At 37.8% G+C, this 144,179-nt stretch overlaps 1 protein-coding gene across 3 annotated transcripts; it reads right to left on the reverse strand.

The window, feature by feature from the left end:
• Positions 1–5,744: 5,744 nt before the first annotated feature.
• On the reverse strand, positions 5,745–95,683 carry FGF10 (fibroblast growth factor 10). Of its 3 annotated transcripts, none has more exons than XM_051853498.2 (4): positions 95,375–95,683; positions 93,897–94,620; positions 15,936–16,039; positions 5,745–8,623 (listed from the first exon to the last, which is right to left on the reverse strand). In XM_051853498.2, the coding sequence occupies exons 2-4, from the start codon at positions 94,255–94,257 to the stop codon at positions 8,426–8,428; spliced, it is 663 nt and encodes a 220-aa protein (XP_051709458.1). In that variant the 5' UTR covers positions 94,258–94,620; positions 95,375–95,683; the 3' UTR covers positions 5,745–8,425. The 3 variants fall into 3 exon arrangements, with proteins under 3 accessions (XP_051709458.1, XP_008260405.2, XP_069912802.1); XM_008262183.4 differs by lacking the exon at positions 95,375–95,683 and adding an exon at positions 94,710–95,262; XM_070056701.1 differs by lacking the exon at positions 95,375–95,683 and having other exon boundaries at positions 93,897–95,262.
• Positions 95,684–144,179: the final 48,496 nt, after the last annotated feature.

Raw genomic sequence — 144,179 nt, forward strand, 5'->3', positions numbered from 1 at the left:
GTGACATGCCTTAGGAGCTTGATAAGATCGCTTTGTTGATGTGAAGGTTGTTGTCAAACAATTCTGTTGCATTAAATGAGTCTTATGATTCCAGATGTGTCAACTTCCTATGAGTTATATAGTCTTAAGTTAAAGGCCTGGTATGGAAGCCAAAATACCACAAACTGGCTGTTTTAAACAACAGGAATTTACCATCTTGCAGTTCTGAAGGCTGGAAGACTTAAGTCAAGGTGTGGGCAGAGTTGATTCCTTTTGAGGGTTGGAAGAGAGAATATGTGTTAAGCCTCCCTCCAAACTCCTGGTGGTTTGTGGCAATCACTGGTGTTCTCTGGCTTGGTGACTCATCATCCCAGTCTCTGCCTTTCTGCTCATATGGTGTTATTGCTGAGTTTGTGTCTTCACACAATTCCTATGTTAAAACTTAACCCTCAATGTGTCAGTGTTTGCGTGTGAGTCTTGAGAGGTGATTTTGTCATTTGGGCAAGGCCTTCACATATGGGGTTGGTGGCCATATAGAAGAGATGCCAGAGAGCTTCCTCGAGTGAGAAGGTAGATTTCTATGAACCAGGAAGTGGGTCCTAACCTGGACTCAACCACACTTGCAAACTTAATTCAGCCTTTTCCTCCAGAATTATGAGAAATAAGTTTCTAGGTATTTTTCTTCTTTATTTAATAAAAGCTTCCCAGTTCGTGGTATTTTGTTAAATCAGCCTGAACAGACTAAGGCAACTGTCCCTATGTAAACCACTGTGTCTGAATTTCCCGTATTTACAGAAATACCATTCATATTAGATTAGGGGTCACCATACTCTAATCTGACCTCATCTTAACTAATTACATCTGCAACCACACTGTTTCCAAATAAAGCTGCATTACAATAAGGTGCTGAGACTTAACAAGTCCCATATTTAAATTTTTAGCTTTTTCTCCCCTTGTATTTGGTTTGAATAATTTAGAGATCATTCATGTTATCACTAAGGAATATTTATATATATGGAAAGAAACAGAAAAATCTTTTAAAAACACCTAGAAAGTACAAGGTAACAATAAGTCTAGGTTCCCAGTAAGTACTAATTGCCTTTGATAATCTCTATGAAGTCTTTATTCATTTGATGCAGCTAAAGATGATTGGTCCAAATAAAGTCTGACTTTCTCTTCTGGGTTTAATAAGGAAATACATCTTACATAGCTACTTAACATCAGTTGGAACTACAATTGAGAAGGAGAAACATAAACTAACTTGAAGTTGAAATATGTCAGTTTGACTATTTCTTAGGACATTCTGGAAAAAGGAATATAGAGATTTGTCCGAGTGAGATTAGGAGGAATGATTGCTGATATTGACTTTAAAATCCTATTTAAATGAAAGATTCTAAATGAAAGGTCTCTGGGAGTGAGATCGCAGTAGAAAGAACGGGATGTCAAAGAAGGAGGTACCTTTCTCTGAAGGGAGGAGAGAACTTCCACTTTGACTATGACCTTGTCAAGATCGAAGTCAGAGAACTCAAGAGGCTTCCATAGCCTTGGCAACTCATGACAAGAGCCTAGGGAGATTACTGACGCCATAAACAAGAGTGTCAAATTGTTAAGTCAACAACAGGAGTCACTGTGAACTTACTCCTCATGTGGGATCTCTGTCCTTAATGTGTTGTCCAATGTGAATTAATGCTATAACTAGTACTCAAACAGTATTTTACACTGTATGTTCTGTGTGGATGCAAACTGATGAAATCTTTACTTAATAAATACTAAATCGATCTTCTGTATATAAAGATAATTGAAAATGAATCTTGATGTGAATGGAATGGGAGAGGGAGCGTTAGATGGGAGGGGTGCGGGTGGGAGGGAAGTTATGGGGGGGGGAAGCCATTGATAAAAAAAATCCTATTTAATTTTTTTGTGATTCAGAGTAAGCTTGAATTGTGAAATGCACTTCATCATCATTCTGTGTTTCTCTTTTGTTTGTCTCAGTTGAAAACACTCTAAAAACAGGTATGTCATTTTTATAAATATTGGATTAAATACCACTGATATAAAGATATTGATAATGACACTTTAAAAAAAGAGCCATTGGGAAAACTGATGGTTTAATACCAGATGTTAAAATGTTTTTAATATTGAATTGAATTGATAAGTGACCCCTAACCCTAATGTTTCCCATAACCATATATGCAGTCTTTTTTAAAGTTTATAATACCTCATGAAACACTGGTTTTAATTTACTTCTCCTTGAAAGACTTCTCAAAGAATATTTGCATTGTCAGCAGCTTAAATTGACCGCAGAAATGATAACTAAATAATTTAGAAAATTGTAAGATGATTTAGGCATTTCAGATGTGTATAAGGTAATTAAAACCAAACTTCACAAGGGTTAAGGCCATACTGTAGTTAGTTATTCTACAGCTGGGGTCACTGCCTAAGTTGTATGAAGGCATATGTTCAATTTATGATTGTAATGAGGAACATGGGATGTTTTGATTCTTATTTGCTGTGCTCATCTCTAGAGGATGCAATTGCCTACATTAAAAATGAACATAGGGTTCTTTGTGGCAGATAATAAAACTGTAAAATAATGCTTGCACACGCATGGACAGTGTATATGCCTTTCTCTCGGCAGGGACTTGTTGCCTTTAGCTCCTGTGATGGAGCAGGCTCAGGGAGCTGTTCATTGTTAGTCACTGAGGAACTGAGGAACGAAACCAATTTCTTTGATCTCAGTAATTTGATCATGATTATCCTTTTTTATTTTTTTATTTTTTGACAGATGGAGAGAGAAAAGATCTTCCTTTTTTTTTTTTTTTTTTTTTTTTTTTTTTTTTTTTTTTTTTTACAGGCAGAGTGGGCAGTGAGAGAGAGAGAAAGGTCTTCCTTTTGCTGTTGGTTCGCCCTCCAATGGCCGCCGTGGCCGGCGCACACGCTGATCCGAAGGCAGGAGCCAGGTACTTATCCTGGTCTCCCATGGGGTGCAGGGCCCAAGCACTTGGGCCATCCTCCACTGCACTCCCGGGCCACAGCAGAGAGCTGGCCTGGAAGAGGGGCAACCGGGACAGAATCCAGCGCCCCGACCGAGACTAGAACCGGGTGTGCTGGTGCCGCAAGGTGGAGGATTAGCCTAGTGAGCCGTGGCACCGGTCTAGATCTTCCTTTTTCCGTTGGTTCACCCCCCAAGTGGCCACTACGGCTGGTGCGCTGCAGCCAGTGCGCTGCGCCTATCTGAAGCCAGGAGCCAGGTGCTTCTCCTGGTCTCCCATGGGGTGCAGGGCCTAAGCACTTGGGCCATCCTCCACTGCACTCCCGGGCCACAGCAGAGAGCTGGCCTGGAAGAGGAGCAACTGGGACAGAATCCGGTGCTTCAACCGGGACTAGAACCGGGTGTGCTGGTGCCGCAGGCAGAAGATTAGCCAAGTGAGCCAAGGCGCCGGCCGATTGTCCTCTTTTTAATACATGAGGTTTACGAAGATGTTTTCAGTAGGTTATTCATTTGAAATCTCATTTTGTATCATTTTTTACTCTAATCCTCAAAGGGAAGGAGAAATATAAGTTATAAAATTTTCCCTTAAACTCATTTTTAAATGTGCATAATACATAGTAAAAGAAACAAAGTAGGTTTTGCTTTGCTTTTCTTTTTTCTGTTTTATTTTACAATTTAAAAATAAATGGCGGCCGGCGCCGCGGCTCACTAGGCTAATCCTCCGCCTAGCGGCGCCGGCACACCGGGTTCTAGTCCCGGTCGGGGCGCCGGATTCTGTCCCGGTTGCCCCTCTTCCAGGCCAGCCCTCTGCTGTGGCCAGGGAGTGCAGTGGAGGATGGCCCAGGTGCTTGGGCCCTGCACCCCATGGGAGACCAGGAAAAGCACCTGGCTCCTGGCTCCTGCCATCGGATCAGCGCGGTGCGCCGGCCGCAGCGCGCCGGCCGCGGCGGCCATTGGAGGGTGAACCAACGGCAAAGGAAGACCTTTCTCTCTGTCTCTCTCTCTCACTGTCCACTCTGCCTGTCAAAAAAAAAAAAAATAAATAAAAAAAAAAAAATAAATGGCATCGGAGTTTCAGGATGTTTTCCTATATGTTGATATACATGAAAATACTAGTATACATTCTAGGGATAGATTTAAAGAAATAGTTATAATATCATGTTGTGGTATAGGTTGATATTTAATAGGAGGACCAGCTATTTATTCAGTGAAAACGTGTGTCTATCCTATCATTCTATCAAGTTTGCAAAACCACAATGAGACTGGCTATCTCTAGAGCTCTACTATTTGCTTAAACCAAAACAAATATTGTATTTCCATTTTTAAACATTTATGAAATAAAAATATCCTTAGATTTCTCTGATTTGAACAAATTTGTGAATAACTGGAATTAGTGGAAAATATAGGAATAAAAGAAACATGGTTAAATCTGTACTCTCATTTAAATAGATGTATTTAGCAACATTTTGGTTTTGCACCTGCTTACCACTACTGCTTTTTCCTTAGTGCGCAGTTCCTCACTAGCTGCCATCACGTGGGAGAGTGAAATTTGGACCTTGCCTCTTCGTGGTCATGTAACTGAAAACTGACCAACCGCAAGTCCCAAATCTATTGTTATATTGATGGGTCTAAAAGCTGTTTTATTACTCAAGTTTGAACAGTAAGAGTGGTATCTAGGAATGCTTCCAATTTTGGATCTAGAGAAAAAGGAGTGTTAGGTTTTGGAATTGGAGAGTAGTATGTTAGAAGCAAACATCAGCCAATCAAATAAAGCCAATCTGAGATGGACAGAAATGAGTGTCTGAGAAAAAGCAGAGCATCATTGCTTCATTTCTCAGTTCTGTAGAACTTGGAATTGCTTCTTCCCTAACATCCTTGTAAGATCTGCCTCTTCTATCCTTTTGCTTAGCTTAAGTTGCAAAAGCCCTGCCTGATGCAAGAGACAAGAACTTTTTTTCAACATGGTACTAGTCTGTCTTCTATCTATCTATCTATCTATCTATCAGATATCATGTGTAATGTACAAGTATTTAATTGCAAGTTTCCTACATATTTCATGGTATAGCAAAAAGTTCATGGAAAATTAATTTTATGGAATACCATGCATAGAATACCATGCATAGATTTCAAATTGTTCTGCACTGAAAGAAACTTTTCCTTTATTTCAATTTTCCAGATTATTTTGAAGTTCCTTTATATATTATTTAGACAAAATGCATACCTGCTAAAGACTTCACTGATATGGAAAAGGTAAATTTTACTGTGTTGATTAATCATGAACCCACAATGAACACTCAAATTTTTAGGACAGTGCAACATTAATTCTGGTTTCCTTAAACTGTGTCCACAAAGTTTATTGAGCCTTGGAATCAACTTGTGTAATGATGTATTTTTTTCCCTCTCTCTTTTTCAAATCCAATTCATTGGTCTACTCCCTCCCCTTGAAATCAGATTTTGTGGGCTCCTGGCTTTCCTCCAAAAAACTTCCATTGTTTCACAAGCCATACTTGTTTTCAATTCATTCTTCTTTATCCACTGTGTAAACTAGGTGGACCTGAATACTTAGGAAAAATCAAAAACATTTGGTTGTTATTAGAGTAAGGACAGCCAACTCACACATGTAAAACATTAAAGAAACCTTACAAATGTTTGAGCAGGTTTTTTTTCCTGTTGTTGTTTGTGCTGTGGGGTATTTTACCACGCATACAAGACTTGAGCTTCTCTTGCTGTGGCAAGGTAAAATTTTAGGCAAATAAAACAAACAAGGACAATATTTTTGTTTTCTTTTCCCAGCATTTTTATTATGTTTATTTAAATGTAACATACTATATACCGTTCGGCCTTCTGGGAGGTAGGAGAAGAAGTGATTCTATATCTGTATGAGGACTCTCCTCAGACTTTCACCCAGATGGACACCTTTTTGTGGCTGATGCACCTTCACTTGACAGACCGAGGCCCATGATTCCTACAGAGGCAGGGCTCCTTAAAGATCACTATTGTTTTTTTACACCTACAACAGTCAGGGCTGGAGCTGCTTTTCTTTCAGTAGTTGCAAAGGGGACTAGAATTATAGCTCAATATTTAGCAAGGATGCCATCTTTAAACGAAGAGGGTTCTCATTACTCCCTACCACACTATTACTGTCTTTATCTGTTGGCGTGTTTGTTTGATAGTGGGGGTCAGGAGAAAGGGAGGATTTGTTTTCTAGTTTTGGCCTCTGTGAGCTTTGAGACGTCTGTTATATGTTTTAGTGTCTTGAGTCCTACAATGAAGACTGTTAACACATGGTCTCTTTGGTAATCTAAATGGTTCTGTGAAATCAGAATCCAGTCTGTGCCCTATTTACTGTTAGTGTGGTCATCTAATACTATATTTGTTTCACAAAACATTTAATTTTGATTATGGGTGGTCCATGTTCATGTGTCAGGTGTCATTTTTATTTCAAAATAAAAGAAATACGTTATCTGGTTCCGATAGGAATGCATTACATTATAATTCCCAGATTTAGTTACCAACTAAATTTTAGCATATAGTATTCCAACCACAATAATTAAGCAGTTTTAGAATCCCATTTGTCAAAAAGCAAGTTGGAAACAAATTACCATGAAATACAACTGTAGCCATAAGCCAAAATACTGTACCTCAAATGCATTTCTTTTGAAGTACCCACTTTTTGAAGGAATGAGTTTTTAATGAGAAAATGTCTTAATAAAACAAAGTTTTAAATAACAGGTTTACTGGTAGTGCTGGTTAAGCATTGACACAAATAAGTTAGAATCACAAAACACCAACCTTTCTAGAACTTATATTTTAGTAAAAAGACACATTCAGTGAGTTTTTTTTCCTTCTACCAAAATACTGGGTCCAGACAATAAAAAATAAGCAAACTTTTCAAAACAAGAAATATAAAGATAAAACTGCAGCATCAATATAATCTTATAGTCATCACTTAAAGTATTTAGAACAAATAATATTTTTCTACATTTTTTAAAATCACTACAGACACTGCAAATAAGGCTTATGTATTTATTTAGTGGAATACAATGTGATGATGACCGATAAACTCTTATGCATTGTTTTCTATACCTGCTCTAACAAAATGAATTTCAATACGGTTACGTTATGGAACCTTCTAAAGCTCTTTAAATTTACAGAAAATAAGTTTTATTTGGTAATGTAAAGACTAGATCATACAGCTTGAACAGGTTTCAATAAATGATTAAACATACGCCAGGATATATTTGCTCAGTTTCAGCCCCTGGGACAGTTGCACTTCAAACCAAATTTCTTGATGGTTCCTTTGGGGGAGATGCATTATGTGGCATATGAAGGTTTCTTCCATGTGCAGAAAGCCTCGTCATCATTTACCACTCTGACATATGGCAGGAAATCATTAGTAAACAACGAGGCTAGGCTACTAAAATGCACTTAACAATTAATTTTCTTCTTTTAGTAGCTTCTTGGAGATTAATGAGATTAATTAATTAGATTGATGAGAAGGATTTGGCCTTCTGCTCTATTTCATGGAAAAGGAAGCCTCTGGAGTAATGTGTGCTTTTAAACAATGGTAGACATCTCTCAGTAAAAGCCATGGCACAGCTTTGCCATCTTTATGGTTGACGGTTCTTGTTGCAGAAGTGCAAATCAAGTCACCTGATAGCACATGGGGCGCTCATACTGCTTTCCTAATTTCATCTGTTTTTGAAGTTTGCCAGGTTTTAAAAACACTTTGTTATGAACATGCATGTGATGTGCTCAAGACAAAGAAAAGGGAAACCAGAGGGCAGCTTCTGAGGATATTTTTAAAAACCCCAACAGATATTTAACATCCTATTAAATAAATAACTTAGAAAGAAATAGAAAGGGTAGAAGGCAGAATGCACAAGCATACCATACTATTTGTAGTGTTAGAACAATTTCAACTAACATGTTTATACTTTTTCATCCTATCCGATGCTTCCACGGTGCCACACCCAAAGCTCCTTTGGTTGTGCATATGATATGACCCAAGTGCTTTCCAGTAAATGCTTGCATGTCTTACTGCTCATTGAATCATTAGGCTTGAATGAGCATGGATAGTCTTTGATATGAGTTCATATTCCATAAATAACTCCCAAAGATCATTCAACAGATTGTTCCATGTCTCAGAGGTTCAAAAATAAAAACAAAAACTTAACAACAACCAAAAAACCCAGCCACAATATTGTTCACTTGGGATAACTTCCATCCCATTTGATCTGCCTATATCTTGATTATAAGGCATGACACAGAACTAATTTAAACAACATCATATGTCAGCAGTGAGTACAAAAACCTTGAAAGGCCTCATTTCATCTAAGCAAGCAGACTCTGCCATGTGTCTTTGCCTTTCGAGCTACTGTCTTCATGAAGAATTCCAACTATCCTTGGCAAAATAGCCTTTGGTGCCACCACATCCATGAACATTGCCTTCCTCTATGAGTGGACCACCATGGGAAGAAAATGAGCTGAGGTGTTTTTCCTTCGTGTTTTCTGTCCTCTCCTTGGAGCTCCTTTTCCGTTCAATGCCACATACATTTGCCTTCCATTGTGCTGCCAGTTAAAGGATGCATAGGTATTGTATCCATTTTCCTCTATTCTTTCCTTCAGCTTACAGTCATTGTTAAATTCTTTCTGCAAAGGAAACACATAATCTTTTATTCCTGTGGTGATGATACTTGATTCCATTTGACACAAAGCACCTAGAGAATTTCAAAAGTTCTGTGTTATGAATGCCAGTTTTATACAAGTTGTGTACTCAATACGTAATATCAACAGAAAACTGGAACTTATAACCATAAAGTAGACTCTATGACTGAAAGAACATGATGCACTTTAACTGATCACCATAGCCACATCCAGGAACTCTTTTTAAAAGCTAAAGTACTTGAAGATAACATGGTTTAAGTGCCTAGAATGATTGCCATGAAGCAGACATCTCACTACCAATAATTGTGATGGGCTAATAATAAAAAAAAGTATTAAAATCCTTCTTTCATAATGATAACCATGTGAAAAATAGAACTGCAAAAAAAATTAGGCTTGCCAAGTTTACAAACTTGTTCTACCTATAAACCCACAATAAGTAAACACACATTGAAAAGAAATCAGATCTTATCATAAAACCTCTGTAGGACAATAAAGCTACAAATGACCGTTGTCTTTCTCTTTTCCAAGTACAAAATTTCTCAGTTTTGCTGTTCTTTATTTATAAATTTTCCATAACTTGTAATTGTGGCAGATTTTGTTCTGAACTCTAAGAATGACTGAAAAGTATGGCACAGAAAGTTTTGTGAATTGTCATATTAAATAAATTATAAAAACATGATGAATAACAATGTCTGTATTACATAAACCTGGAGACTATCAATGTGGGAACCCTTCTCTATAGTCATAGCTCTTTGGCTTTGCTGGAAGTAGTCAAGTGGTTTTTAAGGAGAGCTACTGGGATAAGGCTTGCCTCTCCCTCACTCCATGAATGCATGATCTCACCCTAGAGGTAATAACAAAGAGGAGAGTCCTCACTGGTCTCAAGACTTTCCCTTCAGAAGCATTCTTTTTCTCTCAAACTCAAACTCAAACTCAAAGCAGTTAAGATGCTATGGGATTCAGCTCTTGCTCCTCTGATTCCAGCTTCTCTATCCAAACAAGGGCATTGTGGACATATTTTGAGGGGTTTTGACTAAGAACTTTCTCACACCTAGGGGCTTTTGAAACTTCTACTAAATTCCAAATTCTTAAATGTATGTATAAAAATATCTATGTTCCTATGTTATAAGTCATACTTTTGCACATTACCAAAACCATCACAAGCAGCTATATTTTATGTGGATATAACCAGTTTATATTTCCTTTCCTGGAATTGTTAGTCCTAAGTGCTTCTCTTCTAATATTTAAGTATAACATTCAAATATGGCTTAACTGGTTAAAACTAAGAAAGAAAGGTGCATTATTTAAGGCAAGGGTTCTAGTCAAAACCAAGAAACCTATATTGGAGAGAAATTCAAATACATATTGCTGAATTATTATTTATCTCCTTAAATTCATCTCAGTCTAAGATTATGTAATATTCAGAGCAGAGGGATTTTTTATATGGATAATTATATCTTTCAATGAATAGTTGAAATTATTTCATTTCCATAAATAATTGAAATTATTTCAGATGATCTCATATTTGAGGCACAGCTGTGTGTAGAAAAGTGAGAGTAGCTCTAACTAGTTTTTGTCCATAAATGAATTTATAGAGTAATGTCTCTTGAAGTGAAATACACATGTATGAACCTCCTCATTTTAGGTGCACTGACATTTGGACCATAATTCAAATATATTGAAAGCTCTGGAAGAGTCCATGAATCTGTGTTGTTTACTTTATCTCAGTGAATTCATAAACACTATTATTTAAAAAGAATATAGGCTAGAGTAAGTTCTCAAAAGCAGAGTTTTGGTAGTTTAGAAAAACAGTTTTAAATTTTATCCAATTACATAGGAAATTGCTTTGGTCTTTGAGTCTTACTGTGTGAGGATCCATTCCATTTAATTGCTTTATTGTTTATGTACCTAATTCCATCAATCAGGAGAAAATTTGGAATGCAATAAATGTATTGTTCTGAAAGTATAACAAAGAGAATAGGCACACGGCCGGCACTGCGGCTCACTAGGCTAATCCTCCACCTGCGGCGCTGGCACACTGGGTTCTAGTCCCGGTTGGGGCGCCAGTTCTGTCCCAGTTGCTCCTCTTCCAGTCCAGCTCTCTGCTGTGGCCCGGGAGGGCAGTGGAGGATGGCCCAAGTGCTTGGGCCTTGCACCCGCATGGGAGACCAGGAGGAAGCACCTGGATCCTGGCTTCGGATCAGCGCAGCGCACCGGCCATAGTGGCCATTTGGGGGGTGAACCAATGAAAAAAGGAGAACCTCTCTCTCTCTCTCTCTCTCACTAACTCTATCTGTCAAAAAACAAAACAAAACAAAACAAACAAAAACAAACAAACAAAAAACAAAAAAATAAGAGAATATGCACAGAGCTGGTTTAATCAATCATTCTGGGTGTTTGCATATTTGAGATTTGCAGGGAGACTTAGGGAATCAATGCAACTTGTAAGTAAAAGGAGTTGTCACTTGGTATACAGACCTAGATTAGGTAGGTGCTCATGAATTTTAATAATATATTCTTAGATGCAAAATTGTTAGCCCTATTCCACTTGAATAGGACATTCAATTTAAGAAGATTTTTCATAATTTGAATAAGGCACAATTTTCACTATTCCTTGTAGAAATGCAAAATCCAAAAACAGAAAGAGAATTTATGTCCTCTAATGGGCTGTGCTGCTAGGAGAGGTAGTTAGGTTTATGCATCCTACAATTCTATGCTCTGTATGGTTCCAAGTGCTGAACATAGAATGGGAGACAAGGCTGCTTCTGGTCTCCTGAAGATAACAATCTGCTGGGGGAAGACAGTCAACAATAAACACCTTAGTGAGAGAAATATCAGATAAGAGCCACTGCAAATAATTACAATGGTGTGATGTGACAGAAAGCATCTGGGCACTTACTCTAGATAAAGAGATGGACTGAAATGATTCACTGAACTTAGAGCTCAAGAAGAACCATAGGAACAGTACATTAGCTGTGTTGGTATGGAAGAAAAAGTTGGGACATGACAAGGAGAGTATTAAAAATTCTACCTCACAGTTCATTTGAGAGCTAACAATTTCCCCTTAATGTCACCTAAAAATTTGTCACTAATTTGAGAGGCAGAGATGGAGATACACATAGAAGGATAAATAGATGGGGGGGGGGGGGATGATCTTCTCTGATTTTTTTACTCCCCAAATGCCTGCAAAGGCACAGTCCAGGTCTTCCACAAATGTAGCAGGAAGCCAATTACTTGAGCCATGACTGTTGCCTACAAAGTAGAATCTGCATTAGCAAGGAGCCAGAGCTGGAAAACAAACCTAGCCACTCCAATATAAGACATGGGCATTTTAATCAACAGGTGGAACGGCTGCTCTCCACATTTTAAATAAGTTTAAAAGTATTTTAATGTTTTATTTCAATTAATATTATTTATGTTTTTTCTTTAAATTAGTGTTAGCTGGCTTTACTTTTGATTTTGTATTCTTGGTTATTCAAATTTTGATGGACACATAATTTTATGTATGTATTTAGGAGATACAATGTGACATTTCTATACAGCTATACCTTGTGTAATGAGAAAATTAGAGAAATTTTCTGACTTTACTTTAAATCATTATTTCTTTACTAAATATGTTTATAAGTATCTTTTCAAAGAATATAAACCTGTTCCTCTCAGTAATTCTGATATAATAGATTAAAGGGATGCCTGAGCATATTTAATGAAAAGAAAAGCAAACAATGACTCAAAAGTGATTATGATGTGAACTTCTAAATTTAATAACTTTTTAAAATGATTCCTTACTTTTCTAGGTCCACTAGTGGAGGGATGTAGAGTAGAAAAATTTAGCTAAAATTCTTATGACCTCCATGCAAAAAACATTAACCATAGCTAAAGTGACCATCCTAAAGAATTCCTGACTAAAAAGCTAAAAGTGGATGATAAGAATAAAATACAAGACTATTCTAAGTCCAGATCAGTGGTTCTCAACTTGGGGTTACTGAACCAGGAACATCAGGAACACTGGGAGCCATTATAGAAATGCCAATTCTTTTTTTTTTTTTTAATTTTATTTTTTTATTTATTTCACAGGTAGAGTTATAGACAGTGAGAGAGAGAGAGAGACAGAGAGAAAGGTCTTCCCTCCGCTGGTTCACTTCCCAAATGGCCACCATGGCTGGCGCTGCATTGATTGGAAGCCAAGGAGCCAGGTGCTTCTTCCTGGTCTCCCATGTGGGTGCAGAGGCCCAAGCACTTGGGCCATCCTCAACTGCCCTCCTGGGCCACAGCAGAGAGATGGACTAGAAGAGCAGCAACTGGGACTAGAACCCGGCATCCATATGGGATGCTGGCGCCACAAGTGGAGAATTAACCAAGTGAGCCATGGTGCCGGCTCCGAAATGCCAATTCTTAAACCCTAACACACTGAATGACAAACTCTAGACATGCATAGCTTCATTCTGTTTGCTTTCTGAGATAACATATTTTCAATTTACATTATAGTCAAAGCTTACTGCTCTATTAAATAAATAGAGTTAAATAAATAAAAAGTGAAAAGACCTTAATTCAGCAGAAGTATAACAAGAGCTATAAACAATCAAAAGAAAAGATGACTATTTTATTCATATAAGGTGAATTTTAAAATAGTCACAGATCATTAAAACTATAGTAGTTTATCATTCTTAACAATTTGACAAAGATTTCAAACAAAGTTTGACAAAACATCACATCTGTAGGAAACATTTCAAGACACTGGTGTACATGATGACTTCTTGGATAAGACCCCCAAAGTTCAAGAAACAAAAGCAAAAGCAGACAAATGAAATTATATCAGATTCAGAAGCTTTTGCACATCAAAGGAAACGATCAAGAGAGTGAAGAGGCATCCAACAGAATAGGAAAAATATTTGTAAGCTGATTATCTGACAAAGGATTAATACCCAGAATGTGTTGGCAACAAACTCAACAATAACAAGAACACATTGAATAAAGGTAAGAAATAGGCAAAGGGCCTCGATAGACAGTTCTCTAAAAAATAAATACAAATGGCCAACAATTATATGAAAAAATGCTCAAATCACTAGTTATCAGGGAAGTGCAAATCAAAATCACGATGAGATATCACCTCACCCCAGACAGAATGGCTATTATCCAAAAGACAGGGGGCAACAAACACTGGTGAGGAAGTGGAAAAAGGGGACACTTACATGCTGTTGATAGGAATAAATATTAGTGCAGCCACTGTGGGAAACAGTATGGAGATTTCTTTAAAAATTAGAAATAGACTTGCCATATGATCCAGCATAGATATATACCAAAAAGATATGAACATACTTTACTACGTTGATAGGAGCACAGCTCACAATAGCCAAAATATAGAATCAAACAACTTGTTCATCGTTAGATGACTGTGTAAAGAAAAGGTGATATAATACATACACACACACTGGAATGCCATTCTGTGTTTTAATAAGCCCCCCCCTTTGATTCTGATGTATCCTCTCAAGTCTCAGAGCTATTAGCTCTAGGATGGGTCAACACAATTATCCTAACCAACAAAAAAAAAGTTTATTTACAATGAAACTCTTCTGTCATACTTGAAAAATTAAAAAATGACACAAATATTGGTAGGAAAAAATGATCTTTGTCTCACAGGTTTTATTTCTAGTCATACATATTACATATCCTCCAAAAATACATTTTTTCAATTAATTAAAATTTTAAAAAATTAAAAATTAATTTTTTTCAATTAAAATTTTTTTTTTTTTTTTTTTTTTTTTTTTGACAGGCAGAGTGGACAGTGAGAGAGAGAGACAGAGAGAGAAAGGTCTTCCTTTGCCGTTGGTTCACCCTCCAATGGCCGCCGCTGCAGCCGGCGCACCGCGCTGATCCTGGCAGGAGCCAGGAGCCAGGTGCTTTTTCCTGGTCTCCCATGGGGTGCAGGGCCCAAGCACCTGGGCCATCCTCCACTGCACTCCCTGGCCATAGCAGAGAGCTGGCCTGGAAGAGGGGCAGCCGGGACAGAATCCGGCGCCCCGACCGGGACTAGAACCCGGTGTGCCGGCGCCGCAAGGTGGAGGATTAGCCTATTGAGCCACGGCGCCGGCTTTCAATTAAAATTTTTAAGATCATGTATTTTCTTAGAATGGAATCTAGAAAAATTTAATTCATTTAGCAATTCCTTGATGTACCTCTGAGAAAGACATCAGAAATGAATCTGCATTCTTAAACTGACCTATTCCCACCATCATTCAATGGCAACCAAGAGATGAAAATTTAGTTTCTGACTTTATCATGGGCTTACTCTACTAGTCCTAGTCCTTCCTATACTTGATCTTAGCCAAAAGGCTGAGAAGTGTTCCTAGTCCTTCCTTACATTTGAAAACTAATTGTTCTGTAATCATTTCACATTTGCTAACATTTTTCCCTAAATACATCAGAAATTATTTGAAATTAAGGCCCATTTTCTATATTTCTTTCATATTCCTTTAATCAGTATCCAGTATTTAGATGTTCATATGTTTGACTGATATATTCTAAAAACCTAAACTGGATAGACTGTTACATTGTTTATAATTTAATTATAATTCTAAAATAATTATTGGCTTTTATAAGTGAGACCTTAGCTAAGAAAATGAATCTAAATGAGTTTGATCCAAGATTGAAGAGGTGATAATCAGGATACATAACACTTGGCATGGCATGGAATAAAATTATGGAAATATCCAAACCATTGACTTAACATCAACTCCACAAGGACTCTGTTGCAAGGAATATCATAAGTGTGTGTGTGCTTGTGTGTGTGATGCTCAGACACAATTTGGATTAATGACTATTGTGTAGGTAAACAATATTATAGAATTGATTAGACAGCAAACAATGATTTCTTTACATGTTTGTTCACTTCTTAATTTAACAAAATACAAAACAACTAGGCTATGTTGTAGCTTCAGCAGGAACACACATGTAATGTATTCTACTCAGTTCATGATCTTTGTTTTTAATGGTTCTTATCCAAGTTGTCTGCAGCTCTCATGCCAATCTAACCAGATGCTTCCGTCAGAGTCAGACTGGGTGCAGTTCAGAACATTCTCAGACAAATGCCAGCAACAGCCTGTGTGGTAGACTAATGGGTGAGCAACAAGGAGTTGGAGAGCTGCTTTGAAGGCCTGCAAACTCTGGTGACCAGCCCTTTGTGGCTCTATTTACTAGCAATAGCACAAAAATAAAGCTATTCAGTGTCTGAAAGCATTCCAAAAAACCCGTGGCAATGATATTCTGCAGTGGATTTTGAAAACAAAAGCAGAAAACTTACTGAGCCATAGAGTTTCCCCTTCTTGTTCATGGCTAAGTAATAGTTGCTGTTAATGGCTTTGACAGCAACAACTCCAATCTCCACTGATGTTATCTCCAGGATACCTAAAACATATAATTAAAGAGAGTTAAAGGTAAACGGTCACATAAATGTTTTTGAAAGAAAACAAAATCAAATGAAACCATTGATTTTATGTTTTCATGGTTCTAAAAGGAAAACACAAAGAAACTGAACAAACAAACAGCCAATTCTCTTCCATGTGTCCCAAAACTGAACATGGTTTTAGAATTCCTCCCCATTTTACTCAGCATTTATAGGAAAATATCATTTTATAGGAAAATATTGTTTTAATTACAAGGCTTCTTTTGCTAACTCTGCATCTTCAACTTCATAAACACTGAAACAACTCTCCTCATCTTAACCTAGATTTCACAAAACCTTATCAGAGCACATATCTGTACTATGGTATTAAATTAAATCTATAGCATATGTCAGTAATATGTCAGATTTACCTCAATCTGTATAAACAGTGGCAAACTATTTCTTCTTTGTAGAACTCCAAGATAAACCAAATCTCTTAGCTACATTTAACTGATAAATTCATTTTTGGCAAATGTGTTGACATTCTGAGACACAGGGATTCACATTGCCTTAAAAATAGCACAAATAGCTGGTAGGGAGGAAAACCCACCAACATTTTAAATGTGTTTTTTTTTCTTCTATAAAGAGTGAAAACCTGAAGAAATTAGTAACTGATAATCAAACAATCTTTGCACCTGGTGAAACTACAGATAATTTTTCTAAAAAGTTTTTCAGTTAGCTATAAATAGCACAGTTGATATTCAACCTAAAGTCCTCACCCATACCAGGTTAAGAAGACCTCAGGAAATACATAACTACTTATGCTACAACTTTAAAGCATTGTGATTACCATGCAGGTTGCAATCAGAGTGGGATTGACTCTTGGCTCTGCATCTACTGGTGAAGAAGAAGTCACGAAAAGTGTCTTCTGTCTCAATGTCATTTACATAAAAGGAAACCTAATCCATTTTTACTCTTAATCTTCTTGAGAAGAGTAAATGAGAGAGTGCACGTAAAACAATTATTTTGCCTAAAGCTTATATTTCCTTAATTGTTACTATTGGGAACTTCTCCAGTAGTTCTGGATCTTAGGACTTCTCCAATGGGCTACATAATTGCAAAGAGAACACACAAATTACCATTGGCTTAGCCCATAAAATCTGAAAGCAACATGTCATTTATTGTGTGTCACCTATCATCAGATCCTATTGCGTCTATGTTCTTCCCATAAGAATAGAGTGGCTTATTCTCAAAACACGATGTCTTCTTTCCTCCTTTTCCTTCACTGATTAACGTCATGGAGGCTAACAGAAACGTTTGAGGCCTCCTCATCACAGAGCTAGCTCGGAGTTGGCCAGACTACATACTACAGATCATTCTGTCCATGTATTCTGCAGGAAGACTCTGACAAGACACAGCCCACCTCCTCATTAATAGAGTGAGATGGATCTCATTCAATTTGCAAGCCTAAATCAAGGAAAGATCATGAAGGTTTAAGGGAAAATATCAATATTTTTAACACTCCTTTCCTTTAAGTTGGTAGTGTTCCTCAAGGTACCCCTTGGCACATTTTAAAAAGTACTTTACTGGGGCTGACACTGTGGCGCAGCAGGTTAAAGCCACGGCCTAGAGCACCAGCATCCCACACGGGCGCCAGGTTCTATTCCCAGCTGCTCCTTTTCCAATCTAGCTCTCTGCTATGGCCTGGGAAAGCAGTGGAAGATGGCCCAAGTCCTTGGGCCCCTGCACCCACGTGGGAGACCTGGAAGACGCTCCTGGCTCTTGCCTTTGGCCTGGCCCTTTCTCAACAATTGCGACCATTTGGAGAGTAAACCAGTGGATGGAAGACCCCTGTCTCTGTCACTGCCTCTCTGAAACTCTGTCTTTCAAATAAATAAAAATAAATCTTTTCAAAAAAGGACTTTATTGTAATTATTATGAAATTCACCCAACAGCTCTTGATGAAGTACTGTTATTCTCTATTACAGATCAAAAAGTAGAACACAGTGTGGTTATAGAACTCAGACAAGTTGACATGGTAACTCAAGTCAGTGCTAAGAGAATCAACACCTGAGTCTTTGTTGCACTGACTTGCTCTCCATCTGACTATTTTGCTTATTTATCACCTCTTCCTCCTCTTTCCCAGTCTCACAAGGTACTGTTGTTTGAAAACATGTGACAAAGGGAATCAGCAACATAAGTTTTTAATGACAGACTGTGATATTCCTCCCAAGGATATTTGCGTGCCATAGAGGAGGCCACCTGGTATTCAAAGAACAAAATTTTAAAAACTTAATGATGTCAGAAACAGAAAATTTTGATTACTTAATTATGTCAGAAGCAGAAAATATAGAGCAAGGCAGCAGATAGAATTCCAGGGCAAAATATTTAGGCTGCTGTTGACTTTGCCTACCCAACAGGGAAAAAAGTACTGTCAGTAAACAGTAAGGTATTCTTTAGGTATGCTTTTGAAACCAGAAATTAACAGAGCAAAGAGGATTGAAGGACATTACTAGCAAAGAATAAGATTTTTGATGATGAATGAGAAATAGTGGCATTGGCTGGCCCTGTGGCTCACTAGGCTAATACTCCACCTGCGGCGCCTGCACACTGGGTTCTAGTCCTGGTCAGGGTGCCAGATTCTGTCCCGGTTGCCCCTCTTCCAGTCCATCCTCACTGCCCCGGGAGGGCAGTGGAAGATGGCCCAAGTCCTTGGGCCCTGCACCCGCATGGGAGACCAGGAAAAGCACCTGGCTCCTGGCTTCGAATCAGCACGGTGCGCCAGCCGCAGCGGCCATTGGAGGGTGAACCAACGGGAAAAAGGAAGACCTTTCTCTCTGTCTCTCTCTCACTGTCCACTCTGCCTGTCAAAAAAAAAAAAAAAAAAGAAAGAAAGAAAGAAAGAAACAATGGCATTAAGTTACAGTTAACAGGCTGGATTGGACAAAGGAATATCATCAACAAAAATAAATACAAATTGCATTTCTCATTTATTTAAGTCAGATGTAGTGAAATTCTGTTATTTACATTAAATCATAACCATGTAAGTTTTGGTGCCCCCTCCAAAGATAAGTATCTTAGGTAGTATTGTAAATCTATTTCAGGGTCTCCAGATAGCTGAGTTAAACACTTAGGAAGATGTAAAAGGAAAAGAGCGCTCTTTAAGGAAATAAAACCAGAAAAATAAGTTGTGGATCTTCCCCTGAAAAGTCTATTTTCTATTAGAAATAAAAGAAAAATTATAGTCTTTTTTTTTTTTTTTTTTTTGACAGGCAGAGTGGACAGTGAGAGAGAGAGACAGAGAGAAAGGTCTTCCTTTGCTGTTGGTTCACCCTCCAATGGCCGCCGCGGCCGGCGCGCTGTGGCCGGTGCACCGCGCTGATCCGATGGCAGGAGCCAGGAGCCAGGTGCTTTTCCTGGTCTCCCATGGGGTGCAGGGCCCAAGCACCTGGGCCATCCTCCACTGCACTCCCTGGCCACAGCAGAGAGCTGGCCTGGAAGAGGGGCAACCGGGACAGAATCCGGCGCCCCAACCGGGACTAGAACCCGGTGTGCCGGCGCCGCTAGGTGGAGGATTAGCCTAGTGAGCCGCGGCGCCGGGTAGTGAGTGGGAGGGACGGTATGTGGGGGAAGCCATTGTAATCCATAAATCGTACTTTGGAAATTTATATTCATTAAATAAAAGTTAAAAAAAATTTAAAAAAAAAAAGGAAATGTGACATACTGAAAAAAAAAAGAAATAAAAGAAAAATACACAAGTAATTATAATAAAAATACTATGTGATAGTAAGTACTCAGATGAAGCCAGGAGCATTATAGAGCAAAGAGGAATGCAGTTTATACTAGCTGGGGCTCTGGGGTACACTTCCCTCTGTAGATAAGCCCGTAAATGCGTTTTGAAGGCTGAGTAAGAAGTATGCAGGGTAAGAGTGGGAAGACAAAAATTGTTAAGGTGAAATAGGATGGTACTTTCAGAAAAATCCCAAGACGCCTAGTGTTGTGGCATAGCCAGTTATGTTACTGCTTGTGATGCTGGCATCCCATATCAGAGTGCCAGCTGCTCCACTTCCAATCCAGCTTCCTACCAATACACCTGGGAAGGCAATGGATGGTGGCCAAGTGCTTGGGGCTGCCACCCATGTGAGAGACTTGTACATGGTTCTTGTCCCAAATGTAGTAGCCTGACCAACCCTAGCCATTGCTGCCACTTGCAGAATGAACCTGAGGATGAAAGATATCCTCTTTCTCTCTCTGTCTCTCTCCCCCATCTTTCACTGTATCTCCGTCACTCAGTCATTTTACTTTTCAAATTAAGAAATCTTATAAAAAAGGATTTTTTACCCAGTAGAGTTCAAGAAAAACACAGAAAGTTGTGAAAAGGGGAGTTGGGTAGTTATATTAGATTCAGGTTACTGTAGATTCTAAGAATTTAGCAACCAGGAAGTGTTTTACCTAAAATATATGTGTTTAAGCAACTTTTAACAAATTTTTAAAGTAAATAGTAGCAATCAATAAAATTTGCCTTGTATTATATTTGAAATGTTACAGAACAGGTTTTTATAATAACACCACAATATTACAAAAATTATTGTCACAAAAATCAGCTCTTATTTATTAGCAAATGCTTCTTAGTGTAGCAAAATATCATCAACATAGTAATTGGGAGGATTTTATAAACTGATGCATTATGCTTGGTAATAACATAAAGGTCACAATTTCCACGTAAATCATCTTTTGCTTTAACTTGCAAACATGAGTGTATAATTGTAGGATAATTATGTTTAGATGAATCACTAAGCAGTTATTCTGAGGAAGCAGCCATTCACAAGTAGCATTCTCAGATTCATGTCTCACTTTTCTCCAGGAGAAAAGACTACTTGAGTCAACACAAGTACTATTTGGGAGCCGGGGAATAAGCAAGCTATTGATTTAGATGTAACTTTCTTTCTAAATGTTTTTTATTATACATCAACAGAGAAAAAAAGATAAATTCAACTCCTTTAATAGAATGAATACACACAGAAGGAAAGCTGGATGCAAAAAAATTAATGTAAAATCTTATTATCCTCTCCTAGATAAGCAGGACATCAACATATAAAGGAATTCTATTTATTCAGTAAAATAATTTGGCTAAAACGTATTAAGAACCAATGTGTAGCTCTGGCATTGGGTCTAATAACGAAGAATGGAAAGGCCAACAGGACACAATCTTTGCTTTCAAAGAGTTTTGAAACTAGGTAAGATAAAGACACAAATAATTAACTACAGTAACATATACTAAGTGCTATATATATGTGAGATAAAACACAGTCTTGGCTTTCAAGAGTAAAGTTGTATTAGAGAAATAGTCCCAGAAAACAGCTGGTGTTTGAGGTGAAGCTTCCAGGAAGTCAGGAGGTAGAATTTCAGGCAGAGCAGTTTGCCTATGTGAAGAGAGGCAGGGAAGGGGACAAGGGCTCAGCATGTGCTGGAACCACATTTCCCTCACCCACCCCCACCGCACTTTGTTGTGGTCACTTAGCTAAAAGCATGGGGTTCTGCCTCATTGAGTAGTAGTGCTCTCTTGGGTGAGAAATGTACTTTTCAGGAAAATATTATTATGAAACTGAGAAACAGCTCAATAGATGTCAGAGCCCCATGAATTCAGAATCAGTTATGTCTGCTATTTTTCCCTAAACATTTTAACTCAAAATAGATCATAATTTTATGTAGCTTAATAGTTTTTTTTTAAGTAGCCAGGCATACAGGTTAAAATCGATTAGGTTTGTGAGCCGGAAGACCATGCCTTCACCACGCCCCTGTGTGACATAATGCTCCTACCTGGCCACACCTGGGTGCCCACCAGCCAGTCAGGTTAATTAACCAGTCCCCTTTGCAAGTGGGTTAAAAGCCTGGGACACAGTGTGTCCTGCCCTCTCTTTGCCCTGGCTTCCAGCAAGGTGGGGGCTTGCTGTAGCCCTGCACCTTCAAGGCGCATGGCCTTCAGGCCACCCACCCTGGGCTTCCTGGCATAGATGCTCCTCCACGTGGCGGGTTCCTGGTGTTCGATATGAACCCAGATTTACCTCTCTCTCTTAGATAAAGCTCTCACTCTCCTATGCATCTTTTGCACTAAATAAAAGCCTAAAATGTACCATGCTGCCTCGTTTATTGATACCAGTATTTAGAATTCTTCTCTAAATATTAGGCAAGAACCCTCTTGGGCTTATTAATATTGGGTATTTATTAATAAGCATATGGTGATATCATATGGCACCCCAAATTCCAGTAACGTATGTGGCATCCCAGATAGTGCTCCTGAGGAACTCCAAGGGATACATTTTCATATAGATTTTAGAGGGTCATTTCCGCTATCAGTTTTTGTTTATTATTTAATAAATGTGAATTTACAAAGTGCAATTTTTTTTTTTTTTTTTTTTTTTTTTTTTTTTTTTTTTTTACAGGCAGAGTGGACAGTGAGAGAGAGAGACAGAGAGAAAGGTCTTCCTTTGCTGTTGGTTCACCCTCCAATGGCCGCCGCGGCTGGCGCACTGCGGCTGGCGCACCGCACTGATCCGATGGCAGGAGCCAGGTGCTTCTCCTGGTCTCCCATGGGGTGCAGGGCCCAAGCACCTGGGCCATCCTCCACTGCACTCCCTGGCCACAGCAGAGAGCTGGCCTGGAAGAGGGGCAACCGGGACAGAATCCGGCGCCCCAACCGGGACTAGAACCCGGTGTGTTGGCGCCGCTAGGTGGAGGATTAGCCTAGTGAGCCGCGGCGCCGGCCTAAAGTGCAACTTTTGTATTGTTGTGGCTCCCCCCTCCCCAACCTCCCTCCCTCCCACGGCCCCTCCCCTCTTCCCACTCCCTCTCCCATCCCGCCCTTCATCGAGTTTCATTTTCAATTACCTTCATATACAGAAGATCAACTTAGTATACGCTAAGCAAGGATTTCAACAGGCTGCACTCACACAACCTCACAAGGTATAGGGTATTGTTTGACTAGTAGTGTTGTTTTTAAGTTTCATAGTAAACCACATTAAGATAGAGATCCTACGTGGGGAGCCTGTACCCAGTGACTCCCGTTGTAGATTTAACAATTGGCACTCTCATTTATGGCGTCAGCAATCACCTGAGGCTCTTGCCATGAGCTTTCTAGGCTATGGAAGCCCCTTGAGTTCACCAACTCTAAACTTGTTTCCACTATCAGTTTTAGTCAATGTGTTGAAATGTAGCATGGTTAGTATAACAGAATACACAAATATTAATCTGTTTTTCTTTCTCATGAATTATTATCAGTTTCCTAAGTTGATCTACCGTATCCTAGCTTCAAAAGACTTTGGAGCTCATTGGGGCTGTTATCACATTTATATTATAAGCTTCAATGATTATCTGGTCACATTCAGTAGAGTGAGACTAAATGGCTCCAATTGTGGTCTTTTGATTTGGTATCTTTGTCAAAGAACCATAGTAACGCAGTAGTCTTTTTTTCTTTTTCTTTCTTGTTTTAACTAGAAAAGGGCGTAGTTTACATTATGTGCTTAATATATATATTTATAGAATGAACAAAATGAATGAATGAGTGGTCAGTCCATTGACTGGCTGATTGGATGAAAACTGGGTATGCATTAACAGAATACTTTTCTTTTGACAGTAGGGTCATATTTGTAAAAGTTTGAGGTGAATTAATAATTTCATATCCAAATAAAACAAAAATGTAAGAAAAAGGAAACATCAAAATGTAGTTTGATTCAAAGTGGAAGTCAATAAATTATAAAATATATTTAATATCAATTAAAGGTAAACTATCATAAATCTGAACATCCTTTAAGTTTGCTAAATTACATATGTATAGCTCTGCAACTATTCATTATTGCTATTTTGAGAAAAGGAGTCTTAACAGGAATCTGGGATAATATTTACAGTGTGAGGTCCCTGGTCAAGGAAGCACTCATTCAAGTTTAAGAAAAACACCATTTAGGGTAAACTGAGTTTAGAGATAGGATATAAGACAAAAATCGGGATCTGACTCAGATTGATTATCAAGTGTCATTTACTGCTGTATCTTATTCGTATCTCAATTCATTTTCACAAAATATACTACAAGTAATCATTTTGTTCTATGCAGTTTATAACTCGCCTGGGTGAAAGTAAGTAAACTGGCAAACATATATCAATTTGAATACATTGAATTTCATGTTTAGATCAAACTTCATTATCTTTCCAATACAGTACATCAGGCTTCAATGGATGAAGTTGACAACAGCAAAACAACAAAAGCAATGGTAAAGTTTTAGATGCTTTTCTCTATGTCTTAGCAAGCACTTCATAGCTATGCTTCAAAAACACTTTAGAGAAACATACCACTCTGTCAACACAGAAGAGTTATTTCCATATAGGACTGGTTTTCTGACGTTTTCCAGCCTTCAGAGTTTATTCACTTAAAAAATAATTTTTACACCTAAGTCTTCAAGTTCACTCAGTTACTGCTTTCAAATATGGAGATTACCAAGCTAAATTTACTGTTTTTTCTTGATGAGTTAGGGTCATCATTATTAGCTATGATGACATTTTCTGCTGTGAAAGTAGAATGCTCTCAGGAACTCATGAGTAATTATATTCAAATAAACTGTTTAATTAATATGTAAGCCTGTTAGAGTTGACTCAAAAATATAAGCAAGGTTTGGCAGTCTTTGTTGAGGCTAGGACATGAGCTTTTGTATAGAAACTCTAGCACCTGTTTTTTTTTTTTGTTTGTTTGTTTTTGTTTTTGTTTTTGTTTTTTTGACAGGCAGAGTGGACAGTGAGAGAGAGAGACAAAGAGAAAGGTCTTCCTTTTTTCCGTTGGTTCACCCCTCAATGGCCGCTGTGGCCAGCGCACTGTGCTGATCCGAAGCCGGGAGCCAGGTGCTTCTCCTGGTCTCCCATGCTGGTGCAGGACCCAAGGACTTGGGCCATCCTCCACTGCACTCCCGGGCCACAGCAGAGAGCTGGCCTGGAAGAGGGGCAACCGGGACAGAATCCGGTGTGCCGGCACCACAGGTGGAGGATTAGCCTATTGAGACGCGGTGCCAGCCAGCACCTGTTTTTTGATAGGTTCTCTGTTGTAATAAAAAGGAAAATTTATACACATGTGATGTTATAATTCTGGGAGACTCATAAATGTCTTTTATGGCTACAATTTTATTTTTGTAACTTTTTCCTCAGGTTGGAATACTTACAATTAGCAAATAATCTAATGTACTATGTTTTTGCTTCATAAACACTAAAGTTGAAAAAATTGCATAGCAATTAGTATTTCAGGTAGATATTAGTTCATTAAAGCCTTGAATTTGTTGAAACTGAGATTTCACTTGTGTTTTTTTTAAAGATATATTTATTTGCAAGTCAGAGTTACACAGAGAGGAGAGGCAGAGAGAGAGAGAGAAAGAGAGAGAGAGAGGCCTTCTATCAGCTGGTTTACTCCCCTGCTGGCCGCAACAGCCGGAGCTGTGCCTATCCGAAGCCAGGAGCCAGGAGCCTCTTCCGTGACTCCGACGTGAGTGCAGGGGCCCAAGGACCTGAGCCATCCTCCACTGCTTTCCCAGGCCACAGCAGAGAGCCAGATAGGAAGTGGAGCAGCTGGGTTTTGAACCGGCACCCACATGGGATGTTAACCTGCTGCGCCACAGCGCCGGCCCCCACTTGTGGTTCTAAACAATACTATGTCACTTTACTTCCAGAATGTCCAATAGACTCTCGGTCTCTATGATCATGCACACAAAAAATATGCTTTTTAATATCTATATTTTCAAAATCTAAATAATTTTCATTATAATAAGTAAGTACATTTTAATTTAAAATGTTTCCAGGTGTTTTTTTGTGTGTTTGTTTTTTGAGATGCAGAGAGACAGAGAGAGACAGTTCCTATATACTGATTCACTTTACAAGTGCTCCCAAGAGCTATCCCTGGGCTGAGGCCGAGGCTGAAGCTGGGAGCTGGTAATTTAATCCAGGTCTCCCATTTGGGTGGCAAGATTCCGCTCACTTGGGCCATCACCCGCTGATTTGCAGGATGCACATTAGCAGGCAGCTGGAATCAGAAGCCAGAGCTGTGTGTCAAACCCAAGTTCTCTGGTGTCAGACATCTTGGTTATCTTAACTGTGAGACTAAATACCTGACCCACTCATCTCTTTTTAAATAGAAAGAAATTAAGTGAAACATCAAAACGTTATGGGGACTGGGACTTCTTACACAACAAAGGACCTGCCTGAACACTGTGCTGAGAGACTTAATTCAACTTTAGCCTGACTTCCACCTGCACTAGGTAGTATCACTAAAGGTGACTTCTCAGGTCCCCTGCTGAGACTACTTAAGAAAGCAAAAAGTTGGGGGTGACACTGTGGCACAGTGGGTTAAAGCCCCAGCCTGCAGCGCCAGCATCCAATATGGTGCCAGTTCAAGTCCAGGCTGCTTCTCTTCTGATCCAGCTCTCTGCTATGGCCTGGGAAAGTAGTGGAAGATGTCCCAAGTCCTTGGGCCCCTGCACCTGCGTGGGAGACCCGGAAGAAGCTCCTAGCTCCTGGCTTTGGCTCTGGCTCTGGCTGTTCTGGTCATTTAGGGAGTAAACCAATGGAATGGAAGACCTCTCTCTCTCTGGCCCTACCTATCTCTTTAACTCTTTGAAATAAATAAATATAATCCTTAAAGAAAAAGACTTAAAAAAAAAAGCAAAAAGTTTACCAAACTGCAAAATGTGCATTGCCTCAGCTGACCCTGCCAAAGCATTTTCAGCAATTCTCCTCTTGGCTTCTTCTTAAATTTGCCATTTCCACATAGCTCCTAATGCCTTTTAGTTCTCTTTTTTTATTCTCCTAGTGTAAGTATTTTTTGTCTCTTCTTCTGACTTGAATGAGTTCTCCAAAAATTTAAGCCCTAGAAATTTAAATCTCAAATACATGTTAATGGCATATGGAACTGAAGCCTTTGGGAGATAATTAGGGTCAGATGAGGTCCTGAGCTAGGGTCCCCATGATGGCATTAGTGGCGTTAGAGGAGGAGGAAAGACCCGAGGTAGCAGGCTTGCGCCGTCTCACCATGGTATGCCCTCTGCCATGGTGTGCTGCTGCCAGGAGGCCCTCAGTAGATATTGGCACCATGGTCCTGGACTTCACAGCCTCTAGCATGATGAGCTAAATCAACTTCGATTCTTTGTAAATTACCTGGTCTCGGGTATTTTGTTGTAGCAACAGAAAACAGACTAAAACATTCCCTTTGTGTTCTTTCTTTAAAAACATCAGCAATTTTGTATTAAGAGTGGAGCTCAGTTTATTTGTATTATGTCATTTTTAACATTGATTTGTGAGGAAGATACAGATAGACACACATACATACACACCCATGCAGAGAGGCGGAGAGAGAGACAGAGTGCTGGTTCACTCTGGAGCTGAAGATGGGAGCTAGGAATGTAACCCAGGTCTCCCCATATGGCTGGCAAGAACCCTTTTATTTACGTCATCACTGCTGCCTCCACTGGAGGGTCTGTACTGGTAGGAAGCTGGAATAAGGAGCCAAAGCCAGGAATTGAACTCAGGTACTAAGCTCAGTTTACACTGGAGTTTCTCTCCCCTACTGCAGTTGTCTGAAGATCATCTGTCTTGTTCCCTTCAACAAGTGTTCAGCACTGCTTTCTTCTCTTTGTCAAATCTGGGAGATTAAACAAATCTCACAGAGATTACGGAACTACACTGTCATGGAACTCATGGGTGGCAGGTATCGAGAAAAATAGTTCCTAGGTAATTAATGCAAAAAGGAAGACAAGAAGGGGTTTTTGAAGACTGGCTAAGGAAGACACCTAGCTATGCAAGAAAACAGAATTATGATTGTGTCTGTTAATTTAAATCTCATATTAAACCATATTAAAGAGATCTTCCATCTGCTGGTTCATGCCCCAAATGACTGCAATATCCAGGCCAAAGCCAGGAGCCTGGAACTCCATCTGGGTCTCCCATGTGAATGGCAGGGTTCGTAGTATTGGGGCCATCATCTGCTGCTTTCCCCAGTGCATTAACAGGGAGCTGGATCAGAAGTGTAGCAGCCAGGATTCAATCAGTGAGCATATGGGATGCTGGTGTCACAGGCAGAGGCACCACATGGTTGGCCCAGAAATAAATGTTTAAACGCAGAAAGACATAAAGGGCCTTTCTTCTGCTCGTTGAAGATCCCTCCTTTAGGGATTCCTAAGGGACAGTGTTGGGACTCTTAAGAATTAAAGATCCCTATGGCTCCTGTACAGTTATGCACATGGCCAAGAAATGATCTCAAAGCAATGGGGATTCACTTTATTCCCCTCATGCCACCCAGTGTTGAAAGCACACACTTGCTCTAGAAGGAGCTCATCACCTGTAACAGGAGAATAGCAGGGCTAATCTTTAATCTAGGTCTATTGAACTTGGTCTGAAATAGACTCTGGCAGCGTTTAGAACATCATGGAGCAGCGATATTTGGTTTCCTCTACCTGCCTCGGTTGTTTCATATACCTTTGACATCCATTTAGAACTACAAATAGAAATGTATCTGAATTGGCAGATAATCCTTACCATCCTTACCAATTTGGTAAACACCAAAATGACTTCTTACATTAATATTTCGTACAAGTTATCAGATAAATGTAATGATTACCTTGGCCTTACTGATGAGTTTTTTATAATTCATAATATAAATAATAAAACTTAAAAATGAGTTTTTATAATTTGCAATGGCAAATTATGACAGTTCTCAATTCAAGGCTATGTTAACTAACCCATATTGCATTTAATTACTATCACTGATCTAATATTAAAAAATACAAGAAACTTACAATGCAATCTAGGAGCAATAGTCCCAAGCTGTAGATTAATTATTAAAAACACATTAAAGATCAATTTAATACTGATCTTAAGGATCAGTATGGGTCTTCCATACTGATCACCAGTCAACAAATACTTGCAGATGGTCATTTTATGTGCCTTGTTCACATCACTGTGCCAGTACAACAGATATAATAAACAATATTTCCTTTCTAGTATTTTTCTTTATTAGCAGAGATTTACCTTTCTACTTATATTTATGTAAATGTGTCAGAAAATAGATAATTATTTTCACTATTGTATTAGGACTGTGTTTATATTATTCTATGTTCTCAGGATACATACACAGTGGGACAAAAATGTCACGTTTCTAGCAAAGGAATTATTTAGAATTCCTAAGAATTGTCCATCATAACTGCTGACATAAGCTTAGCCCACAAAGTAAGAAATGATTCTACAGCTAGCTTTGGGTAAGCACTTAGAGAAGCTTGTATGACCCTGCACAAAGGAATCTCTGTTACCAACTACAGCAATTCAGAGAGAAAAAAAGAAACGTTTACGTGTTTGAGTTATTTGCTGTGACCTAAAATAATAGACATTTCATCCTATTATGCAACAGGACAAACAGTGGAAAACAGCAAAAAAACAGAAGAGTTTAGAATTGAACATAACCTCAGAAAACTGGCACAATTCATCTGAATGATGACAAAGCCATGAGCCAGGTGTAGAGGAATTTATGAAAATATTTCTTCCTACAAGTTGAACACAGTTCCTAAGCTATTTATTAGTCTTTCTCTCCCCCTACTCCCCGCCACCATCAACAATTCATTTATTAGGTAAATAAACCCTTCAAAAATTCTAGAAAGTTAGAAATCCTGGAGTCTTGCCAGTGCATCTGACCACACCTTATGTTAAGGCATATATTTATTGTGTCTCCTGCACATGTTTGGGGAAAAAATTAAGGAGATCATAATGTGACTTGGACCTCCTCACTGAACACTGGAAAGAAGAAAAGTCTGGCATTCTGTGTAGGAAAATTCCATATACCAATCATGTAAAACCAAGGGACAATCATTTCAATGTTATTGCTCCTGGAAAAGTCTGTAGAGAATGCAAAATAATATTTGAAGTGTGTTATGTACTAAAAAAAAAATCAGTTGACTCCCTAAATTAGATCTATCGTAACAAGTAGGCTTTGGTAAGCATGGCATTTGTAATAATTTTCCCCCAAAGCTAATTCATTTCTGATTATTTTAAGAAATCTCTGTTTCGTCAAAACCTCTGATCCATCTAATTTAAAGTGTGGACTTCAAAACCTCAAAATGAATGAAAATTATAAAATTTTTAGAAGAATACTTTTTCCTAGGAAAGTTCAGATCATTTAAAGCTTAAGAAAAAGCCACATCTTAGCCAATCGTAGTGTCAGAGAAGAGCTTGAGGAAATCTAGAAATTGTCTGCTTTATATCTGATTCTCTGCTACAACAGATGACACTGGGAGATCAAGGGAGATTGAAAGGCTTATCCAAGCACCGGTAGAAGGTTACTTAGAGCCTGAAATAAATACTTAGTCCATGTTCTTTCTACCACACCATGAAGCTCCTATAAACATTTACAAACTGCTGGCAGCCAGACAAAGGTTTTATATTGACTTAATGTTTTATAGACTAATTTATCTTGTTCATTACACAGAAACAATCCATTCTATTTGAGCTGGAACATTGCATATTATTATAAATGGAGAAAAATTTTAAAGCCAACATAAAGCATTAGGAGAATTACTACATCACATATTTCAATTCATGATCACCATATTAATATAGATATTTACCCTAAGGATATTGCTACAATATGTCTACCCCATTTCCTGTAGTTCTTACGAATTTCTTTAAAAAAAAACTATTTATAGTATAATGTATCTTTGTCCTTAATGAAAAGAATAAAATGGGTCAGTAGAGCACATCTTGGTATTACGTTCCTCACAAGAAAAAATCTTACCTAACTCACTGAAATATTCACAAATTGGCTAAAGTGTGAACAGCCCTATGTAATTTGAAATGCTTAATGTGGAACAAGTTTGAGAGATTCAACCCCAAGACTCAATTTGGACGTAATGTGTTTATTGTAAATTTGACAATCTTCCAACAGGGTATGGAATAACATATAATTAGCTTTTGAACAGTATCAAAGATTCTTTCCACAATTACATAGATAGTGAGTAATTATAATATTTACTAAGGAATACAAACACTACTATACGGTACAGGGATTATTTTGGTTTGGCCATGCAAAAGATGATTTACTTATGTACACTGACAAACTGTAACACTGATTCATTTTCTGTATATAACTATGGGTTTCTATGATTTGTAATATTGGCACTAAGAAATTCTGGATTCTGTTGTAAAAGGAATAATTAATCAATACACTCATGTTCTCAGGAAGAACGTGGCTCTCTGTGGGCTGCACATCAATACTGAAGTGAGTCTTTATACCCAGAGATCATGGATATGCTGTGTATTGCCACAACACAGATCTGGCAAAGAAAACAGAATGCTTAGATAAGAAGTAGAAGAAGACAGCAACACACATTCATTTTTGCCTATCAGTAAAGTATACAGCTAGCAGTTTGGACAGCACATTGAAAGGAGTAATTTTATAGAAATTAATGTAGAGAGGTTTCCTGATACTAAAAGATAGTATTTTGAGAAAGTTTCAAAACAAAGATCAAAATTGGAAGGGTTGACCTTCAAGCACAGGCAACTTGGGTAAAGCAATTTGAGTTCAGATACATCCTAAAAATATTATTAGCTTAACCACATGTGGAGAGAGAATACTACCCCTTTTTCAATGAGATGCAACAGCAGGTAGATACTAGAATCCAACTTACATGTTTTATTGATTTTTTAAATTATATATAGAAAGTGGAATATTGGATAAGATTTGTGTAATGTGTGGTGAATACTTTTGTTGTATTCACTAAGTTTTGAGTTGATAAACTATCTATGAAGAGATTCCAAGATAGAGTGAGTTCTACTTGACACATCATGGCTTATGTCTATATGGTGAGCAAAGCCTAGAATTATCTCAGTATCACATTTCATTTAAAAACAAGGCTTAAATTGTTTTAAAATAGTGTGTCCTTGAGAAAGCTCATATGTTCTTTAAGAAGAAATACAATTTAGCTGATCTAAGCTTAAAAGTGAAAGTTGATTTGGATAAGGAGAACATTTTATGTATGTGTTGGTCCCAAATAATCAACAAAAAAAGCTTAGGAGAGCTTTAAAAACAGAAAGAGCTGAGTCCAGAAAAAAGCTGTGTATCTTCTGTATACACAGAAAAAAGCTGTGTATACACACACACATATACGTTATTTCATATTCATCTTGATGCATATCTTAGCAACTGTTAAAAACAAAATTCATTATGTTGAAACTTCAAATCTTAAGAGTAGATGATAGATTACAACTACTATATATTTGAGTTTTCATGCATATACACATTTCTGGGATCCATATTGAAGATGAAACAGAGGAAGACAAAAACTAAGTTAATGGAGAAAAATCACTGAAATAAGATTAGTGGACTGACTTGACTCTGTATTTTCCTAACTAAAAATGTATCAAAACTGTGCTAATTATGAAAATCTTAACTTTGCTCAATTCAAATTTTTTCCAAAGCTGTTAATTTTAAAAAATTTATAAGAAAAAAATAGTTATCTTTAATTTCCTTGTGTTGTATGTAGATTTACCTAGATAAAAATTCATAATATTGTTTTGTCAAGAAGTGTTTCCATTTCCATTTATTTTTCAAAATCTGAGAGCATTTCCTTCTAAAATATATTTTTACATATAACAAATTACAAAAATCAATTTAAATGGTCTTGCTCATTCCTGACTAGTTTATAAAGCATTGCCAGTTCTAATTATCAAATTCAACTTAAGTAAAATAACTCATAATAATGTACAATGATTAAAATTTTGGTGCATGGATAAGGCATGGGGAAAACATAAGCTAGAAAAGACTGGACAAATTTGGAAATAATTGCAAATTGTCATCACAATGGAAAAACACAATTCTAGGTAAAGTGGTTGGCTTTTTAATAAGTCAGGGTAATAAATTATTAGAAACAACTGTAAAGAAGAATGCCCGACATTCAATAGTTTCATATTATTTGATTTTTACTGCAAATGTTTCCTCTTTTCCGCTAATTCTAGAATATCAGGAAAAAAACAATCTAATTAAATTTAGTAAAAATACTGAAATATTTCAGTGCAGATTATTCTTGGGTAAGATTCAAAGTAAACCCTGCTTGTTTTCATATATGAACCTTACAAATGATGTCCTAATAGAGGTCAAATTTAGTGTGATAATTTAATTTAAGAAGAAGATATACTCAAAGTGTCTATATTTTATCAAAATATATTAAAATTCAGGCCCATAGTATGTCTTAGATTTAATAGTCATTGTTATCCAATAGTAGATCGATGAATACATAGGAAAAAAACATAAAAAAATGAACCAACGGCAAAGGAAGACCTTTCTCTCTGTCTGTCTCTCTCACTGTCCACTCTGCCTGTCAAAAAAATAAATAAATAAATAAAAAATTTAAATTTACAAACTAACAAAACAAATGAAAATGGGCGCATCCTTAAAAAGCTTGAAAAATTAACTATGACAATCATGGAAATGGATCTTTAGATTAGAACTTCTGCATAGGTTAAAGCTACTGAAGAGCTAAATTTATATCATTATGCACTGACACAACAGTCAGGCATATTTTCATTTAAAAGAGAAATAATCATTATGCAGTTTTCAGATTCTTTCAAAATTTTGATCTTTGATCCCATGGCAGAATGACAATTATGATGAAGAAAGAGGAAGGAAAATTTAGCTGGAGGTAGGAAGAGATCCAACTTCTCTTTGAGTTTAGTGAAAACAAGACTTTTGTTTCTCTGTATGTGCTTCATTTGTCTCTTAGTTGATGCTGTCCTATTAGCACCTGGCCCAAAGCAGGTGCGCAGTAAATAATCATGGAACAAATTAATGAATCTATCTGAAGAAGCTCATATGCTAAGCTCTCATTTCAACTATGGTAACTTTCTTCCAGAAAAAGGAAAAGAATGGGATGAGTGCTTTTTTTCTGTTCCCCATGTTTCAATGCTCAAGCTGAAAGGGGACACTGCCAAGAGGAAAGCTACTTTCCATTGCAGGGGTCCTCTCAGCTGTGTGCCAACTATCCCCAGAATACTCAGTAGGGCAAAATCAAATGCCCTTCCCAGCCAGGTAGACAGGAGTATGGATCGGCACACCACTTCTCTCGACTCCCACTGCCCCGGTTTCTCTTCCATTCTCAGTGTAGTCTCTAACATAGAGACTGAGTTCTCACAGTATTTTGTATGTGTGTATTCTACTCAAAGCAATGAATGAGTACTCTGAAGGTGAAGTTCTGACTACTAAATGTAACTCTATGAACATCTCATTGACAATGTTAAAGGTCTTCAAAAAAATCAGAAAATATGCGTTATGAAAAAATCTGTGTGTTGGGGCTGGTGCTGCGGCACAGCGTGTTAGGGCCACGCCCTGCAGCGCCGGCACCCCATGTGGGTGAGTCCTGGATGCTCTACTTCCGATCCAGCTCTGCTATAGCCTGGGAGTGCAGCAGAGGATGGTCCAAGTACTTGGGCGTCTGCACCCTTGTGGGAGACCTGGAGGAGGCTACTGGCTCCTGGTTTCAGATCAGCTCAGCTCTGGCCATTGCAGTCATTTGGGGAATTAACCAATGGATGGAAGATCTGTCTCTCTCGCTCTCGCTCTCTCTCTGGCTCTACCTCACTCTGTAGCTCTTTCAAATAAATAAAAATAAATCTTAAAAAAAAAAAAAGAAAAAATCTGTGTGGATTTTGAAACTCTTTGTGCACAATTTATTTTCTAATGTCATTTTCTGCAAATTTTTGAAATATCTGCATATTGGATGCTTACTGCATATAATAGCCATCTACTGAGTAGAAAGAGCTATGGTGATGTACATGCTATAAGAAGAGAAAAAGTAAAATAGAAGCCAAAGAATAGAAGCCAAAGTATAAACTATAATTATTCTGCGCAATCTTTTCCAAAAACTCCACTCACTTTAATCACACACGCACACACACACACACACACAAACACACAAAATCAAAAAGCACCACTTTGTTTCCTTTCCTTCTACACCTGTATGGTCATAAGAAGCTGTATTATAAAAGTCCCCTAACCACAAAGCCTAATACCTCAGTCCACACCCATTTCTCCAAGGATATTAAGGTAATGAGGTCTGCTTCAAATGTCCAGATAGGAACAATTGCTTGGTGACCCTGAAATTCTGATGAATATTTTCATCTTGAGTGCGTAACAGCTTTCTGACGCAATGGGAGATCTTAGAGTTCCTCCTCCAACCATCAAACAGCCTTCTCATCCCTCTTTGTCTGCTCAGTCAGCCTTCTAACTCTGGAGAGGCTGACAGTCCTTTCCTTAGGTGGAGACAAACACTTTTAGGAAGAGTTGCAACCATTTCACACCCTTCCTCTTTCATCATCATCAGCTCCCCTTTTTATTATTTTTTTCAATTTGCCAGTAGACCCAAAGCAGCCATTCATAATTGTGTTTGTGGTACCGGGCTATGTGATCTAATTTCACAGGCTGTGCCACGTGTCTTGTCCAGTGCCATACACTTGATTTCCAAAAATAAAGCTTTAGAGATATTTCTGCAGGTGTCTCCCCACTCAGAAACGTCAAGGGCGGTGAACAATATACTGTAAAATAGTTGTACTTGAAAATTGTTTTCATTTTTTTCTCTTCCTCCTTAATTTAAACCCCTTAAAAAATATTGGCATACATGTCATGGCACTCACTGGAATCTGACAGTTTTCTTTTCTTAGTTGCCCTTGGAAACTAATCACTAAGTAAGGTGACCACACTGGAATGTCAGGGATATTTTTTACTTTGAAACTGAAGCAAAAATATTCACACTCAAACTCTTTTCATAGCAGAATTTGATGACAAATTCATTATGGGAGAAAACCTCTATGATCAGTTATTTTCTTTACAAGATATTTGCTCAGACACATTCTGTACATTTTTCTTAATCTTTAATCCAGTCTCATCTTTGTTCATAAAATACTTTGTAAAAGTCTAAAAAGAGGAACACCACACAAAGAAAACTATTTCAAATGGGTTCTTATCCAGAATAATTGATTGTCATCTGAAGCTTCTTCAAAAAAGTTCATGGAAAATAGAATTAAAAGATAATGTGCATTTTCCATGAAACTTGAAGACCCTTGTATTTGGTCAATTATAGACATAAAGGGTTTTTGCTTAAAGATTTAGTTATTATTTATTTGAGAGGCAGAGTTATGGAGAGGGTGAGATGAGAGAGAGAATCTTCCATCCATTGGTTTACTCCCTAAATAGTTGCAATGGCTGGAGCTGTGCCATGCCAAAGCCAGGAGCCTGGAGCTTCTTCTGGGTCTCATATGGGTGCAGGAACCCAAGCACTCAGGCCATCCTTTGATGTTTCCCAGGCGCATTAGCAGGGAGCTGGATTGGAAGTGGAGCAGCTGGGTCTGAAACAGCGTCTAAATGGGATACCGGTGTCACAGGAGTCGGCTTAACCCACTGCATCGCAATGCTGGCCCCTGACACCGACTTTTTGCTTTTACTGGTACATCTCACTGACAAATAGGTACATCTCACTGATTTTTTTTTTTTTTTTTGCTTTACTATGTATTTTTTTTAATTGTCTGTAGAAACAAATTACTCCCTAATTGGCTCACATGTTTTGATCATAACCTTTAACTTGGCATCACTGATTTCTATTTCATCAATATCTTGTACGTACATGATGATTTAACCAGAATTCATATGCACATGATAATTTAGATGAAAATATCACAAAGTGAGCATGCATTCAATGTCAAAAATATTTGCTTTGAAATTTATGGCTCAGAATAGGTCAGGAAAAATTACTATCTAGTCTCCAACACAAAACATCTGTTTTAGGTGGCAAAGTCTTGTCAAACCAAAGCATTCAACCCTTAAGAATGGTTAATTGGCAAGACCTTGTTGCAACTCATCTTCAGTCTCTGCTGAATCTGGGCAAACAATTGTGAATTTGCACCACATTTCTCTTCCTATAATAGGCACCCTGGCTTTTTACAGAAACAAAGACTTCTCAGGGAAACTACCAATATTAGCTAGTCTAGGATAAACCACATTCATGGCAGTCTCCCTTGTCATTCTTGAATTGTCCTTTTATATTTATGAGCTCATACCTATTGAGTTAAATATTTTGAAAACATTTTTGCTACTTTAATGTTTATCTAATATTTATTCAAAACTGTAAGTTGTTTAATCCTTCAGTAAATAACTTTTCAACATATCTAAATATATTGCTTTTTCAAAAGAAAGTTGGTTCAAGGAGAATTATAAACAAGGTGCAAGGAGACAGTGGCAGTTGATATTCTCTTTCTCAACATATGGCTTATGTTACCGTTGAGCAAATCCTCAACTTTTATCTCCAGGAGCTGTGAAGTTGACTGCTCATAAGCTCTCATTATCTAATTAATTTTTACTTAAAATTCACTTTAGTTAAGTCCAATAAGGATAGGAAGTTAGTTTCAGCTAGTGGTTCCACCTTTTACCCTACCACACATCTGGGAAATATTCAGTTTAAGATCAAGTCCAAGCCTTTTGGCATCAGCTACCTTAAAACATTAAAAAATTACCAGCAATTTGCCTGTGTTTAAGAAAATTAAAAGCATATTTGAGATAAAGATATGATTGTGGCATTAATATTACTGGCAATGATTGAGAGCTATTCTTTTATTATAATGGGGGAGAAACATAATGGCAGATGAAATAAGTAGGGAAAAGCTAAAAGGTAATACTTTTCATCTACAAGAATGCATATGTATTTTTGGTGAATGCTAGAAATTAAGCACTTAAGTGCTACTGTTTTACTTCATGGTGATTACACTGTTATTATAGTAGAGAAAACACATACCCAGTATAAATAGTATAAAAACTATTCTATCCCTTAGGAAAATATCAAAACTCTAAATTAAACTGCTCAAAATTACAAATTAAGGATTACTAGATCAATTATCAAAACACCATTTTTTGGCAAGATTATTTAGTATTTATATAAAACAAAAAAACACAACATAGATGTTCTCTTGAGACCCTGACTTAATCTTAGTGGCTGAATTTGGCATTCATATTCTCGATGATTAAAGGTGAACTCGAGGGGAAATCAAGAACAGTTATTCCTGGTAAAACATGACAATTGGTTATTATTTCATTTACACGTCAGAGTTAGTGGTAAAAGGAAAGATGGGAGAATGGGATATGTCATTCTGTGGTTTGAAGACATGACTGAAAAATTTGGGGGCTAAATTTGAATTTCTCACAATCCTCTTGTCTTTGTTAAGGTAGAAATTAAGCTATATGGGCTGGTCCTTAAACTTTATTCACTTATTTGAGGAGCTCTTTTTTGCTGGGATTATTCCATTAAGACTTTGCTTCATTACATTTTTCACTTTGGAGCTTCAGAAACTCTTAGAAACTGTTTGTAACGTTTTATCAATACCCAAATACTTATGCTCATAAACTATGTGATTTTAGTTTTCATTCAATAATTGCATTGAGAAGTAAGAGAAAGAAGAGGAAACTGAAACTTTAGCTTTTTGTGCCTCTAAGTAGAGACTCAGAAATTTTTCTCCAGCAGTTTCTGTGTTTGGTTCAATGTTTTCTAAAAGAAGAATTGACATTTATAACATTCCTTAAAAGGTCACTTTGAAGACATGTGGGTAAGTTGTACTCAGGGTGTGGTATGTACAATTAGGATTCTTTTCTCTGTAAAGCCTTGCCAGTTCTGTAGATGAATGAAGATCCACCAGCTGAGTTTTCAGGACCTTTACTATCTCTGGGTCTGACACAATTTTGTTGATCTTGTTTTGCATGCAAAAAAACATATGGGATTGAGAATTAAGAACATTTATCAACCAAACTATTATAACACACATAGCCGAAGACCACCAAGAGCAGGAATCATACTAGCATCGTGCTAAAAGGAATGTGAAAGCATGCCATGAATATTATGCTTACTCAATATTTGGTGATTGGTTGATATTTACATGTGGACACTTTGGGCTTGAGATGGAGACATCCAAGCTGTGTTCTGATGGCAATGCAGTTGAATATAAATAACCTGAAAGGGAAAAAAATAACCCTACAAATTCCTCCCTCCCCTTTTCCCCACTTCATCAGAAACAACAACTAAAGAGTATTGAACCCATCAGATGTGTAAAATGCACATATGAACCCCATTTTCATAATGGAATATTCAAAAAAGTGTTTAGCATCTTGTTAAAATCTCTTTTTGCTTTTGGTAGGAACTCTTAATAGTAGTTCCAGCTTTGGCTTGGCAAACTGTAAGTTGTATGATTTTGGAGGAGTCAGTTAACCTCTTGGAGTCTCCTTCCTCATCTGTAAAATAGAGAGGTTGCCCCAGAGGTGATTATCAAAGCCTTTTCTAGCTTTACAATTCTGTGATCTACGAACAACAGCCAAAATTACAATTTAGGATTTGGCACCTGATTTTATACTAGGCTAGTGCCATGGAACTGCTTATTTAATTAATCTCACATGTTGAATTTCTCTGTGTAACCTGCTTTGACTTTGGTTTTCCTTTAAAGGAACTAAGCACACTATCCTTTGGCAACTGCAGGTGGTTCTTAAAAGAACTTTTAATCATACTTGAGAATTAAGTGCATTGCCCGGTGGTACATATGTCCTACTGCCCTCTAGTGGGTGAAACCATATCTCCCTAGATCACCCTCAAAATTGGTTAAGATGGCACTTCTCAAACTTGATCTGCATAGATCACCTAGGGTAGGACCTTATTGCCTGTATTACAAACTCCCAGGCAGCTTCATTGCTGCTGGCCCTAGGACCACACTTAGAGTAGCACGAATTTAGGTGATTAATGTTCCTTGGTGCATAACTGGTTCAAGCAAGGAAGGAAACATTCGGCATGTGTTATGAAATAAGTTTCTAATTTGCAAAACATGAAGAAGGAAAAAAGGGAAAGAGGAGAAGAATGGGGGTGGGGGAGAAAGGAGAAAAAGCAAGTGGAAGAGGAGTAGAACAGGAAGGGACAGGAAAAGAAAGAATTAAATCCACCAAATTCAAAGGTTCATGTGGCAAAACCACATTGTTCTTGATCGTTACCAATCTCTGAAATGTTTGTTAAGTCTAGGCTTAATGCAATAGACCATACATTAGAATTTATATAGTGTTCCACTTATAGTTTATTATTTTAGTAAATATTAATTTAAAAAATGTCTTCACAAAACAATTTTATCTGAGTTGAACCAGAATCAGAATCCTTTAATTGTGTAAAAATATACATTAAACCCCATCTAGACAAAGTTTTCACCATTTTGGTGTAATTTATTAAAGAATAAGCTGTACTGATGGGACAATGAGTATATATAGCTAGATGCACCGAACTTGTACATAGTGGGAGTTCAAGATCTTTTGAGATAACAAAATTATCTAAGTTTAGCAACAATGAATAATGTATTCAAAACACTGTGCTTTGTACTGAATGTATAAACCACATAAGGAGGCCAATAGTTGTTACTTTGTCACAGGTTCATTTTACAGAGATGAAGGGAAAAAACAAAATAAACATATAATTACTTAAAATGTGGCCAAAGTCATGGGAGATGAATAATAGCTCCCATTTACAGAGTATCACTAGTGCTTGGCCAGGCACACTGTTGCTATTATGGTGATGGTTCCATTACCTACATGAAGGAGCTGAAACTGAAAGAGTTTAGAGTTAAGATCCAAACTCAAGGACCACACCAATGTGTTGGCCCTTAACTACTAGATCAGGCTATAATTCTGTTAATTTCCAAAATGCTAAGTAACTAATGAAGGGGTAACTTCTCCTCTGTGTGATTTCATTTCCACATTCTTAACAGCTGCTCCTGAATAACAGAAGATGTGAATCTGGATCTCAGCATCTTTTCATTGGCGTGCCACTCTTTCAGTGGCACACCAATTTATCTTCCTACTTTTCTGCTTCCAGGTAAGCCTAAATAGTCTTGAAATTGTGATGCCCCACATTTATCACCACCATCACCATCACCATTATTTTGAGTGAGGATCAAATGCCCATATTTTCCTCCTTGACCATATTATGCCTATACTCTGCAGCATCTGTTTGAAAGTACTGGTTATTTTTTTTTCTAGCACTTCTAGAATATTATAGGCTTGTGTCTGGATTATTCGTACTTCTGTTTTATAAAGATGTCTTGAAAATCCAATACCAATATAAAGATTTTCCAAGTTTACTTAAAAAGTGCCAGACCCCTTCTCATCCTAGTGGGTATAGAGTCACTTCACGCAGGATAAACTACTCAGAATTGCCTCAGAAGCATAAGGATGGCAATGGCTTTAGAGGCCATGGTTATGAAATGTCACCAATTTGGATTGGACACCATATGCACTCACTGGTTAAGTGCGTACCTAGGCTAACACAACTGGTGATTAGCTTAGGTGAAATTTCAAACTCAAGTATTTTCATCCCAGTCTAACCTTTCTATTAGCTCTAGCAAAATTACGCTGTGGCAGAGTATCTGCCACCTGAGAAAGTAATGCTAAGAGAATATGGAACACTTTGCTTGACATCGCCCAATGAGCTGTTTTGCCTATTTCAGAAGTCAGAAAATTTTGTCTGAATCATGTTCCATCTAAGTGAAGTCTAGATAGAGGAAAAAGCACAGAGTTTATTAGCTAATTTAGGGAGGAGAATATGGACAGGCAGAACGGTAAGCCATAAAAATAGCCAAAGGTAAGCCTCAAATTTTCTTAAATCTTATATTTCTCAAACTCTCATCTCAAACTGAGAAAGGGAACTCTTTTAAACAGGATACAGCATCATTGTTACTATTATGAAACCACTTCTTCGATCCTAAAAAAAAAGAAAAGAAAAGAAAAAGAAAGCTCTAGGGTCTAATGGTATTGCTTGTGAATTTTTATTAAATTTCTTAAAACAGGTAAGCAATGCTATATTAGCAATCTCAATCTATTTTGCAAAAAAGTCACAACTCTAGTACTGAAATATGATCAAGATAACACAAAATGAAAGCTACTTTTTTTTCTAAATAAAACACAAATTATTTGAATTCAACAGTATACTACAGGAAGATACTATTATGATAAAAAATAGATATAGTTCCAAAAGTAAAATGGTAAATTTCACACAACAACACTGCTAGCTACATTTTTTGTTACTAGCAGTCAATGCTATGTAGCACTGAAGAAAAATTAGATAATCATTGAAAAATGATCGTATGACAGCATTATCTAACTAAAATACAAAAGTAATCTACTGAAACTCTTAACTGCTGTTTAAATTGGTTTAATACAGGATATTTTAAATTGATAGTTTGTGTGCCAATCAAAATTAGAAAATACAATGGTCAGAAATATGAAAAAGACAGATTTCTATATCAAAATATATATTGGAACGATTGCATCCTCATATTATATTCCTGTGTGGCTTTTATATGTCAGAGTGGAGGAAGAGACTTTAAAACATCAGTAAGTACTTCTGAGAGATGGCATTGTTGGTGATTCTTATTTACTTTGTATTCTCCTACATTTTCTACAACCAGTATTTAAAACTATTCTTTCAGAATACAAAATTGATTTTCAGAAAAGATGACTTAACAATCAAAGTTGATGGATATTAAAAGAAACAGAAATTATGAAACTCTGTAGACCTTCTAGGCCAGAGTTCCTGCAGTGGTGGGAACTCTTTTCTGTCATTTAAAGGAGATAAATGCCATATCTGCATTGAAAGATGCTGCACAGATACCATTCAGGTCAACAAAAGCATTTGTCCAGCATGTTTAGCTTTCTAAGGCTTTGATGTGTTTAAAAGATCAGCAAAGCTTTCCCCTGGTCTCCTCATTGCAGCCCAAGTACAAAGAAACATTTCTTACTAAGAGGCTAAATGGTAACAAAAGCCTCTACCTACCTTTGAATTATAAGGTAAGTGTTCCATATAACTTTATCAGAAATGCTCCAACAGCTGAGTTAAAATGCTCTATTAATTCCATCAGCTGTTATTGATCAATGTAATTTGTTCCAAGTATCAAAGACAAAAGAACAGAGACATTTTATTGTTATTCAGTGAGGAAAATAAGTAACATACAGAATTAATTAGAAAGGTGAGCTATATCTAAATTGGGATTAACTAACCAGCTACTTAATGCATTTAAAGTATGTTGCAAACATAAATTAGAATGTGGATAGACATTCATGTAAAGCCAATTCAATGAATCCAACTTCCTGTTCATTTAGAATTATGTAATTTTGCAAGCCCCTTTCCCTTTACACTTTCTTTTTAAAAGTGATCAAAACACACAATGAACATGACTTAAAGAGAGTATGTTATGAAAATGTTTAAAATATATAATCTGTCTTTAAATGAACAGATTAAAATCCAAGTGCAAAGAGTATGTTATTTAAATATTTCTTTAAGGTTTGTACATCTTAGGTTCCCAATGTTGTAAAGAGAGGAAGTGAACAGTCAAATTATTTTGGAGTTCAATAATGCAGATAAAGGTAGATTCACCCACCTTTCAAAAAATGTTGCACATATTATTTTATATTGATTTTTAACAAATGTACAAATGATAATATATGATAATATTATCCTCACAGCACAGTAAAGAAACTTTAAGAGGTTAAGAGTTATAGAAAAACAAAATAGAAAATTTAAAATATTTAGTACAGAGGCATTTATGAGTATTAAGGAAATTATCTTTCTTTATATGAATGGGCTTTGTTCTGTCACAGCAAGACCATTTTCCTTGTTCTGTATCTGCAAATGATCTAAAATGCAATGATAACCTCCCATCAACACTCTGTATGTGGAACAGTAGCCTATTAGGCCCATGCTGAGAAATTTCCACTTCTTTTTCCACTTGGAAATTCTCTGAACAGTGTCCTCTTGTCTGAAGTTTCCTCTGCTCATTTGACCCTTATCTTTAATGCCATGCTTTCTGCTTTCTGCTCTCTGCTCCTCAGCTCTTCACCTTCCCACTTTTGACTAAACTCTTCTTCTCTTTCAGGATCCTTATTATCTCAAACAAAGGACTGGCACTTCAGGCCATCTGCCCCTGTTCCTTTCATGTTCCTATGAACACCAGTCTCTGCATCTGAACACTTAGGTCTCTAGTCTAATATACCACTCCTAGATAGGGTGCAGCCTTGCTCATTTTCCCTAACTTCTAATTTCTTGCAACACTATTTGATGAATAGTGTGTGGAAAATGTTAAGAAGTCAGGACATACAGGAGACCAGGAATCAGGAAGTTTAAAATGTAGTCATATCTCTTTGCGCATTCACCAACTGCTATCACTGCCAAAGTGGCCACAAAATTTTTCATTTCGCACATGTATACCAATTTGAACAACATGGGAGGAAAGGTTTTAATGAAGAAAGGAATACACAAAAATCACAGTAGCAGTGGAGACAAAAATAGTGGGTAGAAGGGGATAGTAGATGTTTGAATAAACAATTTGGAGGCTGAAAATGGGAAGTGGCCCAAGGAATGGGAATAATACTTCTTGGTCTTCCTTTTTTCCTACTCTCTTAAAGAATTGCCAAAGAGTTACAAACGTGAGTTAGAATCACTTTGGAATCTACTCTTGCATCCATCAAGTGCCAACTTTTACTTTTTTAATGTGTTCCCCTTTATCTCTTTCAAAAAAGCACTGACCTAAAAGCAAAATATTATGAGACCTACTAAATATTTGAAAGATAAGAACATAATATATTCAGGCATTAAAATAGGAAGTGTTAATCTGAGAACATAGTTTAATATTTCTTTATCATGATGTCTATGGGTATTGTCTTTGTAAATGTGATAATTTTACTTTTCATTATTCTGACAATATTAGCATAAACAACTGATAGCCTGCAGTATTCACTTCAGGACCGGAGATTGTTACCAGACACGAAATTCTGAAAGAAAATACCTTCTGAGAATTTAGGCTCCAATGGAATAGCTTTTGTTGATACACAGCTAGCCTTCTTTCTAGGATTTATAACCTAGTACTTTAAGTGAATTCATGAACATTAAAAAGAAAGGAGAATTGGTTAATTCCCTTTTACTTAAAAGGAAAAGAATTGGCAATTAAAGGTAGAATTACCATCCTTCAATGATACTTTCTTATATAAATTTTAGTAATTAACCTGAGAAGCACTCTAAGTTAAGAAGCAGTTTACACGGTGACTTGAAATACACTTTCTATGAAATAAAAGGAAAATATAATCTAACCAAGTCTTTCTGTGTTCAAGTTTTTCAGCATCTCTGGGGTCTGTCTGATTTCTAAGTTCCAGACTAAGTTTGTACACAATACTAGATGAAAGAGATAACAGTAAATGTTTGCAAATTGACTATTTTTTGTGTTATGTTTTGGAATGGAATTTGCTCCATTCTTATTTCTATTGTATAGTTTTACTGAGCATATCTTCTTGGAAATTTGATATATGTAATAAGTGCTGAGTTTTGCAAAAATTGGTTTTATTTAGCTGTTAAGGAATTCCTAGAAAGGCAAAATAATTTTAAAAGGCACTCAGTTCTACCTCATTAGCTCATAGATTTGATTATAGTAAAAGGTCAAATTTATATGGTTCATTGTTTTATATATCCAAATAGATGATAAATAGATAGTCTGTGCTATTCCTCTTGCCCTCTTCTCCATCATTAAACAAGAACATAAATTTTATCTGAATTTTCAAGTAAGTGCATTCTTTTAACTTACTCTGTAAAGGAGAATAATGAAATTTCTATAATGGCCCTATTGTAGACTGCCATATTGAAGACCTAAATCTACTATGGAACTGCTATTGTGTTTAGCACTGCTATAGGATCCAAATGTAAGAACAAGAACATTCCTAAATAAGACCTACAATAATTAAGGAAAAATCATGGGACAGTGGATTGACAACAAAGTTTAAGTTGGGTAGACTTCCTTTTACTCTTTTGGATGATTTTGAACAAACCCACTTAATAAGGATTATATAAGGAATAATTTATTTAATGTATAGAAAGTGTTCAACAAATGCTGCCTACTCATTTTTACATCCTAACTGGCAGGCTGGAGTTCCATCCAGATCTCTCACATGGGTATAGGGGCCTAAGGACTTGGGCCACCTTCCTCTGCTCTCCCAGGTGCATTAGCAGGGAACTGGATTGGAAGTGGAGCAGCCGGAAATCCAGCCTGTGCTCATATGGGATGCCTACACTGCAGGTGGCGGCTTAACCTGCTAAGCCACAACGCTGACCCCATGTATGTAACTTGTAATAAGCCCATTATATCATCAATATTTGTAAACTTAAAACTTTCTTGAATTCAGAGAATTTATATTTTTAGTTCATGCTATCTTTTGCTACTTAATCTTCATGAGCATCATAGGTGAATCAAAGGCCACTTATGAGGTGCCACTTACGTATTATTTACTAAAGGATAGGAAGAAGCAAAAGTCACACTAGCACCTGGACCATGTTCTGAATTCAGCTACTGAAATTCATAAAACATTGTGTTAGACACATTTTGTCAAAGGACAAAACAATTTGGGAAAAAATTAATAAATATTTGATACAGAGGTCCTGAATTAATGTCATATATCCATTACCAAATAAGTTGTATAAATAATAACTTCTATAGGAGTTCAAAGAACCAGGAACTTTGGAGTTGGAAAGTTAAGAATTTATGGGAAAAAGCAGAATTCGTTATTCAAAATATTTACTGACTGCCAGCTATAGGCCAAGCACTGTAGTGCTTGAGGGAGCCAAGGGACTTCAGCAGTGAAGAGAATGAAAATATTCTGGAAATTCCTTATAATCTTGTCCACTCTAAAGTCTATCTACCCTTCTTGTAATCACTGATAATCTTCGACATTTCAGAGATCTGAGTTTGGGAATGCTACACCCACAAGAGCCCACGGACACTGCCAAACTTGTAGATGTCAATCTCTCTCTCTCTTTTCAACGTGTAAGTGGAATCTAGAACATCAAGCCAATTCTAGCATGATGAAGAGTCTCCAGCTTTTCTACTTCATGTACTAGCCCTAAAGCGCTCATCTTCTTCCCCAAGGACATGACATAATTTGGTAGCATCTCATTAGCTTGATAATAATTTCCTTCTCAAAGGCAGGGAAGAAACATCTCCAGAAATACATACAGATTCACATGAGGCAGGTGGAGTGTGGTACATCTACATGAGCAAATAAAAGCAACTAGTCTAGAGGTTAGATTTAATAATAGGAGTTTTCATTACAAGATTTTTATTCATTTAAAGGCTCTACTTAAAAATGAATCTTTCCATTTAAAGCTTAACTTTATATATAGGCTATGTACAAAATACTTATTCCTCGTTCTAATAGATGTTACAAAGCCTTATACAATCTTATGAGCTGACAAAGGAAAGAAGAACCAACACAATCATCACTTACATTGGATCCTTAAAGTCTAAAGATCCTTTCTGTCTACTCCTATTGCCCCTGCTAAGTCACAAAAAACACAACAGAAGGTCCTGCAACAGTTGACGATATTCTCCAGTTTTATCCACATTTAACACAAACTCTCTGCTTGGAAATTTTATATTAAAACACTATCTCCTAAAATTCGGGACACATGACGTTCAAAATGTTACATGATAGGTGACAGGGTACAAGGGATGCTTCTGAGGTAACACCTAGACATGACATGCAAAGACATTCCAGCACTTATTGCTTTTCACTCTTCTGATTATGTCAAGGAAAGTCTATTTAGTGCTAATATGTCTTAGAAACATTGTAACAAATGAAATCTGAGGCCCCAAATTCAGATCCTTTTGCTAAAGCACAGGATATAGCTAGAATTTAATTACAGTCTTATTTATTTATTTTCAATAAATTTAATTATTTGTGGTAAAATATTGGCTTTCCATTTATGAAAGTGATATGATAATGGCAATTTTTTAAAGTTAAAATGAGTAAATTTAAAGAACAACGCTTGGTGCATAATAGGATAGTGGCCAGATATGACAAAATGTGCAGCAATGTCATTTGAATGGCTGGCCAATAAAAATGCATGCTGTGCATCCAGACAGATGAAGGCATAGCTGAAACCAAAGAGGTGGACAGATGTGAATTCAGACACAAGAACAAAGCAAACTGAATGGCCAGAGAGCAGTCAGGAGAGCAAAGGGATTCCATAGAGAAAAGTAAGACAGGTGACACTGAAAATACAGAAAAACTATCAGCTCAAAGGCAAGCTACTTTCCAACCTCTAATACGTCACTGCATTCATTGCCATAATCTAACTTTAGGGCGTGCTGAACTTCCTGCCTGCATGTGGATAAATTCCCGCACATAATGACCCAAGTTTGATTAAAGATAAACTGTTAGGAGAATTGCATTTGTAGCAATTGCACTTGTCACTAAGTTGCTATAAAACCATAAAATTTATCATTTGACAATTACTGAAAACATTAAATGAGAGTTTTTTTCTTTTCTAAATTTCAAACACACAGTAAAAATGTCAGATTTGAGCTGAATTATAATTTGGGCGAAAGTTAAACCTCTGTTTAACCCAAATTAGGGATTTACTGAATTTTTAAACAACTCTTACCCATTTATGCTTCCAGAGACAAATATTTTGTATTTCCAACACTTGGGATTGAGAGAGTGCAAGCCTTCCTTCAAGATCCTTTTCTGTGGAACATTTGCTAATAATAACAGTAAGCTTCAGCATTGTTCTGAGTTTATGGTATGCACTGGGTCAGTGGTTTCTAGGGGTCAATAAAGGAAAGGAAGTGTTTGGATTTTCAAAGGATTTCGTTTGAAAAATAACTTTTTGACTTTGGGTGAAAGCACTGGTACATTCTTAGGAAATTCCCTAATCTAGGCTTCATGTGGTAGATACGATTGTCTGTGGACTCTTTTTCATATTGTATATGGCCATCAATCTGTGGCCACCAATCTCTGAACATGTTCTCTGGAACATGGTTGGCTGTCTCTCCTCTTTTTTTTTTTTTTTTTTTTTTTTTTTTTTTTGACAGGCAGAGTGGACAGTGAGAGAGAGAGACAGAGAGAGAAAGGTCTTCCTTTGCCGCTGGTTCACCCTCCAATGGCCGCCGCTGCAGCCGGCGCACCGCGCTGATCCTGGCAGGAGCCAGGAGCCAGGTGCTTTTCCTGGTCTCCCATGGGGTGCAGGGCCCAAGCACCTGGGCCATCCTCCACTGCACTCCCTGGCCATAGCAGAGAGCTGGCCTGGAATGTCTCTCCTCTTAAAAACAAATTTCCTTTGGCCTCAAGTTTTTCTCCGAGTTTCTGCCCATTTTTGTTTTTTGTTCCCTATTTCAGAAAAACAAAAGTTCTCTAATGTGAAATCTCCCTTGTCCCACTTTTCAATCTTTTCCTCATAAAGCTGGACTTCACTTCCCTTTCATTAGGCATCAAAAATTCCCATGTTGCTAAATTCCAATGATCTTTGTTCATCTTCCTCTTCCTTTCAGTGGCACTCGGTATGGTTGATTCTCCATGCATCTGCAAACAGTTTTCTCACCTGTCTTCAGAGGTACCACACACTCTTTTGACTTTGTTGCTAAACTTTGATACTCCTTCTAAGTCATTTTTCTATCATATTCCCTAGCTCTCCTCCACATGGAAATGCTGGGTTGATTTTGGACTCAGGCCCAAGTGCTCTATCGTCTCCACAAGGATTTCTGTTTCATGACTTAAATTCTATGCATACATGAATGACTCTTCCCTAATTTATAAATCTCCAGCTACTTAAAAATTGTCATTGCAATTTTTTTTTTTTTTTGACAGGCAGAGTTAGACAGTGAGAGAGAGAGACAGAGAGAAAGGTCTTCCTTTTTCCATTGGTTCACCCCCCAAGTGGCCACTACAGCCAGTGCGCTACACCAATCCAAAGCCAGGAGCCAGGTGCTTCCTCCTGGTCTCCCATGTGGGTGCAGGGCCCAAGCACCTGGGCCATCCTCCACTGCCTTCTTGGGCCACAGCAGAGAGCTGGACTGGAAGAGGAGCAACCAGGACAGAATCCAGCACCCCAACCGGGACTAGAACCCGGGGTGTTGGTGCAGCAGGCGGAGGTTTAGCCTAGTGAGCCGCGGCGCCAGCCATCATTGCAATTTTAATCATGAGCTTAAATATTCCTCAAATTAGCTGATTTGTCCTGCTAAAGCTGTCTGTTGTCCTATTGGTTTCTTCATCTATGCACAAAATAAATATCATTCACTGCTTCTCCTTCTCTCCTTCTGTACCTCCCACTGCCATTTTCAGGCAGGTATGAAGACTTATTCCACCTCCACAATGTGTCTTGACTCTATCTCTTCTCTATAGCGCCACTGTTAGTGCTATCTGACAGCATCATTTTTTTCACCTGCATAATGTTTTCATTTTTTTTCCTCCTCTTGTCCCCAAAATCACCAAAGTTAATTTTGAAAGAAACTTAAAAATTATATCATGCCATTCACCTGCATCAGTCCCTTCACTGGCTTCCCATGATGTTAGAGTAAGTGTCAGATTGCCAAGAATGGCCTACTTTTTATACAGTCAACTTATTACACTTCTCCCACCTCTCTGTATCCTCACACAATGTTCTCCAACCCAGCTGATGTTCCTCCTGTGTTCCTGAACATATCGACTTCATTCTTCAGTTCTCAAGGACCATGTGCAAGTTTTCTTTTCTTAATTGTGATATGGCTTGCTCAACCCCATCATTCAGATCTGAATGCTACTATCATCTCCCCATAAATAAGTGATCTGACATAAATAATGTTGTAAGTTATGTAACTATTAAGCACTTAAAATACAGTTAGTAGTCACTTAGTAAATATTTGTGGATGAAATGGATTGATGAATGAATGTATGATCCATCCCACCATGGCTAGGTGAAGTTAGCATTGTGTAATAGTATCTCTGATTTAGTCCTCTCTCGCTTCACTCAAAGATCCTTCCTGTCACTGCTGAAGTGATCACTCTGAGTTACATCTGTGATCATCACACTGTCCTATTTGAAACACTTGGAACTTTATGTCATTCTCATGAGGAAGTGTGAACATACCTTTATCATGTGACAACTTCTGCTTTGACTGGCTCAACCTGTATCACATTGTGTACTCTTCTGTAATAATGATGTAAATACAGTTTTTCACAGATTTTCAGCCAGTGTGAACAATACTTCTCTTCATGTTTGGCAAACTCCTTTCCATCCTTCATAAATCTAAAGGACTGTTCTGCATGATGATTCTTTGCGGGTCAGTAGTCCTTATCTAAGAATGTTTTGAACATTTTTTGTACCTTGCCTATACACTGTTTGCTGTAAGAATAAATCATATTGATTGTAGAGACTGTGACTTACTTTCTAACCTTAACACTGAGCAAAAGGTCTAGTTGTAGCAAATAGTAAGTGCCCAATCAGTAATTGCCAATTAAACTCAGCTCATGCCCTTATAGCAGGATTCTATTGTACTGGTTCAAGATATGTATTGGTCTTATAAAAAATTTCTTTTCTTCCATTTTCCTTACATAGAAAAAATTTTAGTGTCTGAGTAATATGACTTTTATGTTGGGACCATGTTATATTTTTATTTAATTTAGAAGATCTCTTCCATGCAATAATTCTGTGGTATGTCATTTTATACTGTCATAATTTGGTATGGAAAGCAAAGAGAACATTCCTGAGTGAAAATATTTAATAAATATGAGGATGGTTAACAGAAGTTCCAAAAGACTCCACCTGCTTTCTAGCTATACCAAGCACAACATGGTTAATAAGACAGTAATAGATGTGCAGCCATTCTTTAAGAAAATGTCTTTGCTGTTCTGAAGACCTATGCATTTAAAGATGGGCTAGCCATGAGTTATCAAAAATATAATTTTCTTTTAGGAAACCACTGGCAATAGTGGGATGAAATATTCTATAAGTATTAAACAAAGTTAATGCTAATAAAACTTACTAATGGAATGGTCTTGCCATAAATGGAAGCAAAACTAGGGATAGAAGAAAGGGCACTTAACATGGGATCTGGATTTTATAATCCTTCTGACACTAATTGTGCATATTTGTGTTCACCAGACCCTCTGAGCCGTAAAGAAAGTTCAGTGCAAGTTTCTATCACTCCCATCCCAGATAAGATGGAACCTGTAGTCCTTCCCAATATCTCTGCTCCAAGGAGCAGATTGCCAGATTCAGTGTATAAAAATACAGAATGCCCAATTAAATGTGAATTTCAGATAAACAAAACATGGTTTTGTATTTTAAGTGCATGTATGTTCTATGCAATATTTAAGACATATTTACACTAAAATCATTCATTGTTTATCTGAAATCCATATTCATCTGAAAGTTCTGCCTCTTTATCTGACAACCCTAAACGAGGAGGAGGCTGGGAGGTGGTGACTTACACTTCTCATCGCTTTTGGCTCTAAGTTCTCGCTTAACCTAAATGCTCAGTTTTAAGTGTAAACTAAACATTTATTCTCACTTTCCTTGACTCTTCTCTTCTTTATGTTCTGTGTTAGTTGTGAAACAAGGCTTATTTTCTGCAAAGTTCCCTCCAAAACTCATCTGTCGCTTTGCTGAATTAGCAGACTTTAACATTCGTAACTACAGAGGAGATACAGATCATGCGAGTATGAATACCTTAAGATCATGCGAGTATGAATACTTTAAGATAATTGAAAGATGTGCCTACTTTGCAGAGTACTTTGATCATACTTGCTGGCCTGCTCTCACTTTCCTACCATGAGCAAATACTGCACTACTTGTTTCCACAATCTTTTGCCTCCTTCTGTCTTGTTTCACTCTCTTTTTCATTTCTTTAACCTTTTCTCTTTCTACTTACCTCAGTATCCAGAGGTCTATTAAGTTCACATGCAAAGCAATTTAGCTATCTCTTCTTTTTCACCACCGCTTCACAAATTAAGTTCTTCATGTCCTTAATTTTTTAACAGTGATAATTCTTCCTTAAGAGAAAGGAAAAACATTTCCTTTTTATATATTCAGAAACACTGGGAGATATATACATATATATCTCATATATATGTAATATATATCAGCATTTCTGAAACTATATGTATTTCAATGATATTGATGAAGTTATTTTGTTTCTGTTGTTTGAATATAGTTCTTTATTTTGAAATGAATGTTAGTTTTGGCCTAGTGAGTTTGAGTCATATTTTGTTGTAAAAATAGTTTGACATTCTAATTTTGCTGTAGTTAAATATCTTTAGAAAGAAAACTGAACATCTGTTTAGGAATATCTGCTAATAACTTTAAAACTTCTAATACTCTTTGTCCTAAAATGTTGACTTTTAGAAAAACATTTGAAGACAATGATTCTGAGTGGTTAAGATCATAGACTTTAGAATCGGGTTCAAATTTTACTTTTACCACTTAGCAGCCATTGAAAATCTGTCTCATTTGTTTATTTGAAAAGTGAGATAATAAGAATACTAAAGTAATAGGATTATTGCTATTAGTTTAACCAACAATATGTATATCTTCTAACTATATACAATGAACATATATTATATGCATAAATGATTACTGAAAGTACAATATGGGTATAAGTCAGAATATTGTAAGAATTTTAAATTGATATTTTAATCAAATTTAAAGTAATCCATAAGAAAATAAAAACTATAATCAAACAGAATATATTTTATACAACATTGTATCCACTCAGAGTATCCACATAATATAGAATTATATAATCATAGAAAAAAATTTGCCAATATAGAACAGTATTTAATTATTATATTGTATATATCTAAAATTCAAAAATTATTTAAAGTAGATAAATATCTTTTAGTTGAAATTGATTTTCTCCAATCAGACTGCTTACTTTGGCATTGTTAAATGAATAAAAATAGTTAATTCTGTTTAGCCCTCATCAAAATTCCACTTCTTCTGAATCTAAAATAATCCCACCCTCCTTCTTTAAGCAGAATGTGATAATCTTATCACATGAATTTCTTATGTATTTCATTCAGATACCATAATCAGCCACACAAAGAACACTTTAGACACGTGACAAAGTGGAGTGTTTGATTTAGTTGCTAACCTGTCAGTTAGGAGACCCACATCCCATATCAGAGCCTGGGTTGAACTTCTGGATCTGGTTCCCTATTCCAATTTTCTGATAATGAAACCTTGGGAGACAACAATTGATGGCTCAAGTGATTGCATCCCTGTCACTCATGTGGGAGAGACGTGGAGGGAGTTCCTGGCTTGCAGCTTTGACTCAGTGCTAACCCAGCCATTGAAGAACCTGGAAGAGCGAGTCAGAGGATAGGAGTTCTATTTCTCTGTCTCTGTCTCTCAAATTTAAAAAGTTTAAAAAAAAGAAATGAGAATGTGTATCAATTTTCTTATGTACAGGAGTTGCTTAAAACATCTGGCAATAGGTGAACAACAGAATACATCAATGATTAGTTCCTGATAATTAGAGATGGCTCAGTAAAAGATTGTGTTCTATGATTTATCCCATTTGATATGACCTAATTTCCTTTTTAACAGTTCAGTGGCTTTCCAAAGATTTGAAAACAGAAAAGTCTCTGAGAATTTGAGAGCTTTAAGTGAAGCTTAAGTTAGAAAAACAAGTTAATTCTGTTTAGCCCATATTAAAACTATCAATCAAAAAAATGTTTGTTTAATTTAACAGAGAAACATGTTACAATGTGAATTTTTTCCTCTGAAACTCAGAAATGCATGTTTTCCAAAGCATCCTCGATATTGGCATCTTATTTGCTTAAAAGAGGAAAACTTCCAGATTACCTTCAACTAATCTCTATGCTAACATTTCTATTTGTATTTAGCTGCTAGCATGGGGTTGAACCATGTGAAATTTACATTTTTTAGGATAAATTTGCAGAAGTATAGTTGTTAGTATATGATTTGATGTAATAATTTATACCAAAGATATACAATAGGCATGTTCCTCTCTTCAAGTTAAAAACACACATACAAACACACAATCTAGCTCTAAGAATTTACTGACTTATCTGGATCTTTTACTTTGAAGTCTGGATTTTACAAGTGGGAACAGTGTTTTAATTTAAACGGAGTGGTCAGTAGTAAAAGCTGATAGATATTAAAAATCAATCAGTTACGCTATTATTAGGGATTCCATCTCATAGTAAGGAGAACCAAATATTAATTACAAATTACAAGCATAGTACATAAAAGAGGGGTATATATGGGGATTCACTGACATGTAGGCAGTTTACTGTCATCTAGCAACAGGCTACAACATCAGGGCTGATAAAAAGGGCGGGGGGGGCTGGCGCTGAAGCACTGGCATCCCATATGGACACCAGTGCTAGTCCCAGCTGCTCCTTTTCCAATCCAGCTCTCTGCTATGGTCTGCAAAAGCAGCAGAGGATGGCCCAAGTCTTTGGGCCCCTGCACCCATGTGGGAGACCTGGAAGAAGCTCCTGGCTCCTGGCTCCTGACTTTGGATCAGAGTGAACCAATGGACGGAAGACCTCTCTCTCTCTCTCTCTCTGTGTCTCTACGTCTCTCTGTAACTCTTTAAAATAAGTAAAAATAAATCTTTTAAAAAAAATGATGCCGGCGCCGCAGCTCAACAGGCTAATCCTCCGCCTAGCGGCCCCAGCACACCGGGTTCTAGTCCCGGTCGGGGCACTGGATTCTGTCCCGGTTGCCCCTCTTCCAGGCCAGCTCTCTGCTGTGGCCCGGGAAGGCAGTGGAGGATGGCCCAAGTGCTTGGGCCCTGCACCCCATGGGAGACCAGGAGAAGCACCTGGCTCCTGCCATCGGATCAGCGGGGTACGCCGGCCACAGCGCACCAGCCGCGGCGGCCATTGGAGGGTGAAACAACGGCAAGAGGAAGATCTTTCTCTCTGTATCTCTCTCTCACTATCCACTCTGCCTGTCAAAAAAAAAAAAAAAAAAATAAGAAGAATAAAATAAATAAATAAATAAATGATAACATCATGACACCGATCCAATTAGCAGAGTGAGGGCTCTGAGGGACTTTTCTGATGTTTTGCATGCAAAAGGGCAGGGTGCTGTTAAAATCTGTTGTCACAGCTCAGTCATTCAGTTAAAGATCAGCTTGGATAAATATAAAAACTGCAACAGAAAGAACTCATGCCTGGTCTTCCCTACCTCCAAAGGCAGCACCAGTACATGACATAACCCTTACCTGGAACTTTTGACAAACTGTGTTCTTATATTTGAGAAACAAAACATCAACTGTGCATTTCAGGAAATGTATCTTCTACTCAGCTCATGGCAAAAACAAAACAAAACAAAACAAAAATAAAAAACCCACTGAGCCAACTAATTTTAGAGAGGCAATCTAACATACAAGAAGAGCCAATATGGTATTCCCAGACCTATACACTTGTGTTAACTTAAGTGTTCTGGGTTGGTTCAGTTGGTTGGTCGGTTGGTTTGGTTTGGTTTGGCAGATGGACAAACACAGAAAGCTCCTATCTCCTGATTTGCTCCCCAAAGACCTGTAGTGGCTGGGTCTGGTCCACAGCTAAAGCCAGGAGCCAGGAATTCAATACAGGCATCCCACATGGGTGGCAGGAACCAGATTACTTTAGCCATCACCACTGCCTTCTAGGGCTTGCATTGGCAGGAAGCCAGAGTCAGGAATCAGGCGCCAGAGGCAGGAATTGTCCCCTGGTACACAGATGAGTGATGGAGGTGTCTTAACCAGCCTCTTAAACAATAGGCCAATTGCCCTCCATCCCTGCCTTCTACCCCAGTATTTTTTTTTTTAGAGATTTTATTTATTTATTTGAGAGGTAGAGTTACAGAAAGTTAAAGGGAGAGACAGAGAGAAAGGTCTTCTATCCACTGGTTCACTCCCCAAATGACCGCAATGGCCGAAGCTGTGCCGATCCAAAGCCAGGAGCCAGAAGCTTCATCCCATATGGGCGCTGGTTCAAGACCTGGCTGCTCCATTTCTAGTCTAGCTCTCTGCTATGGCCTGAGAAAGCAGTGGGAAGATGGCCCAAGTCCTTGGTCTCCTGCACCCGCGTGGGAGACTCAGAAGAAGCTCTTGGCTCCTGGCTTCAGATCTGCACAGCTCCAGCCATTGCGGTCAACTGGGGAGTGAACTATTGGATGGAAGACCTCTCTCTCTCTCTCTCTCTCTCTCTTTCTCCCTGTGCCTCTGCCTTTCTGAAACTTTGCCTTTCAAATAAATAAATAAATATTTTTTTAAAAAAGAATATATGATTTAGATATACACTGGGCAATTTCTAGGTCCTGTAATTAAGGGAATCCAGAAATCTTTGCCAGACAAAAGGACAAAAAATTTCCAACTACTTTGCAATTTTTCTAAGAGAATCCAATTTTGAAGATACTGAAGAAGCTCCATTATGGCATTTGAAAATTACTCTCAGCATTTTCTCTGTGATTCTTTTTCCTCATTAGTAAACTAGGTATATTAATTATATATAAAAAAGAAATTTCTAAGGTTTGAATTACATAGTAAATACTCAATAAATGCTAACATAACTCTTTTTGTTATTATTAAAAGCAAACTTTTAGGCATCTAACAATATTATATCCTAGGCTTGTCTCAAGGATGGCTGGGAGCTGGTTCAAGTCCTGGCTGCTCCACTTCCAATCCAGCTTTCTGCTAATGTGCCTGGGAAAGCAGCGGAAGATGGCCCAAGTACCTGGGCTCCTACACACACATGGGAGACTGGGAAGAAGCTCTTGCATCTTGGCTTCAGCCCAGCCCAGCCCTGACCTTTGCAGCCATCTGGGGAGTGAACCAGCAGGTGGAAGATCTCTTCTTTTTCTGTGACTCTGTTTTTCAAATAAATAAATAAATAAATAAATCTTTAAAAATAAAAAAATGGTTGAGATATTTTCCTGGGAAAATGTTTTGAGATTTAAAAAAAAATCATCTTAATATTATGTCACATGCAGATGGGAGGAAACTACATAGTCTCTGCGTTCAACTTTCTTGAGAAAATACCACTCATTTCATTGCACCCTTGTAATGACCACGAATTAAATTATTCAGGTAAAGAACCTAGACCAGCACCTTGTCAGTCATTTCTTATTAGTTATATTAGTTTCCATATCTATTATCCATACTCCTATTTACTGAGTATTCAAATAAGACTCCAATGCCACAACATATTCTTTGTTGTTCAAGTAACCTGTTGCTATTATTTGTTTTGTGGTTTTGGTTTTTGTGTTTTGTTGAGAACTATATGCTTTGTTTTGCTTTTTCTTGTTTCTTTACATTTCAACAAACTTCATTGCTTAACAGTTCCCCCTAGTATGGTTTCCAATCAAACTAGTCCAACTACATCCTCATTATTTAACTTTTATCCTCATTTCTTTATTTAGTGGTTTCATTTTGGCTTTGGATTTTTATTTTAACTTGTACCAAAATCTTGGATAATTAGGTAGAAATAATACATAAAATAAATCCTGAGGGCACTTTCCACATATCACAAGAGCTGCTTTGATATCTTTTATATTGGAAGATTTTCTTAGTAAAACTGTAATATGCTTAAAAGTCTTTTCTTAGGGAAAAAAAGTTTGGTACACAAACTAATAGAGGATCTACAATCTTTTCCTAGTAGCATCAGTGAACTGGGGTTGGTGCTGTGGCCTAGCAGATTAAGCCTCTGCCTGCAACACTGGCATTCCAAATGGGTATCAGTTAAAGTCCAGATTGTTCCACTTCTGATCCAGCTCAGTGATAATGCACCTGGGAAAGAAATGGAACATGGTCCAAGTGCTTGGGCTCCTGGACTTGGATATAGCTCCTCGTCCTGGCTTCCATCTGGCCCAGCCCTGGCTGTTGTGGCCATCTGGGGAGTGAACCAGTGGATAGAAGACTTTTCTCTCTGTCTTTTCCCTCTCCCACTCTGTAACTCCACCTTTCAAATAAATACATAAATCTTAAAGAAAAGATTAAATGAACCATCTATTATGTTATTCAGGGAGCAAACTCAGTCATTTATCATGAGAAAAAGGGGTGTTTTCCTGCTATACTGTAGCTAGGTGTGGAAGAATATTTTTATGTTTATCCAAGTAACTCATATTCTAAGATTTTGTTTCCCCTATTTTTGTCTCCCACACTAGTAAACAAAACAGCTAACTAATAATGTAAAGCATAGAGGAAGATGATAAGTAATCAGCTATATCTCTCTGGAGTTCTTCTTTTTTTTTTTTTTTTTTTTTTTTTTTTGACAGAGATAGACAGAGAGACAGAGAGAAAGGTCTTCCTTCCGTTGGTTCACTCCCCTAATGGCCGCTACGGCCGGCGCTGTGCTGATCCGAAGCCAGGAGCCAGGTGCTTCTTCCTGGTCTCCTATGAGGGTGCAGGGCCCAAGATCTTGGGCCATCCTCCACTGCCCTCCTGGGCCACAGCAGAGAGCTGGACTGGACGAGGAGCAACCGGGACTAGAACCTGGGGCCCATATGGGATGCTGGTGCCGCAGGCGGAGGATTAACCAAGTGAGCCACGGCGCTCGCCCCCCCACACTAGATTCTTAAGTTGCAACTCTAATAACTCCTTTTCAAGTAAAACTCTTAAATAAAAAGTATCGTAAGAATGGAATGTTAAATGCTGAGAATTTTTGTGCTTATGAAAATGTTTTTGTCTAGCATATATATTTCCCTGTGACTGTAATTAATAGCTTTTCTCATATTAACTAAAAGGAAAGTATATTTTAAAATTATAAGTGTTCTAAAATAATCAAATATAAAATGATCTGTATCAATTATATTTATCTTCTTGACTCTCCAATGACCTCATACTAAAAAACATTTATGATGGTTTTTAAACCAAATAACCAATTTATTCTGAAATCTAATAGCATCTGAAGACCTTGACAGCCACCACGTTTTGTTCATTGTTACAGCAAAACTGTGAACATCACTTAACACATATATCTAGACTTCCCATCCTGCTCACAAGATGTCAAATAAACCTCAATCCTCTTAGAAAGGTTACTGTCTCTAAAAGGGTGGTATGTTTGCGTGTAGCAGCAGGTCATGTATGGGAATTCGTTCTTTTAGAAAAGTTACAATGCAGCTGGAGTTTTAATACCTAACCTGTGATGGATAAAACCCAGGTACTGGTTCAGCTACTGCCTGCCCTGAGTCACACTATCTCCTCTCCAAAACACATGTAACATATTAACAATCTGATAATTAGTGCACATTCCTGCCTGCTACTTAAAACCTCACTCCCAGATGCAGCTTTGGTTGAGTCTTGGTTTTATTAGCTTTCACAATTCCCTGCTGTTGTAATACCAGTTCCCTTATCCATTCATTAGGCTTGCTATCTGGCTAGGTGATGTTGACGTAAACTCCAATCTTAGGAAAGCATTGACTTTCATCGTCCTTGCATGCACCCAGTCTCCAAATTCTGTGTCCATACTGAAATTCTAAAGCTGTGGCCTAAATGGCCTGAATGGAAAATAGAACTTAAAAGAACATCCATTAGAATTGGGAAAAAAGTGAGGTAAAAAAGAACACAATTCATCAAGCACAGCTGCTGTTTCCTGAACATTTCAGAATGTGTAAAGCTTCATGTACGGTTATGGCAGCCCCAATCGAACATTAAAAATGAATATTTCTGTGGAATAGTGTCTTTGTTGTGGACACGATAAAAGAAAAGATTTAAATGAAGACTCAAGTAGAATAGAAAGATTGTTGAGCACTCCGAGTGTACGTATATCCTATTTTATTTTTACAATCTACATTATCTTGTATCTCTACTAAGAAAACAGAAAACTAAAAAGAATTTCAGATTCTTGAGTGCAGAACAAAAGAAGACTAATTAGGTTTTGGTGTACAGATGATACCCTAAAAACAATGAGAATATAGTAGTCCATATTTTTCTGTAATACATTAGCAAAACCAAGATGATAACAGTACAATGCCCCATAGAATAGAAGAATTTTGGGGCCCAGTATTGTGGCACAGCAAATGAAGTCACTGATATGATGCTGGCTACTCCACTTCCAAAACCAACATTCCTGCTAATGCAACTGGGGAGGCCCACTCATGGCTGTTGCAGCCATTTGCAGAGTGAACCCATAGACAGAGGATATATCTCTCTCTCTTCTCTCTGTCACACTGACTTTCAAAAGCACACTTTATGCAAGACTGCATGGCTATTTTGAAAGCAAGGTGCACTGATGTTGTAAGCAACATGATTCAATTTTCCTATTTTACATTTTATAAGTAGAGTAAATTGAAGTAAATTATCCTAAGTAGTACATTGAGTCAAATGTTCAAAACACATCACTGTCTATCCCAAGAACATTAGTCCACTAATTTTTTAATAAGAAAATGCTGATCATACAACTCTCAATGTCAGGAAAGAGAAGGAGGTGAAGTTGTTACAATCTCCCCTAGGAAATAAATTATGGGAATCTAAGGATTTAATTTCAGCTCTATTCCTACTTTCACCAACTCCACTGCAGCTTACAGTCCATAGGTCAGCCAACAGGGAAGATAAAAAATATTCCTTGCCAACTGCATTTTAGCAAATTTGGGAATCAAAATCAATTAAACAGACAACCATTAGCAATTTAGTCAAGATGGGCCAACTTCTCCCACTGAAAGGGAGTGTTCCCATGGGTGACATGTAGATAAAGGATCTCGCCCCATTTTATCAACAAAAAGTTGGGTATGTTTCAGTTTATCAGAAAATCAAGTCTCTTTGTCCCTGATGGGGAAGCAAATTAAACCCAAATTCAACTTAGATGTAAGTCTAAAATAAGTAATTTTATTAGCTGATCTACCTAACACTTTATTACACAATGCATTCAGTGTTGTAAACATGATTTTTGGCAATCCTTTACTTTAGTGCAGGAACTGAGTTGGAAAACACTGAACAACATTTGGATAATGACAATCTCATCTTGTCTTCTTTGGAGAGCCATAATGTAAACAAAATGAACTCTTTACTGGCAGCCAAATGCAATGGGGTTTTCGTGCTTGTTCCTTTTCTAATATCAGTGTCCCAAGGCTATTTTGTGAGCATGTTTCAGGAGGCTCACAAACTCTACATCTTTATTCAGTCTACAGATCTTACACATCATGTTATCAAATATGTCTCTCAGACTCTTGTACTCAAATGTATTACTCAAGAAAATCATCAATTATCTGCTACTTCAAAAAGCAGTTCTGAAGTTCTCTGATGCTTTAATGGAGGGAGCGTCCATGCAAAGGTGTCTAGGATGGTTTTAGCTGTTAAGAAGGGCAAGGGACCCTTATCAAACAGATGTAGTATTACCCAACAACCATGCTGAAGAATCAGGAATGAGGTGAGAGAGAAAAGAATTACACACTCAGACAAACCGGGTGACCTTATGTCTCTTTTCTTCTGATACACTTTGTTTTCAAAAATCTAATGTTTCACTTTTCTGTTTCAGCTGCCAAAACTGTTAGTAAAAAGACTGTTACAAAGAAAATATATGTATGTGTAGGTAAGGGATGCCATTTAGATCACCGACACTACCTGTTATTTCCTAGATTTTATGAAAAAACATTCTAATGCAATTTGGAAACATGTAGTTATTTTGGCTTAGTAACAATAAAATCCTATAGTTAGAGTAAGTGGGTGTTTGACGTGAAAAGGGCCATAAATGTAATTTACATCATCCTCTTTGTTTTGCAGCTGTGCAAATTCAAACCCCAAAACATCAAGTAATTGTGCAAAGTCACAGCTTGCTGAGACCCAAGGCAAAAATATGTTTTTACTTGTGGGTTTTTTCCCCCATTAGTTCACAGACATGAAAGTTAATCTACAGATAAATGACTAATAATGAACCTGGTATTAGGGATACTAAGTGGAATTGAGAATTTCCAATGAAAGTTTGCTTGACACTTACCAGCTAACACATATCAAGCATTTACTACCATAAGGTCCCTGAGTAACACATTATTAGTACCCACATTTTACTCAGAGGTGAGACATACCTGAGGTTCAGTGATTTGACCAGTAAAGCCAGGTTTCAAATTCAGTGTCTAATCCACTGTCCTTGGTCTTAATCATTACGCTAGTTTGCCTCTCTTTATGAGATGCTTGGATAATTTAGTAACAAAGATGCTGACTTGAGGCAAACTTCTCCCACTTTCTATTTTTTTAAACAATTTTTTAAAAATTAATTGAGAGACAGAGAGCTTCCATATGTTGGTTCATTCCCCAAATGCCTGCAATGGCTGAGCCTGGACCAGGCCAAAGCCAGAAGCCCTGGACTCAACCTGGGCCTCCCACATGGGTGGCAGAGGCCCAACTACTTGAGCCATCCTCTGCTGTTTTTCAGGGTGTACATTAGCAGGAAGCTGACCTTGGACATGGGAACTAGAACCTAGGGTCTCCAATATGAGATGCCTGCATTCCAACCAGTAGCTTAACCACTAGGTCAAATGCTTGCCCTTCTCCTGCTTTCTTAACATCTTGATAAATACAGACTTCCCTTTATAGCTCAGTAATTATCTTTGCACTTACAAGGTTATCAGGACCCTCAAACTTCCCAATCTTTCTGCAGTGTGGGTTTTAGAAACACCATGGAAATTGTACATTTCCCTCTATTGCCCCCAAAACTTACCACATCCACTACATTGTTTGGATGGTAAAGCAGAACTCCTATAAAGAAAATGGAACTGGTGTACATCAGAGGCTAACCAATGGCAAGCAAGTCAGGAGGCTTGATGGAGGGCAAAGGCAATTCTGGGTTAGTGTAGACTACAGGATCCCCAGTGTTTTTCCACCCTTCCTGAGTTTAAGAAAAGAGAGAGCGTTACAGATAAGATTATGGTTCATTGAGAATGAGGAAGATGCTACATAGCACAAGGTCTGCTAGATAAGACACAATATAGTCAGCGAAGAAGCCCCTTAACTTTTGCTCATTGGCTAATTTCTTTAGAAAACTTCTGCAACTTAGCATGGCTTCAAACACTTCCCCATATACTTTGAAATTATGGGTAAACACTGGCATGCTTTCCCTGAAGTGCAGTAGGCTGCTCCCTGGGGTACACACTCTTAAATTAAAACTGTTCCCAAATATAGAAAAATTGTAGTCAAGATTTTGGTCTTCTTGGCTCTTAATTATTTGGCTTACTAAGTGCACATGTGATTAAGCATACATTAAATAAAACAGAAGGGCTATTTGAGTCAGAAGCTCTAAAAAATAAAAGGACATTATAGAACACAGACAGCTAGCAGCTTTCTTGCTCTGCTAATAAAGGTCCGCTCCAGACTGTTTATGTAGTATGCACAGAGTGTCAAATGATGTGGATTGTACTGGAAACTCTCAGACATAATTAACCTCAGTAGCCTCATAATGCAGTTTCACCTATAATCCACAGCCCAGCCTGCACCCCAGAAGAATCTAACAGCTAGCTCACCCCAGTATTGCAACATATCATGAAGAATCCGTGATTAAAGCCAGACATATAGACAGTAAGAAACCATGTGGTGCATATTATCTCCACACATCAGTTTTAATGGTACATGCTCTACCCATGACAACACTAAAAGTCAGTACATTTTATCTTAAATTGATATATCTATATTAAAAAGCCAAGAAAAAATGGAAATTATGTAATTAAAGGCTTAGCCTCCGAAAATAAAAATCTTAGTATGATATTTTTGACAAAAGACCCATTTGTTCTTTGTGTGATGTAACAGACACAAACTCAAACCTAAGTGTGCACAAATACTCAAGCCTTTTAGCAGCTGACTATGTGCAACCTTGTACCCCCGGCAAAGCCTCCTCACAAACCTCCAAGTTCCATGGAGACAGGGTACAATCTTTCGCATCTTTTGAACTACTCATAGCACCTTAAAAAGACCTTATATTGACTATATATGCTAGTAAAGTTTTGAAGATTTCTGTCCCACTCTTTAGTGTGCTCTGAATTTGCATGCTTCTGCATAATGGATTTCATTAGGAAATATTATGCTGACACATATTGCATAGAAAGCTTTGCAAAAATCAGATGCTCATTAAAAGATACTTCCTTGTAATATTCTGGATCTTAGAAGAACAATGATCTTTAATTATTCAACCTGGTATTTGTCATTGTGCAGCTTTTCAAAAATCGCTGAATTGCAAAGACTTCCACTGGGAAGAAGGAAGACTGGGGGAAGGAAGTTTATTAGACTAATCTCTCCTGGGCCCATCTTGCAGATTGAATTGGAAGAAGGATGCTGTACATTGAACTACTCAAAGACAATGGGCTAAAGTTATAAATTTATTGCTGGGGTAACTTCAGTAAATTGACTTACCAGCTCAAAATTTTAGTTTTCCTAATTATAAAATGGGGATAATTTCATTTTCTTCAATGGTTTATTGTAGGGATGCATACAATAGTACCTTTACATCATTTGCATGTTTCAGACATTCTTTAACACTTGCCTAGTTTGCCTCCTAGGTAGTGATATCGTTTGGATATGGTTTGATATGGTCTCCCAGGAATTTATGTGTTGGAAGCTTGGTCACCATTGGTGATGACAAAAAATGGTATGTAATCTTCAATATGTAAAATCTAATGAAAACCTTAGGTCTTTGCTCTCATAAGAAATTGATTTAATTTTCATTTGATTCTAATTAGTTTTATGAGGAAGTTAACATAGAGAACAAGCCTGATCACAGAATCATTCCTTGCTTCTTATCTCACTATTTGATCTCTCCTTCTTGCATATACTCCAACCACTGTGATGCATTTGCTATGATGCCTTCATGCTAGCTCAGGAGAAACCACTCTTATGCCGTTTAACTTCTAGAACTGTGAGCTAAATAAGCCTCTTTTTATTGTAAACTACCCAATTTCTAGTATTTCATTATAGTAACAGAAAACAAAATAACATAGGTAGCTGACTACATAATGGCGGACTGATTTTACTAGACTACAAAATAGTTCCATCCTGAAAAAAATATATAAATATATGCTTGTGATTGTTTAGAAAATGCCACCCTCCTGGACTGAGTGACATTCTTGGAATATCTGTAATCTCTATGAACCCAGCACTTATTCAATGTTTTGGTTTATACATATCATGACTTCATGGAATGGCTTTTGCTAAGGTTCACTTGGAGAATTTTGAAATTCAAATGTTATAATTAATTATGCCACTGTAAAAAAATGACATCTTAACCATATCAGAAAAATATTTAATTAAAAGTTATTACTTAATTATTTAAAATATATTCCATCAAGGCCGGCGCCATGGCTCAATAGGCTAATCTTCCGCCTTGCGGCGCCGGCACACTGGGTTCTAGTCCCGGTCGGGGTGCCAGATTCTGTCCCGGTTGCCCCTCTTCCAGGCCAGCCCTCTGCTGTGGCCCGGAAGGGCAGTAGAGGATGGCCCAAGTGCTTGGGCCCTGCACCCCATGGGAGACCAGGAGAAGTACCTGGCTCCTGCCATCGGATCAGCGTGGTGCACCGGCCGCAGCGCGCCGGCCACAGCGGCCATTGGAGGGTGAACCAACGGCAAAGGAAGACCTTTCTCTCTGTCTCTCTCTCTCACTGTCCACTCTGCCTGTCAAAAAATAAAAAATTAAATTAAATTAAAAAATTAAAAATATATATTCCATCAAAAAATAGTTCTATCGGGCAAGAGATTTAATGTGTTAATCAAGTTTTCCTACTTAGCCTGCATGAGAGATTCTCTGTTGGCTTTTGATATCCCTGCTAATCTCCAACAATCTCTCTTCTAGCACAACCATTCATTCAGTCACAGGCATCTATCTAGTCCTTGATCCCTGAACCTACAAGCTACTTGTCAAATTTAAACCAGTGTTATCACTTTGAATTCCCTGAAGCTACTCATCTGGACGTCTCTAAGAGCACCTCTTGAGTATCTACCTCCATGACTTCATATCTGTATGTGTATTGATTTTATATGCTACCCCATTCATATTCAACAACCAGAAATTTGCACAAGTCCTTATTACACTACTTGCCTTGATTCCTAAATTAAGTACGAAAACTCTTAAGGATGGTGGCTCGAGTTTTAGGTCTCTTTATCTTATGCCTGCAGTTACTTAAAGAATATTTGCAGTGCATGACAACAATTATCATTACTGCTACCAAAGAAGACACCTCCAGCAACCCAATAATCAATTGAATGATTTATAAAGAAAATTAAAAGAATGGCTTTATCTAGAAAATATTCTGCCTTAATGATACTTTGAGATTTGAATCTTCTAAGGAGGCTTGCTGCTGTTAAAAACATGGGTGAATTTCTTAATTTTCCTAACTTCAACTTCCAACTTTTTTGAATGAATGTCCTTCTTGTTATCTCATTGGTTGATTATAGAACACAGCCCAAAGTGCCCAGAGATGTCTATGTTAAAAGGTACTCTGTATACTTACAAGCAATAATAAAATTTTTAAATGGAAGGAGTTGACTTGCAGCAGCAACTCTGTGTCAAGATTATGCTTGAGTGTTGAAATCTTGACTGGAATGATGACAATCATAGGGTTTACTAGTTCAGCTAAAAGCAGCTTCTGCTGCCCCACGGAAGCTTGCTAGGTCTTCTTAGCTTGTAGTTTATTGCTTTCTGAGTTCAAAAAATTTCAACTTGGAGAAATAACAGCTGAGATATTTCAGACACTCATGAGAGCCTTCTATTTTAATGCTGAGGCATTTGAAGGCCACTGAAAGGGTCCACACAACCCGGTCCTCCCCAGGGCCAATGGCATAGACTTGAATCTGAGAGTCCTGACTCTAAGAACTACTTGGTGCACGGGGGTGATCCATTTGTTAATTAGGAGAGCAAAGTTTGGTACATCACTCTGAAAATTCAATGGGGAGTAAGAGTTCTGCTCCAGATGACTGATCATCAAGTAATAACTTGGAAGGGGTCAGAACATCTGGAATTATCTCTCCAGATAATAGTTCTATTTAGGACCTGAGCCAAGCAGTCAAGATAAGTCTGTCTTGTGTAGTTTGGCAAGACTTAGAATCATTGGGTTCTTACAGATTCACTGTGCCTTACAAACTCATTTTTATGTTGCATGTAATCAATCTGCATTTGATATTTTCTGTACATTGGCTTGAAACTTTTAACTGATTTTGGTTTGCTTAGCAGTTTTATAGTATTCATTTCTTAAGCACCTAGATACAATTCTCTTTCCCATTTCTCTGCATTTGTAAAAAGTCTTCCTCTTAAAAACACATAAACAAAAAACCACCTCCTACCACTATATCAATTGCCCCATTTCCAGAAAGGTGATCTGTATTTATTTTTCCCATTATGTCTCCCTCTTCCATTCCTGAAGGTCTATACTCTCTAAAAAGCCTGCTAAACCAGATAAAACATGTAGAAAAGGTATGATACTCCACAATGACTGGATGCAAGCACACCTAGTTTGGCATGACTCTCTTACTTACTGTCGTTTTCAACTTGAACAGTTTTTATTAATTCTTCTGAAAAATGGAAGTAGCACTATTTGCTCCATATTATTTTTGATATAATTAACTAGGACATACAGAAGGTTCCTAGAACACAGTAGACAGCACCTATCATATCCCCGCATATTTGCCAATATCAGTAATATTCATAGCTGATTCCATATACATTTAGTCATATTTTCCATCCTAAGTAGATATATCATAGACTATAAATGGATACTATGTATATATACTGGAGAAAAAATATTAACATCTTTTGCTTTCCCAGTTACTACAAATTTTAGTTTTAATCTTATTTTCCCTTATCTAATGGGGCTTCAAAAACTTCATGGAAAATTCAGGTATCTTTTAATTTCATTTTTCCATAAACTTGTTAAAAATGTTTTATTTATTTTAGTTTTCTCTAAAGGGAAAGCTACAGAGAGAGAGAAGTAGAGACAGAAAGAAAGATAGAGGGACAATCTTTCATCTACTAGATCAATCCTCAAACGTTCCCCACAGCCAGGGCTGGGCCAGACCAAAGCCAGGAGGAGCCTGGAACTCTATCCAGGTCTCCCATGTGGATGGCATGGACCCAATTACTGGGCCATCACCTGCTGCCTCCTAGCAGACATTAGCTGGAAGATCAACTAGCAGCAGTGCAGTCCAGACTTGAACTAGCATTCAGAGATGGGACGTGGGAGTAACAAGTGGAGACTTAACTCTTTGCTTTACAACCTCTGTCCCTCCATGTTCTTTTAGAAGCCCCCTTGAAGCACCCCTGTCCCTCTGCCTTCATGTCACTAATGTCTTGCTGACCTTTTATATTTTTTCCCTCTGCTAAAGATTTTTCTTGGAGAAACTGGAACTGACATAGTTCATCTCAGAGTGTTCCCACACCAAACACTCAGAGCTAGGCAGGGTTAACTTTTCCCTCTTTTTTGTGCTTTGCATGTCCTGTTATTCTAGCACTTGCTGTACTACTGGATTATGCATTTCTGTGTTTTTCTCTGTGTTTATGGGTATTCCCATGTGGGAGTCAGAATTTACTAAATTTTTTGTCCCTAAAATATTTCAGAGTCTGAAATATAGTAAGTACTCAATAAATATTTGTTGACTAATGAACATACTTCTGAATAAATGTGCTCTTTAACTCTTCCAATGTTTCATGAAAATATCAATTTTTTTTTGATTTTACTTCAAGGAAAAATAAGATAATATAATTTATCTAAAAATTACATGTCATAATAAGTGTTCACTATTTCCAGGTCACTAATTTCCATCATTTTAGGCACTGATAATACAAATTTAAGTTCGCAATTCAAAAGACAGTGGCTCTGGGGCCCATGCTGTGGTGTAACAGGTAAAAGATAATGGCTCTTTACATGAAATCTTGTATTAAAGCAGCTGGTGAATCTCAGCTAAGGTAATTCTCTTTTAATAACTAATCATAAATGTCACCTGGAAATTCAGATAAACAGAAGTTAATGGAATGGGAATTTTGATCTTTCAAAAGGGAATACAATTATACTTACTGTGAAACAGAAAGACTCAGCCATTAGGCATTCTAGAAAGCAATAGCAAGTTTAAAATATAGATCAGAAGACTCAAAGACATTTCAACTACAGTATGACTACTCTAAATATTTTGTTGATAATGCTGGACCAAGCAAGTTTCACACAGTTTGGAATTTCACACAAAATTTTTGTATATCCAAGAAGCCCAAAAAACAATATTTGTTGGAATGCGAAGCTAGAACATGAAGAATTAATTAATTCACTCACTTTAAATATGACTTTTCATTAAGGTCATTGACAGTACCTTTCCTCATTGAAAGACTCTTTAAAATATGATGAAAGTAATTTTCAGCAACCTAGCATTTGTCAATGTCATTAGTTTATTTTTAAGTTAGAGGGTGGAATATCACTGGCCACATATCCACTTGAAATCACTCATAATTTTATATACACTTTTGATATATGGAAATCTTTTTTTTTTATTATTTATTTCCTTGGTCATCCTGGGTATATTTCCATAATTTGTGCCTCTCCAGACCTCAAATACAATTCCGAGTACACAAATAAGACAGCCCTAGACCACATATTACTGAGGCAACAAGTCAGCAACTGGTAGTATTCCTGGATTTTTATGTTCAACTTACATGGTAGCATTCACTATATATTTCAGACTCTTTAACTGATGGAGCAGCATAAAAAAGGAAAGAAAACTTTAGGGCTTAGATATTGACCGTAACTCAAGACTCAGGTGGCTATGAGACTTCTGAAATTCATCTGAGCTTATGTTTTTCTTCTTTTGCAATTTAAACTTTTAAGAAAGGAAAAAAAATTACATTTTTTATTGTGGATCTTCAAAAGAATGGTAGAAGATTATTTAAAACCTTATAAGTATTAAGAAAAGATAATAGATTATATCCTCTATGAATGGACAGGCAACTCAAAAATCCTATGCATGTTCATTTGAAGATGTACATCTGACATTTAGGGAATCTCCTGCTACCATCAGTAATTGAATAAGGTATTCTCAAGATATGTAAAAGTTACCAATGCCTCAGCTCATGGTTTATGACAATAATAAATTTTAGTTGTCTTAACTGGAAGGTTAGTACTACTGCCATCCAATGGATAGAGGCTTCAGATGCTATTAAGCATTTTTAACAGTACGCTGGGCGACCTCTTATACTAAAGAAATAGCTAGTTCAAAATGTACTATTGCTAACAAACTCTGATCAAAGAGAAATAATACAGTGGAAAAACATTCATAAGAAATCAAAGGAAAAGTATTTCCGTTTAAGTACAATCTGATGAGTGTTCTCACAAACGTAATGATGAAATAACTACCCACTGTGCCTAAGGTAGACATATATTTTTCTACAAAGATAGAAATCTGGTTATATAATTTCTCTAGATGGTTTTGTATAGAAAATGTAAAGATTTTAAGTAAGTTTTTGAGATCTTTTGTTCATGCTCACTTAGGAGGAGCCAAAACATATGAGCTGGGGCCAGTATCTTGGCATAGTGGGTTAAGCCACCGCCTGCAGCATCAGAATCTCATATGGGTACCTGTTCAAGTCCCATCTGCTCTACTTCCAATCCAGCTCCTTGCTAATGTACTTGGGTAAGCAGCAGAAGATGGCACAAAAGCTTAGTGCCCTGCACCCATGTGGGAGACATGGAAGAAGCTCTGGGTTTCAGCCTGGCTCAACCCCAGCTGTTGCAGCCATTTGGGCAATGAGCTGGCAGATGGAAGACCTTGCTCTTTTACTGTAACTCTGCCTTCCACATAAATAAAATAAATCTTAAAAAAAAAAAAAACAGAAACAAAAATGAACTAAAATTAGAGGATTAGAGGTATAAGTTAAAAATTAATATACATTCATATCTCCAGATATGGTAACTAAATGCTAGAACTGGATATTAATGAGTACTATAGATTTTCCAATTATGACAATTTTGCCAAGTATAAGTATGTGTGGGAAAAGTCTTAAATGACAAAGAGGGTGGTTTGTGGATAGGGACTGAAGTGACTTAAATGACCTCTGAAAGCTCCTTCCATTCCTAAAACCTCCACTCAGATTTTACACCCCAAGATTAGCTGTCAACAGGCTCTGGCAAGTTGTCTTGTAAGACTCCAGACGTTGCCACATTCGGGAGCTCTTTAATCAATCATCTCCTTTTGGTCTCTTCATGCTTTTTTTCTGGTAGTCAATTCTGTTCTTAAATAATTGACAAAAAATGCTCTCTTTTTGTTATTGTTTCTTTCTTCATAAACCCTGATTCTGTAATGCTATTTAAAAATACATTTGGAAGGAAATTCAAAACCTTCTTCTTGCACCTCCCCCTTCTTGCTCCATAAAACTCCTACTCCATTCTGAGCCATGACTAATATATACAGTATGCTTGCAATGAAAATTACCCCCCTAAAAAATGCCCTAACTCCAGATTTTTCACTGTTACAACTCTAACCCTTGATTAAGATATATGATGAAAGTAAGAATCTGTACGCATCGCCCAATCTAAGGTCCATTCCTTTGTCACTGATGTACTTGGTAGGAAGATCTAACCTGACCACACACTGCAGTAGGTTTCAGAGTGTCAGGGTGGGGAACCATAAATAGCTAATGCTATTAAGAGGGTAAAATACACAAGGTTTGACAAGGGAGAGCTAACTATAAATATAATTTTCTACAAGTGTGACTCTGTGTATCTGCTCAATAAAAGTCAATGAACATTTGGCTCTTCCTTCAAAGTATAAAAATATATGTAAACATGAGAAGTGTTAAAAATAATATAGCTTGGCACAACTGATCACAGTTGGACAATTTTGGGCTCACAGAATTAAATAAATTATTTCCCTCCCTCCTATTAGAATTATAACAATCATCACTGATTTGATCCATTGAAACTGATCCTTCTCATTTTTAGATTTGACCCAATGAAATTGCCTTCTGATTATAAGATTCCCAGATCTGAGCCAATTTGACATTAAGAGCTTCCTCTCTTACCTTTGCATCAATTATTTCTTGTTTTGTGCTATTTTTATTTTTCTCTCCCTCCCCTAATGGAAACCAATTAGAATAATGAGGGCAAAAGGTTATGTATACATCTGGCCCCTGAATTTAACATCCCTGGTTTATCTTCTATGCTTTGTTGGGACCACTGGTGGAAGGTGGACAAGAATACTCCCTTGTATATATTTTCAATACAAAATAAAAGACATCCAACATTTTTCACATATGTGACATCTGAAAAAACTCAGACATGGCAACATTAAGGAAATCACTGCTTCTTAGTTTCATGTTTAATTGTCAGAGCCAGGAAAGAAGGAGGTGTAGAAAGAAGGCAGGACTTGCATGGGCTGGCGCTCTTTGAGGGACTGGGCTAGAGCAGGCATGGCTTTCATTATATTTAAGTGAATTAGTCTGTTTCCTTTAAACAGGAGAGATTAACAAGCCACCAAGGGCCTGCTGTGGGATTCTGACACTTTTAGTGGCTTGTGACATATGATTTGTGAATATCAATTCGCCTTCAAAAGCAAAAAGCAAATCTACCATTAGCATGAGCTCTGCCAAAAGCTGATTCTAAGGTTAGTTCGGTTGAAATTCATTAGGAAAGGCATTTGCTAAGATGGGGAAATAAATCTCTTATTTGATCCAGTGTTCAGATCATTTTTAAATTATCCTTTTGACTTAGAAAAGGCTACATGTAGGTGTGGGAATTTAATATGAATGACTTTCTTCAATAAAGAGAATTCTTCAAGTATTGAACTTGGAAACTCTGGGGATATTAAATAAAAGGGAAAATATCAGCAATCCTGAGTAAATGTCTCTTAAAAGTTTGCTTTCTTAGTGAAAGAGTATGTCTTCAGGCAGTTTGGCATCCGGACAAATATTTCTCAAACTGCAAGGAAACAAAATAAATATTTTGCTTCATATGTGAGATCAAAAATCTTTCATATTAAATAAATGACATAAGAAATTTAAAGTTGAAGAAACTGATAGAAAATTTAAATTCTTTATCATACTATTTAAAAACATTTCAAGTTTATCATCCATTGAAAAAGTGACTACTGGAAAAATATATCTATCTTCCACTCAGTTCCATTTTTTAGCCATCAAGAATATCAGCGCAAAAGTGGTCAGGAGCCAGACTTTTGCAGCTGCAGGTAAAAATTTGTAGATGGCAAGAGGGGGTATTTTTTGGTCTTTATGTAAACAAAATCCAGTACAGAAAGGACAGAACACTGTGTGAGTTTCCTCCAGCTATAAAGTCTAATTTGCTTTTACACCAGAGTGCATCATTTGCCTCTATTTGACTGCAGGATTTCAAGTAACACTAGCTGTACTTCACTGAAGGGCACAATAGCATAGTGATAAAGTACATGTGAATCACGGCCACAGTGCCTGGGTTGAAACTGTAGCCCCACTATCAACTGTAAGACTCCAGCGATGTTTACTCAGTCTCTTAGTGGCTTCAAATTTTCTCATCAGAAAAATGGGATGACCCAGTATCTACACTCTGGGGTCATTTTGTAGATTAAATGAGCACTCATGTAAAGTACATGGAGTGAACTAGGCACTCAATACTATAAACTATTATTATTTTATCTTATTCTAAAAAAACAGAACTTAAACACTATCAAAACCAGAAGTCAATAGCTATAATAAAGACCACTCTGCCCAATAAAATTCTTGTACACTATTATTGTTTTAAAAAATCTACCTGGTTAGTAAAAGGATTCTAATGATATAAAAAAAGATTTTAAAAAAGTCACATGGAGTGGCCGGCGCTGTGGCGTAGAGTAGAGCTGCTGCCTATAGTGCCAGCATCCCACATGGGCGCCAGTTCTGTGTCCTGGCTGCTCCACTTCCAATCCAGCTCTCTCCTATGGCCTGGGAAAGCAGCAGAAGATAGCCCAAATCCTTGGACCACTGCACCCATGTGGGAGACCCAGAAGAAGCTTCTGGATCCTGGCTTCAGATCGGCGCAGCTCTGACTGTCGCGGCCAATTTGGGAGTGAACTAACAGATGGAAGACCTCTCTCTCTCTCTCTCTCTCGGCCTCTCCTTCTCTCTCTGTGTAACTCTGACTTTCAAATAAATAAATAAATCCTTTTTTAAAAAAACTCATATGTTGAATGACACTGAGCTGCCTCAAAGGAATTCAAAAATTATTGAATGTTGCATTCATGTTTAAAATGATAATGAATTTAATATCACAAATTACTCTAACATCTTTTCCCTTTTCTCTACTTCATCCTAACATGTCACTGTTACTAATTAAAAAGTTTATTTAGTTGGAGTGTCAGTCACAGAGTAAGGACATATGAAGACAGGATAGTTTAGGGCCCAGTGTATTTTTATTCCATAATCACTGCTACCCAAAGGAGAAATAATACATAAAATTACAATTGGTAGATGGCATTTTTCTGGTGGGTAAAATTGGCAGAGAATGCTTGTGATTGTTTAATAATAGAAATAATTTATGCTTTCTTCTTTTTTGGGGGGGGACAGGCAGAGTTAGACAGTGAGAGAAAGACAGAGACAGAGAGAAAGGTCTTCCTTTTTCTGTTGGTTCACCCCCCAAATGACCGCTATGGCCAGCGCACTGCGCCGATCTGAAGCCAGGAGCCAGGTGCCTCTTCCTGGTCTCCTATGCGGGTGCAGGGCCCAAGCACTTGGGCCATCCTCCACTGCACTCCCTGGCCACAGCAGAGAGCTAGCCTGGAAGAGGAGCAACCGGGACAGAACTGGCTTCCCAACCGGGACTAGAACCCGTGGTGCCGGCGCCACAGGCGGAGGATTAGCCTAGTGAGCCGCGGCACTGGCCTAATTTATGCCTTCTTTGGAGCACAAAACATTATGATAAAAATGCCTTTGGCCAAGTGCCTCATAAGACATAGCACAAAAGGATACAACAAATCATTTGAACCCCCCATGCAGTCTTTGGGGATCATGAAAAATCCAACTACACTACTTTAGGTTGGTCAGTTCAATAACGACTACAGACTAATGTGAACTAAACTCAGTTGAATATATCTGATTAAGCTTATTAAATGACTTTGAAGCCTGAGATAAAAGAAAAATTAATTTTAATAAATACATAGAGAAAAAAGATGTACCTGTGGTATGTTACGTGTTAGCAATTCTTTAATAACATCTCCAGATTCATATTCTTTACAACTTTGCAAGAGATATTCTGTGAGCTACACAGGATTTAAATCTCTTCTGATATCTTTTGTAGGCATAAAGTAAAGTCTTTGACAGCAAAAGTTGAACCTACAATTTGCATACTCATGGAACACCCAGGGTGGACCTGGTCACAGCTTCTATTTTAATGCCAGTCTCAATCACCTGAGAAATGGATCCCATACAGGAATGAAACTGAAATAATATTCACAACCAACAGAAAGAATTCCTTAAAATAAAGAGGAATTCCTCTCAGTAAAACATAGATCATTAAGGAGATGCAAGTTCAAAAAATCCCAAGGAAACCACAAGATCTCCTCAATGTTCCTTCTTCATTGCTTCAGCCTGGGGAGGCTGTACTCTGAATTAAAGTGATCACATTGAGAGCTAGATTCCTGCCAACCCTGGGGGTGAGAGGCGCTGCTGCACAGATTCTTGTGGCTTGAAAAAGAAAAAGAAGAATCAGGGAGGAGCCCTAATTCTCTAAGAGTTTGTTTACACAGTTGTCATTTGGTGCAGCATCCACAGCTCTGCCTCTAAGGAGCAGTGGGGGAGCAATCCGACGTGGTACAGAGAGAGAAGGAGACAGCCAGCGACAAGGGAGAGCTAGGTCTTCTCTCCTCTCCCTCCAGTTGTAGCACACATGCACTCAGACATAACAGCAAGCTGAAAACTGAGCTAATCTCAGATTTATCAGCAAATCTCTCCCACCAACCAGGCAGAATTTAAACTTAAGCATATGTTTTAACTTACTCTAAAAATTACTTCCTTTTTAGAGAATATACTGGCACTTTCTCCCTTTCCAGAATATGTGCAAAAATGGAAAATGTGTAAACATGGAATATGTGCATGAAATTCATTCTGCCAAATTTTTCAGAGTATCCCAGTCTCAAAACACCTTTGCCCTTTCTTCTCATCATCTCCACATTTAACTTAATGTCACTCTTAATTTTACAGTTTCTTATAGGTTTTTTGGCATTAAAAATCACTTGAAGCTGTTTATTGAGTTTCAGATTTCTATGCCTGAATGCTTTATTTGCATCTCTGCCCCCAGTGCACTACTTCTGAAATTAGACTCACAATTGGCATTTTGAGCCAGCAAACTAGTTCATTCTGATCTTGTGGTTCACAGATCCAAGTTTAACAAATATCTATTATTGTTTAGTATTATTATTGCCTATTTCCAATCTGGCATTTCTTTCCTTCTGCTGCAAAGTTCTTTTCTAATTGTGTATCGGGAGGAAGCTTATCTTTATTATGAGAAATAGGCTAGCTCTCAAGTCAGAATACACCAATGTCTTTGTGGCCATTCTATCACTATGAAAGTTTCAGAACCCTCCTAGAAATTTGAGGGGACCTATGGTATCTGCTTGGTCCCAGTAATATAAGTAAAGCTGGTTGAATGTCACCATGGCTGGTAGCGTAGAGCTCACTGTACTCTAGGTAATCCTGGATCATAGCTCTTGCCCAGTTGCTCTGCAGAACTCTTTCTTAATTGAACCCACTTTTCCAAGTATGGCTGTCATTCTCTGCCTTCTCAAAGTACTACAGCCCCAGCACTCAGTTGACAGTAACTGCTAAGGAGAAAAGCAGTGAGCGCCAGAACCCTCCAGGAGCTGTCACAGTCAGCCTCAGCTTGGCAAAATCCCCAATATGCTAAGATTTGACAACACATTTATCTGCTGTTTATAACCTCATGTACCCTATTAATATGAAGGAAATTAACTTTCTGCAAAAGGAAATGCCAATTTTAGAATTGTACTTTATTCCAGGCCCTAAAACTTCAAGTTAAATAAGCAGACTTGATAATAAATTTTAGGAGAATTACACTATTATGGAAACATTTTGAGATGTGAGAGACTTACTTTTAAGATGTTAAATGAATTCTATCCATAGTGGGGGATGACAGATGATGGAAGATATCAATTTCAGACAGCGTAAATGTATACCAACTTCAAAGTTTTTAAAATTTGAAAACATTATTCAGAGAGGACTACTTATTGACATTTTAATTGTATTAATTATCCATTGCTTAACATTAGCCTTCTGGACCCTTAACAATAAAAGGGTCTCTTTAAATGGGAAAGGTTTCCATGAGTTGAGCATGTGTCTTCAGGATAGGGACACTTGGACCAGTGCAAGAGACAACCATTAATAAGGTCACTTGAATTTATCACCCACTGGAAAAATAGACCAACTTTTACAGCCAGCGTCTGCATCAGTCAAAGTCTTATGCTCCTGTAGTTCCTAACAGTCAAGGTGATGTGAGCAAGTAAGCTTTTAAAAATGTCTGACAGACACTGTAGTCGTTTAAACTTGTTATCCCCCCAGAGTCAACCAAATTTTGAGGTTCTATTATGAACCTGATAGTTTGCTAGATAGTTTACATAAATTATTGTGTTGAATCCTCACAGATGAAATAAGGAAACATAAAAGATTTATCTCAGTCATACAGCTATTTAAGAGGTGAATAAAGTGTTGGTATTTTCATCTGATTAAGTCTATGCTTAGTACTTTCTAAAATAAAATATTGTGTTGTTTTTGTCAAATCACTGTTTGGGCCACACAAAGATGTCATAGGTTACCATTTAGCTTCCTAGGGCAGTAACAGCAAATGGTCGCAAAGTTGGTGGCTTAAAGTGACAGAGTTCTGGAGGCCAGAAATCCTGTATCAGTTTCCTTGGGATGAAATCAAGTTGTTGGCAGACACACAATCCCTTGAGAATCTCTCCTTTCTTTGCCTCTTTCAGTTTCTTGGCCCATGGCCCTTTCACTATAACAAAAGCCAGCAATGTAGCATCTTCAGATCTCTACTTCCATCATCAAATCACCTTCTGCCTTTCTACGTACATCTGATCTCCCTTTGCTTCTCTCATACAGACATTTCTGATGGCATTTAGGATCCACCTGGATAATGCAGGATACTCTTTTCATTTTCACTTAATCACATCTGCAAAACTTTACCATAAAAGATAACATTCGGGGCCAGCGCTTTGGTGCAGTGGGTTAACGCCCTGGCCTGAAGCTCTGGCATCCCATATGTGTGCCAGTTCAAGACCCGGCTGCTCCACTTCCAATCCAGCTCTCTGCTATGGCCTGGGAAAGCAGTGGAAGATGGCTTCAGCCTGGGGAGGCTGTACTCTGAATTAAAGTGATCACCTGCACCCACGTGGGAGACTGGGAAGAAGCTCCTGGTTCCTGGCTTCGGATAGGTGCAGTTTCAGCCGTTGCAGCCAGTTGGGGAGTGAACCAGCGATGGAAGACCTCTCTCTCTCTCTCTCTCTCTCTCTCTCTCTACCTCTCCTTTCTCTATGTAACTCTGACTCTCAAATAAATAAATAAATCTTAAAAAAAAATAACATTCACAGGTTGCAGGGATTGGAAGTTGATATATTCAAGTGACCATTATCCAAATTTCTACTTTCTACCACTTGGTGCCCACAAATCCACACGCAACCCCTATGCAAACTCCATTCATGCCACCCCCAAAACTGTCTAGCTATTATAGCATACATTAAAATCCAAAACCTCATTTAAATATCATCAGCTCAAAACATCTCAGGCCTTATAACCTAAATCTAAATGAGATTCTGAGTCTTTTCCTAACTATAGAGCTCTGGGAATACAACAGACATCATTCTCTTTGACCCTTCAGTTCAAGGTAGTAGTGTTGCTGCTGATACAACATTCTCAAAAAAATGTGAGGACCTCCTGTATTTGTCATGAGGTTCCTGCCACCAGAGTCCTCCACAGAGCTTTCCTGGGTACTCTCATCTCTTTTCGTAGCTTCTGTTGAGATGGCTGGGGGATCTGTCAGTCACAAGTCTCATATCTTCAGCACTAGCATGAAGTTGTCCAGCCACACCTTTGGCCTTCTCTTCAGAACAGGCTTAGCTAACAGTGAACCAAGTCATTTAGCATCTTCTGCAAAGTGGATAGGTTGGGAACTTCTAAGTCATCAAATGCTATTTCCATTTTGCTTAACAGTTCTTTCTTCATTTACCTCCTTCATGCTGTCTTTTATTATATGCAGCAAGAAGAAACAAGGCTATTACTTTGCTTGTAGATTTCCTTAACTAATTTATCATTTTCCACTTTCAAGTTCTGCTTTTCACATAATTGTAAGACACAGTTCAACTAAATCTCTGTCCTTATACATCAAGGATTGTCTTTCCTCCAGTTTTTAAAATAACATGTTTCTCATTTCTTTGAGTCCTCACCAGAATCCCTAATATTCATATTTTTACCAATATCAATTTTTTTTATTTTATTTGAAAGGCAGATACCTACTCATACACGTGGAATGAGAGAGAGAGAGAGAAGCAGAGGGTGACCTCCCATCCATTGATTCACTCCCCAAATTCTTGGAACAGCTGAGTCTTGGCCAAGTAGAAGCCAGGAGCCACAACTCAGTCCATGCCTCCCACGTGGGTAGCAGGAACGAAAGTACCTGAGGCATCACCTGCTGCCTCCCATGGCACACAGTAGTTGGAAGCTGGATTCAGGAGCAGAGATGGGACTGGATCTCATGCACTGCAGTCTGAGATGCAGGTGTCAACTGCTACACCGTACACCTGCCCCCAGTATTGTTTACAATGATATACATAGTCTGTAGTTGATGTAGACTTTCTCTGCTGTGCCCCTCACCTACTTCTCAGCCAGAGCACTATCAATGTCCACAGTCGTACCAGAAGTCTGTTTAAAGAAGTCTGGTTTTTTTCTATAACGTGACTCAAATCTTTCCAGTCTATATCTGTTATCCAAGTCCCAAGCCGATTTCACATTTTAGGTCTTTGTCAAAGCAGTGCCCCACTTTGAAAACTGGTATCTATATTAACGTTCTATGCTTCTGTAATAAATTATCAGAAATTTGGTGTCTTAAAATGATAGAAATTTATTCTTTCCCAGTTCAATTTCTGGGCCTAAATCAAAGTGTCAGTAGACTAAGTTTCTCTCCATGTTCTAGAGGGAAAACCTATTCCTCTCCTCCTCCAGCTTCTAGAGCCATATTTCTAGTTCATGGTGCTTTCTCATTTATCTTCAAAGCCAAAAGCATTGTGTGTTTAAATATTTTAATTTCCATTGTCAAATCTCCAACTTTCTCTCTATTATGATAAAGACACTGGTGATGACAACTAGGGCCCACCTGAGTGATGCAAGATAATCTCTTTATCTCAGGATCCTTAAGTTAACCTCATCTGCAAAAACTTCACCATACTCTCATAAAGCCACATTCACAGGTTTTAGGTATTAGAGCTTAATGTCTTTGGTGGGCATAATTCAGCATATGATAGCTATTATTTTCATTAGAATATGGTTTTTAATCTGTAAAGTGACCATATTAAAATAAAATTAATAATAATTTAGTTCAATACATTCATTTCATAGACTAAGTCCAATATAAAGCAAATGACCTGCTTAACATCACATAATTAATGCTCTGATTCAGCCAAGACTACAAAACATATTCTTTTACTCCCACTCTTTGTAATATTATGTTCTTCTCTAAAGCAACTAACAATAGTAGCTCATTTCTTGGGCTAGACAATAGCTGCAGTGGTTAAGATCCCACTTGGAATGCCAGCATTCTACACCAAAATGCCTGGGATTGAATCTCAGGTCTGCTTCTGATTCCTGCTCCCTACTAATGTGCACCCTGGAAGGCAGTAGGTGATGCCTCAAGTACTTGGGTTATAGCCATCCATTTTGGAAGGCCTAGACTGAGTTCTGGGCTCCTAACTGCAGCCTGGACCAGACTCAGCTACCGAGGACACTTGGGCGTGAACCAGAGATGGGAGGTCTTTCCATTCTTTCCTCTCTCCCTTCCCTCCTTCCTTCTTTCCTTTTTTCTCTCTCTCTGTCTCTCTCTTTCTCCTCTCCCTCCCTGTATTCCTTCCTTACTTTCTTCTACCCCTCCTGCCTTTCAAATAAAATGAAAGCAGATATAAAACAATTTTTTAAAAAAGAATTGTTCATTTCTTAATTATCACCAGACTACCCAAGAACCCAAACAGAACTCTGAAACCATAATTAACTATCTCACAGTCAGCAGGAATTTTCAAGAGCAATAAACATGTAACCAATAGTAAATTTTAAAAATTAGAGAAGATGGCCGGCGCCGCAGCTCACTAGGCTAATCCTCCACCTTGCGGTGCTGGCACACCGGGTTCTAGTCCCGGTCGGGGCGCCGGATTCTGTCCCGGTTGCCCCTCCTCCAGGCCAGCTCTCTGCTGTGGCCAGGGAGTGCAGTGGAGGATGGCCCAAGTGCTTGGGCCTTGCACCCCATGGGAGACCAGGATAAGTACCTGGCTCCTGGCTTTGGATCAGCACGGTGTGCCGGCCGCAGCACGCCGGCCACGGTGGCCATTGGAGGGTGGACCAACGGCAAAAGGAAGACCTTTCTCTCTGTCTCTCTCTTTCTCACTGTCCACTCTACCTGTCAAAAAAAAAAAATTAGAGAAATAGGAACAAGGATCTGTTTCTTAATTACACAATTTTTATTCAGAAATTTGAATTATTTTAAGTACTTAATGGTCAGTGAAGTAATAATGTCCCTATTAACTTATTTTCCAATTTTTCAAAGTTATAGAACTTAGAACTGGATGGAATTTTGAGAGTTCATTTACTTCAACTACTTCTTTTCAGGTAGGTAGTATATTAGTCACACTTTCCAAAGCAGATAAATGAACCAAAGAAAGTCTGAGTGACTTGACCAAGGTCATGTGGTTAAAAGGAGTAATTCCCTGAAAATATATAGCTAGAGGACTTATTATACGCCAGATAATGGAGTAAATCCTTACATACAAAAGTCAATGAAATATGGTCCGCAACATCAACAAATTTTGGTTTTGAGGAAATACAGATGAGAAAGCTGTCAATCAACCAAGTGTAGAATTGTGTTAAAAAGCTAGGTATAAGGTTTTGAGGAAGAGCAACGTTTTCAAGGACAGCAGAGTGGTCATAAAGGTTTAATAGAGATGACATCCACCTAAAATCTAAAAGGAAGAAGAGCTGGGAACTGGGGGAAGGGACAGCATTCCAGGCAAACCTGGAATGTCTTCAAGGATGAAATTTAGGAGACAAGGCATGTTCAGGAACTAAAATCAACTTGGAATCTTTATAATAGGAGGTAACAAGAAATGAAACCAGTGAGTTGATAAAGAAGCAAGTTATGAAAGCCTTATGTGATGTGTAGGAGACAGTAGATATTTTTCTAAGGCTACTGGGAAGAAATTGAAGAATCTGTTAGGGAACTGGCTTGTATAGATGTGTGCCTTATATGTAGATCAGGACACTTTGAGCCTGAATGAGATGCTATTGATAAATATGCCGGAACAAGAGCTATGTACTAGGACTGTCCCAGGCAAACCAAGACAGAAACTCACTGTCACTAAGACTGGCCTAGGTTTGCATTCTAACTCACTTATGCTAACTATACAACTTCAGTCTGATGCCATAACTTGTAGGTTCTCACCTAAAAATAGGATGCGATAACAAAGACTATCTTACCCATGTAATAGCATTTTCTGAGAATCAACTGATGAAAATATTAAATGTTTTAAAAACTGTAAAATGTTACATAGTATGTTATTGATTTTATGCCTAAGGTTTTTCTGTTATTCCATAATATAGAGATTTTTATAGATATGGGGGTAATTAATAATATAAATAGTTACAGTGTGAGAGTAATGACAGGTTATATCTTTGAGCCACTAAAATATACCAGGATCTATATTTATGACTTCATAATTTATAGTTTCATTGCAAATTCTTGAATTTATCCTAACAATGATGATGTGGGTGATATGATTTTAAGTTAAGAAATGTAGAGAAACCACCTCAAGCAGTAATTGGGGTCAAGGTCACACAGCTACGAAGTTTCAGTACCCAAATTCTTCACCAAGAAGTCTGACTTCAAAGCTCATGGTCTCACTAGTTACTGTAGTTGTATAAGTGCTGTCTGTATCCTGCTCCTTAGTTTGTTTAAAAAATACTTACGTATACTTTTTAGCAAGAAAAAAAGAGTTGTAGTTTATTTTGTTTCTTTTTATTATCACCAAAACCAAGAAAATCTAACCAAATTTAGAATGGGAATGACAAGAAAAAATAAACTGGAGAAACAATATTAACGTATCAAAAGTTTCCTGTGGTAATTTGCTAGAAATTATAATACTTCATTGATATATGCATAATATGAACTTTTGAAGTATGGATTATTCTTATTAATTATTTATTTCACTAATTTCAAAGGCAGAGAGACAGACACATAGACACACTCCCGTCTGCTGGTTCACTCCCCAGAGATCTGTAATGGCCAGGGCTAGGCCTGGCTGAAGACAAGAGCTGGAAATGATGAAAGTCTACTGAACATGTGTCAGGCACCACTAACACGTTGATCTGCATCTCTGATTTCTGCAAACCCCCACCAAGTCCAGCCTCAATGCGCCATCTCTATACTTCCTGGAGGAGGCACCAAACTCCCCCCATGTGACTCCCTTCCTCTTATCTCTCCCAAAGGCTTCTTGAGACAGCTGTTTGGTACAGTTCCCAGTTAGTCCTCAACTCAGTTCTCCATCACATATCTCTGCACATTGGCTATTTTCAGAAATCTCTGTAGAGTGTACCTTCTATAAGAGCAGAAAAACCCACATTTTTCATCACAATATTTACTCAAACCCTCACATTAGTATCCGACACAAGCAGACACTCAAATTTCTGTTGAAGGAGTCGTGAATGAATACATGATCTCATTTGATCTTCACCAGGCAGGAAAGAGGTTTTGTTCATATCCTGGTTTTACTGATGATAACTTGCCCAAAGTGATACACTCTTGTCTAGCAATTTGCATCCAAATCTGTGGCTTCAAAGCCCTCCAGGCCTATACTTCTCATCACTTTGAATCAAAGCTCACACTTTTAATCACTCTATCAGACTGCGATTACTTCTGTGAGATTCCTTTTGGATCACATGTTCTCATTTCAGTTAATTTAGCATCCAGTTGAATGCCAGGGCTTGGGTTATATTTCGCTCACACCTTTCTTGTCATGTCAGGCCTTCTGCTGTGCTACTCATTAGCTTGATCTCTTTCCTGGGAGTTCAAGACCCTTGTCTCCATCACTCCAGCACAGCACTGCGCCCTCCTTTCACAGTGTGTGTCTAAATGCTCCATGGCCTCTTCTGCTGTTCTACCTTTCCTCTGCCTTCTAAGATATTCATGCAATGCTTCTTCATATTCCTTCTTGCTTCTGGGATATCGGCACATTCGAGTTTTAGAACACTTGGGGTTTATTTTTTTTGCATCAAGTTTCTACATTTCAATCTGATTAAAATCTCTAGTACTTCTTTTTTCATATTTATGGAATCCTGTATCTTTACAGAGGTATTTCCATATAAGCCTGAGAAACCTGGGGATTACTGCTATTAATATAATGATAAATGTATTTTAATTCATAAATAGTATGTAAATTGGTGCCAACTGTTAACATTTTCCCTTTCTTTTAATAATTTTATCAATGAATGTTCTAAAGTAAAAGTTAAACAACTGGAAGTTTGTATTTTCATTATTACTAGAATAACAGAGTAAGTATATGTAAACAATAGTATTCTGCATATAACAAAAATAAATCTAATTCAGCAACCAATGTTCTTGAAGAAGTATGGAAGAACACTTATGGTATTAACTCAGATTCTGACTCTTGTCAGTGTTTTAAAATATTCCTAATAAAGACGTGTGCATTTCTGTATTTGGTCAACCTGAAGTACATCTGCTACAATAGTTTACATTGTTACCCCAATGATACTCAGTGTGAATGAGAAGATAGGTTTTGTTTTAAAAAGCTACATACATTTGGCAAATTATACAGAAAAGTTTGATAATTTTTGTGACATTTCGGAAACTGACACTGTCAAAGATCTCTAAATCAGCATTACCTTCTTTGAAATAAATGATTATTAATGCAGAGGAAAAATAGTTACTCAATTTCACTTTTTTTCTCTTACAGAAGTCCAAACAAAAGACCAAAGAGAAAGAACATGACAAAGTACCCAGTAAGTATTGTGTTTAAAAAAAAAAAAAAAAAGGAGGTATGGAAAGCTAAAATGAACCTTCAGAGAGAGTCAAGGGAGCAGGCATTTAACCTGGAGGGAAAGTGCTGGCTGATAACCTAGCAATAGGACAATCAGCATCCATTCTCAAAGATTGCTTCGCAGGGGTTTGCCCACTTAACTAAAGGCAGCAACCGAAAGAAACTGCCTGGGACCAAAGTCACCACCTGCGGTGCCTGCATCCTGATTCCCCGCTGCTCCACTTCCTATCCAGCTCCCAGCTACAGTGAAAGGGAAAACAGCAGGAGACAGCCCAAGTGCTTCGGCCCTGCACTCCTGTGGGAGACCAGGAAGAAGCTCTGGCCATTGCAGCTATTTGTGGAGTGAACCAGCAGGTGGAATCAATCTCTCTCTCTCTCTCTCTCTCTCTCTCTCTCTCTCTCTCTCCATCTTCCACTGCTTTCCCAGGCCATAGCAGAGAGCTGGATCAGAAATGGAGCAGCCAGGACTCAAATTGGCACCCATATGGGATGTCCACACTGCGGGCGGCGGCGGCTTTACCCGCTACACCACAGCGCTGGCCCCCAAATAAATCAATCTTTAAAAAAAAAAAAAAAGAAAGAAAGAAATTGTCTTTGGGTGCTATGATAAGGAATATTGCACTAGAAATTTAGAAGAAGAGACTCCTGTTGGACTTTGCTGAATTTACATTGTTAAAGGTATTTTGCATAGAATATAAAGGATTACTTTTGAATGCCATACATCCAAAAGGTGTCCAGGCCTCTGGATCTGAATGTCAATGCTGTGCTAAGTAATGTTAATGAATGACCTTCCCTGGCCTCAAAGGTTTACAGTGAATTTAGAAACCAGGGAAAAGGAAAAGAATTTTTTTAAAATAAACAAAAACCAAGGAGGAGAAAAAAATGATATGGGGAAGGAGTGATGAAGTGTATGAAGTATCAGAAATTCACAATGCTCGGGATCAGGATTATCAGAAACTACCTCAAAACGTAACTACTGGAATGAAGTCTTGAACTGTAAAGACTCCATAAGGAGGTTAAATTGTACTCAATACAGAAGCAATGCTCACAAAAAGTTAAGGATGAAATAGCATGTATGCTTATCAGTAAAGTATCTTAACAAAGTCCCCCCAAAGAAACTAAAAGTAATTATAGAAAGAGTATTAAAAAACTTAGAAAATAAAGTGCTTAATCTTGCAATTTACCCCCCCCCCCCTTCAGAATTAGGCTGCCCTTGTTGTTAGCTTTGCTTTGTTGACAATTGTTTGAAGTTTGGGGCACATCAACTTAATCTAAATTTTGCTTTCTGTGAGGTTCACTTGGATGATTCAATGACATCATTCATTGTAGGGAACATGCCAAACATTTGAAAATTCCTCATTAATGATAACACCCGTACTGACAGATTAGGTATGGGTAAAAGTAGACAGATTTAGGTTGGAGAATTATTAGGTGAACTATAAAATGAGGCAATGCTTTACTGCCAGCACTATGAATCTATCAAATGGTAATTGGATGCACGTGTTAGCAGCAGTAAAAAGTCACTGTCCAGTTGTCCACCTTACATGGGAATCTACTCTGAGTGTCTTCTTTGATTTATTGTCCCAATTAGAACATAGCGTTCAAAGAAAGAACACAACTGACCTGATTTAAAAGCAAGGAAGCCCTTAAGGCCATTCGTTTTGGAGTGACCTGGATCCCTTTTAGAAATTGTGAAACTTTCTATTTGTGTAAAATTTGTACAAATTAATTACTGGTTTTTAAAGTGCTTCTGTAAAGCATCCACATTTTGTATTCATTAATTCAGTATCAACTTGGCCTTGGTGGATTCCCAAGATGCAGGTGCATTTCTTTCCATAATTTTAAAGGCACGTTTCTAGTTTATTCTATGTTATACTGACTTACTAGATCAGGTAAAATTCATGTGCACTGAACAACAAGAGTGGCAATTTTTAAAGGCAAGCATGCAAAACCAAGTAACAAATGCCACTGGATAAGTGGCAAATGTAAATGAGCTTAAGTCATTGAAATATGGTATGGACGAATAAGATACTTTTGCATAAAGGACTCAAAACTGCTTTAAGTTCATTACATCACTAGACTGTGAAAAAGCTATACCAAAATTATGTAAGCCTGCATCTTATACCTCACTTTACTTCAAAATTTAAAGAGGTCTTTAATTTCTGGGAGGAAAATACTAATATTTTACTTACTTATATTAAGCAAACATCAGCTATTAATGTTGACAAGTGTTGGAACAATAATACTAAAACTGTCATCTGAATTAATCTCCCTTGCAGAGTTCACAGAACTATTGTTAAGAGATTAAAATCACTTTGAACTAATACACATGTATTACTCTTCTTTCTGAAACCTAATAAAGAAATATCACTTGCACTGCAATTTTCGATAAGCATAAATATATTTCAGGCTTAGGAAGGATGTAGATATTCATGGGCAGCTCATAAATGTGAGGAACATTAGTTCCATTTCAAATGAGCTGTTAACTTTTTTGGCTTGTGGAAAATTAGACATTTGGATAATAAATAGAGTTTGCCTCTGAACATCAAGGTACCTGTACAGGAGTTTTAAAGTGCTCATTCATGTTCTAGGTAAGTTCTTTAATTACTAAAGAAATGCAGTGTAGCAAGGCTTTTGCTCTGAACTGGGTAGTAAGAATGTAGAATATAAATACAGTGCAATTTCTTTGATTCTGTAACACACAATTTCCCTCTTCCTCCATAATCCTTCTCTTCTTGTCCTCCTTCTCTTCTTCCTCTTTCTTCTCCTTTTCATCATCCTCCTTGTTCTAAATTTTTGTGCTAAAACATCATTTTGAAAACACCTGCTTCTAAAGAATTTTCCATATTTTGAATATTAAGTTGACAAAATATCCAAGACCTAGAGATTGATGTCTCCAATTCTCTTATGCCAACACTGGCATATGATTGCTGCCAACTGTTTTCTTCTAATACGTGGTTATAAATCAAGTTTATGAAGAGAAAACTCTCAAATTGTGTATTTTTAATGGATTTATGATAAAGCCATCAATGTGGAGGGTCCATATGGTAGGAATGCAGTAAAGGTAACAGGACAGTGTCACATAAACATTAAATACAGTGCCTTCCACCTTCATAAATCCTTATGCTCATGATTAAATGCTGCCGGTTATAAATTATGCAACAAAATTCTAGTAACCACCACAACTTAAATAAGACACCAGTGTAGGGCATAAATTGTCTACAGGTTTTTCTTCCCAGAAAACTCTTGTTTACTTATTAGGAGATAATATTTGAGTCCCTACTTCCTCAGCAATTATTTTTCTCACTTTATTTAACTTCCTACAATAAACTCTAGTCCTGATTAAAAAATTAAAAAGAAATAAAGCAAACTTGTAATCCTACATAATAACCTGTCATTTTTATGCGGTGAAGTACTTTTTTTATTTACAGACTCATTTGAAAGCTTTCTTTTTACAAATAGCTTTAGGTCTCTAAGATAATGCCCCTTTTTTAAAGTCATATATCAGAAGTTCCTGCAATAGCCCAATTTCCCCTGGGTATTTACAATCAAATTATTTTATTACACATGGGAACAATTAAACATTTGGCCCTCAGCTGTAAACAATTACTATACACAATGACATTCATGGATTTTTCTTAAATAGTCATGTATTCCTAATGACCTCTGTTAACATAAGTGAGATTGATGTATGTGTACTTTGTGTGTGTCCATAAGCAATTATATTCCCAAACACAATATCGAAAGATGGGTTTTACCTAGAGACTACATGAACATTGTCTGATATCATGTGGCCACCTGTAATGCTGCTGCTAAACATATTTTGTTTCTGTCCCATGGTCATTTTACTTCCATTCCAATTTAATTCTAAAGAACCATTGGTATTCCCAATAAAAAGCAAGCAAGATTTTAGATAATTTGTTTTTTGTTTTTTTACTGATTTGGGGTGTCTAATTCTAATAAGGCAGCATCAATGTTAGAAGTAATGGAATGATACAGCATATAACAAGGAGAGTTACAACCAATAGGCTCAGTCTTGAATCCTGGCACTGCCAATTTCTAACTGATGACGCTGGCTAATTTGCTTTCTCCAGCATTTGTATTCACATTTGAAAAGTGTGGATAGTTATATCTAAATCATCGCACTATTGTGAATATTAAATTGTGTGTGTGTATATATATGTAATATATATATGACAAGATAAGGCACATACCACATACGTGGTACACGTGATTTACTCTATTGCCAGTACCCTCACCTTCCTCCTCCCCCAACACCTGCCACTCCTTTTCCAGAAAGACCCATGAGTACTGAGATTCTCTGTTTTGGGAATATCTATCCTTGGTTGTCTCACATTTAGGGATATATTATTTTTCATTAGATTTCTCTTTTCTGTAAGTGACAACCATAGGAGAAACCCACAGCTGTTTTACTCATGTCCAGAAATAAGTCAACCAGTCCCAGTGGCAAGGGTATCTAACAGCTGTATCCAGCCTTTCTAGGAGGTCAAAACCGGAGCTGAGTGCTAATGTTTCAAGGGCAAAGCTCTAGATATAAAGAATGATAAAACAAAACCTAAATGAGCCTGCACATATCTAGTGACAGATACACCACAGCTATGCTAAATTATTCAAGCTTTCTCAGACTTCTAGCAGGAGAAACATAATTCATCTCTGCTCTCTTTAGTCTACTCCCATATAATGGCAAACAGCAAATGAAAAATAAATCCCTCTCCCTTACAAAAGAAGTTATCATAATCACCCCAATTGAGAAGAATTTCTTTAGCATATGGAGTATTCTTGAAACCGTCTGTTTCTGGAAACTAGCTCTGGATATAGAAGTTAAAAATGATTTTGCAATACTTATGGGTGATTTCCTTACTTCCTTTCTGCTAGTATTTTGCTGGCAAAAAGCCAGTAAAACAGTTGCTTAATTGCCCAGGACATCACAAACATATAACCTCTAGATAAGCTGTGACTGTATTTTACCAGCAATAATAGTAGGGTCAGAAGCAACAAAGAAAATTAATCTTCAAATAAATAAACCTCAAAAGAACTGCTTTGTGTATTGAGAATAATTAATAACTTGTTTAGGAAAATGTTACTGAAATGTGGTTTTTGGACAAGGAACTGACACTCTTCAGAGGTCAGATATCCTTATACATAACAGGCTACCATTTGGTAAGTTATCTGGCTGGCTACCCTGTAGGCATTGGCAAAAGTTTGTTCACGTGTAATTATGCAACATCCAGACAATATCTTAATGATACCATGTAGTTCAGTTGAATCAGTCCAGCTGGAAATGGTAACAGCATTCTGATTACTGTGCCATATGTGAAATTAAGGCTTTTTTTAACCTCAGCTGTTCAGTTGCTGTGTTTTGATACAGATGTTCTTAGAAACCTGGATTGCTTTATGGTTTGACAATGTTCAGCAGAGGAAGCCCCTCCCACTTTGATTTTTAATTATTGATTAATTTTTTTTTTACTATGTAGGACATCTAGGTAGGACTAATGGTATATTTAAAAACACAGAAGAGAGATTAATAAATTTTAGATAGAATGAAAATTTTCCACACTTGTTTTATAAGATAAAAATTGCATACTTTTTTCAGATAGTTCCTATTGAAAAAATAAAATTTATTGTATACCCTAGAAATCATCTTGCTAAACAGTCAATCACACAGTGATCATTAGCTTAGAAAACAGTAGCATAAGTTGCATAAACTAAAATAATGCAGATTGGTCCTTACTTCACATCATAAACACACTTTAACTATAACGGCAAAATCAAGTTAGTGTCAAACATTTTTAAAAGAGTAAATTTTCTCAAGGTTAATACTCTGAAATTTTACTATATTCCTTTGAGTATTCTCTGTGAACTAAAAATACAAAGAAATCCAGTCCATGTAATTTTTTATTAATTCTCAGCACACTCTGGGCCAGTACTTATATAGCATCTTCCCCAGTCTCCTAACTGGGTCACATCACTACTTTGTTTTCTAAGTAAACAAAAGCATTAAAAATTTTAATCAGCAATCATGAAAGGAACATGTGAAATCTAATAAATTCAAATAGCAAATGATATTCAGGCAGAAAGAACCATTATTGAAGACATTAGCTCAGTCTCTATGAATCAGAATGGGAAAAAAATAGGTAACAGAGTATTTGTTAATTCTAGTGCTAAATACAAAATGGGACACTTTAAAACGCTTCTAGAAATATGTTTATGACTTGTAGATATATGGCCAATTTTAGTAAAAATGCACAGTGGCTGAAGAGTAACACAAGTCAATGTGGAATGCCTGTGAGTCCCAAAGAAGAAAACAGTCTTACTCCCTGTAGACTTGTATTTTAAAATAAAATGCTATGAATTCTGATCAATTGTCATTCCCCTTAGTACCTGATACTTTCTAGGCCAAGGAATCCTGAAATGTGTGACGCATCTATTAAAATTAGCAGACAAACATGTGCTTGAAATCCCCAAACAACCAACACCAACAAAGCCCCCTTAAGAGGTTCCTGGGAATTTACCATTGGCATAATGTTAAATGGTCATTAAAAGATGTTTAAATGTCATTGTCTACTGTCTTCAATGTGCCATTACATAGCCTTGAGAACCTTTCAAATAACAATCAATAGAGAATGAATAAGCCTCACCACTTGAAAGTAGCTAGGAAAGGAAGCCAACAGAATAATCTGGCTTTGCTGAGTGGATTCAAGAAAAGACACAATATCCACCCACCCTGTCCTGTGTTCCCTCCCTCTGCCCAGCCCACACCCTTGCAAGAAAGAAAGAGGGAAAACAAGGGAAAAGGTGAGAGAGAAATCCAGGGACCCTGGCATCAACTGTCTTTAGCAGAAAGCCTCATCCTATGGGATAAACTATAGCCATGGAAACAGACGTATGACTCTTACTTTGAAAAATAAAAGGATGACAATGAAATTTGTGTGAGGTCTGTGTGAATCCAGCCCCAGATGTTTACAATGCTGTAGTAGTAGGGCTCTGCAATATGAGAGGTTTCAGACCAAACAGTACAACGGGACACCACAAAGCAGCGCATATGCTATTGACAATGCAGACACGAGCATCATGTTACCAAGAGAGAAGGCAGGCAGAAGACAAATAGCAGCGGAGTTGCCTGAAAAGCTCACTTCACGGACTGCAATCGCTCACAACAAGAGGGACCAAAAAAAAAAAAAAAAAATCAAAACCAGAAAAGGGCTTTTCGCTCCTATCTCCGTGTTAGGCAGCCAGTGGAAATGACTTTTCTTTCTTAAATAAAGTTCCCATAAAGCCCCTATAACTGACAGGGGATAATTATTTTCAGCTTGGGGAGCCTGTCCCAAAACTCTTCACAAGATTGCCAAGGAAAAGAAACAAAATGTGTTTACTTGAGCCACTTCCAGAAGGGAGGGAGAGAGGGGACCTTCGGACGCGATGGGGAAGGGCGGTGCAGACATAGAGGGGCATCGGTGCCCTGCACAACTCGCGAGCGCCCTGCGCGGTCCAGCGAGTGACAAGCCCGGGAGAAGAGACCGAGAGGGTGGCGCCGGGTGGGGGGCGTGCAGGGAGCGGGCCTAGGGGAGGGGATGCAGCCGCACAATGTATACACGGGGGGGGGGGGTGATTTAGTGTGAAAGTATTCCACTTAATCATTTTACAGGGGTTGGCGACGTAAATATTTAGCTGGCCACATCTGGAACGGATTTCCCCCCCGCGTGGGGTGGAGGTGGATAATTGGCAGGAAGGGAGCACGCGTTTGTTACTTACTGTACGGGCAGTTCTCTTTCTTGGTCCCGCTGACCTTCCCGTTCTTCTCAATCTTGAGAAAGTACTTGGTGAAAGAGAATAGCTTTCTCCAGCGCACATCTCCTTGGAGGTGATTGTAGCTCCGCACATGCCTCCCGGCACTGGAAGGAGAAGAGAAGGAGGAGGAGGAAGAGGAGGAGGAGGAAGAGGAGGAGGAGGAGGAGGAAGAGTTGGTGGCCTCTGGTGACACCATGTCTTGACCAAGGGCTTGGCAGGTGACAGGGACGGAAGACACCAAGAACAGCAACAAGAAGCACCAGCAGCAGCCGCCGGGCAGGTGGGGAAAGGCTGAGGCACAATGTGTCAGTATCCATTTCCACATTGTACTGAAACTCTCGGCACTGGAAATTGTCTCATCAGAAGGAACATACTGGAAGGGTGAGACCTGGTGCAAGGCAAGGAGACAGCTGGAGGTGGCGGCTGCTGGTTAGCTCCCTCCGGGCGCGGATCTGGCCAGAAGTGAATGCACCAACATCCATAACTCCTCCGGAGGGCCGGCAGCCTGGGCTCGCTCCGTCCGCGGATCCGCTGCCTGCGCCTCGCGGGGTCTGCCCGGGCACAGTGGACGTGGGTGGCCGCAGCAGCGGGAGCCGGCGCTGTGGGTCACCGGCGCTCTTCGCTCCCCCAGGAGTCACTTTGTTCTCTTCTTCACTCCCTTCTTCACCATGTTAGATGCAAAAAAGGTCTGAAAAACAGATGACAGCACGGTGAACAAAACCTAAGGGGGGTGGGGAGGGGGAGGGGGGGATCCCTGCGCCCCTCGGCGGTTGGCACCTCCTGGTCCCCCTCCGCAGAGCCTCAGCCTGCTGGCCGCTGCAGAAAACGTGTCCCTTTGGGGATGTCAGCTCTGCAGGCAGCTGCCCGGTCGCCGTTGTTTCGTTGTTTTCTTCCCCGTCTTCCTTGCTCTTTTTGGTGGTGCCTGCTGATGTGAAGCCTCCAGAAAGTCGCTCCTTTTGGGGGGGAGGGGGGTGGCGGCTGGTGTTTTTGTTTGGGCCCTCTCCCCCACCCCCCTTCCTTTGGAAAGTCCGCTTGTAAACAGGTTGAAGCTCAGAGTCTAAATGTCAGTGGTGGTTCCGAGCCAGAGGTGGGCTCTGCCTCTGCTGGTCAAACCTCATTTGCAGGGGTGGAGGAGCGGGGGGAGGGGGTCAAAAGGCGGTGGGACATCTGAAACCCTCGGCTGCTGGGAACGCCGGGGCGGGGGGGAGGGAGGAGGCCGGGCGGGGGGAGCCCGGGGAGAGCGCGCCGCCTGCGCCCGGAGCTCGGGGGCTCCGCGTCCCGGCCCCGCCGCCGCAGCCTCGGCGGCCGCCTCCGGCTCCTCTCGCTGCCCCAGCGCCCTGCGCTCTCCGCGCCGGCCGCCAGCGCGAGCGGCGTCCTCCAGCTTCGCCAGTTGTGCCGTCTGGCAGCCTGAACCAATCCCCTGTCGGGAGCCCCTTTCTCACTTGTTTTCCTGCGCTGCTGTTGTTGTTTTTCCTTTTGGCAGTGAAGTTCTTGAGAGCCACCTGGAGCCTGGTGCTTACTGACTTTTTTTCTTCCTTCTTCTTCCCCAGCCCCTCTGTCTTCCCCAAGGAGGGAGGGCTGCGGAGAAAGCAGAAGATGCTGAGGATAAACCCTCCCAAACAGCAGATTATAAACTGGTGGGAGCGAGCACGGCAAAGGGAGACTTAATGAGCTTCCTCTCCTTCTCTTCTGCCCGCTTCCAAGGAGGTCTCCGCTTTAATGAATCACTGATTTCTCGCTTCCGTTGCTGAAGTAAAAAGTTCACACTTTGGCCCTCTCAGCCTTTTAAGCTCAGGGAGATTTATCGTCACCCTTAAAAGTCGCCTCTCTCTTGGCGCAAATGAAATCAGGGACCCAAATGACCGATTTCTAATTGCTAACATGAGTCCCTGACTGAATCGCGCGTGCACTTCAAAGCGAACGCACTTGATTGAGATCCCAAAGGTTTTTACCATACAATTTTGCCAAATACCCTGCTGTCTGTTTTCTTTTCTGTGCAATTTCCTTTGCACTTTACCATAAAGGGCCTGGTTTTTTTCTATCTTCGGACGCAATGCTTAAAGGGTCCTACTTGACAATATTACTGCACCATCAGCTCACTCCTCACTCTTCCGGAAGCTGCGTTGCTCGCAGAAACTCACTCACAACCCAGGTATGGATAGAACTAAGTCCAAGGCTCCGGAAACTTTGCCAAGAGTTAAGGGGCACAAAGAAGGGAATACTGCGAGAACCCATTACAACCGAAGTAAGGGACAATTCCTCCGGGACCACTTCTTCTAAGAATTACTCTAACCTGGGAAATTTCACTGGAAGGAATGCCTAAACACATATTGGTCCAAAGCATATATGTTATGGAGGGCAGTTGGACAGTTGCGTTTTGTTGGAACGTCAGTATTTTATCCACTGGACCTGTGAAAGTAGCAGTTCCCTATGTTTCAACCTAATTGCCTGCCAATCTAAGACAGAGATTCTAGGTGAACTTGAGAGTCAAACAATTGCCACTGTTACTTGGAAGGAATTAGCCATAAGAGCTTATGATATACAAACCAAATTCCTTATAATGTGCATTTCATTGTGAACTGAAGAAAATACAAAGGAATTAAAATTGTACTTTTAGAGGTGAGAGTACGCATTTGATTGAGTAACTTAAAAAACAGCTTTACATGTAAGCTCTTATAGTTTCCTGTGCATTCAGAGCCTTTGAAATAGAACCATTTAATACTAGAATCGGGACATTAATCGCATTATTTATAACTTATTGCAAAGCTTATTTATTAGATTTCAACAATGTGGTAAACATCACAGTAGATTTTTATATTTAATATAATTAGTCCTTATTACCGTAGCTATTAATTGCAAAGTTAAGCAAATAAAGGGCATACATCAAACAAGTCTTGCTCTTTAATTAAAACATGGATATTAAAAAATGAACCCACAGTGCTGATTTCAATTTCCTAGCTCACACTTTTATACCTGAGTAGACAAATGCCAACAAGAAGGGACTGTTTCTAAAGGATTTGAGTTTTCAGCCCAATACTTCAGGAGAATTCAAATGTCTGAATTGACAAGTAATTAAAACTACATGGTTTTTATAAAAGAATGCTTAATGAAACCATAAAATGAAGATTCTGCTGTGAAAAGTTACAAAACACAGGAAGTTATTATTCTGGGGTTTTTCTACACTGGGAACCAACACTATTGATGCCAGCTTGGGTTTAAAAAAAATTTTTAACCCACAAAAGACACCCTCCCAACCCAAACCTAGTGTCTTCTCCCCACCCCAAACACACACACACACACACACACACATCTCGCAACTTTCTGCTCCACTAGAAGAAGCTGTTCCAATTTTTAGTTAGAAGTTTTATTTCTTTCTAACATGGGGAAACACCTCTTCAAAACTTCCACATTAAAATCTGTTTGCAGCAGGTGCAGTGTTGGAAAGTTCTAGAGTCCTTTTGCCACTCTTTCTGTACAACATGATGACAGGAAAGGCATTTATAAAACAGCCCAAAGGAAAAGCTGACATAGCTTTTTAGATTATATCTCATTCTTCTTTTTCTTTTCTGCACAGCCTTTCTTTTATAGCACAGTTGAGTCCCTAAATACCCCACTACTCTGCATTGTTAGGTCATCTCTTAGGTTAGCCTGAGAAAGCCTGAGAAAAGTTCCGCAGGAAAGATGCACTATTTAACGGAATTCAATCTCTCCCAATAGATTTGAATCACTAACATAAATGTATGAATGTAGATTATATCTCTGTAATGAGGCCTGAATCATTCTCAGTTACTTCAAAGGACTGAAATTCTACCTTCCTTTTTTAGCAGCAATAATCAGGTCTTAATGGGTTCCTTTATTAATTGTTTCTCTGCAAGGATTGAAAAGACCAGTACAAGCTTCAGATCAGAGTGGTACCTACCAATTCTGAAAGGCTGTTTTTCTCTTTTATACAGCTTCTGGAAGGCATGCTCTATTTCTGTTACCTAAACACATTCAGTAGTATTAGGCTAAGTCTTTATTTCTATTTCCTAAACATACTTAGTCATGTTAGGCTAGGTCTTTATTGAGAACGATAGATGTGGCCTTTTGTTAAATGTGAAGTCTTGAGAAATCATTGAGGCTTTTTAAGGCAACACCATGGCAGTAGCCCCTGAAGAATCGTAATCCATGGCTCCTGAACCTCAGAAAAGTGATCTGTGTATGTATTACCAGATCCTTCAGTAGCTATTCTGTGTGAGCAGTTTACATTTTAAGTATGTATTTCCTGGATTCTTTATGTTATTCAGCAGTCTCTGTGGTTCAGTTACAAGATGTGTGTTACACTATGTGTGATGTTATTGGCAGTGTCAGTGAGCTGCTTCAAATAATGCTAAGTCAGGTCAAAAGTCAGGCGGGCTGGTCGGCAATTTAGACATGTGCAGGCCTCATTTTTGAAGCCTGTGGTGCGGCCCTTAGGAGTTTGTGTTCCAGCCCATTTTCCCTTTTGGATACAGGCGATGCCAGTGGGAAGGCATTGTTAGGGCTTGTGGTCTTCCCAGGCTGCAACTTAGAAACGCTGCCCATAATCAGGGACATTTGAGGCACATAAAGTTGTGGTTGCTTCTTATTATTTTTAAACTAGGAGCTCCAGGCAAAAGAAAAAGAGGTATTCCTCCACAGAGAGTAGCGCAGTATTCAGAGAAACAGTGAAATCTTAGCAACACAGGTTTCTGTAGCCCTTATCTGAAATGCGTTGGATCACAAGTGTTTCAGATTTAGGACTGTTTTCATTTGGGAATATTTTCAGGTACGTAAGGAGATGTCTTGGAGATGGGGGCCCATTCTGATCCTGAAGTTGATTTATGCTTTGTACATAGTGTACCTGTCTTTTGTTTGTGCCCTATTGCATTAGATCCATGGTGCCACATTGGCACTCAAAGGCTTTCAGGGTTTGAAGAATTTTAGGTTTTGGACTAGGGATGTTCATCATGAAACTGAATCCAAATCTTGCATTGCATGGGTGAATAAACTCTTCTCCAAGTCATTCAGCAGTAGAAGAGAATTTGGAACTCCTATTACAGATTTTAGGCAATTACCCTAATGTTTTACAACACCTTCTCCTTTATCCCTCCCTGTTGCTCTTTTCCTTATCATTGACCACTCATCACTCCATTAGGTCTGAGATGCCAGAATGGAGGTGATAAGAAAGGTTAGAAGGCTTTCCTTATGGTAACTCAGTGTATCTTTGTTGCAATAGATTATCCAGAGAAAAGTAATAAAATAGTTTAGTGTTAAATTTCCAACTGATTAGCCAAAATAAATATTGATATACATATATGACAAAGAGAATATTTTATCGAAGCTTTTGAAATAAAGACAATTAGATAGCAATGCATACCTTGTATTTTAAGAATAGCTAAGGTTTTATTTTTATATATGTAAATATGTAAATCTGAAGTGACAAGTTCTCCTTCAGAAAATTGATGCACCTTCTAGGAAAGCAGTTGTATGTAATTTGATTCAGCTTTCTGTGTTCTAATATTGTTTCCATAAAAAGCAGCAAAAGATTTCAAAATATACATATTTGCTTATATAATTTTTCTTTCAAAGTTTGAAACCACAGTTTTTTCTATTCCTTCATCTTCAAACAGACTTAATGATCTGTTATTGGGAAGGTAACATGTCCAAGACGGTGAAAGGGATCTTTTGAAAGAAAAAGAAACCTTTATAAGAATTTTTAAAATATACAATAAGTCATCAAACATCCGTGGAAACTGAACTCTGCTTCTTGGTACCAAACACAACCAACATATTGCCACAAAGCTGCTATTTGTTCCCTCCAACCTGATGGTAAACAGAACCTTTCTTTGACAGAGATGTGAAGTCTCTGAAGAGTTCTGTTTGTTTTCTGTGTTCCAGGCTGTCCCTTTGTAGATTGTGCCTCCTTCTGTTTCAAACCCTTTTGGTCCTATTACCGATGTCAAAATCTTAAATATTTTAATATCATCTATCTTTGTGAATTAATGGGCATATTATAATGTTTTTCTTGAAGCTTTAATTTTTGTCACGATCAGCATTTATAATGTGTTCTTTTCTTCATCCATTCACTTAATTGGCTTTTATTCAACTAATATTCATTGAGTATCTATTATGTGGTACCTAGGCACTGTGAGTGGTATAGTGTTTTGTTTTTAATAAGCAAGACAGAGCACCTTACTCTAAAGATGAATGAATGAATGATTTTAGATACTTTATCATTAATGATGGACAAGGTAGGACTCAGAAAGCATATGGAGAGACTTGAGAGGAGGAAAGAGGGGCTCCTGCCTTCGGATAGGCGCAGCTCCGGCTGTTGTGGCCATCTGGGGAGTGAACCAGCGGATGGAAGACCTCTCTCTCTGTCTCTACCTCTCTCTGTAACTCTGTCTTTCAAATAAGTAAAATAAATCTTTTAAAAAAAAAGAGAGAGAGAGAGGAGGAAAAAAGAGCCCCTGAAGGCTTTTTTTGTTTCTTCTTCCCTACAAAAAATTGCTAAGGAAGTTTGTGACTTCTTTGCGCTGATTTCATAAAGGATCACAACTTGATCTTTTCCTGTTTTATGTCCCTGGAAGAATTCCTCCCTCTAGATTTCTTGCAGTGCCGAGGATTTTGGCTGTATCCTTTCTGTCAACTCAGTATGAGTTCCTCTCCTTTCCTTCTGCTTCCAGACTCTCTGATGCATTTTATACTTTCTACTTGATAATTTTAATAACTTGTCAATCAAAGTTCTCTAATCCATCTGTTGTCCTTTGCACCTCCTTTTAAAACATACATGTTATCTAATATTTGTTATGACCTCATATCCATTCTTTTTGACAGGTATTGTCTCTGTTAAGTAGGTTTTGACAAAGAAGATGTATTTTCTATGAATTAGTATTAACAGAAATATCGAATTTGGGGTTGCAGTATTTGCTGTACTATTGTTTTTCTTGAACTGACCCCAGATCCATTTTCCTGCCTCTTCACTTGATTCTGTGCTGGCATTTGCACATTACCAATGTCCTTTGGCAATTGACAGGTAATTGGTTTTATGAATTGGAAAATGGGATCTTCAGAAGAGAGAATACCCATAATAGAGAATTATGGGTATGTCTTCCACCCCTCTTCTTCGCTTCAGGGTCATTTTTCTGGCTGACTTTTCCTCCAGGACTCCAGGACAGGAGTCTCTAAAAATTATATTTCCTCCCCTCATCTCTTAAGCTCAATGAATGCCAACAGTCCCTTTCTTCCCAGTCTGTCGTCATCATCCCTCGCTTGTTCCTTTAACTGCTCTTATACCTCTGTGACTCGTGACTTCATTAAAACTCTTTGCTTCAATCAACTGGGATGAATTCTGTCCCAATTAGGACCCTGACTGCAAACTGCTGTACACATCTTCTCTGCAGAAAGAAACCAGTGCATAATAATGTGGTTTTTGTATGTATGCAGAGCATCAGGGAAGTGTAATTTAATACAAAGTGCATTATAAAACATTTAATGCTTGCTTGGCGATATGTTAGATTCTTTCAACTGTACAAAACAGAATGACATATGACATGATCTAGTATTGAACTGATTTCTGCAAAGCTCTGTATTTGATGATTCTGAAGTCTAAAATTGAAGATTAAAGCATTTTGATTGCTGAGTGTTCAGTGGAATACTTTAACACAAATAATTTTAGAAAAAGGTTTCAATAAACCTAAATATTTTCTAAAATGAATCTTTAAAATCATCTTTTTATTTGAGTAAACATGCTAACCTTTGCTTATAGTGTGGCTTAGAGAAGGAGAGAAATTTTCTAGCCCATTGAGAAGTATTGTTTGAATCTTTTGTTTTCATTTCAAGACAAGTGCTTTAAAATAGAGAAGTCAGCAAACCTGAATTCTGTGTTTTGCATGAAATCTGTTTTATAAAAATCTCAAGATAAAATACACATACACATATGTGTACGTGGTTAAGTCAAAACCACAAAACCCTTGTGGGTTGATCACTGTCTGGACACAACTTTTACACATTCAGGACTTGTTACAAAAATCAGAATAACCTGGAGTTCACAAGGTTCAGATCATCTTAACACTTTGAGCAATTGCAGGATTTTGAACATTTATAGCCTAAGATGGCAAGTCCCGTAGTGATAATCTGCTCCCTACTCACTTTGCTAATAAATGACAAAGGTTTTGGCCCTAACAGCAGAAAGGATATAATCCACTTTCAAGAGTAATAGTGGTACATGCTGAAACCGTGGGTAGGAAGGGAGTAAGTTTCTGGGACATTAGGCACGTGATGTTAGGAACACTCTGAAGGTTTATTCCACTGAGTACCTTTAGGGGATCATATCCTTATAGCTGAGAACCTACTGGACTATGTAAACCCCTTGAATCCTGGCTAAAGCATCAGGATGCAACTCTCAGGTTAATGTTTCAAAATCATGCCATTTTTCAAATTAATTTCTACTCAATAATCTGCAATGACTCCTTCCTGCCTACACCATTGCTTCTAAATTTTGATTTTCAAATTCCTATCTCATTTATCAGTAGAGGTTTGGATATTTTGGCTTAACATTTGAATTTTTATTGGCAGGGGGATAAAAGGACTTAGAACTATTTCTTTGAATATCTTGTGGGAAAGAAATATTCTTTTGCCTTTAACCAAGGAAGTCAAGCTCACTTGTATGTAGATTTGGGTTTGTTCTTCCTGTTTTACAGCACTAGATAACAATTCCTGGATTTATTTGTTTACTTACTTAGGTGGTATTGTTTATGCTGATACTTATTTACTATGAGTAAAAAATGGGGAGATAAATGTGAGAAATATTTTAATCTCAGATTTCCTGCATTTGAAACATAATTGTGGGAGGTCATTCTACTCATTCCTGTCATTTCACACACACACACACACACACACACACACACACACACTTTTAAGGATTCTTATTCAATGTCTAGTTTTATTTAGCACCTTTGGAAAACAAAGTCTTCGAGATCAGATTGAAAAGAATAAAAATGAAGTACCAAGACACAGATAGACCACCTTTGCACTGTCTGATCTTTACCCATAACAGATAAATATTATCTATATGAATTGGTGGTAGATTCTGTCTGCTTCAGTGGTCAACTTCTAGATAAACAGAAGTAATCCTAGTGAAATAATTGCTTACTAGAACAAAGTAGCCCATTATCAGTGGAATGCTACTCTGAATATTTGATATAATAAAAACATTTCAGTCTTATAAGGACAGATACGTGAGTTCTTTGCTCTGTAGTCAAGATGGGGATGAGGTAGAAAGGGTCACAGACCTTACATTTGTAAGTTCAGGCCCTGGAACTTGCAATATGCCCAGGAGCAGAGTTAGCATTTATCCCCATCTTCCAAAACAATTGTGAGAGCTGTTATATATTAATGTTAGCCATCACAAAACACACTGAACACCGGAGTAAGGGAAAGGGTTTATTGGGGAACACCCAGTAGAACTCCAGGTACTTAAATTAAGTATTTTGAACTTCACAAATACATGTACCAGTTGGTAAATTTAGGGACTATCAGTGTTGGGAGACTATGTTAGGAGAGTGGATCTTTGCACTGACATCTTTACAATTTTCCCTTTCAAGTGCTTGATTTATTGCTTATTCCAGAAAGATTTGGGTTCTGAATGCATAAGAGCAGTTCCTGCACTTGCCGGTTCTGCTCCCAAATGCAGAGGTTTGTTCTGCACCACTGACTCCTCTCCTGGATTATTGTCCCTACAGCAGTAACAGTGGAGGGAGCCTCGCCCCCAAATGCATCTGTGCTCTTCCTGACAAGTTAGCCTTCTCCTCTCTCTTGATGCACAGACCCAACTCCTGGGATAATTTTGCACCAAGTTGAAAAAATAATTTGGTTGTTTTCCTTAGAAACATAAAGCCGGATGGCTGCACGTGGGTTCTATGTAATTAGTAGAGAACAAACTTTCCATGCTAATTGAGGACAATCTCTGTGAGTCTTTGAAGCTCCTTTCAGTGAAGAATGTTTCTTATTATTTATTCATTTATTTTATTTGAAAGGCAGAGAGGTAGAACAGTCTCCAGTCCAATGATTCCGTCTCCAAATGCCCACAACAAGGGCTGAGTCAGGCCAAAGCCAGGAGCCAGGAACTCCATCTGGGTCTCTCCCATGGGTGGTAAGGACCCAAGTACTTGAACCATAATCTGCTGCATTCCGGGTCTGCATTATCAGGAAGCAGAGCAGAGTTGCAAATCAAATGCAGGTACTCTGATAAGGGGTGGGGGGGCAACACAGAAAACACTGTTAAAACCGCTGCTCCAAATGCCCTCTCCAGTAGAGATTTTTATTGCAAGATCCCCAGTCTTAGCACTGAAGACCTGTGGCATGATTCCAACTCATTTTTATTTTTTTGAGAATAAAGGAAGCTGTGAGGTAAAAATATTAGTTAAGAGTTAGAATTTTAGGTAACAAACTCTACTGCCATTTCCAATTCTGTTTTCATATTTTGAGTTTGTCAGCTGAATTTTAGTTTATATATTTTTAACTTAAGCAAAATTTTAAATTAGAACAAATGTAGTAACCTGAAGACAGGCTCTCCTATTATCAAAGTCCAAAATAAAATTGTGAGGTTAAAAAAATTATGATTGAGCAAAGCCAGGGGGAAAATGTGACTAGTTTATCTTTTGGTAAATAAGCAAGGGAAATGAAATACAGACAGCAAGGAAGCCACATATTTGGTAAAGATAGAAGCCTCAGTTTTTTTTTTTTTTTAAAGTAAAGCAACTTCCAGATTTAGCAATAGAAAGTATAATTAGTTTTGGTACTTAGGAACGTTTTATTGATAAACACTCTCCTGTTAGGCCTACTGAGAATAACACACAGCTATAGCCACTTGACAGAAGGTAAATGTTCTAGGACGAAATTGATTGCTGTAGAAGATGTGGAACATTTTCATTTACATCGTTTTCTAGTGTCAAAAACATCTGGGAGGGAATATTTATTTTCCCTGATTGAATTGTCATTGTTACAAAATGAATTTTCCAAAACTACACTACTGAGGAAGGGTGTGTGACAGAGAAAATTGGAAATTTGTGGTGGACATTGTGCTGGTGGAGAGGAAAGAGAAAGTACTATATCTCCCAATTTCCACCAGGAAAGAGCAGAAGGTGGAAATAAGCAGTCAGGTTGACAGGGGCTGAGGGAAGCTGGCATGTTTGTCACAGGGCTGCTGCTCCTTATGAGGGCTTAGGAAAGGGGAGATGAAGAGAGCTCTCCCCTGGTAAACTGAAGGGGCTCCACCCACAACTCTGCCTTTGCTCAAAACAGCTGCAGGACTAACAACCTCAACCAAGCACCTGCCTCTCTGTCTGAGAGAAGTGGATGTGGCACTGGTCACAGCTGCAGAAGCACAAAGTTCCCGAGAGGAGATAGGAAAGACCGTGACAGAAGGAGCAGGTGCCCTTCTTCAGCACATTTTCCAAAAGTGACACCCTTAAGATCACTTGCTAATGTATCGCTTAATTTGTTTTTGCAATGTTTTATTTCCAGTGCTGTCCTGCAGATGCCATCAAAATTAGAAAACTAATATGTCTTTGTTAAGGAAATAGAATCTTTAATTAGTAAATTTCTTAGGAATTTTTCCGTAATAAAATGTCTTAACTCATAGAGTGTGAAGGTAATGTGTCTTAAATTGAATAACATTTTGAAATAAGTCAGTGAGTGCCCTAATAAATATTGTGTATATTGTGTGCTGCTGGATATTATTTGGGGTTTATTCTCTTAAAAAGAAATATTTCCTGGGACTATTTCTTAAATGAGAGTATACAACTTCTCCATCTTCACTTGTTAGATTCTCATGTTGCTGAAGAATGTATTCAGTGTTTCCAGGAAGCAAGTGAGATGGGAAATAATCAGTGCCTTCTTAGCTTGAGTTGCCTGTATTAATAGGCTCTTCCGTAATGTTCAAATTGAAAATGAATAAAATTCAAAATATCTGTCAAGCTTAAATAATGTAATTGTTACATTTTCAGATAAATATAAAGGAAGGAAGAGAACTAGATCCAGAAATTAGGAAGCCTACATTGTTTTTCTGGTTCTGACAGTAATAAGAGTGTAGCCTATAGATAATACTTAGGCAATGGGGTAGTTAGCTTTTGGCTCTAAAATTCTCTGACCTATGAGATTCAGACTAACAACATACATAATTACCAACACATCAATATGAAATAGTAGAAATAGAAAGTATTGAGCATTCAAAGCCTGACCTTATTATTTTATTATTTCATGGAATCACAAAATGATGGCACTGAAAGACCTATCTAGCACCAAACTCTATTTTAATTTGTTTTCCCCTACAGTTGCTCATGAGGCAACTGTGATCCATACGAGAAAAGTTATTTGTCCAGGACGATCCAGCTAATTGATGACAGACCGTTTGGAAATGGTATATCCTACTTTCCAATATTATTTTAACTGTCCCAATATTTTCAGACAACAGAATGCAAATTATTTTTCTGAAAAATTATGAGTTATTTAGTGAGTGAATGTAAGAGGAATTTAGACTAAATAGGTTTTAAAAAAAAATTAAACATTTCTATTAAAAGACAGTGGCATAAATCTAGGTATTTTAGGATGGAAAGGAGTTGGAAATCAAACCCACAGCTCTTGGTTAAAGACAAGAAATGAAGAGTAACAGTAGGTAGTCCTGCTGGGATGAGATCACACTGAATATTTATTGATACTGGTAATACCTGAGACTCCTCAATCAAATAGGAATGATTGACAGTTGGAAATTCTCCATTGGTAACAACTGAGTAACAAGATATTGTCAAAATAATGGATGAATAAACAAAAAAGTCTTTTACTAGGTAATTTCTGGGGCCTTATACCAAGGGAAGACTTCTGGGCCTTCCCTTCATGTGTGTAGAATGGTGATTTCATTTTTCATAGCACTCTATCTTGAATTTCATCATTGCCTATCTTGGTCCTGACCTCTTCTAGAAATACTTTTTTTTTTTTTTAAACAGACAATTTTGTTTTTATCATCACCTGGTGATACATTTTTGTGGTGATTAATTTTATGCATAAAGTTGACTAGACCACTAGGCATACATGTATTTGGTCAAATGCTATCCAGCAGGGGCGGTGCTGTGGGTTAACACCCTGGCCTAAAGCGCCGGTATCCCATATGGGCGCCAGTCCCAGCTGCTCCTCTTCTGATCCAGCTCTCTGCTATGGCCTGGGATAGCAGTGGAAGATGGTCCACGTGCTTGGGCCCCTGCACCTGTGTGGGAGACCCAGATGAGGCTCCTGGCTCCTAGCTTTGGATCGGCCCAACTCCGGCTGTTGTGGCCATCTGGGGAGTGAACCAGCGGATGGAAGACCTCTCTCTCTGTCTCTACCTCTCTCTGTAACTCTGTCTTTCAAATAAATAAAATAATCTTTTTAAAAAAAGAAAAAAATACTATTCTGCAATGTCTGTGAGAATGTTTATTTGGGTGACAGAAACAGTTGAATCAGTAGACCAAATAGATTATTCTCTCTATTGTGGGTGAGCTTCACCCATTCAGTTTAAGGTCTGGATAGAACAAAAAGGTTCACTTACTCACAAATGCAAGCAAATTTCTCCTGCCTAACTGTTGGTTGAATACAGACATTGGTCTTTTTCTGACTTCAGCCTCAAAATGGAAAATCAACTACTGGGACTCAAGTCTGTGTGGCTTTTGAATTGAAACTTACATAATAGACTCTCAGGCCTTTAGGCTCAGATTGGAACTACACCATTGCTGATACTCCAGCTTTCAGAGTACAGATATGAAGGCTTTTAGGCCCTCATTTCTATATAAGACAAATCCTTGCCTGGGGGAGGTGGGAGCAGGACAGAGCGTGAGTTGCCATCCTATTGCTTCTCTACAACATCTTGATGATTTCCTTAAAAAATTTACTCTAGGGTTTTTAGAAATTCTTTATCTAATCAATTCCATTTGTTCATATTTTTTTTTCTCATTATGGTTAGATATTAATCTATACCCTCCTTCCCCTAGAATGATCTCCTTGATCCTGTACTTGGGATATGTATACTTTGAATTCTTAACTAACACCAATTTCTGTTCCATTTAAGTAGTTCTGCAGTAGGTGGAAATAAAACTAATTTCCATTTTATGAATTTCCCAATTCTGTTTTTATAAAATAGCTAGTAATTAATTTAACAACACACATTGCACAATTCTAGGGTCCACAATTCCTGTGTTGGTCTATGTGAATAGTGTATCCTGAAATTTTGTAATGCAGAAATTTATGATTCAGACTCTATTGGCTTCTTTTGTTAGAGTTATTACCAGCTTTTCCCTTTATGACAAAGTCTCTAATTTATTCAGTACACTCATCCTTCTCAAAGCCATATAGCTTACTGGGCCAAACATCATATGCCACAGACTTTGCTAATGATTATTCTTTGTTTTGGTTTGTTTTCAAGATAATATTTACTTATTTTAAAAGTGGAGTGACACACACACACACACATACAGATCTTTCATCCATTATTCACTACTCAAATGCCCACCATAACAGGAAATAAGCTAGGCCAAAGCTAGGAGCCAGGAACTCCATCCAGTACATCTACATAGATATCATGAAACTGAAGAATTGGGCCATAATTTGTTCCCTCCTTGGCACATTTACAGGAAGCTGGATACTAAGCCCAGAGTATCCAGGACTCAACCAAGCATTCCAATATGGAATATGGATATCCAAAGAGGTGTCTTATCCCATGGCACCACTACTCCTGCCCCTGGGGACTGACTTTTAAATGGATATGTGGTGTAGTTCTGTTGTAAGGGAAGACTTCTGGTAATTTTACTGAGAAATGTGAAGAGATGTCTTTTTTCTTAGGCCAACCATAGTGTTATATAGATGAGGTCCTTGGAGTTGTGGCAGACTGTGAAGGGAGAATCCTGAAGATAGGCTGTGGTTGGTGGCCAAGTGGGGTGATTAAATCTCTCATAGAAGACCACGGGCTTTTTAGCCCAAAACACAGGTGGCATCTTGACAACTTGGAAGTGAGAGGCAATACTGAGAAATGGAGAGAGAGAGAGAGAGAGAGAGAGTCAGAGAATGGGGGCCCCATATTTTCTATATAACTTCTTTAAAATTATTTGGCTAGCCATGGAAACATGTATGAGTGGAACAGATCCCAGCTAAATTTGAATTAAGCTGAGATTTGAACTACTATAGAGTTTACAATTAGAGTCCATTCAAATTAATCATTCAGAGAAATGCAACAGAATACACTATATATCATTTACAACGTCCAGTATACATCAAAATTCACTCAACATGTGAAGAATCAAAAAAGTTTGACCTTTTTCAAGAAACAGAACAATCAGTGTATGTCAATATCAGGGTGACCCTAATGTTGGAATTAATATAGAAAGGACTTTTAAGAAGCTATACTCAACATATTATGTTTTTTAAAAAAAGATTTATTTTATTTATTTGAAAGACAGAGTTACAGAGAGAGGTAGAGACAGAGAGAGAGGTCTTCCATCCGCTGGTTCACTCCCCAGATAGCCCCAATGGCCGGAGCACTCATATGAGAGACCCAGAAGAGGCTCCTGGATCCTGGCTTTGGATTGGCGCAGCTCCAGCCATGGCAGCCATTTGGGGAGTGAACAAATGGAAGGAAGACCTTTCTTTCTGTCTCTCTCACTGTCGATAACTCTACCTGTCAAATAAATTTAAAAAAAAAAGTAACATCAAATTTTTAAAAAATATTTATTCATTTATTTGAGAGGCAGAGTTACAGAGACAGAGAGAGAGAAAGGTCATCCATCCACTGGTTCACTAGTTCACTCCCCAGATGGCCATAACGGCCAGGAGCTTAGGAGTTTCTTCCAGGTCTCTTATGTGGGTGCAGAGGCCTAAGTATCTGGGTCATCTTCCTTGGCTTTCCTCTGCTTTCCCAGGCCATTTGTAGAGAACTGAATCAGAAAAGGAGCAGCCAGAACACGAATCAGCACCCACATGGGATGCTGGTGCCACAGGCAGAAGCTTAGCTTACTATGCCACAGTGCTGGCCCAACATCAACGTTTGTGTGATAGGGCAAAAGCAGTGATAGAGCATGCATATATTAGCTAAAGAGGATAATCTACAATAACTCATGTAACATCTACCTTAGGAGACTAGTAAAAGAAGAGTAAATTACATTCACAATAAGTAGAAAAAAAGAAATCATAAGAATTAGAGCAAAAATCAATGAAATTGTAAGAAGGAAATCAATAGCAAAAATCAATGAACCCAAATGTTAATTTTTAAGAGATTAATAAAAATGGGTAAATTTCTGCAAAGCTAAGAGAAAATATAATGGTTAATATCTGAAATAAAAGAAGAAATCATTATAGATCCCATGAATATTAAAAGGAAAATTAAGGAATATTATGGACAATTCTATGCCCACAATTCAGTAACTTAAATGAAATGAACTAATTCTTGAAAAATATCATGGTGCCTAAACTCATGCAAAAAAAGAATACATAACCTCTTAGATATATATCTATTAAAGAGATTGAATGAATAAGTAATTAGCTTGCAAAACAGAAAGTTCAGATGGGTTCACTGCTGAATTATGCTAAAGATTTAAACCAAGAAATGATGCCAATTTTCTACAACCTTTTCCAGACAATAGAATATCAGAGAATTGTTCCTAACATCCCATGAGACCAAATACAAAATACCAAAACTGGACACAATCCAAGAAACAGATGATATCGTGGTCTCAAGTTTGTGATATTAGAAGTGGTAGCACCTGGAAATACATTCAAGTACAATCAACCTGATTTGCTGATGGCACTAAAATTTTTAGTCTTGAGGAAAAGCAAAAATAGAGTTAGTGTGGGAGACAAAGAATGAGGGGGAGAACTGCTGAAGTACAAACATCCTCAAGAAAGAATGAGATAGTGTATGGCTGGAGAGACTGGAATTAGAGGGGAGAATGGACAGTTCGTTTATGAAGGATGAAAGGACACGGTATTTGAGACAGAGCCTGGCAGTGGAATCTTTGAGGCGACTGCTGAAAGTTATCTTCTGATTGCTTCTGTTTTCTCAGTGAAGCAGGAAACCAGGTCATCAACTGAATTTCTTTTTACTATTTGTTTGAAAATTACATATTATTGGACTTGGGAATCCTAGTTTTGTGTACCTGTCCTTTAGAAATAAAACACTGCTATGTAAGTGCATAGGTGCAAGGGTTTTCAGTGTAGCATGTTGTAAAGTGACAGAAAAAGAATCCCAGGCCTACCATTCATAGGGAAATAATTTAGTACATTTTGTGTTATTCATATCATTGAACATTTTCTTTTATTTGAAACTGAAATAATTATATATATAAATATGTCATATAATAGGATAACATATGCATAATATGTTAATATGCGTACATATTTATATATAACCAAATATTATATATGTATACAAGTATTTTATATTTACATAAATATATGAATATTTTATATGTATACCTGAAGAATAGTCTTGTAATCTTGTTAAGTGAGAAAGGGAAGATAAAACCTATCGAGCACACTGTTACAATTTTTATAAACAAAAATAAATCCTATGTGTGTGTCCATACGTTTATATAAATGAGTAGATATATAAGGATAAATAATTAACAATTAAAAATTGATTAATTGAGGGTGTAAAAGTAGAGGCGAATTTGTAGATTTATAATTTTTTTCAATCCATGTACTTGCATTGCTTCAATTAGGATAAACACACATTGCTTTTGAATAGACACTTATTAGAAACATTCATTTTTAATAAAGCCATGATAAATATTTTCAGTGTGAAAGATTTTACATATATATTCAATAATTACATTTTGGGAGTATTCTTTGTTCTCATTATGGTCATATTTAGCTTTTGTTTAGATAGATAAATCCAATTGGGATTAAATCTCATTCTATTAATCCTGTCTATCAAATGCTTCCTGAATGTCTTACATCTTCTTAATTATAAAAGCATTTTGCGGTGCTGGCACCCCAGGTTCTAGACCCGGTTGGGGCGCCTCTTCCAGTCCAGCTCTCTGCTGTGGCCCAGGAAGGCAGCAGAGGATGGCCCAAGTGCTTGGGCCCTGCACCCACATGGGAGACCAGGAGGAAGCACCTGGCTCCTGGCTTTGGATCAGCCGGCGCAGCACGCTGGCCGTAGCGGCCAATTTGGGGGGTGAACCAGCAGAAGGAAGACCTTTTTCTCTGTCTCTCTCTCTCACTGTCTAACTCTGCCTGTCCAAAAAAAAAAAAAAAAAAAGCATTTTATTTAAAATGTTAAATCTTATTTGTGCAATATTTCATGCATAATACATTTTACATAATGTAATCACCATCCTTATATATCTTACCTGTTTTACTTTTCTTTTTAATCTAATTCAAGCCATTATGTCTTGAAGGTGATGGATGAATTTATACTCTGTTCAACTACTGTAAAATTAAGTTGAGAGGTCAATTCAATGTCATTCCAGAAAATTTTCGTTACATTTCCTTTTTGTAATTTTTATTATATCTCTAGGCTTCTGGATTTATTTTGGTTGTAATTATCAAGTAAACTACCTGATTTCGAAGTTTTGTTGTGATTGGCTTAAACATTTTCCCATAATTGTTTTAATAAATATGACTTTCTTTTTTAAAAATATTTATTTGAAAGGCAGAGTTAGAGAGAGAGGTAGAGGCAGAGGCAGAGAGAGAGGGAGAGATCTTTCATCCTCTGGTTCATTCCCAAAATAGGTGCAATGGCCAGAGCTAGGTTGATCTGAAGTCAGGAGCCTGGAATTTCTTCCAGGTCTCCCATGTGGGTGCAGGTGTCCAAGGACTTGGGCCATCTTCTGCTTCCTTCCCAGGCACATTAGCAGGGAGCTGGATAGGAAGTGGAGCAGCTGAGACTCTAATGGACTCCCATATGTGATGCCAGCTCTGAAGGCTATGGCTTTACCCACTATTCCACAGCACCAGTCCCAAAATATGATTTTCTTATAAAGGAATATTTAATTGCATTATTTTGTGAAATGGAGTGTAGTTTACATATGCTACAGTCTGAATGAATATTGGTGTCTTTTCAAAATCCATGTATTGGAATCTAATACCTAACGTGACAGTTTTCCGAGGAGCTTTGGCAAGTGGTTAAGACATGAGGGTTCCACCGTCATGAATGGGAACTGCACCCTTATGAAACAGGCTCAAAGTCCCCTCGCCTATTCTGCCATGTGAGGATGCAGCAACAAGGCAGCATTTGTGAAGCAAAGGCACAGAATCTATTGGCCTCTTCATCTTGGACTCCTTCACCCCCAGACCTATAAGCAATATGTATTTGCTTTTTAAAATTTAGCCTGCATAAAGTATTTTTATAGCAGCCCAAAGGGACTGAGACAACTATATAAGTTAAAATTACCTGTAACACTCCCAGCATTGTGCATCTTTTGCCAGGGTCCCTCGGATACCTTTTACTGATTTACTAAGCCCTGACCCAAAGATGGTTGTACTTTTGCTCCCAACAACTTGTAACCTACGACTCTGCTCAGAAGAGGACTACCTTTGCTTGCTTGTGACGAGAGCTAGAAGTATCTGGCATTAATTTCTTCTCACGGTGTTCTGGCGAAACACAGGAGTATGAAAGCTCTCTCTTGCCCTGAGGCAGAACAACTCTGAGTTCCCGTGCAGTCTACACTCCAAGAAACCTGTTTGGCATCAAGTTGCAACTATATTCCAGGGCAGGGGACTTGGCCTTCAATCACATCCTCGCTTGGGTTGGCCCCTCTCTTTCCTGTTCTCTCACTGTCACACTGTTTTTTCCTGAACATACCTTCTTCATAATAAATCACTTAACACAGGGATTCTTATACCTGAGTTTCTTTCAGGGAAACTCAGTTGAAAAAAATTACGTTCCAAATAAACTATTATTCCCAACCTATCATAACCAAACCTTCACTCTTTAACTTTCTGTTGTTTTTGCAGAATAACAACCTGTTAAAATGTTTCCAAAGGAGATTGACAAATTGGGAATCTGCAAAAGTTTTACATATATATATATGTATATATACATATATTTATAATATATAATATATTATATTATATTTAAGATTTATTTATATATTTGAAAGAGTGAGAGAGAGAGAGAGAGAGAGATCTTCCATCCCCTGGTTTACTCCCCTGATGGCTGCACTGCTAGGGTTAGGCCAGGATCCCCCATGTAGGTGCAGGGGCCTAAGGACTTGGACCATCTTCTGTTGCTTTCCCAGACTGTTAGCAGGGAGCTGGAATGGAACTGGAGCAGCCAGCACTCAAACAGGTACCCATATGGAATCTGGAGGCTTTACCCGATATGCCATAATGCTGACCCCACGGATCTAATATTTTATATCATTCTTCTGAAAATCATTTCTTATTGTATATCAGTAACTTTCAGAGGCAGAAATTAAAAAATCACTTTGAAAATCAAAACAATAAAGAATATGCTTTGGAAGAGCCAAGACCTATCAGCTTTTTAACTCATGTTATATTTGTTACCACACAGTACACATTCCTAGAAATCTTCCTTGGTAAAATTAATTTCTATTCTAGCCAATTTTTAAAAGCCAAGTTGTTCACCAGATCCTTTAAATCCTTTAAATATACTGTGCTTGCCCTACCTTACACTCAACCTAGATGAGGAGAGCTCAAGGAATCAGACGCTAGTCCTTATCTCTTCAGTTCCCAGTTGTGGTCAGCTGTGTCTTAGTATAGTTTTCTCTGGATTCTTGAATGTCTTGGCTTCACCTGTCGAGATTTCTTGGTTTGACAGCACATTTGGACACATTTCTGTAAACCGACCGTAGGCATCTCTTCTTGGAACCCACTTTGGCGTTTGGACTCTGGCGCCATGCACCATGGATGCAAGCAGTAGGCACTTCCACCTTCTGAAGTAGCTCTTCCAACTTGAGCCAGCTGGACCAGGCCTGTACAGCTTCCCTCAGGGAAGGACTGGAGGGTTGCCGTGCACAGACTTTCCCAACTGTCGTTTCTTAACCGTGTTTTGAACACTGAGCTTATGAACACTGGACTCTCTCCTATAGTTTCAATTCTTAAATAAATGACTACTATCCTTATTTAAGTCCCATTTTTAGTTATTCATTTTCTGATTTCATCTCAAAAATATTTGTAATGCATTTGTGTTTATTCTCATTTTACTTCTGACCTTGATCCCAACAGAACTTCATCAATGAAATCAGGATATTAAAGCATCTAATTATTATATTTTAGCTCTAAGACATATTCTTACAACTTTTTGTGAAATAGGATTTGTGATCAGTTCTATGAAAATCACTAGGAGAAAACATATAGTGGCTACCATAGGTACTCTCTAGTTAATGTAAAGAATATTATGCCAGTTTATAAATTACAGGATAATTTTTTCTTTGAATCTCGGAGCTATATTTGATAAGTGAATGAATTCCTGCTTGTCCTTGCTGAAGACACACCTCTTATCTGGAATTCTCTCTCTAGCCTCTATAGCTGTATAAATTCCAAATAATATCCATGGTCATCCCAAATTCCTAACAAAGATCCTGAATGTATTGGAGTTGAAGTAGGGTGTGACTTGTAGATAGTTTAAAGCAATTCTATCACCAGAAAATATCTATTTTCCTCAAGTTATTTATTTGTATGGTTGTAGAGTCTCTTTGGAGGTGGAAAACTGTGCTTTATACAAACTAATGGTTCAATAGAAGACTCTGGAAGCCAAGTTAAAGGGAGAATTTAGACCCTCAACAGAAGTTTTCAGGCTCAGAAATGTGGACTAAAAGTCAACATGTAATGATACTTCTGAGTGTGGTGTGGTGCCAAGTCCTAAGATCAGTCCCAGCATATTATCTACCTTAAAAACGTGGAAGATTCTAGGAACAAGAAAGAATATTCCACTAAATGTTGAAATGCTTATGAACTATGGCAGGCATAGCCAATTATCCAGCAAAAGTTCATGAGGTGTTTCTGAAAAGTGACTTCCCATGTAGTATTACATTTCCCAACTCACTTTGTCATTAGATGCTGCCACGTGAGTGAACTTTTTCCAGTGAAATATGACAGGAAGTGATGCTGCTATTCCAGACTTAGCTCACAAAACCCACACATAATGCTCCTCTATGCTTTTTTATGTCTTCTTGTTGCCTATAATGGAACTTTTGTCCAGGGAACAGGGGAAGTTGGATGCTGAAGAAGGCAGAAAGTTGATCTTTCTGAGTCCTGCATAGAGATGTCTGCACACCAGTCTGTTCTCTCACTCAGTACTGTCACACAGACATGAAATATTCTGTGATTTCAGCTTTATATACTTTTGGGTTTATTTGGCATAATTGTTAGTCTATCTATGTCAGATGCCTAAACCATCTTGTTATGAAAGGTGTTCTTTTTCCAATTGAGTTTAATATAATGGGATGGAATAATATGAAGACCACTGATATACTATGATATTGTAGGATAGAGAATATTAATTTTGCAAATAAAAATGTAGGAATATGCACCTTAATGGGATCAGAGGCTTGTGTGACATAATCAGACAGCCATGGCGGTGAAGGTAGATCTTGGAGTAGCAGCAGATTATCAGGAGTTACATACAGTTCAAAATGACATTGTAGGGCATTTAAGAAGATCCTTTGTGTTGTTGAAGAAGTGGGATTTCCCTAGACATTTGAGTTTCTGAATGAGTAGATGGGAGGTGGAAATAGATATTTAAACACTAGTAATAACATGATCTAAGATATTTCTTAGATTGGTTAAAAATGAATGCCTTGTTTTATGCTGTTTTACAATCGGGCATGATTCAGATGTCAACAAATATTTGAATCAATGGATAAATGAGCATTGTGCTGATGACAACTGAAAACATTTTTTGAAAGTGCTAGCATTTTGCAATAGAATCTATGCTTTAGCTGAATTAAGGCATTTAGATCACTCTATTACTAACAGATGTGGTAAAGTGGCAGAAGTTGCAGTATCCATTCAATCACTTAGGCATTCAGAAGTACTACTTGAGTATCTGCTATGTCTATGGCATGGTGCTAGACAATGGAGATACAGTAGTAGATAAAGGAGTAAAGTCTCTTTCAGCCTGTTCACATTTTTCAGTAGGGTAAATAGAGGACATAACAATTAAGTGTGATGATAAATATTGAAATTGATATTGGGAGGAAAACCAAAGGGTTCCTTAACAGTGAGTGTCAGGAAATGTGAAAGTGAACAGGAGCCACGCATATGAGGAGTGTTCTAGACAGCATGTACAGTAAGTGTAAAAACACTCTGGCAGAAGTGTGAACTGAGATATTAAGCAGGCAGCAGAAAACAAAGCTGTTATTATTATCCTTGTGCTGGTCTTTCCAGAGAACATTCAGCTCTATGACAGACAGCCTGTTTCAGGGAGTAGCTCCACTCAAGTTTGCTTATGCATTCAGTTCAAGAAAAAGAAAAAGATGCCTCAGTTCTTAATTTCTAGTCCTCTGCCTTGATTACTAGTTGCAGTAGTTTCTGCGTGACATTTACCCACAAACTTAAAACAAAAAGCACCGCATGAATTCTCTGGGAAAGGAATTCAGGTAGAACTCAAATCTTCTGCTTCTTATGGTATCTTAAGAAATCACTTAACGGTATTCAGCCAATACACTTGACTGTAGAGTTTCAGATGACTTCATTTTCTTTTTGGCACCGTGGATGGAATGACTGGGATGGATGGAAACAACTAAAACTGTCTATAGTAATGCTTTCATGTGGCCTCTGAAGTATGGCAATCTCAGAATAGTCAGACTGCTCCTGTGAAGCCAAGCTTCACCTAAAGCGATCATCCAAGAGAACCTGCAGAAGGTATAAGACCTTTTCATAATTTAACTTGGCTATCACATGCCAACACTTCTGCTGTACTCTATCAACTGAAGCAGTCGTAATGTTTCTCAGAAACAAAGAAAGGGGATATTAGACTCAACTTTCATTTGGGAGGAATTTTAAAGAAATTGTAAGATTTTAAAACTACCACATCAGGAGATGGCATTGTGGCACAGCTGGATAAACCACAACTTGTGATGTCTACATCACATATCGGAATGCCAGCTGGAGACATGGCTGCTCTGCTTCTGATCCAGCTTCTTCATACTGCTCCTGGGAAGGCACTGGATTATGGCCCAAGTGCTTGGTTTCTTGCATACATGTAGGCGACCTGAAAAGGGTTCTTGGCTCCTGGATGTGGCCTGGCCCAGCCCTGGTTGTTGAGGCCATTTGGGGAGTGAACCAGCTGGTGAAAGATTCATTCACTCTTTCTTTCTCTCCCTTTCTCTCTCTCTCTCTCTCTCTCTCTCTTTCTATATCCCTCTCTGATGTTCTGTTTTTCAAATAAATAAATAAAATCTTTTTAAAAAACCTTAATACATTAGGGGTGGACATTTGGCAGTGAGTGAGCCCCTGCTTGGGATGTCCATGTCCCCTATCCAAGTGCCTGGGTTCAATTCCCAGCTCTGCTTTCCATTCTTGCTTCCTGCTAATGTATACTTTGGGAGTCAGCAGGTGATGGTTCAAGTACTGTGTCCCTGCCACCCACATGAGGAAACCTGTATTGAGTTCTAGGCTCCTGGCTTTGTCCTGGGCAAGCCCTAGATATTATAGGCATTTTAGGAGTGAACCAGAGATTAAGAGATCTGTTTCTCTCAAACTCTGTCTTTGTGCCTCTCTCTCCTTCTCTTTGTATATATCTCTGACTTCCCAATAAATGATTTTCAAACAAAAATAACCATTTTAGTATAAGCATGTTTCCAATCTTTGTATCTTCTATTACAATGGTTATTTAAGATGATTTTAGTTTCTGAGCCCATTAAAAAAAGCCATCACTTTGAGGTAGATTCTACTTCAATAAATATAAAGATGACAAAGAAAAGAATAAAATCAAGTAAGTTCTCCAGTGCCAGAGATCTTGATTAAAGAATATTCTGTTGAGGGCCGGCGCCGCGGCTCACTAGGCTAATCCTCCGCCTTGCGGCGCCGGCACACCGGGTTCTAGTCCCGGTCAAGGCGCCGGATTCTGTCCCGGTTGCCCCTCTTCCAGGCCAGCCCTCTGCTGTGGCCAGGGAGTGCAGTGGAGGATGGCCCAGGTGCTTGGGCCCTGCACCCCATGGGAGACCAGGAGAAGCACCTGGCTCCTGGCTCCTGCCATCGGATCAGCGCAGTGCGCCGGCCGCAGCGCGCTGGCCGCGGCGGCCATTGGAGGGTGAACCAACGGCAAAAGGAAGACCTTTCTCTCTGTCTCTCTCTCTCACTGTCCACTCTGCCTGTCAAAAAAATAATAAAAAAAAAAAGAATATTCTGTTGATAGCACCATCTAAAGAAAGTAAAATATAAAAGGAAGAAGTTAGGTCTGGAAATAAGAAACACCATGATATTTTCACTTTTCAGCTTGGATGATTAGAACACATAGATTACTGAGGTTTAATATGTAAATAAGAGAATGAAATTCTGTTTAATAAAAAGCAAGTAGCTTCATCCTTCATTTGTGTGACCATTTATATTGTATGGTGATTAATCTGTGTCAACTTGGCTAGGCCATGGCAGCCAAATATGTGATCGCATATCAACCTAAATATTTTTTATGAATGAATTTTTTAGATGATATTGATATTTAAATCAGTAGGTATTGAATAAAGAAGATGGCCCTTCATAATATGGATGAGCCTCTTCCAATCAGTTGAAAGCCTCAAGAGGAAAAAGTCAGTCCTCAGAAAGAGAATTGTGGCTATAAACTATTTTCAGACTAAATATCAACTTTTTCCCAAGTAGCCGACCAAACAGTCTACTTTCTAGGTTTTGAATTTAACAGTTTCTACAGTGACATGCTCCAATTCATTAAAATACATCCTCCCACTAATAACACACACACACACACACACACAGAGCATATTCCTATTGAAGTTGTTTCTCTCGAAAGTCTAATACACAGAATTTCAGAGGTTGTCTTCTGAAATGGCTGCATGTGTCCCTAATCTCAGCCAACTCTCTAACAAACATGTGTGATCAAAGGTAAAGTATGGAAATAGCTCTCTGGGATTTGAAAAACAGCTCTGTGATCCGTAAATATTTAAATTGTGAATCTCTTCCTTGGCCCATAGGAATTAACATATAAGCTGAAAAACATAAATAGTCTTCCAGTGATACAATCAAATCTATTTCTTTAGAGTAGAGATTCTCAACCTAGGCATTAGTATCACCGAGGGAACTTGTTAAAAGATGTCAGTGCTGGGGCCGGCATTATGGTGCAACGAGTTAAAGTCCTGGCCTGCAGTGCCGGCATCCCATATGAGCACCAGTTGGTGTCAGGGCTGCTCCACTTCTGATCCAGATTTCTGCTACGGCCTGGAAAAGAAGAAGATGGCCCAAGTCCTTGGGAGACCTGGAAGAAGCTCCTGGCTCCTGGCTTCGGGTCAGCTCAGCGCTGGCCGTTTTGGTCATTTGAAGTGAGTGAACCAGTGGATGGAAGACCTCTCTCTCTCTCTCTCTCTCTCCCTCTCTCTCTGGATCTATCTCTCTCTGTAACTCTTTCAAATAAATAAAATAAATCTTTAATAATAGAAAAAAGATATCAGTGCTCTGAGCCCAATCCCATACAATTCAGCCCACATTTCTGGAAGATAACCTGGACATGCTTAAAAAGTACCGTAAAGATCTTGGTTTTCTGATGATGGTGGAGGAGGTGTTGAATTTTTGAAATAGAACTGTGAGTGTTACTCATTTATTCTTTTTTTTTTAAGGTTTCATCTCTATATAATATAGAAAAAATACAGAGGGGAAGAAAAAAGGAACATCTTTTTTAACTAAAAGAGCTGACAATTTTATTTTCACATTTCACAATTCAAATGAAAACTGCACTTTTTAAAATTCCACTTCTTCCCTCCCAAACTAGTCTTTCTTTGATAAGAAGGGGGAACAAGTCTTATTTGTCATGCTGTTAGGAAACACCCAGAGTCCCAGCACCATGGTGCTGGTGAAGTAGAACAAGTGATGCAGAACTGCTAGGAAGAGGCTTCCCGTCTACCCTTATTTGTCCGGCCAAGTCATTCCTTGATGAGTGGGCATCATCACGGGATGGGCGGGAGATCTCATCACTGGGGTCCCCACATCATTGGCTTATGGCCTCCCATGGGTGGCCTCATTCCAGGAGCAGTTCCCATTGGTATTATTCCAGGAGGGATATGGTATTATCCTTGGTATTATCCCAGGAGGAGGAGGGCCCATTGGCATCGTGGGAGGGGCCTCCCTTATAGGTGCGGGCACCATTTCAGGGCAAGGAGGACCCGAAAGACTCAGGGGAGATGAGATCATCACTCTGCAGGAGGAGGAGCAGAAAGTGGAGGATGAGGTCTTCTGAGTCATGGGTGAAGTACATATCACAGTAGTCACAGTGAAACTTGGACATACTGCTCTGCAGGCTGTTGACCACTCCATTCCCCGCTGCCCAGAAATGACCTCATTTATTCTTCATCCGTTATGTAAATTAAGTCCAGTGGGATTGTGTTGCAATAAATATTACATTGATTCTATTGGCAATCAGGTTATAAACTATGCATCGTTCTTAATTTAGTGGGACTCAGAAGGACGCTAATAAAATGGCTTAATGAAAACAGTCTTAAACCTTGGGTAGTATAAAATCTCACAGCTTCATTTGATTATTTGTTGCCATTGTGGCAGTATGATCTTCCAAAACCTCCCAACACTCCAAAGAACTGAATTAATGATAACTTTTAGCTGAAATCTTAGCCACACAGAATTTTCCAGAGTTGGATTGGTACTTATTATTAATACAGTTACCTATATGCCTTATATCTATAAAGCAACAAATTTTGTTTTGATGATAGTGGTGACTATCGTTAGTAGGTTAGTCCCTTTGATGATATAAAATTTTCTCAAATTTTCGAAATCTATGTTGATGCTGAGTTCAGAATTTTCTATTTTATAGTGGGTTAAATTCTATCACATCTCTTGCTTATGTCTCAATATAATCCACAGAGGGAGGCCAAATCACATAGTATTTGTCTGGAGAAAGTTCAATGACACTGGAATACTGTGAGCTCAGGGAGGCTAAATCCAATAATGATACTTAGAACTTTGGTTTGGTTCTTAATGGTATCTAATAATTGTCTCTGATAATTGTTCTGACTACATCTCTTGATATAAGCACCTCTTCTATATATAATGTTGTCAAGAATCTATTAGTTATATTTCATTTCCAACCAAAAGCACGAGGGAATTGGTTAGTTCATTTTGTGTTATTGTTCAATAATCCATGTAGAATAAGTCTTTGAAATTTTGAAGTATTTTGCTTTGGTTTTTCATTAAATTCAGTATTATTTGGGGAGCAGGAATTTGGCATAGCTGTGAAAATTCAAGTTGAGATGTCTGTATCCTGTAAATGGGTAACTGAGTTTGAGTCCCAGCTTTGCTCCCAATTGCAGCTTCCTGTGAATATGCAGCCTGGGAGACAGCAGGTGATGGCTGGACTACTTGCATCCTTCCACCCACGTCGAGGCATGGATTGAGTTCTGGCTTCTGTTTCTTCAGACTGATCTAGCCCTGGTTATTGCAGGCATTTGGGGGAATAAATGAGCAAATGAGAACTCTCATCCCCATCTCAAATAAAATCTAAATACATAATTTTTTTTTATTTGACTGGTAGAGTTATAGACAGGGAGAGAGACAGACAGACAGAAAGGTCTTCCTTCCATTGATTCACTCCCCAAATGGCTGCCATGGCTGGTGCTGTGCCGATCCGAAGCCAGGAGCCAGGTACTTCCTCCTGGTCTCCCATGCGGGTGCAGGGCCCAAGCACTTGGGCCATCCTCCACTGCCCTCCCAGGCCACAGCACAGAGCTGGACTGGAAGAGGAGCAACTGGGACTAGAACTCGGCACCTATATGGGATGTCGGCACCACAGGTGGAGGATTAACCAAGTGAGCCATGGCGCTGGCCCCAATACATAATTCTTTTAAACAAAATTATTTGGTTTTGTAACCAGTTCCTCCATCCCAATGTTTAAATATCTTAAGAACACTATCATCAAATTCTGGAGCTTCACTACTCTCTTGGTCTTCACAATTATAATGACCTCTTCAAAATGAAGAAAATAAATAATTCATAAACTGGAAAACAGACTCCTGAATAGTTGACTTATATTTGAGTAGATATTAGGAATCAATGGACTATATTCCACTATACGTTATCATTATGCTATATACATCTGAATGTTCATTCTATGAGTCAGAGACAAAGTCACAGGGATTTGAACTTAGGAGCACAATCTTTCCATGAAAAGATATTTCCCCCCTACTAAGACTCTTCTGAAAATTTGGCTCTAAAACTGCTTGAAACTTTACCTGCTTAATCATGATGCATATTATTAGCAAATTCTCTGATTTTTATTAAAATTAAGATGGCTAATTGAAACATCATGATATGGTATCTCTGTCTAGTATTATTTGAAATGTATACAATATGTTTGGGATTAAGAAAAAGTTTCTAAACTACAGTTACATATTCCATTTTCCTTAAGCTGCAAGTTATTTTTAAAGTATATTAAAATTCAAATGAATACATCTTTTCATCACATTGTGAATTATTACTAATAATTAGCTCAAAGAACTCTATTTACATAATAGGGCTTTACATTTGTTGGCCCTTTTCAAAAAACATAATTCATAGACAAAAAAAGAGCAAAAGCATTTGAAAAGCAAAGAAGTCTAATGTTACTCACATAGAGGATATTTTAATTACCAGAGGCCAGTTTCCAACATTAGCATTTTACCATTCTTCCCTGGAGACCAAAAGGAGGTAGTCCCTACTAGATGATGCGGCAGAATAAAATGGAGTAAGACTGATATATACCTCTTTTTCCTTTCTGGGCATTGTTTTTACTTTCTCCATAGGTACATTTCAAGTAGTATTTTCACCCTGTGATAAAATGATATTACTAGTTTGGTGAATTATTTCTCAATTAAGATAGAATGGGAAGAATTTCACAAGGGAGCCTCAGTATGTCTTATAAAATCTACTTAAGGGGCCGGCGCTGTGGCACAGAGGGTTAAAGCCATGGCCTGAGGCACTGGCACCCTATATGGGCGTCAGTTCTAGTCCTGGCTGCTCCTATTCTGATCCAGCTCTCTGCTATGGCCTGGGAAGGCAGTAGAAGAGGGCCCAAGTGTTTGGGCCCCTGCACCCACGTGGCAGATCTGGAAGAAGCTCCTGGCTCCTGCCTTCGGATCGGTGGAGCTCCAGCCATTGTGGCCTTCTGGGGAGTGAACCAGTGGATGGAAGACCTCTCTCTCTCTATCTGCCTCTATAACACTTTCAAATAAATAAAATAAAATAAATCTTTTAAAAAATAAAGTCTACTTAAACATATAATTTCCAAATTCCACTCATGAAAATTTCCGTTTACTTTTTGGAGAGGAAACTAACATCTATATTTTTGAATCTCTGAAGAGAGAAGCTTGAGAGCCAGATTGAGTCAGATTATTTAGATCATTAAAAAGCAGTATGACATGCATTCAATTACCATTTTTGTAAAAGGGTGAATTTCATTGGCTCTGAAAAATATTTAAAAATATTTACCTATGTTCCTATATTCCTTGCAAGTGATAATACTTTGTGAAACAAAGTGAAGGGTCAGCTAATTAAGTAAAGTTGGCAAATGGTGGGTGGCTCATCATTCCTTGATTCTGGGAGGCTGCAAGGAAGGTATGGAGTAGAACATGGGTTCCTGGCAGGTTTGGAACATGACGTCAGAAGTTGCAATAGTGTTCCAGACAATGGAGATAGTCTGCTGTCTTCAACCACTGGCAAAGTCATTTAGGAGGGCAATTTTGTCAATATGAAAGAAGACATTTTAATAACTTCATATAACCACAAATAGAAAAGTTTCTAGGGTTTAAGTTAACTATCATTATGAATGTACTTCTGGTCAAAGAGAGTTTGAAGGATATTGTATACACAGAAAGAATGTTAACTAGCTTAGTATACTAGTTATTACAAACCATAACGTAGCTTAAACATTTAATCGGGGTCTGTTAATCTGAGTGTACTCAAACAAGAGATTACAGGAGTTTTAAAATAACTGTTAACAGTCAGCATAGTATAAACTATGTTATTCTGTGCACAGATCTAGCCTGTAAAAGCCAGTTTGTAAGATCATTTTCCAGTTTCAATTGGGGTAATTTGATTAAAAACAGCTGAGACAATGACATCACAGTAACCTTTTAGAAGAAAAATGAAAAATCGGGAGACACAAGAGATCCAGTAAACAGAGTTAAATGACTACAGTTGATGATCAGAAGAAGATTCTAAAGAAGAGAAGAGGAGGAAAAATAAACAATCAAACAAACATGGGTGAGAGACAGCACTTCTCAAGGAAACTCTTCAGTCTAGTGTCTTCTAAACTTCTACTTTGATTATAGCCCTGTCTAAATAATGTTAGAGTTTGTGGACTCAAGAGGCTTCCATAGCCTTGGCAGCTCATGACAAGAACCTTGGGTGAACACTGATGTCATAAATAAGAGTTTGAATTGTTAAATTAACAACAGGAGTCACTGTGCACTTGCTCCCCATGTAGGACCTCTGTCCTTAATGAGTTGTACTATGAGAATTAATGATGAAACTTGTCTTCAAACAGTACTTTATACTTTGTGTGTCTGTGTGGGTACAAACTGTTGGAATCTTTACTTAGTATAGAGTTGATCTTCTGAATATAAAGATAATTAAAAATGAATCTTAATGAAGAATGAGATGGGGGAGGGAGTAGGAGGTGGGACGGTTTGGGGTTGGGAGGATGGGTATGGGGGGAAGAACTGCTATAATCCAAAAGTTGTACTTATGAAATTTATATTTAACAAATAAAAACTTTCTATAAAAAAACTCCAAAGAAGAGTGCATACGACTTGAGAGCAGGCTTCTAATTGAAGGACTGATTATAAGAACAGAAAGTCTGAAAGTCTTATTGGAAAACAGGTTCAAGGATAGATATTAATGCAGATGATGATGATGGTGGTGATTATGACAATACCAACAATGGCTGACATTTACTATTGGCCAGGCACTATTTCAAGCACTTTACCTGTGTTAAGTTTTTAGTATATGTGCTGTCAAACCAAGCACCTGTGTTAAGTCATTTAATCTTCATAAGAACACTGTGATATTTGATGCCAGAAATAAAAAAACTTAGGCACCAGAGTTTCATCTGTTCATTCATGGAATACATAAGAGTGTTTGAAGGAACAGAAAAACTAACGAGAAGTCAATGAAAATAGAAAAGTTAGTCACATTCCTATTTATGTTTCACTTGGACTATAATTGGATTCATTTAATGAATAATTGAGTACATTATATACCATGACCATACTAAATTCCAGATACATAAAAGGTGAACAATTCATGTTGGGTGTTAATATTTCTGAATTTTATGGCATTAAGGAGACATGCAATCTCACAGTTAATACTTTTTTTTTTTTTTTGACAGGCAGAGTGGACAGTGAGAGAGAGAGAGAGAGAGAAAGGTCTTCCTTTGCCATTGGTTCACCCTCCAATGGCCGCTGCAGCCGGTGCGCTGCAGCCAGCACACCGTGCTGATCCGAAGGCAGGAGCCAGGTGCTTCTCCTGGTCTCCCATGGGGTGCAGGGCCCAAGCACTTGGGCCATCCTCCACTGCCTTCCCTGGCCACAGCAGAGAGCTGGCCTGGAAGAGAGGCAACCAGGACAGAATCTGGAGCCCCAAGCGGGACTAGAACCCGGTGTGCTGGCGCCACAACGCGGAGGATTAGCCTAGTGAGCCACGGTGCCAGCCTAATACTTCTTTTATACTTGCTAATTGCAATGTTGAGTATTCAAGGATCAATATGAGATCTCCAGCTTGCAGTAGGGAGTGATTTTTTAATATTTAGAGGACAGCCAAGTATCTGGTTTTCAGTGTCAGTGAGTAAAATAATTGCTGATTGATGTGGTTGTCCTATGAATAAGTGCTTGTTTTACTTTTAATGTAATATTGGTTAAGACTTCACCATGAAACCCAAAGCATAAGGCTTTCAACCAACAGCAACAACTCCCCCCTGATGACCTCCAAGAACAGAAGGACAAAATATAGCAAACACTTAAAAGCTGTTTTAGGATTTACCCCAAAACACACCCACATACACACATGATGGGATAGGTCATAACATCTCTGAGTCTAGCAAGACTTCTGAAAACTGAACTGTATTTTTAAAGAGGATTTGCCTTTACTCTGTTGAAGTATTCTTTTGTCTTTTAAACACATTCATTGTTAATTTCCTTACATCTATCAAGATAGCCTAGGAAGAAAATTTGTATATTTTTATTATAAAGACATAATTTCATATTTATTTTCCTTTGGCTTTTCTTTTATTCTCCTAACTGTACATTTTCCAGATAAACACGCAACTTAAATTTGCCTTTCAGATAAACAGTGATTTTTTTTTCAGAACTGCTCTTTTACTTAATAAATCTGGCAAATTTAAATTGGTTTTTATAAACTATGTTCCCTATTCTATCCACTGTCACTCATCAATTTATTGACCTTTTTATTCATATATTCAACTAGCATTTATAGAGTGACAAATACAATTGTACCTAATGCTAGGCTAACTGAATCGGAATGAGGAAATTAAAAAGATTTTCAAGTGTTTTCTAAGAACATTGGGTTAGAGAAGCACTGCTATAAGTCAGCCTAACAGAATCACTTTCTCCAAACATTCTCTGATTTCTACTTTCCCAAGAAGTCTTCCTTGGCAGTTAAGTTGATAGACTTCTGGAAGAAAGCAAGTTACTTCAAGGCAAAATAAAGAGCTCATCAGATAATCAACTTTAAGCTGAATATTAGTGACAAGAGTAGACTGATATTTGCAAAGGGATCACTATGTGTAAGGAACAGCTCTTTAAATTTATCATCTTGTTTAATCTCCCTGACATCATAGTAGTATAAGTACTATTATTGTAGTTCCCATTCTACAGATGAGGAGTGTAAAGATTAACTTCTTATTAAACATCATTGAACCCTACAGAGCCATGTTTTATATGAAGACTATTTGATTCTGAAATCTGCGATTTGAATTGATTGTGTCAAACCACTTTTCCCATGCAGAATGAAACTCAAGAGACTCCAGGAAAACTGAAAATTGCCAACACCATTTTATTTCTCTTCCCTTCTGAGTCTGTGCTAACTCCAAACTGCTGCCACTGCCACCTGCCCACACCCACCTCCTGTGCACTAAACATCCTCTACCATTGTAATCCAAATACTGTCTTACTCTTTGTTGCTTGAATCACTAATTACTTGACACCAACTTTTCCATAACACACTAGCTCACCTTTAATCCTTCCGGCTTCTGACCACTCTTTTTTTTTTTTTTTTTTTTGGTCTTGTCTTGTTGTCTTGATTTTTAAATATGCCATTCAGAACTGTTTTCCTTTCAACTAAGACCCAGATTCTTCCTCCTGTTACAGAGTTCAACTTTTTAGGAAAACACTATTCCCAAGAGGGTCTAGCCCTAGACTCCTGTGTTGGGACCATTCATTGGCATAATTCCAAGATCCAAGCTCATTCTAGTCCTTTTTTTCTTCAATATACTTAATATTTTATTTATTTTTTGAGATAGTATATTTTAAATTTACATTATAGTCAAATGCTTAATGACTCCACTAAACAGAGTTCAACAAATAAAAAGTAAAAAGACCTAGTCCATCAGGAAAACAAGCAAAGACTATAAACAGCGATCAAATGAAAAGATGTTAGACTTCACTCATAGTTTTAATAGCTGGAACAAAATATTCTTTCAGTAAGTAAGCTATAGAACATTTTCTCTACCATTTCACTTTGTTCTCACTATTATCTTCAGTAGGCTTTTTCTCTGTGTATCATAAGCAGAACTAAAGAACTTTACACAAGATTATATCTTCGTGACTTGAAAAATACATCTATCTCTTCATCTAAGTCCTTACTTGAACAAAGCACTCATCTTCATTGTTGTGACCATGAGTTCTAAACAAATCTTAGTGTTTTCCTATCTTGCATTATACTCTATCTCTACACTAACTATACTCCTATCTTGCATTAAATTTGCATTATACTATGATTTAACTATCATTTCTGTCTTTTTTAACTATGAATTTTTTTTCCGTACTGTCTCCATAACTTATTTTATTATAATGGCTGCTGTTCTTCACTTATATCCAGTTTTATAGTTTTATTGGACAGTGTTCTCTTCCCAGTAGATTTTGATTTTATGTATAAATTCAGCTGACTTCCAGATGGTTCTATGCAGTATACTCTAGGTGTTAATCAATCTGGCAGAATAATCTCTAGTGCAGCAACCAAATCCTTTCCTGAGTTCTGTTTATTTAGATAATCCTCTATCTCCAAAATCCTCAGTTATAAGATAGGAGCATAGACAAGACCAGGCTACAAACAAATCATTTCATTTCTAACATAGAACTCCATATTTCCTGAAGATTTCTCCCGAAATATCTTCTGTATGCATTGCTCATCTCCATCTAGCATGATAGCAACTGATGGTAAACCTGAGGGTTTAGTAAGCAATTATGTGGTTAAAATAATATATTATCAATTGAGGACTGATAATTTAAAAGGAGATCTCACAGAATGTAGTAGGTGCCACGTGGCATATTAAAGTCAATTAACGTACAATTACTGAGAGTTCAGTTTACTGTAATATTTGCTGCAAAAGTGGAAACTAATCCCCTATAAAACCTGAAATAAGATTACTAATGTGCTAAACTAAAATTTTTATGGGGCTTCTTGTGGGAAATCTATTCTCTTCTTTCATTTATAATGGCCTTTGTACCATAAAAGCTGTGAATTCCTTGGGGTTCTGTTTTATACCCACGACTTGATGATAGATTATTACCTGAGCATCCATATCAGATCAGGTGTACCCTGTGCTGTTCATAAAGGCTTGGTGTGATTCACAAACCAACTTTTGCAGGATATGCATAATTCATAAACTTCATGAAGCTCTATGTTCATCATCCCCTCAGGACATCTTTTTTTTTGCATGAAAGGAATGGGAAATTACAAAATACCTACATTTAAATAAAATTAAGAATGTAATACAAACTGAAGTCAGCAAAATGAATTTTTTAATCATTTGTGGTTTCAAAGAACTGTGTTGAATTTAGAGTTCTCTGGATCTTTTGTGACTTAATTTAAAATCTTTTCTTTATTTTAAGTGAAATGGATCTCCTATGACGTGAAAGAAGTAGTTGGGGTTGGAAAATTCTGAATTGTAAGCACTATGGGTTTCACAAAATTGGAAGTGCTTCAAAATTGTTCTACCAAAGACCTGCATATAGGATCAGTACAGTTGGAGGCATGTTTCATTTAAACAGAAATGTCATTCTAAAATTAAGGCAATAGTTCAGTGCTGCAAAAAAGAGTGAGCTTTGTGTTTTAAAATAGTATTAAGTCTACTCTTATTTACTAATATACAAATAAGTCCATGATCAAAAAGGATATCATACTTCCATTCTTTATCTGTGTGTGTGTTAGCTAAATCCTCAAAATTATAGATAATAGGCACTAGGAAACTCCATATTAAAAATAGTTTTTAGGAGATGTCAGATAGGTGGCCGATGTAGTTCATCAACTCTCATCCTCACCATGACTCCCAGGCTATATAAATAGAAGGCTAGAGCTTAATGAAGATTGTATTTACACATTTCACTAATTTTCAGCCTACCAGAGAGTGCAGTAGCATCTTGCTTCCTATTTTAATGAAAGGAGAGTTGGCTTCTCCTATGCTTATCCAAGGAAAGATTGAAGAGAATTCCTGGATATTGAGTAGACCATAAGAGAGCTCTTGGAAAAAATTGACATTTTTGCATTCCACAGCAGCTAGAACATACATCTTGGTTCCTTTTTATTCCTTGGTAATTTTATTTATGTGGATCAGGTTGAAGCAGCTTCCAAAGATGGCAACAGAAGAACAGCAGGCCTTCTCATATAGTATGAAAATAAGGTATGATTCCAGGGTCATGGACATGTGAACAGACATTAGGGTGAGCAGATGTAGTGCAAGGTAATCCTGTTGGAGCCATCTGGAAAATTATCTATCCCAGAGCAAGGTCTGCCAGTGTGAAGTCACCTCATCCAGCAGTTGGAGACCACGGAGTATGTTTTAAGGAATAATAGCTGAAAATGGATAGGGTAAGAGTGCAAAGAGTCATGGTGGAATATTCTTTCATTTATTGAAAATATATTTTTCCCTATCTGTGGGAGAATGGTACTTCCTCCTCTATCAATGTTAGGCTCCTTTAGGTGGCTTGCTTTGTCAATGAAATGTATTAAGTGGCAAATAACATTCTCAATGGTAACGGTTTTAAAGTTGTGAGCTTCTTGTGGTTTCTTTTGTAGTAATATTAGCAAGTACCAGATATGGTCTGCTTCATCTTTATGAGTCCCAGAGTGAAAATGATAATGACTCGCAGAAGTTAATCAGATATAAGTCTTTGCTACTGTAAGATACGCTTACTTGAGATATGGGCTTGTCTGATGGTACTTCAAAATCTTGCAAAATTAACAGATACATTCCCCCAGAAAAGGCAACACTGGGTGAAAAATAAGGAAACTTTCTATGTAGGCCTCTACAAAAATCCACAAATGTATCCCACAAAAGAGCTGAAATTTGAATGCCTGCCCATAGGCATCAAATATAGCTGCCTGTTAAAAAGGTAAGCATATTTTCTTTTTCTCTCCAACATTCTTTCCTTTCCTCAATGTAAAAGTGAAGGGACAAGTCCAGAGTTTGGAGAGTGAACAAAAAGTGAAGAATGATAAATGTGGAGAGAGTAAAACAGCAAAAAACCACACCTCATCCATCTCTTCAGCAAAGGTCCAGGCTTGTATTTTGAAGGCAGGGAAAGACTTTTATTGGATATGACATAAGAACTGACATTTAAATTGAGTTTGGCTAAATTTTGTTATACAAAAGTGAATCTTTGTGACCAAGATGATACTCTTCATATAATACAAAACCTAGAGAGCAAAAATCTCTCTCCAAAATATCATTAATCAGTGAAGAATAGAGAACAATGCAAAGACTGGAAAATATCGAAATATTTTATTGATTGTATCACACAGGGTAAAGATTGTTCTCTAAATTGTTCATCTGTTACAGTTATGTGCCTTGTAAGTAACAGAATTATAACCAGAATCTAGGAATCCTAACTGTAATTTCAATACTATTTTCAGCAGCTTGCTTATTAATATCCTTCTTAATGTCTTAAAGGATATTGTCTGTGGAAATTCTATTAATCAAATAATGAAAGAAAAACTAAGTCTTTAGTGGACCACAGTGTAAAGTACTATACTGGTTACAACTGTAGCAAATTTTTATTACAATTGGAACCACAAATAAATATTAAATTTTTACTCTAGAGAGCCCTAGTATGCAATCACTGGAAGAGAAGTCATTGTGATAATTGCTGAAAGCTTTTATTTAATAATGTGTTCATGATTTATTCTTTGTCCAAATCTAAAAAGGATATGTGATGTGTTTTTCTCAGCGTTAAACTTTTCAACCACACAAATATGTATTGACTGTGTACTATGTGCCAGGGACACAAGTGCTCCTGTCCTCAACAAAACACTGAAAGTAAATAAATTCATATTTCATAAATGAAGGCAATAGAAAAATGGAAAATGACAACAAACTTCAGATCTCACAGTAATGCCAGATCACCAAACCCTTATTCATAAAATTTTAATTCTGCCTCCTTGTATTTATGTTCCAGAATAGCTGTTTCATAAAAGGACCATCAATGAAATGTTTTTTTAGTCTCTGCTTTCTACATGGATATTAGCTAAGAGGAAAACATTAGAGTTCAAACTTCTCTACACTTTTTAAAGAGACACAAACCAACCAAAACACATTTCCCGAGCCCACGTTCACTGTTATGGCTAACACAATTTTAGATTAGCAAAAAGAGTGACCCTGGACTTAAATTTTTATGTAAAATATACATGGTGCCCCCTATGTAATCTAAAGATAGAGTATGTTTATTCTTAAAAATTTTTTATTGGATTTTCCTTTCAATTGTGATGACGGGAAAGTAAAACTCAAACTGCTTAAGAAGTTACAAAATCTGAGTTCTGTTTCTTCATTAACAGATAGCTAAATAAACTCAGACAAGCTATTCAACCATCTAATCTTAGTAATTTAAGGCAAAGATGAGGATTTTAACTAGCTAACCTATAATCTACTTTCTAACTTAAAATTTATGATTCTGACATAACAGTGAGTTATTAAAATCTCATACAATTGCTTAACATATACATAGCAGAAAAATTCAGCAAGTGGGATTATGATCATATTTAATTATCTAAGGAGAATATTATATATTTTTACAATTGTATCTATTAATTTTTGTGTACACATGCTAAACAAATATTAAATGCAATGCTATATTGGATAATTATTCTGCTTATCCTTCCCTTTGACAACATTGTCTTCTACAAAAATGTATTTCTGGCCAAGAACATTGTGCAGTTATTGAATTACCTTTTAAATTTTGACTATTGCTCACTGCTGTGAAGTTCAGTTTGGTATTAAGCTTTAAATCAAAGCTCTGAATTGGAAAGACATCTAATACGGTAAAACCATTTTACTTCATTTCCTTACTTAACAATTTCCTGCACTGAATTTTCAAAATTTGAGAATCCTGACCAACAGGGCCCTAAAACTATGTCTATGTTATATTTTCCCCTTATGTACTGTGTGCTAGGGATACGTGTTTTCCTGTCCTCATCAAAATACTAAAGGTAAGTAAATTCACATTTCAAAATCAACTTTAAAGAAAACATATCATATGATCAAAACAAAAGATAACAAAAATTAAGTCTTTTTACCATAAAGTAGAAGAGCTATAAAAAAATGCACAGAGCCTCTGGATACCCTACTGAAAAAGAGAAAGGATCTTTTACAAAGTAAAGAGAGGGTTGAACACTGTCAAAATATTTAACTTCTATTAATAGTGCCAGAGGAATAAGTCGAGACCTCTTTCCTTAAGGAATTTGGTGTGTAAGGAATGAATGAGAGGGCAGAGAGAGTCAATGAAGATTGAAAAATGTCTTGATCAGTGTCACAGAAGAAGCGCGGGAGAGAATTCCAAGGGAATCAAGAGATTGGAAATCTAACTGCTTTGAAGAAAAAAAAAAAAACAAAACAGGAAATCAATGAGAAACAAAAGTAAATGGGTAAATATATGGATAATATGCACTTTGTAAGACATTTGTGTTTGAACCCATAGGCAATGGACAATTTAAAGATTTAGAAGACAGAAATATGATACGATTGTTGCATTGGTTTTCTAGAGCTACTATAACAAAGTACTACGAACTCTGTGGAATTAACAATAGGAATTTGTCTCACATTTTTGTAGTCTAGGAATCTAAGATTAAGATGCTGGCAGGGTTAGTTCTTTCTGAAGGTTGTTACAAAGAATTAGCTCCTTGTATCAGGGTTCTGGAGCTGCATCTTTGGTGTTTCTTGCCCATAGACACATCACCCCCATCTCTGCCTTCAGGCTCACCTGACAGTCTGCCTGTGTGCATGTCTATGTCCAAATTTACTTGTTCCTAAGGACTCCAGTCATAAAGTGTTAGGCCTACGTCACTCTTGTATGATCACGTACTAATAAATTATATCCATATAGTAATTGTATCTATAATGAATTTGTTTCTAGTTTCATCTTCTGATGTTCTGGGGGTCAGGACTTTAGCATATGGTTTTTCAGAGGGACTCAATTCAATCCATATTAATTATAATCCACAAGGCCGGCAACGTGGCTCACTTGGCTAATCCTCCACCTGTGGCACAGGCACCCTGGGTTCTAGTCCCGGTTGGGGCGCCATATTCTATCCCGGTTGCCCCTCTTGCAGTCCAGCTCTCTGCTGTGGCCTGTGAAAGCAGTGGAGGATGGCCCAAGTGCTTGGGCCTTGCACCCGCATGGGAGACCAAGAGAAAGCACCTGGCTCCTGGCTTTGGATTGACGCAGCGCCAGCTATAGCTGCTGTTTGGGGGGTGAAGCAATGGAAGGAAGACCTTTCTCTCTCTCTCTCTCTCTCTCTCTCTCTCTCACTGTCTAACTCTGCCTGTTTAAAAATTATAATCCACGATATATTTTCAAAAGATTATCCTGGCAGCATAATCATGGCTGGCATCCTGAAACAAAACTGAGGAATATCTTATTGTAATTCAAGAAAGAAAAATATTGGCTTGAATTATAGCAGTAACCACAGAGATTCAAAGCAGATTTTATAGATATTCAAAAGGGGGGCGTGCTGAGGTTGCATAGACTAATTTTATACAGGGTTTGATGGCATAAAAGGAAGTTGGAATGACTAAGTTTCCTGGAAAATTGAACAAACTGTAGTTATTAATAGAAAATGAAATTTTGTGGAAGGGTTGAGCAAAGATCATGTGTTTAGTTTTGAAAAGCCTATGGGACATGCAAACAGATGAGGTAAGTGGACAATTAGATATATGAGTCAAAGAATAGGCCATCAAAGAAGGAGGCACCTTTCTCTGAAGGGAGGAAGGAACCTCCACTGTGATATGGCCTTGACTAAATAAGTTCAGAGTTGGTGAACTCAAGAGGCTTCCATAGCCTTGACAGCTCATGGCAAGAGCTTCGGGTGATTACTGACGTCATAAATAAGAGTACCAATTGTTAAATCAACAACGGGAGTCACTGTGCACCTGCTCCCCATGTAGGACCCTGTCCTTAATGTGTTTTACTATGAGAATTAACGGTAAAACTACTAGTCAAACAGTACTCTATATCTTGTGCGGTTGTGTGGGTGCAGTCTGTTGAAATCTTTGCTTACTATATACTAAGTTGATCTTCTGTATATAAAGATAATTGAAAATGAATCTTGAGGAAGAGTGGGATGGGAGAGGGAGTGGGAGATGGAATGGCTGCGGGTAGGAGGGAGGTTATGGGGGGAAAAGCCACAACGATGCAAAAGTTGCACTTTGTAAATTTACATTTATTAAATAAAAAAGATATATGAGTCAAAAGCTTAGGTTAGAGATTATACATTTGGAAATCAGGATAATCCAGATGATAAGTGATACTGGGAGCAAGTAAGAGAAGCAAAGGAAAAAGTGAATTAAAAAAGCAATTATTTTAAGGGTTGGTTTTAAGGTGGACATTGTAGCTCTCGGGGTTTGGGCCACCACTCAGGAGACCACATATCCTATCTGAGTGCCTGATTGGAGTCTCAAATGCATCATACTTCTGATCAAGCTTCTTGCTAATGTGCGCCCGGAAGGCTGCAGATTATTGCCCCGGTACTGAGGTTCCTGCCACACATGTGGGAGGTCCAGAAGGAGTTCATTTTCACTGGATTTGGCCTGGCTTAGCTCTGACTGTTGCAGGCCTTTGGGCAAACATCTTATCTGCTGATTAACATCAGCAGATAAAAGATGTTTCTTTCTTTCTGTCCTTCCCTCCCTCTCGTTCTGTCACATTGCCTTTTAAATCAATCAGTCAATCAGTCAATATGTTCAAGAGTTGGTTTAAGGAAAGGAAACTCATAATAAGTAAACAAACAGTAATATATGGATCAGAAAAAAATAATATTCCAGGAACTAAGGAGGAATGGTGTCAATAAACAGAAAAAGAAAATGATCAGCAGTGTCAACTGTAGCAGAGTCCAAAGAACTGAAAATTATCCACTGTAAGTCATTGATGGCTTTAGCATGGATATTTTCAGTGATGGGTGGCAAAGACACACTTCATATGCATTTATTCTACTTGAGTCCAGTTATGTGTACTCAGCAAAAATAATAGTAGTTACAGTAACAATAATTTAAATTGGGCAATTCTGACATTCAACTCAGTGAGATTATTGCATATAGGCCAGCAATAAACAACAAAAGAGACAGATATGCTCATCACACAACTGTATATTGGTTTTGTAAATGGAGACTCTTGCCATGTTACAAAATTGTAGTGTTAGAAAATATTTTTGTGAATTTTGTACATCATAAGTTTGGTCTACAAGCATAATTCAGTGCCAGTAAAACAAAACAAAATGAAACAAATTGAGCCATCCCTTCAACACAGGAAGACAAACTGAATGAGATGGATTTATAGAACGACAGTGAACAGTCTTCAGCATGGTTGTTTTTGTAGCAGGTTTGTAGAAAACTTGCATTTCTGAGATCTTTTCCTTATGTATTGACTTTAAAACTTGATCTCTCTATATAGCCTAACTCCATCTTATCTGTAGTTGGCAGTGTTGAACAAATGGTAGTGTCAGAGGAGACACAATCAACTCACCTTGAGACAATACTAAGAGAACAAATTGGAAATGTAAATAATGGAAGATTATAAAAAGTGATGAAATGGAAAAAATAGTTTTATATAAATCAGTTAATCGATTGACTCCATAAAATAACTTTGCTTCCAAAAAACTATTACAATGGTATTTACAGAAGAAAAGTGATGTTATGATCAGTAGCATTAATCTCTAAGAAAACCAGAAGGCTTTTTGAATTGTGTAAGACTCAGATTTATATTGTCCAATATTTTGACACCAATACTCCAAAACCAAACAGAATGATATATGGAACTCCATGTTACCACAGTAGTCCAGTCTTGGAATTAGAAACTCAAATGGGAACTGAAAATGAATTTGTTTGTTTCATATTAAAAGCAAATGATGACTAATGATCCTGGAATAGCTTAATCCCAGAATCAAGACTTCTGAACTCAATGATCTCAGAATAATCTACTAATTCTATGAGTTAGAATTTTCTAGAAAGGCTAAAACATTGTGATTACTGAATATCCATGATGAATTCATACCAATAATGAGACCCTGCTTTAAATCAGTTTCCTTAGAGGAAACATTTGAATGGTGGTTGGTGGCCCTAGGGTCAAAAAATAGAGATCATTATAGGGATTTTGTACTTATTATGAAATGAGTAAAGAGTGAGAATGAATGACTAATTCTGGGTATGGAAAAATGTTATAATAAAGTTCCTGTGGGGATAATTGGGATCAAATAAGTCAAATATATTAAAAACATGAGCATAGCAAAGAGAAGAATTTGGTACTGGCAAAATATTTAGTCTAACAAAGAGTAAAGGGAAATAAACCCCAGAGTACTATAAAAAATAATAATTGATCAACACAATAGCAGCTAAATTCAACACAGACAAGTACCAGGGAAAAACAATAACAGAAGAAAATCAGATCGTTCATAGATTCTGATAGTTTCTTAGTATTCTGTGGCCTTCTAAAGCAAGTATTTACTGTGTCACTTTACCCTTGGTTTCTCTTCCTCCACTTCAGTTACCTGTGGGCAACTATAGCCCCAAAATAATTTGTGGAAAATTCCAGAAATAAACAATTTATAACTATTAAATAACATTTATTCCATGGCATTGTTATAATTCTTTTATTTTATTGCTTTTATTGTTAAGCTGTTAGTGTGTATAAATTGTAAGTTAAACTCTACTTGAGATATTTATGCATGGGAAAATTCTATAATATATACTTATATAGGGTTTAGTGCTATCTGTGGTTCTAGGCGTCACTGGGGACCTTGGAAAGTACTCCTGGCAGCTAAAATGGGACTAATATGTGCCTTTTTATGATCAACAAAGTGCTCAACTTTTTATGATTAAAGCAGACTGATAGAAAAATTATTAAATAATTGTTAAATAAATGAGAAATAGAAGTTTCAGTGGGCTTCAGTAATATGCTGAAATAGATTCCTAGTTTAAGGGGGAAAAATGAAGGAGATATTTTCACTGATTCATTTAATTTTGAAACTTAATGATTATTCCTATCATCTTTTTCTTGTTGTCGAGGAGAGACATCAACACCAAGAAAGGATCAAGGAAGAAACAGAGATGTAATGTAATGTATGCTAAACTGATCTTCTGTATATAAAGAGAATCAAAAATGAAAAAAAAAAAGAAACAAATTTCTCAGAGAAATGTTCATACAAAGGGAGGATTGCAATAATGCCGTTTCCTTTCATTTGAAACTTACTGAAGGAGTGAATCCAAACACATATTTCTACAATCACTTCCTTGAAAACATTCTTCATGCATGTGTAAAATATTTTCATAGATACTCTCATAGAATCTTGGATGTTCATATACATGTTTAAATACAGTAAGGTGAGGATGAAAGAGAATTTCCCTTAAGCTTGGTACATGGAGATGACAGACGAAAAGGCAACAAAGCCAAAGGCTTGGAGATACAGCAGAGGGAGATTTTAAGATTTAACTCTTCATTCATTCAATGAAGCAACTAGAAATATTAATATGGTTACATTATGATATGGGAAGCACAAAAATTAAAACATTTTCCCTCTGTCTTGAAACATTGATGAGAATACGAATTCTTTCTTTTTAAGATATATTTATTTATTCTTTCTTTTTAAAGATTTATTTATTTATTTGAAAGTCAGAGTTACAGTGAGAGGGAGAGAGCAGAGAGACACATTTTCCATCCGCTGTTTCATTCCCAGAAGGCCAGAACAGTCAGGAGTGGGCCAGACTGAAGTCAAGAGCCAAGAGCTTCTTCCAAGTCTCCTTCATGAGTGTCAGGGGCCTAAGCACTTAGGCCATTTTCCAATGCTTTTCCCAAACCACTATCAGGGAACTGGATTGGAACTGGAACAGCTGGGACAAAAAGTGGCCCCCATATAGGATCCTGGTGTCACTGGCAGTGGCTTAACCAGCTATGCTACAATGTAGGCCCCGGTAATATTTTCAAACTGAAGTCTAAAACCACGTATCATTGTACATGGGAACAATGGCAATTATAGAAGATTGGTTAATACCTTATCTGTTTAAAAAAAAAAAAAACCTAGATTTTCTGACCTTTCTTTCAGCTGTAATTGAGTGAGCATATGACACATCTCAGACAATAAGAGGGAAATGGAAGCATGCTGGAGTTGCCTCTCTCCTTGGGAAACTGATGCTAAATGAAACTGAGGGCCACAGCCCAGCACTTCCAATCACTAGACTTCTTAGTATAGTGTTAAACTATTCAAAGTTCTGTAGATAAGGTTTTCTCTTCCTCATCTCTAACTGCAATTTCTAATTAATCTGAGATGATTCCAGATAAAAGAACTACAATGAAAAGAGAAAAGAGAAGAAAGCTACAGTGGATTAGAATGGGAGAAAGATCCTCTGTGGTGACATACAATCATTCACCTCCAATCATGTATAAAATGCAGTAAGCACAAGATGAATTCATAGTTTTGAAATGATATTACATCAGGGCAGAAATGATAATACTTCATTCTTTATCCAAAATTCTCAAGGTCATAGATATGACTATAGTAAAGTAATAAGTTTTATGTATTGAATTTAACAATGCATCTCCGGCCGGCGCTGCGGCTCACTAGGCTAATCCTCCGCCTGCAGCGCTGGCACACCAGGTTCTAGTCCCAGTCGGGGTGCCGGATTCTGTCCCGGTTGCTCCTCTTCCAGTCCAGCTCTCTGCTGTGGCGCAGGAAGGCAGTGGAGGATGGCCCAAGTGCTTGGGCCCTGCACCCCATGGGAGACCAGGAGGAAGCACCTGGCTCCTGGCTTCAGATTGGTGCAGCCCGCCTGCCGTGGCAGCCATTTGGGGGGTGAACCAATGGAAAAGGAAGACCTTTCTCTCTGTCTCTCTCACTGTCTAACTCTGCCTGTCAAAAAAATTAATAATAATGCATCTCTTTCATTGGAGCTGTGATAAAGAAGAAATACTTCTGTGTGATAATATAACTGTAGTTGCACAAAAAGGAACTCGAAAAGGCTATAAGTAGTCTCATGACAAAGTTCTATGTTTGTAAATTAATTGTGAAAAATAGTTTTGTTTTCATTTTCTTTTGATTTTGTATTCATGGACAGGAAACTCAAGCTGTGACAGCTAATTTGTACAGCTTTTATACTGAGTACTCTATCAATTTGTGATCATTTCAAGAATATAATGAGCTGAGTGCTATGATCATCTCTGATTTACAGATGGAAAAACTGAGTGAAAGAGTAACTAAAGCCGGCACTGTGGCTCACTAGGCTAATCCTCGGCCTTGCAGCGCCGGCACACCGGATTCTAGTCCCAGTCGGGGTGCCGGATTCTGTCCCAGTTGCCCCTCTTCCAGGCCAGCTCTCTGCTGTGGCCAGGGAGTGCCGTGGAGGATGGCCCAAGTGCTTGGGCCCTGCACCCCATGGGAGATCAGGAGAAGTACCTGGCTCCTGCCATTGGATCAGCGCGGTGCGCCGGCCGTGGCGGCCATTGGGGGGTGAACCAATGGCAAAAGGAAGACCTTTCTCTCTGTCTCTCTCTCTCACTGTCCACTCTGCCTGTCAGAAAAAAAAAAAAAAAAAAAAAAAAAAAAAAAAAAAAAAAGAGTAACTAAAGTAACTCAGAGGTAGCTGGAATGGATTTGTCTTGGGATTTGAAATCATGTAGTGTGGCAACAGAGTCCATGATCCAACCACCACGCCACAGTGTTCACTTTGATCCAAACACCAGCATGCATATATGTCTCATAAAAGTATGAAGCACGTCAGTTAAGTTCTTTTTTTTATATACTGCCTCTGAATCAGCTATGAGCTTCTTTTTAAAAATTTTTAGTACAAAGAGAACAGATTTCATTCACTACATAGGCACAGTTCTAAGATAACCATACTTCCCTCCCTCTCTTTATTTGTCCCTCAATCTCTCTCCTTCTTTCCTTTCTTTTTTTCCTTTAATTTTTTCAAAGATATAATTTCAATCCACTCTATAATTACAGGTTTAATTAACCACTAACCATAATATTGAAAAAGTGAAAAGCTGGAAGACCACAGTTCCACAGGAGTATAAACAAGGTCTAAAAATAAAAATAGTATCACAAACATCTATTTCACTCTTACACATTTTTGGTGTTCTATACTAACGGCCACATACCAGAGAAAGCATATATTTATCTTTTGGTGATTGGCTTATTTTACTAAGCATAATGGTTTCCAATTCCAACCATACTGTCATGAAAGACAGGACTTCATTCTTTTTTTATGGCTGAGTAGTATTTCATAGTGTATATATTCCACTCTATCCAGTATTAGTTGATGAACATCTGGGTTGATTCCATGTCTTAGCTATTGTGAATTGAGCTGCAATAAACTTGACAGTATAGATAATTCTTACATATGCTGATTTCATTCCCTTTGGGTGAATTCTCAAGAGTGGGATGGCTGGGTCATATGGTAGATCTGTTTTCAGGTTTCTGAGGCATCTGCATACTGTTTTACATAATGGTTGTACTAGTTTACATTTACATTCCCACCAACAGTGAATTAGGGTAACTTTTCCCTGACATCCTCACCACCATTTACTGTTTTTTGATTTTCAGATGATAATCATTAAAACTGGAGTGGGGGAACCTCACTGTGGTTTTTATTTGCATTTCCCTGATAGCTAGAGATCCTGAGTATTTTTTCATGTGTCACATGGCCATTTGAATTTCATCCTTTGAAAAATGCCTGTTCATGTCCTTTGTCCATTTCTTAACTGGATTGTTTTTGTTGTTATTGTTGAGTTTCTTCAACTCTTTATATATCCTGGCTATTAATCTTTTATCAGTTGCATAGTTTGCAGATATTTTTTCCTGTTGTGTTGGTTCTCTTCACTTTGTTGAGTGTTTCTTATGCAGAATAGAGGCTTCTTGGCTTGATATAATTCAATTTGTCTATTTTTGCTTTTATTTCTTTTGCTTCTGGGGTCTTTTCCAAGAAGTCTTTGCCTATGCTATGCCAATGTCTTGCAGAGTTTTCCTGATGTGCATTACCTCTAGTAATTTGATGGCATCAGGTTATAGATTTAAATCCTTGATCCATCTTGAATTGATTTTTGTATAAGGTGTAAGGTAGGGGGTGTTGTTTCATACTTCTGCACATGGAGATCCAATTTTCTCAGCACCATTTTTTTGAATAGACTGTCCTTTCTTCTGGGTTTGATTTTATCTCATTTGTCAAATTTAGTTGGTTGTATAAGTGTGGCTTATTTTCTAGAGTTTCTATTCTGTTCCTTTGGTCTACACATCTATTTTTATGCCAGTAGCAGGCTGTTTTGATTATAACTGCCTTGTGATACATCTTAAAATCTAGTATTGTGATGTTTCTGGCTTTGTTTTTGTTGTTTAAAATTGCTTTAGCTATTCAGAGTCTCTTGTGTTTCCATATGAATTTTAGGAATGTTTTTTCTAGATTTCAGAAGAATGTTCTTGGTATTTTGATTGGGTTTGCATTGAATCTGTAAACTGCTTTGGGTAGTATGGACATTTTGATGACATTAATTCTTCCAATCCATGAATATGGAAATTTTTTCCATTTTTTTGTATCTCCATCTCTTTCTTTCTTTAATGTTTTATTATTTTCATTGTAGAGATCTTTCACATCCTTGGTTAAATTCATTCCTTTATTTCTATGTGTAACACATCCTTAAGTATCATTTTTTTTTTTTTTGGTCTGTGTCTTTTTTTTTTTTTTAACTTTTATTTAATGAATATAAATTTCCAAAGTACAGCTTATGGATTACAATGGCTTCCCCCCCAATAACGTCCCTCCCACCCGCAACCCTCCCCTTTCCCACTCCCTCTCCCCTTCCATTCACATCAAGATTCATTTTCGATTCTCTTTATATACAGAAGATCAGTTTAGCATACATTAAGTAAAGATTTCAACAGTTTGTTAAGTATCATTTGTAAGACTGAAAAAGTGGTGACAAATTCTTTAAACGTCCAGGTTTTTTTGGAACCTCTTTATTTCTTTTTTTGATTCATTTATTTATTTGATAGAGTTACAGAGAGAAGGAGAGGCAGAGAGAGAAAGTCTTCCATCCACTGGTTCACTCCCCAATTTGCTGCAATGGCTGGAGCTGGGCCTATCGGAAGACAGGAGCCAGGAGCTTCTTCTGGGTCTCCCACATGGGTGCAGGGGCCCAAGGACTTGTACTGCTTTCCCAAGCCATAGCAGAGAACTGGAAAGTGGAGCAGCTGGGTCTCAAACCAACGCCCATATGGGATGCCAGCACTGCAGGTGGTGGCTTTACCTGCTATGCCACAGTGCCAGCCCCAGGAACCTCTCTATTTTATCTTCATTTATAAAAGAAATCTTTGCTGGGTACAGTGTTTTGGGTTGACAATATTTTC

This window comes from Oryctolagus cuniculus, chromosome 14 (assembly GCF_964237555.1).
Source record: "Oryctolagus cuniculus chromosome 14, mOryCun1.1, whole genome shotgun sequence".
Lineage (NCBI taxonomy): Eukaryota > Metazoa > Chordata > Mammalia > Lagomorpha > Leporidae > Oryctolagus > Oryctolagus cuniculus.

Bases quoted from the DNA above. Each gene is read 5' to 3' on its own strand.
- FGF10 (XM_051853498.2), bottom strand. From the start codon at position 94,257: ATGTGGAAATGGATACTGACACATTGTGCCTCAGCCTTTCCCCACCTG. The intron at 16,040-93,896 runs GTAAGTAACAAA...TATATGTTTTAG, and splicing joins GAAAGAGAACTGCCCGTACA to GTATCCTGGAGATAACATCA. The intron at 8,624-15,935 runs GTAAGTTTTCTG...TTTCCTTTGCAG, and splicing joins AGGGGAAACTCTATGGCTCA to AAAGAATTTAACAATGACTG.